The sequence below is a fragment of the Impatiens glandulifera genome, chromosome 1 (genome assembly GCF_907164915.1).
Source record: "Impatiens glandulifera chromosome 1, dImpGla2.1, whole genome shotgun sequence".
NCBI lineage: Eukaryota > Viridiplantae > Streptophyta > Magnoliopsida > Ericales > Balsaminaceae > Impatiens > Impatiens glandulifera.
This window is the reverse complement of record NC_061862.1, coordinates 152,825,716-152,937,176: the sequence shown is the minus strand read 5'-3', so window position 1 is coordinate 152,937,176 and position 111,461 is coordinate 152,825,716. Positions and strand designations below refer to the sequence as shown.

Sequence of the window (111,461 nt, the reverse complement as noted above, 5' to 3'; positions counted from 1 at the left end):
AGTAATTAGTGGATTAGTGTGAAAGATGTGTAATTAAAAAGATAATTAATGATTTAGAGAGAGAAAGATGAGTAGTTTGGGAAAGTGAATGAAAAGATGGGTAGTTTAGGAAAAATGGTTTGAAAGGTGGGTAGAACAGTAATTGATTCTTTGAAAGAAGTGCTCTGATTCTGACTGCTAGAGGAGAACTGGAAGAGGTTCAAAAAAAGTTATTAAGGGATGATAGTGATGAACAACTCAATGAAACAGAAAGATATGCGCTTGAAAACTTCAGGAAGCTAAGTCTGCTTGAAGAGAATTTTGTTAGACAGAAATCAAGACAGAGCTGACTTTCGTTGGGTGACAAAAACACAGCTTTCTTCTACAGAAAATGCAAGACTAGAAACATGAGAAACAATGTGTACATGCTGAAGAATGATGATGGTGAATATGTTCAGGGTCTAAAGGGTGTCCAAGATCTTGCTATTGATTTCTATAAGCAGCTTATGTGTACAAGAAAGCAGCATCAAAGTCACCTGAATACCTTGTATCAAATTATTGATAGGAAAATCTCTACAGAAGATAGTCGCGAGTTGATAAGGGTGGTCACGAAGGTTGAGGTTAAAGAAGCTCTATTTAGTATTGATGGGAATAAAAACCCGGGTCCTAATGGGTTTAATGCACAGTTCTTCAAAGATAATTGGTCAGTTGTGGGTAAAGATGTTACTGATGGGGTTCTGAAGTTTTTCAAAAAAGGAAGATGTTAAATCAATGGAATACAACAGTCTTAACCTTGACCCCCAAAACTGCGGTACCTGAGAAAGTACAAGATTTCATACCAATTTCCTACTGCAATATGATTTATAAAATAATTTCAAAAATAATTTCTAAACGTTTTAAAAATGTAATAGGAAAAATAATAAATCTTAATCAATCTGCATTCATTCCCGGTAGGACAATCTCTCATAATATTCTTCTCATGCAGAGCCTATTAAAAGGCTACGGGAAAAAGAAAATATCCCCGAGAGTGGCTTTCAAAATAGATATCAAGAAAGATTTCGACTCTGTTAGATGGGAAGCCATTCGAAACTTTCTGGTTGTTTCTGTTTTTCCTATGATTTTTATCGATTGGATTATGCAATGCGTTTCATCATCCTGCTTTGTTGTTAGCGTCAATGGAGTCCACAGAGGCTATTTCAAGAGTGAAAACGGGGTAAGGCAAGGGGACCCCCTCTCTTCTTACCTTTTCGTAGCTATCATGGCGATCTTTGAGAGCATCTTCGCGATATTCCGAAAGAATCGTCCATACATCTTTCACCCATTCTGTGAGGTAGAGGAGGTAACACATTTATGCTTTGCTGACGATTTGTTCATTCTAGCGCACGCAGACGTTGATTCCATTAAAACTATTAGGGCTTCACTAACGTTCTTTTCTGAGGTAACATGTTTAACTATTAATGAAAGCAAACGTGTGGCATTTTATGGAGGCGTGAAGGACGAAACAAAGCAGGACATCTTTAACATCATGGGCATCAAGGAAGACAGCTTTCCCATAAGGTACTTAGGAATTCCGTTAACTGCGAAGCAGATCGAGATCTCACACTACAAGCCTCTGATTTAAAAGGTAAAAAACACGATATCTGGCTGGGCAGCGAAAAAACTTTCTTATGCAGGGAGGGTCGAACTTATCAAAACCGTGGTTATGGACATAGTTGGCTATTGGGCGCATCAAATGGTCATTCCGAAGAAGGTAATGAATGAACTCGACACGCTGAGGAGAAACTTTATCTAGGGTAGTAGTGGAAGAGGAGGAAAGAAAGTCAAATGGACGGCTCTCTGCAAACCGAAGGACGAGGGAGGCATCGACTTGAAGAACTGTATCGAGTGGAACAAGGCTCTAACCTTCAAGCATCTGTGGGCTTTGGAGCGCAATTATGAGTCACTATGGATCAAATGAGTGCATACGAGGTTTATGAAACACGAAACCAGCATCTGGACCTGCAAAATTCACGAAGGTATGAACTGGTCTCTAAAAAATATTCTTAAACTAAGAAGCGATATTGCAGATCTTTATGACACCCGACTAGGGGACGGGAAATGCACTTTATTCTGGCACGACCATTGGTTTGAAAACCAGCCTATCATCGACAAGGAGGAGTTTCAAAATACTCGTATCAGAAGGGACTGCGCAAAAGCGAAAATCAGAGACATCAAAGACGAGAATTGGAACTTGCTCTTGAGAAGAATTCCAGAAGGAAAGATAATACTTGATCATATAAGTAACATACAACTACACGACAGACCGGATATTCATGAATGGGAAGTTGAGGACAATGGGAAGCTGGTATTGAAGAAAATATGGGAGGTAATCCGGGAAAAAGAGCAGAAAGTAGAATGGGCTCCTCTTGTATGGTCAACGAAGATTATCACTCAACACCAGTTCATCCTATGGCTCGCCTTCTAGGAAAGACTCAGCACTCGTGATCGTATCAGTAAATATGAGCATCCCGGACGCGAGCTGTCTTCTATGCATAGGAAGTGAAGAAACCATAGATCACCTATTCGGGAGCTGCTGTATTGCTTCGGAGCTTTGAGACAGATTCTATAAAAGCCTAGAGCTGATCAGTTTCCCGAGCGAATGGAATGAAATCAAAGAAGCAACACTACTCAAAGCCAAGGGAAATAGATTTGCAACAAGCGTGTTCAAGTGCGGCTTTGGAGTAGTAGTGTATAACATTTGGTAAGAACGGAATGCAAGGGTATATGACAGAACCCGCAGGAGCATTGACGAGTTATGGAAAAATATTGTATCGGATTGCAGCGCCCTCGCGGGAACGTGGAGAAGAATTCCAAGCACGGAGCAGAACTAGAATATTTGTAGGACTGAAATTTACCGTTTTTTAAACTCACTAGAATTGAAAGCGTTGTAAACAGATAATTCATTTACGTTTTTAGCTTTTTAGCTTTTATTCAGAACGTTACGACTTCAAAATCATTCTAGGCCTGTCTAGAATGATCTCTTAAACTCGTGGTTTTTTTTCTTCCCGTTTTTGGGAATTTTTAATGAAATGACGCTAAGTCCTTTTTCAAAAAAAAAAGAAGAAGTGCTCTGACATAAGCTACGTTTCTATATACTATAAATTAGAATTGAGTTAAATCTCATTGACAAATGTGAATATCAGTGATATTATTTAAATGTATTGATGAAAGATAAGAAGGTTTAAATAGTAACATCTATGAGATTTTGGTTGCTTATAACTACAATTTGTTTGAGAAGATAGGTGTTGAAGTGAAAAGATTTGTGGTACTATGGAACATGCATATCGTGACAACTTCTGTGTGATGTTATCCGTGATTTACGAGTTGGAAAAGAAAATCGAATTCTTTTCATAAATTGTCGAGAGTGGCATGCTTATGTCATTTTTGCCGATTATATTAACAAGTGAGTTCTTTGAAATTTCCCGTTGGAAGGAGGCAGTATACGCTCGGAAGAGGCGGGCTGGTTTAGTACCGCATCGACATGTTTTTTTGTTTGTGAATCGATTTTTTGGGGAGCGACGAATATTTTTTAAAAGATCATTCCATGGAGTTGCTTGAATCATCGACCTATTCTACACAAGCGCATAGAGTTGGCTAAGGTGTGTCCTCCATTCAAATTTGAAAATAAGTGTTTGGCAAGGGTAGATTTTGAGTGGTTGGTGCAAGAGTGGTGGGAAAATCAAGAACATTTAGGTTTGAGATCATATTTATTTGCGTATTTAAGTAACTTGATTTTTTTTTGTAAAGTTGATACATGGGAAACGTGCCAGACAAGAGATATTGGCGTAGAGAAAGAGATAAAAACTTTAAGAAAAAAAAGTATGTCTAAGTGGACAATGCGATTAAGTTGATTTCAATTATTTGAGACACCCTTACTCAACTAGTGGCACCTTCTAATTTATATTTTTTTTTACTTACATTTATGCACCCATTTTATCAAAACTTTTGTTGTTATTTTTATAAAGCTCATTTCATTTTTTTTTTTCAAGTTCACACCAACTCAGATTCTTGGATCCGTCCTTGTACTCAACCAACTACAAGGAGTCAGTTGACTAACGGAAATGAAATTCATGTCCATCAGCGAGGAGTCTGTTGCTAGGGATAAAGACCCCCACCCATATGAGACAGGGTTGTGGTGGAGAGAAATTGGAGAGCAAAACGTTGAGGGTATTTCGTAGGACTTGATTAGATGAGTTCTTGGAAATGAAACTGCAACTAAGGTGCCAGCTCCGACGAGGGTACAAGCAGTCGAAGGAAGAAAAAAGAAAAAGCGGGAGGGAAATTTTTATTAGGTATAATTTCTTTTACAAAAAAAAATATACAAGTACCACTTTCAGAAGAAATTAAATAAAACATCATCATATGTGAAAAAAATAAAATAATCAAATAAGAGGTTTATTTTCTCTTAAAATAGTTTCATTGTCTCCCTTCTATGTTATAGTTTATCGTAGATATATCTTCTAGTGTATAACGAATATAGTAGTGATTCAACACTAAAATTAATACGCAAAGAACTTAATAAAGTATCATAATATTATTTCAAATAAACAACTCTAATTAAAAGATATAAATTAAAAAAAATTGTTTAACTTAAAAACACAAAGACAAAGAATTTGAGAGATATTATCAATATAATGGATGATGTCGGCTCTAAATTACTGGAAGATATGTTTTTTGGTCCAATTTCTTTAAGCAGCGTAATTTTATAGTTCTCAAACTTCACCTTTTTTTTAGTTCGAAATTATAATTCTATTTTTTTCTTATCTTTTTCAAACAAAATAATTTATATACGATTAAAATTTTCAATCGATAATTTTAATTTTAGTTTAGGATATTAAAATATCGAACCGATGTCTTTTTTCTTTTTTAATTTAGTAAGTTAACATTATGATTTGATATATATTTTTTATAATTTAAAAAGTTAACATACTGAACCGATATTTATATTTTTGAATTTAGCAAGTTAAAATGTCAAACATTTATTTTTTTGAATATATAAAGTTAAGATGTTGAATCGATAGTTTTTTTTAATGAAAATCAAAACTTAAATTTTTTTTTTACACTTGAACTATCTTAATTGGTCGTGTCAAACCAATATTTTAATAAAATAGATAATATATATTAAAATTATTTTTATTATATGTTTTTTTTCAAATACAAGAATTGTGATTGAATTAGAATTTTATAGTTTTCTAAAACATAAAAATTGAATTGTAATAGAATGCCATTCTCGTGGAATTGGCAACTCAAATTTCACTCATCCGAACAAAAGAAATCTGATTTTTGTTATGGTAATAGATCTAAAAAAATATTGGAACAATATTTTGGAAGTTTGTGAACAAGATATTAGTGTTCACCTAGTTGAGACTTATTTAAATATGAAATATGATACTTTAGAAAGTTGAAGTCTTTGCCCTAAGAGCATCACTTCTGGTCCCAATTCTATATCTGTTAGGATTTTGAGAGACCGAGTATTATATAAACTCGTGTCATAACTCTAGTTTGTCATGATGTAATCTATGTTCTAATCTTCTAAAATATATTCTTTTTTCTTGTGGACCTAGCCTAATTTATAAATTCGTTTCCTTTCATTATTTATGTCCTCTCTTATTTCTGTTATATATATAATATAAATATATAAAATCTCTTCATTGTCTATAAATGTTATTGGTTTTTTTATACTTTATAAAATATTCAATTTTTATATTTTTTTCACTATCAAAGCATATTGTTGGACTTTTTTTTCTCATTCTTCTTGTAATGTCAATGAACCTAATAAAATAATGTATTTTATAAATTATAATTAATTTTATATATTTAATTATATTTAAATAATTTTCTTTTTTATTTAAAATGTATATATAAAATTAAAATTTAATCATAATAAATTAAATCATATCAATTGGGAGTTTTTGTTTAATACAATGGAAAACATGAGAATGGGTGTTTAACCCCTGAAAAATCGCTTTTTAGTTTTAGTTCAGTGGAAAAGCTCGAGATTCGAGAATTTAAACAACGGTTTGCGAGTCAGAAATCTTTTTTAAAATTAAACATTATTTTAAAAGATTTCAAATAATTCCTGTCAGATTTTTAAAATTATTTATAAAATAATTAATTTAATTTTGTTCAAATTTGAATAATCCGAGAATTTGCGTTTAATCAAATAATAATTTAATTTTTTAGAAATCCGTTGTTTAAATTAATTAAACATAATTAATTTAAAGAAGATTATTTATTTGAAAATATAGTCCCCAATTGTTTTTTTGAAAATTAATAAAAAGTGGCGTACGTGTAAAAATTTGTATTGGCTAGACTTTCCTTTAGTTCGTAGTTTGGTGATACTCGGGAAAGGGCTTTCGCACTTCATCATCCACACTCGTTTTAAAAACGGTCTCTACTTATAAATTTGGCTTTTAAAAATCGATTGTATAACTTTTTAGTTTTACCGATTATTCTTTCGGTTCTAAGCATGCATAAGATTTATGCATTATTTAAAGAATCCTAAAAACAATTATTTAAATGCTGGTACATGCTAATGCTGATAACTTAGAGAGAAAAGTATCTGAAGAACATTAGTCATTTTAAAGGTATTAGTGTTTAAACATAAATCTAAACAAGCCTTTAATTAAATATTTTTTTTGTAGAAATATCTCAAAAATATTTTAAAAACATTTTTTAATTTTTCGGGATTTTTAGAAAATGATTTAAGATTCTAAAATTATAAAAATAATTTTGGATTCTGAAAATGGGAACCAAACAGGCCTCTAGGTCATTTTTTCGGTCGGGGTCGAAAAACCCTCAATATAGGTCGAGGAGCCTTTCGACCGGGGCTCGGGATCTTAGGTCGGGGTGCCAAAGTCCCTCAGTTGAGTTTTAAGGGCTCTCAATCCTTGGTTGAAATCCTCGGTCGGGGTGTAAAAATCCTCGGTCCTGAGTCAACTCGGGGCTAACTCTTTCGGTCCTTTGTAGGTCCTACCGAGGACCTACAAACCTCGGTCCAGATCGAGAGGTCCAACTGGAAAATCTTAACCTAGGACCGAGGATTTTGATAGGAGCGACAAGTCCAACATATGTTCTTCAGATAAGACTTAGAGGTTCGACCGGTGTTCTTCACCTTGGACCTACCGGTTCTCAAGAACATCAAAATTGTAGGTTTTGCAACTTTGATGGGGCCTTGGATTCTTCGATCCAAGGGCCTAAGTAGCTTCACAATGTTCCTAGAAATATTTAGAACACCACCCTAAAAAATCAATCGACCTGGATGATGATCAATTTCTTTAAAGCAGTTTGTAGTCAAAAATCGGGTTTTTGGTTTTAAAGTTGTTTTGAGGTGAAAGGAGCTAGCCAATAGCTTCTTTATACCTCAAATATTTGACTGATACCAAAATAAGAACACTGACTGTTCGTTTGGGCCAAATCAACAACTCAAAAATTTCAATTATTTTGAAAATTTTGATTTTGATTAAACATGATCGGGATGGATCGAACATGATTCAAATAGTTTCCCAACATCATTACAATCATGTTTGGAAATCTTTTGAGCTATGATCCTCATGGATTAGCCCAAGAGCAACAAACCCATTTTTTTTTTATATTTAAAATTCAAATTTGCGTTTTTATTTTTAAGATCGATTGATTGGTTCTAGCTTTCACGGAAAGCTCATAAATGATCATAAGATTAATTTCCAACTATCAAATTCAAGAACTAAACAACATACAAGCTTATGAAAACTAAAATATAAAAAATTTAATTTCAAACTGAAAGTATGAATTAAATGACGATTGAAAGCTTATCAAGGATTGTAAAACACTCCTTAGACCTTAGGTAAACTTTTGAGATAACTGAATCTAAGCTTTAAAGCCTTATACAAAATTTTCGAAAAATCAGAAGCTTTGAGCTTCAATGGTGGATTTTCGAAATTCTTTGATTAGGGCTTGAGATGTTATCTCTTGTCTTCAGAAGTGTTGAGAGTGGTTATTTATAGCCTTCCTAAGTTGGTGGAGGCTTCAAGTGGATCAAATCAGTCAAAAACCATTAATAGTGTTTTGGTTGTTCTTCATCCCACTTACCGGAATAAGGATGAATAATCCATATTGATGTAGAGAAAATGATCATCGTGGTAGGGTGATTATTTCACCTTTTGAATCAGCCGATTTGGTTGACTGTAGAGAAAGTTTCATCATTAAAAAATCAAAGATGAGATTTCATGCTTATCTCTTTAGCGATCGCGACGAAGGAGACTGTGGCGATCGAAACGACGCCGTTTCGAGGTTGTTTGGCAAACGTGGGACGCGACGTTAGTTTTCCTTCAAGTCGCGGGCCTTCCGTTGTGTTTGGATGGACGAAGCTAACGTCTGTGTTAGCTGATCCTGTGCATCTCGGGCACGCGTGTCTCTAGCTACAACGGGTTACGCGGGCGTGTCTAGAGCATTGGATGAAAATTCAACGCTCATCCGATGGACGCGATTTTAGATTTTTTTTCGGATTTCAGCTACCCATGATTGCGAATTTATTTTTATTTTAAAACCTTAAGGGTATGTTTGAAATTGATTTTTCTTTCACCCAAAAGGCTTTAATTTTGATTTTTAAATATACAAAATATTAAAATAAACATGACAAATATTTTGCCAATTTATTTTATTATTTTTTTTTGTATATTTTTAGTGTTAAATAAATAATTTTGGGGATGAAATGGGTACCTCATTTCATCCTAAATTATTTATTTTAATCCTTTGATTTTTTCTAAAATCATTTAAGATAAAATGAGTACAACATATTTCCTAAATGATTTTATTTTATTGTTTTGACCACTTCCCTTAATTAATTAGGCTTTAATTATCACAATAATTAATCTAATTAATTGTTTTAGTTAGGTTTTGAAATTGGGGTTAATTATTTTGATTTTATTTATTAAAAAATAAAGTAAAACAATTATTTTAATTTTATAAATTGGGTATATAGATTTTTAGTGTTTACATGGTGCAAAATGGATTTGTTGGATTATATTTTGCCTCTCGACATTTAGGTTTTTTTGTTATTATTAATGAGAGTTCTTAAGATTTTTTGAGAGCTCTAGAGGGACTAGTCATCTTGATAAACTCTTTCCTTTTTTGTTCGTCATTGTTATGGAAACTCTCTAAACAATGATGACTTTCATAGAAAATTAGGAACTCGTCCGTGTAGTGAGTTGTAGGTTAAGAAGATATCATTTTACCTTATCATATTTTTTTCATTGATGACATGTTCTGCATGGTATAGGCTACCTATAGTAATTTTAAACATCTTCAGAATATTTTATAGTTATTCGGTGCATGTTCTGGTCTACGAGTTAATATTAATAAGTCATATATCTTTTTTACAAATTTTATTTCAAATAGAAGAATGATGAGTTGACAAATGTGCTGGGGTTTAGAATTGTTGGTCTTCCTTCAATATATCTTGGTATGTCATTAATTGTTAAATTACGATACAAGGCATCTTAAAACATAATTATCACTAAAATGAAATGTAAACTTTTTAGATGAAAAAGTAAAATAATCTCGAAAGGGGGTCAACTAATCCTCATTAAGAGCGTGTTGTTATCAATGCCCACATATAGAATATTGTTATTCATTCTCCCAAGAGCGTAGCGATGAAAATTGAGAGAATAATGTGTAAATTTTTATGGGGATCTTCTAATTCATTGTTTTGGCATCTAGTTAGTTGAGATAAGATTAAATGTTGTAGAGATCAAGGATGTCTAAATATTCGAGATCTTATTTCTTTTAATAAGACTATTCTATTAAAATTGTGTAGTAGATTTACAACAGAGCCGAATAGTATTTTGGCATCGATAATTATATGTAAGTACGGTAATGATTGGTCTGGTTAGTTCACCAAGATGTCTAATTATCCAGCGGGATGTAAAATTTAGAGGAAATTTATTTTATGTAGAAAATTTTTCGTGAACAGTCTAGATTCATTGTTTGGGATGATTTTTTTATTAGATTTTGGGACGACATTTGATACAGGCCCGAACCTGCTGTGTAATAAGTGAGGCAATTGCCTCAGACCCAAATATTTTTGGGGCACCAAAATCTTCAAAAAATAAATAAATTATACTGATGTTCATGGGCTTATTTTTAAAAAGCCCATAAATAATAATTGATAACCTATCAATGATAAGCCCTAACTTAATTTGTATCCAAAAAAATAAAAATAAAAAACACTATCTTACTTGGTGAAAAGAATCGCACGATTTACATTTATCAACAAAATCAAGGAAAAAAAAATAAGAACAAGCATTCTGGAAAAAAGAAAAGGAAACACTTCCCCCAAACCCCAAGCTCATCGTCGATCCTCCAGCCTGCCGGAATCGAAGCAGAAAACTCGGTCGTCTCCCTCCTTCCCCGAGCTCTTGGGCCTTTTTTGCTCGTTCCAGCCTTGTTTCTCGGCACTGGGCCACTGCCCACTAGAGTTCTTCCTCCGATTTCGGTGAGATTTTGGTTCGATTTACTTGATTATTTTTGGTACAAGGATGGGAAAGCCATGTTGAAAGTGTGAAACCCATAAAAAACCAGACTCGGTTTGAGCAATTTCAAAAGTACGAAGAAACCTTTGGGTTTTTATTTAGTTTGGAGAAGTTGAAGTATATTGATGGTGATGGTCTATTTAGCTCATGTGTCAATCTTCAAAATTCTTTAACACATGATGGGCACTCCGATGTTGATGGAACAGATTTATTTCTAGAACTAAAGTTGTTAAGACATTCATTACCCGAAGAAGAAAAAAGAGCGATTGATGTGCTGAATTATTTGAAAACAATGGATGGTTGTTATCCAAATTCTTATATCGCATATCGAGTTTTGCTGACTATATCAGTTACTGTTGCATCTACGGAAAGGAGTTTTTACAAATTGAAGTTGATTAAAACTTATCTTCGATCAACTATGTCGCAAGAAAGACTAAATGGGTTAGCTATGTTATATATCGAGAAAAAAATTATTGAGAAAGTTAATTATGCAAACTTGATCAATACTTTCGCTTCAAAAAATGCAAGACGAGTAATATTCAAGTGACTATGTACTAGTTCGGAACATGAATTTTATATTTTGTTTGGATCTTCTTTGTATTTTTAGTATTTACTTATGACATATTGTTTTGATGATATTTTATTTCTAGAATTCATGTTACAAATACTATTATATTTAAATCGATAAAAAATATATGTATGAATATTAAGCTTTGAGGGCACCAAGTTTTGTGCTCGCCTTAGGCCTCGAAATCTCAGGTCCGACACTGATTTGGTGTAGTGTCCAAAGTCTAGCTACGACGTATCCTGAACTTGCTTACATTTCTATATGTAGATATCACAGTTAAGAACATGTTTGTTCCTCGACCTAGTGTTTTCGCTAGCCAAATTAGATATAAAACAAGATTAAACATTATGGAGACTTAATCCCATAATAAAGTTTATTTTTGGCATGACGCAAACAAATGTCACCGTTTAACAAAATGTTATGCGTTGACAATATATGGATAGTTTCTATTTGGGGCATTGTTACAATTTGTTCGCTAAGATAATTACATATTTTTTTTGGGGGAGAAAATTTTGAGAGTTAAAGATTTTATCCAAGATCTCATTTTTGGAATGAAACGTTATTCATGGTGGAATTCTAACGGGTGATATGTACATGACAAAATGTTGTATTATGACTATTCGTTGTCGTATGTGTCGCGAAAATGTTGAATCCGTAACTCACTTACTTTTGCATTGTCGAAGGTGATTAGTATTTGAAGTCTTTTGTGAAGTATTAATGAGATTCATTGGGTGATTCCCGAGTCTTTGTGTAGTTGCTGAGAAGTTTGGATTGATGCGGTTGATATGATATGTCTACATATTTGGGTTGTCATTCCAATCATTTTTTGGTGTATTATCTGGTTAGAGAAAAATCGTCGAACTTTCAATGATCATAATTGTCCGATTCGTATAATTCATAATACTATTATATAAATACAACATCGCAATATATTTCAAATTTTTTTTTTGAATTTAAAATATTATAATTTATTCGATTGGTTAAAATGTCATACTTTTAATCTCGTCTTCCATACTTAGCGACATATATTTGAAGACACAAGTTTGGAAATTCTATAGAATGACCGGACTAAATTAAAATATGTGTTATAAAATTTTTATTTGTTTCTTACAATCCACTAATTCATATTTTTTTTTAATGTAACAATAAAAATAATCTCAAGTAATTATTACTATGTTCTTTTTGTTTGGTATTTTTAGATATTTGTTCAATTCTTTGTTAAAATTTGGTTGATTTAGTGTGATTTTCATATGTAATAGGAATGTCTAGAAACTTCAATCTTTTTACTCAGGCATTTTGTTTTGGGTATTCTCTTTATTAATTTGAGCTATAGTAACTTTTTATATATATATAATAATTTACATTTTAGTGATTAAATATTCTAGCAATGTTGGTGGTTTATTAAGTGATACTCTAATTAAATAGAAATCTTTAAATTTTTATGTTGAGATGTTTATTAAATTTATTTTGTTTATATTATATCTCCACCCTTCATTCCTAAGAAAAGACACATAGATTTATTAACTAAATATGGTATTATCTAGAATTTGTTATTGAACATTTCCATTTTTGTTGAGACAATAGTTACTTTCCCTATACACTTTAATGTTTATGGGTATATATTAGTTAGCTAATTTACATATGAAGCCAAATTCAAACAAAACAGTAGAGTGACTCATTTTGTTCTTACAAATTAATCTTTAAAGGACTAAATGAGTCCTAGCTCATTATTAAAAAATAATTAAAAATTAACAAAAACATCTTAAATAAGTTATCTAAAATGAAATATGAGTTATACAATTCATTAACATTTTAACACATAAAAATATATAACATTACCTTTTTTTTTAAAATTAAATTAATCAGACATTTTGGTCTATTACGTCGGATTTTCCAACATTACTAATAACAAATTAAACCCATTTTATGATCTAGATTCTCCGGTATAAGTGAGATTGGCGAGCAAATCGGAGAAAGCATGGACGATAAAATGGTGGGTGGGTTTGGAATTGAGAACAAGATAATAGAGGAGGAGCTCGTGCAAGTATTCCCAATTAGACCTGACATCAAACAGGTTTCCGGCCACCACCATCTCTTCCATGGATCGCCGGAAATCCATATATGGATGCTCCGAGAAAGTGGACACGGCCACGCCGCCTCCTATGACAGTACCATCCAGTCCTCCTGTCGGGTCCAGTACAGGTGAATCTGAAGATGTGGCCGGTAACATGAAGGGAAAGGAAGAGTCCATTATAGAGCTTGTTCGGCCGGGAGAGGAGAAAAAGAATCTCTCCGAGGAGAAAACAGTGGCAAGGTCGGAGTGATCAATGGCTGCCAGTGGCGGCTCTATGTCCGATGAATTTAATGTTTTTGGAAAATTATTCTGCAAAACACATAATCACTTCATTAACAAACTTAAGTGTTACAGAAATTACTATATATATGTATACAAGACTGACTGTTTTCTCCTCTTCTTCTTCATATTGGTAAAGAGTTGATGAGGCAATAGGAGTAGAACTTTTGAAGTTTGTGAAGCATAGATTCACTAGGTTTAGGTTTCTTCTCACTATACCCCGCATTGATTCAGAGAGAGAGAGAGAGAGAAAGAGTTGTAGTTATGGACTATGAACTTTAGTTTAGCTAGATGTTTATAGAGAGATGATAGAGACATAGGTATGACATTTTTTTGATTTGGGGGGTAAAACATAAGAATTAGTGTACTTTAACTTAAATTGAAATAGTAACTTTTGATCTATTAAAAACATATTCTTAACAATTGCTTAGAAAGATGGGCATGAACTATGTACCTTAATTAATATTGCCTAATGCAATATATAGAATTAAAAATAATAATAACAACTAACAACGAGATGCATACTTTCACGAACGGATTCAAAAATTAGAGTTTTGCGGGCTTAAAAAGTTTAGAGTTTTGCGGGCTTAAAAAGTTTAGGTATACCTAAAGAAAATAAAAAATTATGAACAAATGAATTAATGTGAATTTTTGTTTATTTTTAAAATTAAATAAACAAATATTGAATTAAATAATAATTTTTTTACAGAAATTAGTCGATAATATACCAATTATTTTGGGTGGGATGAAACTGACCCAACCCCTAAAAAGATCCGCACCTGCATTCAAGAAAAATATCTAAAAGAACTAGAACTAAAATCATGGAATGGTTTAGTAATAATATTATATAATTACCTAACTAAAAAGGACAACAAGCCTTGAAAACACTTGTTATTTCCACATATCTATTAGTTTATCTAGAAATATGAGATTGAATTGAAAACATATATAATAACACACTAAATGAGTATTAGAAGTGCTTTTATTTTTATTTAGTATAAAAGATATGATTTAATTAGATAAAATATTTTAAATAAAAAATGAATAGTTTTTTAAAAAATTTTTTGATCATGTTGTATAAAAAAAGATCATTACTTGGTTTGATTTTTGAAAAGAAAAATTGTATACCAAAATTTTAAAGTAATAATGAATTAACTCACTATGTTAGTATAAATGACAAAAATGAGTGTTTAAAATATCAAAGATTACGAGTTTATTCGTACCTACCTACTCTAAAATATCATGTTAAAAAAATTCCTTCAAATAGTTATAATAACATCTATTATTTTTTGCGAGAATAGATAACAAGGCTTTTGATTCTAATATTTTTTTCAATTCATTAAATGTAAGGGTACATGTTTTATAATAGTATTTTTTACTAAGAAATCCAAATTAATCTTGCCACTATGTTTAGAATCCGATGCAAGTCTTTTTTTAATAAAAAAAAGTTCATGTTTTTTTTTTCTATCCATAATGTGCTTTTTTTTGTTAGGGTTAAAAAAATAAAAATAAAAATAGAGAGAAGATGTGAAATGTTTTATTTTCTCCAATTTTAAAATTAAACCTTTTAAATTACCCTACTTGAACTTCTCTTCTATTTAAGGCAATTGGGAGATTTAAATTCTTTAGAAATGTCAATCAAAATAGAACTATTTATTAATTGTATATAATTATTTTTAGTAAGAAAACAAATTAACATGTTAATCCACTGTAATAATTAAAGTGACAAGAGTTTTACCTAAAAAATAATAAGTCACGAGTTTAATTATACTTAAAATATCTTAAATTAAAGTTGATATTATAAATATGAGGGATAATTTAACTTACTAACAAAAATACATTTTCATGTTAATTTTTTATTACCTCTCTATTCATTTTTTTTATCACCTCTCCACCATATTGTATAAGTAAAAGATATTAAATATAAACAACTCTATTATATACTTCTTAATTAACACATGATAACATATGATAAACAATTTATTTTTAAAATGTTAAAATAGAACTCTTAACACAAATTGAAGAAATCAGTCAATAACTTTTATTAGTTTTTGAATTAAAATTAAACAAACATTCCTTAAGACATTCTTAATACTAATAGAATATGAGACATTTAATTAAGATATATTTTTTCGCGAACTATCTTAGAGTGTTAATCTTCCGACAATAAATAAAGTATTATCATTAGAAAGCGTTGAGCTAACTCACTAGAGTAATTCAAATGCTTAAGAGACAAAAAAAAAAGTTACGGAATCAATTATTTTATTTAAAACGTACATAACGGTAAAGAATCGTGTGTTAGGAATAAGTAAGCTTCCTCCCATGGAAAATAAGTGTAACCATCATATTCATTAATTATTCTTTATAATGAAAGGTATACCATATATAAAAGGGGTGAAGTGAAAGACAGAAAAAATAAAGAAATATAACATGCTTGATAAGGTTGGACCAATGGTCCCCTGAGCAGCCTTTATTGCTGCAGGTAGTTGTGTGATTTATGAATACCATTGGCTCCTAAGCCTTTACGCACCTAACTCTATATATTAATGTCTTCAAATTTGTGGGGATAAGTAATTATTTCCAGCTTAATTGCTCAATTTCTGTTTATATGATAATTACAAAAATTCACAAAAAGTATTGAATAAAAACGAATAAAAATACGTTGTTCAATATGTTATCAAACTCGTAGATGTTGAAAAATAAAGATTAACTCCCAGACCGATTCCATCGAATTTTTGAATATCAAAAATTCGTAAAAATAACTTTTAAAGTCGAAGTTTTAACATTAATTGATTGGATAGTATTTATAACTTCTGACTTTAGTTATAGGATGAATAGAAAAGAGTTTTCAAATATTTTATTAGTTTTTTCTAATTATTATAAATGGATCTTGATTCAAATATCTTACATGAAAATAATAAAAGTGTTGGATTCTAGGTATATATTATAATTGACAATTGATGACTTAAGCCTCACAAAACCCTTTACTATAGATAAGGTGATTGCAATGCATCAATCAATAAATTTTTATACCTACTAGAAACCCTAATTTTCCAAAATTTCTCTCAAGTAGTATTCGTCTATTTCCAACCTTCTTCAATTGTTCTAAATGCATATCCTTTAAGATGAGTTGTCACAATCAATTATCATATTTTGAAATACATTTTTAATAATTTATGGTTTTGTTCTTCTTACAAAATATTCATTAATTTAAATGATTTGGTGCCTAACTCAAACTTTTACAAAAATTAAACTTATCTAATTATTTTTAATAATGACTGCAGCAAATCAAATGAAAACTAATTAATTAAATTATTAATCAACAAAAATAATTAAACATAGTTCAATCATAAAAAGTTGACAATTCAGAATATTTTTTTTCATCCAATTAAATTGTGTCATTTCTTTTTCAAATTTTCTCTCATTATCAATTCTCTTAAACAAACTTTGAGATTGATTTTTTTTTTTTAAAAACTCAACACTATTTAAACATTATTTCATTAATTTTTTTAATTATATCACTTAATCCATCGATTAAAATACTAAATTATTTTTATTTTAAAAATTCTATATATTTTATTATTATAGATTTATAACTTTCAATTATTTTATCAATAAAAACACATCTCTCAAAATTACTATCTATTAATGGTTTTCAAATAATACAGAATTATTTAGAGAACAAACTCTTACTGTGATCGATATACAATTTTAATACTAGATTTATTTATTTTTAAAGTACAAAAATATTTTTAAAAATATTAATTTATTAATATATATATATATATATATATTAGTGTTTTAGTAGTATCCAAGCTAAGAAAATAAAATCGAATAATTTGATTAAGAAAGGTTGGTCAAAAAAAGGGTGATTTATTGATAATTTATTTATTTATTTTATTTTTCAAATTGAGAGTTTATTTAAATGAATATTTGAGCTTGTTTGACCTTATATTTTCTTAGGAATATGTTGGAATTTTTTTTTTTGGGATAAAATAGTAGGTTAATTGAGATTTTTATATCATTAATTATTAAAAAAAAATTATGTTTAAAATTTAGATTTATTAAAAAGTAAATGAATGATATATTGATATTTTAATTGATAAATTAAGTAACTTAATAATTAAAATGGTATCGATGTATTTAATGAATTTAAAAAAAATCTATAAATTTCAATATCAAATGACCTGTAACGGAACAAACTATTAAAACATGAGTAACTTGTGTTGGTATGAGTAATAAAATATAATTATTTTTATTGCGAAAAACAAATAATAATAATAATAATAATAAAATTGAACCTAAAGTCCTAGTCTCCTAGGCCTGCACCTGGACCCTAATGATCTATCCTAGTCCCCCTTTCTCTATCTTTTCCAGCTCTTAAGAAAAAATATGCCACACAGGTCCAGCGAATTACGGTCCTACCCAACCCAAACCTTGCAAAAATTAGTGATTTAAAAAAAAATTAAATTAATTTTTAAGAAATATATTATCCTATTTTTTAATTAATTTTTAAAGGTTCGTTTATATTTAAAAAAAAAAAATATCATTTAAGCATAACGAAAAAGCATAACATAAAAAAAAAATTGTACTCAATAAGTTATCGAGCTCGTGAATTCTCGAGAGGAACGATTAACTCTTCGACAGACTTTATTGGTTTTCTAAACGAATCTCAGAAAACGTCGTGATAATAATATTATGAATGATACACATCGAATAAAAGTTCGACGATTTCTCTCAAACTAGATAGTTCACCAAAAAATAATTAGGATGTTAACCCAAATATGTAGGTCTGTCAGCCGCATCAATCCAAAATTTTCAGCAATACTCAAATATTTGGGTATCACCCATGAATCCCGATAACATTTTATAAAAAACTTCAAATACTAGTCACCATTTGACAATACAAAAATAAGTGAGTTGACGATTAACTTTTTTGTGACTCATACGACTAACCATAATACAACATTTTTTCATTCACATATTATTCGTAAAAATTCTACCGTAAATAACTATTCATCCAACTAACGAAATCTTAAATAAAATCTTTTACTTTCAAAAATTTTCCTAAACAAAAATTATATGAAATAATTTAACAAACAACTTGTAAAATATATATTATCATATTTTACTGGTAAAAATGAACTATTAGATAAAATACATATCAAATGATGATTTTTTTTTTAAAAACTTTTTATTTTGAATTTTAATTTTAATTTTAATTTTTAACTTAACAGATTTTTATTGGATTTTTTAATTTCAGCTTTTAAAAAATATATTATTCAGTAATCATTTTTAAAACAATAATTTAATTGATTTTTTTGCTTAACCCTAAAATTAACTATTAGTTTATTTAATAATAATAATAAATATTTAGTAATAAAAAATAAATAACTACAATACCATCATAATTAGTATAATAAATATTTAATGTTATTAATCAATTTTTTAGGATCTTTTTATTGTGATCAATAATCGTAATTATAATTTGTCTAACTTTAATTTCTAACTCTACTATTTTTAATTGGAGATTTTAATGAAATAATTTAACCAATTTTAAAAAAAAAATTATATAATAAATATTTAATAACTATTTACAACATTCATGTAAAAAAATATAGTGTTAAGATTAATTAATTATTTTTATTTTAATATTAAATATATTTTGGTATTTATTATTTATATGGGATATATGGGGTAATTTTATGATTTTTTTTTTATATATTTATAAAATAAATAGAATTTCAAAATATCAAAAATAAAATCAGTTTTAAATAGATTAATCATTTAGTTTTAAATATTTGCTAAATAATTATTAAAATTTTATATAATTCAACTGAAAACAATCTCTGAGTTGAATTTTCACCTAGATTACCTTAAGTCATGATTATATGGTAATATTTAACTTCTTATCATTTAATGTAAACAAAAATAATAATTAATAATTGTTAAGTAAAAAAATAATTAAATTTAGCCAAGTACACTTTATTTATCAACATGTTCAAAAAAAAAATAAGACCGAATAATTTAAAAATTCAATGAATAAACTATCAATTATTCTTTTGCATTATATCAGGGCCATTTTATAATATTTTCTAACTTTTTTCTCTAAAAGAATGAAACATACTTTGAAAAGGTTATGCCAATTGAGTGACGAGATATCTTGAGTTATAATCTTAATATATGGTTTTTATTTTTGTTAACGATAAACGTCATCTCATTAAAACCTAAAAAGAGAAAAAAATCAATATAAGCTTAAAATTAAGACAAAACAAACCTTTGCCTTAAAAAAGAAATTGAAAACAAGACAATAAATGTACAAAATGAATGCAAACACATCGGATTACAAATTAACACTAAAGCAAACAAAACCATCTTAAATCGCCGTGAAATTCTTCAATTGAGTGATTTTTTTATACAAATATTCCAATTTTGATAAAGTGTCAATTATGCTCATTTGTGGGAATTCGACTTAAATATAATGTCCCTCTAAGCTTCTTTATACATGAAAAGTAATTTTATATTCTTCCAGTTTATAATTTGAGTATATTTGATGTTAGGCAAAGTTAAAACATCTTTTAAGAATATAAAGGTTAGACACCAAACTAAAAACTCTTTTATCAATATAACTTTTTAAAGGATTTTGACTTATCAAAATAATTTTTTTAAATTATGGATTCGGTACGGTAAGTACTAAAATTATATATATCTAATTTATAAATTGAAAAATAATTATTTTAATTATTTATGAATAAAAAAAATTAAATTAATTAAAACCAGACCAAAACCCAATTAAATGATAAATTAGAATAATTATTATGATAATTAAGTTCTAATTAATTAAGGATAATGATCAAGAAAATAATAAAATAAGTTGGGATAAATGTTATACTCATTTTATCTCAAATTAATTTCAGAAAAATCAAAGAGATTAAAATAAAAATGTAAGGAAAACATTGTATACATTTTATCCCAAATAAATTATTTATTTAACTAAAAAATATACAAAAATTAAAATAAATTGGCAAAATATACGTCATATTTATTTTAAATATTTTGTACATTTTAAAAATTTTAAATAAAGTTAAAATGGTGAAAGAAAAATCAATTTTAAACAAACCTTAAAATTATATATATATATATATATATATATATATATATATATATATATATATATATATATATAAATAAAACCAGAAGAATCACTATAGTATGAGCCACAACCTTTGAATTTTGAATAGGTGTTGGAATTTCATCCAACGCGTAAGAGCCATCCGCGTCGCCTGTTGCAACTGAACAAAGACGCGCTCGTGAAGCACATTATCAACTAACATGTGCTTCAGCGCCATTAGCCAAAATGTGACGAAACGCTCAACCTCGGACGGGTCGCCAACAGAGCGTCCCACGTCCGATTTTTCGCCCAAAACGACAATGTTTCATGCATGGTTCGTCGTCTTTCTCGCGACGCCGGGAGGATAAGAACAACAACCATCTTTGATTTTTCAAATATGGAACTCTGCAATTTCTCCACCTTTTGACCTCATTAAAAAATTGAAATGATCATTTCCCTTACATCAAGGTGCATCATTGATGCTTAGAACGGTAACTGGTCGGAGAATGGCCAAAAGACCATAATGGTCTTTATGGTCTTTTGACTAAACAGAAGTCACTTGCTTTATAAACCGACCTTAGAATGCTATAAATACCCTCCCTTAATTAATCCGAAGGCAAGAGATCCACCACACTCAAGTACAGATGCAGCCAGGCCCGGCCTGGAGGGGTAGGCAGCCTAGGGCCTAGGACCAAAAAGGGGCCCATTTTTTTATATATGCTAGGTATTAGTAAGGATTTTTAGTTTCTTATTCTTTAATTTTTTTTTATTATGTTAGATTTTTTGGCCCATGGCTCTATAGCCAAATAGAGAAACAAACTAACACTATCAGAACAAAAAATTGAAAACCCTACTGTCTGTCTCACTGTCTGTCTCTCTCAGTCTTTTCTGTTATTCTTGATTGCACTCCTGATACTAGTCATCAGGAACAAATGACTCTACTAGTGAGGTGTGTGAACATATCAGGTACGAAATGTAAAGTTGAAGAATATTTTTTAGAGTTTTTGCAAATTGATGATACCTCTGGATTAGGTATTTTTAACAAACTTATTGCTTCCCTAAAGTCTTTTGATTTAAATGTTAATGATGTTCGTGGTCAAGGATATGATAATGGTTCAAATATGAAAGGAAAACATCAAGGGGTTCAAAAACGGTTACTTGACATTAATCCTAGAGCTTTATACATGCCATGTGCTTGTCATAGTCTTAATCTTACTTTATGTGACTTGGCTAGTTCTTGTGTTACGGCCGTTAGCTTTTTTGGAATTGTACAACGCATATTTGTATTATTTTCTAATTTTATCAAGCGATGGAAAGTTTTACTTGATAATGTTCCTAATATGACTGTAAAGTCTCTATCTAACACTCGATGGGAGGCTCGTGTTAAAAGCATTAAAGCACTCAGATTTCAAGCTCCTCAGGTAAGGAAAGCTTTGCTTGAATTGTATAATATTTGTGATGATGCTAAATCAAAGAGTGAATCTGAAAGTTTGGCATCAATGATTGAAAGTTTTGAATTTAATTTTGGTATGGTTATTTGGTATGAAATCTTGTTTGCTATAAATATGGTTAGTAAGAAAATGCAGTCCTCATCTATGTGTATTGATTCTGCCATTAATCAATTAGAAAGCTTAATTGCATTTTTGAGAAGTTTCGAATAGATGGGTTTGTCTCTAGTTTAATTATTGCAAATGATATTGCATGTGAAATGGACATAGATCCTATTTTTTCGACTAAACGTGTTAAGAAGATCCCTAGACAATATTTTGATGATAATACTTCTAATGTTGAACAACAATCGTCAGAAGAATCTTTTAGGATCAACTATTTTTTAGTATTGGTTGATATGTCTCTTGCATCCCTAAAACATAGGTTTGAACAATTGAATGAGTTTAATGACTTATTTGGGTTCCTTATGAATTCTGGAAAGTTGAAGGCATTGAATGAAAGCAAATTGAAAGAAAAGTGTAGCACATTTTGTAATGTATTTTCTCATGAAGATACATGTGATGTTAATTTGAGTGATTTGTTTTCTGAACTAAAAATACTACAAGTTGCTTTACCTAGTTTGGATATGCCCGCTGCTGAAATTCTTGATTTTGTAATGTCAATAGATTGTTATCATAATGTCTCTATTGTATATCGAATTTTACTAACATTGTCTGTTACGGTAGCTTCTGCTGAAAGAAGTTTTTCTAAGTTAAAATTATTGAAAAATTATCTAAGATCTTCGATGTCTCAAGATAGATTGAATGGACTTGCTATTTTATGTATTGAAAAAGATTTTTTGGAATATATTGATTACGATACAATTATCAATGATTTTGCATCTAAAAATGTAAGAAGAAGTTATTTTCGTTGACAATTTATGTTGCATCTTTGTAGATATTGGAAGGTTATTGAAGATCAACGGTGAAACACAAGTGAAGTTTATGCATAGGGTCCCAATTTCATGCTTTCGCTTAAAGCCTAAAAAATTTCAGGAACGAAACTGGATGCAACCCAAGTCCAGTTTTTGTTGACAGGACCTCTGTAGAGGTCAGTAACAAACAACAAGTATACATAATTACATGCATTAGAGATGGTAAACAAGGGGAAGAAGACGTGCAAAGCTAGTTAGCTGTCACAAAAAAAAGCCTATAATTTACTATTTTTTCTTCTTCTTTTTATTATTTTTTCTTTTTTTTCTAAATATATATATAAACTTATTAAATTTTATATTTATATTTAAATTCTTAATAGAAGTCAAGTTAAAATTTGGAAGGATATTTGAAGAAAATATAAAGTTATTGTTTGAGATATTTTTATTATTATTATATTAAGATGAGATTTAAAAACAATTGTATAAACAGTTTATTTTTTCATATAGATATGAGGAGATAAATATTTTTAGTTTTATAAAAGTTATGTATATTTGAGACAAACAAAATTATTTTTTATTTCACAATTTCTTATGGTTATTAGTTATAAATAGGGCTGCAAATGGGTAAAGTCAATCTCAATTCAGTTTGAGCTTGACTCGATTAAGTATTAGCTCGATTTGAAGTCGAGCTCGAACGAATTTATATATTTGAGCTCAAAAATATTTGACAAACCTTTGATTAAGTATTTATATGATCTTGTGCTCGACTCGAATATTAAATGAGCCGGCTCGAGCTCGACTCAAACTCAGTCAAAGTCAAACTCAAGTCGAAATTTGACCGAGCGGCTCACGAACAGCTTGACTTATTTGCCGCCCTAGTTATAAATATATAACCTACTTATTTATAAATTTAAAAGTGTTAAAAGTTTTTTTTATCTTTTATAAATTATTTTTATGTTATAATACATGAGTTTGTCGTCCTTCGACAATTCTTAATGTGAGGTATACATTCAAAGTAATATAAAAGTTAAAGTTTTATGTGACAAAATTTCAAAGAAGTTATATTAGTTACCTACTTGTTAATGTGACAATTCTAAATTCGATTATCTTAAATTACTTTCTTTTTTCATTTTTTAAAGTCATTTCTAAAGTTTTTCTTTATTTTGTTTTTCAAGCCCACACTAAATAAAATTCCTAAATTCGTCTCTACTCAAGCCCTCAATCAAAAAGTTTCTGAAATCTGTCAATAAAGCATCAAGCTTCTGGATTTCAGAAATTTTGTGTAAAGCCTTAAAACTCAGATTCATGCATCCCCAAAGCTTCTCTAAAACCTAAGGAGTGTTCTTCAACTCTAAGTAAACTTCCAATCATCCTTTAATTCAATTTTCTAGTTTCAAATTAAAATTTGTATATTACCAATTTTACAATTCCGTATACAATCTGGTTGTTGGATTTTTTTATTGGAAAACAATCCTAAAATCATTTACAAGCTTTCTGTTGAAACCAAACCCGATCACTCGATCTAAAACAGAAGACCTCAAATTTGAATTTGGAAAATCTTAAAATCGAATTTTCCGTTCTTGAGCTTTTTGAACAACGACCCATAAAGTTTTTTAACATATTTTTAATGATGTTGGAAACCTATTTGAATTGTTTTTGATCCATCCCTATCATGTTTGATCAAAAACCAAAATTTTCATAAAAAAATGAAAATTTCAGTTCTTGAATTGATCAAAATGAACAATTAGTGTTCATATTTTGGTTTCAATCAATCATATAAATTATAAGGAAACTATTGACGCTCATTACACTTCCTTAAAGCCTAAAAAACAAAATTCCTACTTTGCCTCAAAATTGTTTTGATTGAATGAAACCTCATCCCGATTAAATGATACATCGGGATGGTGTTTAAATTGACCTTGGAAGCTTTGTGAAACTACATGTGACATTGGATCAAAGGATCCATGCCTCAAATCAAAACTGCAAAACCTGCAGTTTTGATATTTTTGAGGACTTGGGAACTTAGCTCGAGTCAAGCTAGGACGGTGTGTTCCTCCTTCTTAGGACCGAGAATTCTCGCACCCAATTGTGATTTCCTACACTCAAGACTGAGGAACCTCCAGACCCGACCGAGGGACCTCCGTACACGACCGAAGGACGTTCGCACCCGACCGAGGATTTGAGCCTCAAGACCGTGAGGCTTTAAGACCCTAACCGAGAATCTCAAATAAGACCGAGAGAGTCCCGACCCCGGGATGAGGGTTTTAGCCCCAGCCGATAAAAATCGCACTTATGACCGATGACACCGGTCCTAGGGTCTGTTTGACTGCAACTTTAATTTTCAAAATTATTTTTGTAATTTTGAAATCCTAAACAATTTTCTAAAAATTTATAAAAATTATAAATATTTCAAAAAAATATTTGTATAAGGGCTCGTTTGGGATTTTTTAAAACCCTAATTAATGCCTTTAAAATTGATGTTTTTCATGTATATTCCTCCATAGTCGTCATCATTAACAAAAACATGTGCATGTTTAGGACCGGAAGAATATTTTGTTAAAATAAAATATTATACAACGAATTTTCAAAAGCCTAGATTTTATGAAGTAGAGACCGTTTTTAAAACGGGTACAGAGGATGAAGCGTGAAAACTCTTTCCCAAGTACCACAAAACTACGAACCAAAACAAAACTTATGTTTTTTTATTATTTTAAACTAAAAATCAATTTGCGACATCAAATAAATAATCATTTAGAGTAATGTTGTATCAGTTTATCTTAAAATAATTAAAATTAAGGCTGAAAATAAATAAATAAATAAATATTTTGAAAACAAATGTTCTATTGATTAAATTTAAAATAGTTAAAATTTGGATAGTTTATAACCTAAAAATAAATAAAATAATAAATGATATAGGCTAAAATAAGTTTATTTTTTTTAATGTATTTTGATGGTTAAAATAAAATAAGAGGAAAAGAGAAAAGCTTCTCGCCAAAGTTGTTTGGCCTAAATCAAACAAGACCTATGCCACATGGATACCAAACACACAATCATCTAGCCAAATGGAAAGAGCTAACGCACAAGCCAATGGACAAGGCACGGATCACCCAATGTCAACAGATCGTCCAACGAGTCCACGCGACAGGCGACCGGCGACCATCTCCTTCTTTGCGACGAACGGATAATGACAGTCTATTTATTTTAAAAACGGTCAATACCTTTCTTCGTCATTTCTCGACCAAACGAGAGAGTTTGAAAAGAGAAATGATAGTAGTAGGCGTGTGATCATTTCCCCTCTCATAACTCGTCTAATTAACTTTAAGTATATAATTCGACTAAACAAGTTGAGAGACATTAATAGAGTTTTTTTCAAAATTCGACCAACTCCGCCACTTGCTTGACTAGTGCCTCCTATAAATAGGATCGTCCGGTGAAGACGAAGAGGACAAGCTCAATCTCAAGTCTTCTCCAACAAAAAAAATTCTTTAAGATTTTCGATTTTTTAAATTTATTTGGAAGAAGCTTCTACACTGGATATTATAGTTCAATCAAAAGTTTCAATAACTTTCTAGGATTTATTTCCAACTCATTGTAAGTTGTTATTTATGTTGAAACTCATATTATGAAGAAAAATCAAATTTTACACAATTGAGTTCATTTGTTTTTCAATACTACATGATTGTTCGATTCTTAATTTGAAATTAATCTTATACTTATTTGTATACTTTTTGTCGAAGCCAATTTGAATCAATAAAACTAAATAAAAACAACACCTGAATTTGATTTTAAAATATTAAAAAAACCCTCGAATTTTAATTTTAAAATATTCAAGACTAAGCTAAATTGGATTCAAGCAATTGATTTTAATTCTAACAAACTTAAGGAATTTTTTTCGTAATTCAGAAGTTGAATTAAGATATAAAATTACAAAAAACAGTCTCCCATTGAAATTCCTCTTTTCCATCAAGTCTCCGGCGAGGCTTCGACAGGTACAATGATTATTGTAAACATATTCTATATGAAGAAATGAAGTTTCCCATGTAAGTAGTTTCGATGTTAGAAGCTTTTAAACGAAAATATATATATATATATATATATATATATATATATATATATAATACCCTTAAATATTTTTAGAACAAAAACCATTCTTATTTTTTTAAAGTCTTGCGCGCTTGAATTTATTTTTAAATATAACTTTTTTAATTGGTATTTCTCAGGTACTATTTTCTACCATGTTCGGTCAAAACTTAATACATGTTTAGAATTTAAAAAAGTAATTAAATAAAGAAAATGTAAAATATAATTTTCTATATAACCAAAATTTTGTGGTGTAGATCGATTTTTTAACACATTGAGGACATTCCACTAATTTTTTTAAGTGTTATCAAACAACGAACCTAAACATTTTAGAGTTTTTCTTGAAAATGCATTTGAAAATTTTTCTTTGAATTTTTTAAAATAAGTGACAACTCTGAAAAATTAAAAGATCTATCATTTAAATTAAAATTTTACGAGATTCTCTTAATTTTACGAGATTCAAGAGAAGAAGAGTGAATTTTTAGATTTAGACTGTTGTAATAAATTTTAAAAATAAATAATAATTTTTAGTAAAAGGAAAAATAGAATTTAAAATAAGACCCGGGCCTATAATATAGGCTTTTAAAAAGGGAAATGATAGAGAACGAGAACTATATGACAAAATTTGTAGAGAAATGAGGTGACATGATTTAAGTGGATTGAAAATCTGACAATTCTCTCTCCTATTAAATTTTCAATTCAGTTAAAATATCACCTTATTTCCTTACAAATTTATGTCATATCTTTTTCGCGCTCTATCATTTCTCTTTTAAAAATTAACTTAAAAAAAGAACTTTACACTAAACATTTGGCTTATTTTTTTAATTATTGACATAACTCAACTTTAAAGAGTTGTTTAATAGAGTAAAAATTTAGATTTAATTCCCACTAAAAAATAATTTAAATAAAAGAACATTTGTGAAATTTTTAAGGTGGTAGAAGAGTTGTGTTATAAGTAATTTAATAGTTGATTGTGGTAAATATAGTTTTGGCTAATTGAGTTTTTTTTTGGCGATATAAAATAACGCTAGCTTTGGACATTTTGTTTGTAAATAGTAACTTTATGGTAAAAATACTTCAATGTTATTAATATATAATGGTAAAATATATTTTTTAAATTAAAAATTAATATTATAATTAATAGATAGTGATGTAAATGATGAAATAAAAATAAAATGATATTTAATTAAGTTTAAATTATCGGTTTGGAGTTGTGCTCCTCTTTTCTCTATTATCGGTTTTTGATATTTTTCTATTTTATCAATGACTACAGTCACTTCTCTTGGATATTATTTATCGAAAATCTGATGTCTTGCCAAGTTTTTTCAAATTTAAGACATTGGTTGAAAATCAATTCAGCACATCTATCAAAGCTCTACAATATAATTAGAGATCCGATATAGGAGTCTCAAATTTTATCTTGAAACTCACGGCATCCAACATCATTTATCATGTGCTTATACAAATAAACAAAACGGTGTTGATGAACGCAAGATTCTCCACCTTGCATAAATGATTTTTACTCTTCTTGCGCATGCTTCTATACCCCTATCTTATTGAGATGATGTTTTTATAAAAAAAAACATGTATCGCATGCTTCCTCAAATGGTAAGCTTTGTCAATCTCCCTTTGAAATTCTTTTTAATCGTCCTCCTAACTATCTATTTCTCAAAACTTTTGGATGCATTTGTTTTCCACTCACTCTCACAAAATGGATCTTCGAAATCTAAAATATATTTGTATTGGCTATAGTCCAAATCACAAAGGCTATCGTTGTCTACACCTTCCTTCCGGTAAAATATATATCTCTCGTAACGTTATATTTGATGAACAAAAATTTCCATTTAAAAATACAACATCATCATCTACCAATCTCTCTACATTATTAGTCTCTCCAACAATGCATTTTCCTTTTTTTGTCATGTTCATCACTTTCAATCTCTCCAAATTTAACATCACAAACCCCAAATCTACCATCTTCCCCAACATCTAAACACATTGCCATCATCAAATTTCAACTATCCATCTTCACCAAACAACTCACCAACATCAAACTCCTATTATCCATCCTCAACAACCAACTCATCTCCAATTAATTCTCCTACTCACATACGTGGAATTTCCACAATTATACATGCTCTTGAATATTCCTCTCCTCATATGATCACACATGCCAAAACTCGTGCTCTTCATAATGCCAACCTCTCCATCATCTCTACATCTCCACCCACATATTTCTTCATTGCCAATAAAAATACTCAATGACGTTCCACAATGACGAGTTTAATGCTCTAATTCAAAATAAGACCCAGTCTTTTGTTCCTCGATCCTTGCAAAATATTGTGGGTTGCAAATGGGTTCTCAAAATGAAACAAAAAGTCAATGGTTCCATTGAACGCCACAAGGTTCGTTTAGTTGCGAATAGATTTCATAAATAAGAAGGCATTAATTATCTTGAAACATTCAACCTAGTTGTGAAACATACTACCATTCGAACCATCCTCTCACTTTTCGTCACTCGTCAATGGCTTATTCATCAACTCGATGTTAGTAATGCATTTTTACATTGAACTCTAGACGAGTAAGTTTTTGTGCTCAACCCCGTGAGTTAACTCATCTTGATTATCTTAACCATGTGTGAAAACTTCACAAAGCACTCTATGGACTCAAGCAAGCTCTTCGTGAATGGTATACTACATTGAAATCCGCTATTCTTTCCATTAGTTTTTAAGAATCCAAAAACGATTATTCTTTATTCATGACCACTCTCTACACAAATTATATCGTTATTTTTTTCTACGTGGATGATAATATATTAATTGGCAATTTTCCTCTCTCAACTTAACCACATCTTTCTCCTCATAAATTTAGGTCCACTACACTATTTTTTTGGGATTGAAGCTCATCAATCTAGCTCCAACATTTTTATCTCTCAATCAAAATATATCCATGACATTCTTATCTGAGCCAATACTAGTGACTCAAAATCTCTTAATACTTCAATCTCTTCCATATCATCTTTATCTCACCATGATGGCGACACTTCCTTAGTCATTTATGTATCGTAGCATTGTAGGTGCTCTCCAATAATTGACGCATACTCGACCTGAATTATAATTTGTTGTCTTTTGTGTATTTCAATTCATGTAGTCTCCTACCACCACTCATTAGTTTGCAATGAAAAGATACTCCGCTATCTTTGTCATACTCCTCATCATGGACTTCTCATTCGTCTGTCACATTCTCTCGATCTATTTTCCTTTTCTAACTTTTATCGGGCTAGTTGTTAACTATCGCTATCTCAAATGTCCCTGCTCAAGAACCTAACAAATCTCCTAGAATTTATGTTAATGTAAGTTCTCTTAAACCTGATCTAGCATTACGTATTTCAATGTGGAAATATTCTTTTAATCAAAGGGATGAAATTAGACGAGCTTATATCAAGATGGGGCCATATCAACCTATTAAGGATAAGTACCCGCCGACCAAATTTGGAAATCAAAATCGACAGTTCCAAAATCATTGGTTTAAGAAATTTACTTGATTAGAATACTCTCCTTTGAAAGATGCTGTTTTTTGTTTCCCGTGTTTCTTGTTTGAACATAAGTAACCCCGAAAACCTAGATTTATAACAGATGAATTCAAATATTGGAAGCGAGTTAATGATGGGGATAAATGCGCTTTTATTATGCATATAGGATGTAATACTTCACCACATAATAGTGCAGTTGAATATCTTGATAATCTAATGAATATCCCTTGTCATATTGACAAAGTACTAAATACATAGTCTTCAGATAAAAAACAAAGGAACAGATTACGTCTTACAACAACTAATGAAAGCATTTGGTGGCTCACTTTACAAACGTGTGCATTGAGAGGGCATGATGAGTCTCCAACTTCTAATAATCGTGGAAATTTTATCGAGATGATAAAATTTATGGGAAAATTGAATGAGAGTATTAGAAACACTATCTTAGAAAAAGCTCCAAAGAATGCAAAGTATACTTCTCCGGATATTCAGAAAGATGTATTGAATGTTATTGTCAACCAAGTGAGAACAAAGATTCGCCAGGAAATTGGGGATGCCAAATTCTTCATTTTAGTTGACGAAGCAAGAGATGCATCTAACAAGGAGCAGATGGCTCTTGTGTTAAGATTTGTGGATATTGATGGGTTTTTACGAGAATGGTTCTTTACCATTGTAAATGTGCATAATACAACCGCTGCAACACTTAAGAAAGAAATATCTGATACTCTTGGTCGTTATGACTTGCATATCCATAACATGAGGGGACAAGGATACGATGGTGCTAGCAATATGCGTCGCTCTTGGAATGGATTACAGGCTCTTTTTTTGAAAGATTGTTCATGTGCATATTATGTACATTGTTTTGCTCATTGGCTTCAACTAGCATTAATTGCGGTTGCCGAAAAGGAGGTATATATTTGGTTATTCTTTTCGAAATTGAATTCCATATGTAATCTTATTGTTGTATCTCATAAACGTCATGCTGAATTATATTCTGCTCAAAGAAATGAAATTGCACATATGGTAGCTACTAGTTAACGTGATACCGGTAGAGTATATAATTAGATTGGAAATTTATTACGGCCAGGGAAGACTCGTTGGAGTTCCAATTTTGACTCACTTTGTAGCATGGTTGATATGTATGGCTCTATGATTACCGTATTAGAAAATATGGTGGATGAGGGGTCTTCTAACTCCATTCGTGGCGAAGCTATTGGTTTGTTGATTGCGATGAAGTTTTTTGATTTCATATTCATTCTACACTTAATGCAAAAGATAATGGGATTAACAAATCTACTTTGACGAACATTACAAGAGAGATCTCTAGATATCTTAAATGCAATGGACCATGTTTAAACTACTAAAACTTTTCTTCATGCTTTGAGAGAGAAAGGGTTTGATATTTTACTCAGTTACGTGGAAGAAGTTTGTGAAAAGTATGACATTGAGATATCTCAGATGGAAGCTCGTTACATATCTAGTAGAAGTCGTTCTTGTCAACAAAAGGATTCGATTACAGTTAAGTACCACTATCAATTTGATGTATTTGTTGCTGCAATAGATTTTAAAATTGAAGAGCTCAATAGTAGATTCAAGGACAAGACAGTCGAACTTCTTAAGCTCAGTGATGCTTTGGAACCTAAAGACAACTTTAAACTTTTTAATGTTAATCACATCTATCAACTTGCTGAGAAATTCTATCATCTAAATTTTGATGCACAAGATTTGCACCACTTGAGAACACAATTGGCTCACTATGAGCTTGACATGCCTATCAATGAAAGATTTTAGAATTTATCAACTATATCTGAATTATGTCGAAGATTAGTTGAGACAAATAAGTCAAAAACCTACAATTTGATTGATAGGTAATTTTATCATTTGTTATAATTTATGAAATATAGCTATATTGTTTACTTATACTAAAATATTTATTTAATTGGCAGGTTGATTCGTCTTGTTTTAACTCTTTCCGTTTCTACGTACAACAACAACGGAACGAGCATTTTCAGCTATAAAGTTTGTGAAAACAATTCTTCGTAACAGGATGGAAGAAGACTTTTTAACAGATTCTATGATCATCTATATTGAACGAGAGTTGTCTGAAAACATTGATAATGATACAATAATTAAAGAATTTTATTCTAAGAAGAATAGAAAGGCACAACTTCAATAATGTGTATGCTAAATGTTTTGAATGTACTGTTTTGTTTCATAATTTTATAAAGTAAATGGTCATGCCTCTTTTATTTTATATGTTTGAATAAATTAATTTATTGTATCAATTACAGGGAAAAAAATAACGGAGCATAGAAAGTTAAATCTGAGGTGCTAGGATTTGGTTTGCGAAAAAAATTAGAGTCAGTCCCAGGTAATTTTTTCATGCAGGCTCCGTCCCTGGATTAAACTAATAAAAATTAACGAATTTTGTGTAAGTGGGTTATTGTGACAACACCAAACATGATATTGAGATTATTGCATGTCTCCTAATTACTTCGTATAGTACTTACTTACCATTATTATTTTGGAATTTTAATTACTTAAACCTTAAGCAACCTATAAACACTAACACTTCAAATATGAGGATAGTTGGATACTTAAATTTTCTTTATTCCATGTTACTTAAAAAAACACATTTCAATTTGTAATCCTAATATTTAATTCAAAACATAGAAGGATTAAGAGATCTAAACCCCACCCGCCCCAACTAATTAGTTAAATAAGAACTAAAACCAATTGTCATACAAGATCAATATCATTCAAATGCCAGTTGAAGGAAATAAAAGAATTGAGATGCCAGTGTGTTCTTTCTTTGGGCATTTGAGATCAATATCATTTGAATTAAGGAAGGAAGATTCATTCCTTCCTTAATTTTTATATATAATGAATTTGTTAAAAATATTATTTTTAACACTACATGGTATATTGAGATATATATTACAAGCTATATACTTTTAATTAGTTTCATGTAGAGGGTATAAGACAGATAACAAGGTTAGCTAATATATGATTGAAATAAGTGTGACATTAAACTAAGATCAAAGTGGTTGGTGGCTCATAATGATAGATAGTCATTGATCTCGATGAGCGACAAAAATAATGGAGGTGCGGGGAATCAAACCCCGTGCCTCTCGCATGCGAAGCGAGCGCTCTACCATATGAGCTACACCCCCATATATTATTTTTGTAATTAAGTTAAATATTAAACAAAATTTAAAATAGTAGTGGTATTATTTATGAAAATGTTGATAAAATGAAGAAATGGTAAGTTCAGTATTTTTAGTTGCCCCACTCTGATTGTATTTGTCTTCAATTTCTTTAGTATTTTATTTTAGAAACTATCTTGAAGTTTCTTTCATATTGAATAAAAAAAATATGCATATTTTTCTCTTGTAAATTGTATATTGATTGACAGGTTGTGTAGGGTTTATTACTTTGCATTGTAATTCAGTGTTTACCTTCAAACTTTACCTATTCGGTCGTGATCTTCACGACTGAATAAGATACTAAATGAAAAGCCATGCATCTAAAAACAAAACCAAAAAGAAAATTATATATTGAAGGAGAAGTGACTGCATGTCGAGCACATGAGAAGATGATCAATCAATTTCTAGGTGTAGCTTTGAAGTGGAGTGGAGGGTAATTAACCCTAGCTAATATTATACTGTAAGTGAAAAGAACATATATATTAATCAATCATATAAGAAAGAGTTAATTAGGTAATGGGATATCACAATCATTTAGTTACAAATGCCCTAATTATAGTATGCTAGATGTGTACCTGTTTTTGATGAACATGATATATAATTATATAATATCATTTCCATTACTAGCTACACACCATCTTACTTCATGGAATTATATATATAATATAGAATACCTTATGATTTTTATGGTATCAAATTAATTACTTGAGAATTTAAAATAGTATTTTTTTTAATATAAAGTTTAGAATTTGTATTACCACAGAATTTTTTTTACTTGAGAATTTAAAATAGTATTATAAGTCAATTGTACATATTTAATTGTTTTTTTTAACTTTTATTTTGATATTGTTTTTTTATTGGTGTGACTTAATAAAAAAAATATTAATAAATAAACTAGAGTGTGACTTAATAAAATTGTCACACTAGTTACAAGGTAACTAATATAATCATTATTATTTTTTTAATTTCAGATATATACAGAGTTAATAAATAAATTTATTTATTTATTGCTTAGCCTAGTACAAATTCTTAAATAGATCCGTTTATAGGGCATTAACTCTAAAGCCTTTCCTTTTCCCTTTGTATCAGACTATTTATAAAAAATTTAAAAATTATCAAAACTAAAAATAGTTTATTTTTATTGGTTTGATTTATGACTTCAATTTTCTAAATAATGATTCATATTGTTAATTGGGTTGGGCTCATAGCTAGTATTGCAGAGAAGGAGCTTATAGAAATGGGCCACGGAAGAACATAATTTAAAACTAAATATTAATACCTATCAAATAAAATTCTTTTCAAATAATTCTGAATAACCCAAAATTCAATTAGGTTAGATTATTCTTCCAAGTTAATGGGTATATGTCAAATTCCTAATTAATACTTTATGATAGTTTTTCTCTTTCTTTTATGACAGAATAAAAAAATGTGTACAAATAATATATTTCCAATTTTGATTTAAAAAAATATTAAAAATCTTATCTTTTATGACATCCTTAATTTAAAGAATTAAAGCTTTTAGGATACAAATAATTCCAATATAATTAACATCATATAAATCATAATCATCTCAAAGATGCAATTATAAGTTGGTTTAATTTAGAAAATTAATTAATCTAATCGATTAACTATACAAGAACAAACAAGCCTTCTCCACCGCTGCCGGCAATCTCCACCGTTGCCGTCGGGCGTCTCCTCATTGCCTACCACCACCAACCAATCCGAACTCTTTCGGAACCGTCACCACCATCTCTCCATTATTGTATGCAACAGTAGCCAGTTCCGGCCGAGTTAAATCCGGCAGCCTGAATCGCCACATATTGAATTCATCCAATCCTCCGGCACGGTTGCCTCCGATCACAAGCTTAGTTATACCAGGATAGATCTCAACGATGTGTGCCATGATTTCGCCGCCGAATTCGTGGGTTTCGACTACGAAACGTAAAGAATTGGAAGTCTCATCGATGAAGATGTCGGCGTCGGAGTTGAAAAGAAGTTCGATGACCTTGGAGAATATGTGGGGAAGTCGCCGAGTTTCTTTTGTTGGATGTAATCGAATCGGGTGGAAACGAAATCTTTGGGAGCCGGATGAATCCTCATGGTTTATCAATTAGGAAGGAGAATCTGCAATTGGGTGGGTATATTATGAAAGATCCAAAGAATGAAAGAACGTAGTAAGTATATTCTTAGCTTAGAGAAAAGGAGAAAAGACGGAACTGATAGATGTTGTTTAGCGAAGAAGATGAAGATGACATTATCCAAGTGAGCAAGGCAAGGAGAATTGTTTTAGAAATTCATTACATCATTAAAATATTAAATTATATTATATATTTAGATAATTAAGTTTCTTATAAAATATATATATATATATATATATATATATATATATATATATATATAAACATAAACATAAACATAAACACAATTTTCTCAAATAAATGATAATCGCACCACAATGTACGACTTGTTATAGTAAATGGGTCAGATAGTTAATTTAGAGTTTATGCACCATAAAATTTGAAATCGATTAAATTAAAGAAAATAAAATTTTGAATTATATTTATCATATAAATATTATTATCATTTTAAATGATGAAATAATTTTTTTTAAATAAATTTTAAATATTATTTGCACATTAATTTTGTGCTATTAAATATAAATAAATAATTAAAATATATTATTTTTAGTTGGTAGAAAAAATTTCATAAAAGTTTATATATTAAGACATGCAAGAATATAATATATAAGATTATTTTATAATTGATGACGCACGCGATGTATATCATTTATTTTTAAAAAGAAATAAATTTAAAAAAAAAATATGTACTACAAAAAAAAAAGAAACAAAAAAAAAGAAAAAAAAGAAAAAAGGTGAATGATGCGATTCAATTCCCTTGAAAAAAGGCTTAAATTTAAGTAGGTCATGATGTTAAAAAAATATTTTTGTAAATAAATTCATATTTAAAAATAATAATAATAATTTTCACCATCTAAAACATACAAAAAAAAACAAGTACTTAATCAAATTTACTCTTAAAAAAATTGATAGGAATAAGTAACCAAAAAGAAAGATAATCTCAAAGCTTGGCCACATCCACTTCTTTCTATTTTAGTAATAAAAAAATTGAACATCACTATCAGTTAAGAGTCATCTAAGATAAGATTATCCTAATCTAATCTAATTATTTATTTATTTATTTCATATGGGTCCATATTTTTCTATTCTAATAATGTTTCAATTGAATGAGTTTAATATGTGGGTGATTCCTCATTTTTTTGGTTGAGTTTGTGTCAATTAACTAGAAATGGGGTCTGTTTGTTTTTTAAATTGTTATGTCCATAGGAAGGGCCTGTCTTTAGCTAGTCTTACCCTTTGTCTGGGCCTAAATGGGACAATGATATGAGTTATGACACTAGAGTGAATCACAAGAAAAAATATAATTTTTTTTTTGAGTCTCCACATTGGACCCATTATTTTTTGTTTACAGGTCATTGTAGTATAAATAAATTAAGATTTGATTATACATAAAAACATTATAAGATTGTTTTACTAATCTCTTTTGAAAATAAACTTGAGTTGAAAAAAAAAAAAAATTCCCTCCACCCAAAAAAAAAAGAAGGTTGGGTTATCTAAAGATCACTTTCGGGTGTCATAATCTTGTTTGCCATAATGGGCTACCACCAGACCAAAGGACTCATTTTCTTTGATAAAGGTCTCTCTCGTCCAATCCATTTCCTAGCTAGATTTTTACTCACCATTTTTGTATTCTTTTCAATTTAGGAATAGGTCACCCCTATTCCTTTTCTCTTCTTCATGTTGCTATCCATCTTGCTTCCTTTACAATTCTCATTTTTCAATACAATTATACCTTTTCAAGAAGAAAAAGAAAGGAAATTGGAGAAGAAAGAAAAACACTTATAATGTGAACTCTTTGACAATTGTTAAATAGTGTAACTCAAGCTTCTCGTAAGAACTTTAAAGTGAGATATCTCGACAATGTTGATTGCATCATGATTGTGTACATACTTGGAACGTGTTAGAAAGTATTTGTTACCTTGACAAGTTAGATTTTGTGTTAATTCCTTTTTATCCATAATCATGTGATGTTTTTCTAGCTACTAGCTATAACAAATTATGTTTAACTAAATTTATTTCAAATAGAAAAAAATTATAGATTTAGAATGTTATAACTTATGCCCAATAAAAAAAATCTTAGTATTATGAACAAACAAATAAAATTAAACTTACCGTTGTTAAATTTATTCTGATATATATATTTTAAATAATCAGAATAATAGACGTCGAAAAAAATCATTTAAATAACATAATAAAACTGATAAAGAAAACCCAAAAGAAACAATGTAACAACTTAAAAGAAAACAAAACAAAAATTTGAACAAAATTAATGGAATTCTCCCCCAATACGTCGTGATAATATCATTGTGAATAATTCACATTGACCGACTATAATTATTGAACGTTCTTCAGTTTCTTTATAATTTAATGGTCCGCCAAAATATAACTGAATTGAAAGGCTAATGCATAATACGTGTTAATCTCATCGCCTCATATCACGCATCTCAACACCCACTAATGGATCCCAATATATTCCATTGAATCTCGGTTAATAAAATACTTATCGGAGTTTAATAAACAAAAAATCTTTATTGTTTCACAATGTAGGATTAAAGATCGTGTATGATTAAAGATGAGGTAAGGATTAGAGTCAAATCAACCTTCCCTCTCATTTTATGATAAGATAGGAAATTATATCTTCAATATTGTTTGGCTAGCCTATTTCTTTTCTAACTCCATTTGTTCCCTCTCATCTTAGGATAAGATTGGAAATTAAATTTTCAATATTGTTTGGCTAGTCCATTTCTTTTCTAACTCAATTCAACAAATTCGGATTCAATAGATCTTCAGCCAGCAGGAGTCACATAAACTAGAGGGTTTTGTTGAGAATAAAAAATGAGATATTTGATTACAATGTAAGACCTTATCACTTGAAGTACCCTAATAATACTTTTATGATTCTAATCTACTACGAAATCTGATACTGCCTTTTAAAAACACCCTTGATCAAACATCTTTTCTATCGAAGTTTCCTTGTATAACTGAGTCAAAAAGCCTTTGGAACTCAATTGCGAACCTTTTTTGCAACACCATAAATCTTGTGGGAACATCACCCACTTGAAAGTGCAATCGAGTTTGGAGAGGTCAAAGGTCATCTTTAATGTTTTCAATTGACTCTTTTTAATCACAATTTTACAACCTTCACAAAAAATATGAACCACTCAAATGATTTTTTATCCTTTCAAATATAAAGAAAGTGAACCACCCACAGACCATTCAGTCTACTTTTAAATTTGTTTCATTTATTGCTCAATTATTTCGTACTAATGAAATGCAATTTTGAAGCATAATATTTTAGTAATTAGCTAGGGCAAGGCAATACTTCTGTGGCAAAGATGTTTATTCAACAAAAAAACAGAAGTATTGTGGAAGTCATAAAAAATATCTACTTATTAGGAAATAGTTAATTATGCTTAAGAGAGTGACTTCAAAATTTGGACGTTTCGCCATGGCCAAACCAGATTTTATTTCAAAGTCTAAATCAATGCATCATATTCAATATAATTACTCTAACCAAAGTAGGGAAAATGGACAGAGAGAGAAGATAAGGCAATATAATAATAATTATTATAATAATAATAATATTAATCCAGAGAAGACAGATAGTGAAACGCATAATTGAAAAAGACCATGATAATAATGATGACGGCCATGGCTAGTGAAAAACAAATACCAACAATAATATTCTTCAATCATTCACCTTCTTCTTCTTCACAGAGATAACAGTACTGAAAGCCAAAATAAGGCTTTGCAAAGCCGAACCCAGATGGGTTTGATCGTCTTTTACACAAAACTTAAGTATAAAAATTAAAGCCTCTGAGAAGAGAGGTTAGGACAGACAGAACAACAATAATAATCTCATGCCAAAAAAGAGAATTAGATATAGATAGAGATAGAGAAATAGAAACAGATGATGGGTTTCTAAAAAGAACTTCCAAACTCCACATTCTCATCATCAAAGATCGTGTCTTGGCAACTGCACGAGCCTTTCTCACCTCTGCAAGAAAAAAGGAAGAAATTGGTGGGTGGGTGATGAATGAAAATCAAATCAGATTGCAGAAAATGAAAAAATGAAAAAAACTAACCGATTCAGACAACATTGTTGGTCCCTTTTCGATCCAACTACATTAGGACAGCTCTCCACAATGCAGTTATCAAAGATATGAGTGGTTCTTGGATTAGGTCCATGAGTGATGACACAAGTATAATCCTCTGATAATTCCATCTCACTAAAAGATGGATATCTTGAAAGAGTCTTAGGAGAGTTGACTGATAAAGGGCTCATTGAAAAATCTCGGTTACTCTTGATCCCAAAATCAGCAGGAGATTTTGGTGATTGACTAGGAGAAACAGCAAGAAGTGGAATTTGAATCTTAAGCTTTGATCCAAACAGGATCTTACCGGTACTACTTGATTTTGGAGAAGAAATGTTTTCAGAATTCTTCTCATCGGCTATCAAGTCATCAAGAACGAGACCAATCCCTCTAGTACCGAATTCTTCCCAAGATTGTTTATTTACAGGAGAATTCTTCGGGAGTTTAACAGAGAGGGTACTGAAAATAGTACCAAATGATGGGTTTGAAGAAGAGTTTGAGAATGGTTTTGTATCGAGAATTGAAACTGGACTCATTGTTTCAGTATCTGATAAACTCCTTGTTAGAAACCCATTGAAAAACCTCGGTGATCCAGAGAATGACGAAACAGATTTGGTGAAATGAATTTGGGAGAGTGAGTTATGATGGTCTGCCATTTCTTCCCTAGTCTAATTCTCAAACCCAAGAAACAAAAACCCAAAAAAAGCAAAACTTTCTGCAGCAGCAAATCAAAGATCACAAAAATACCAACATTCAGTTTTTAACAATACCCAATAGAAACACAACTAACCTTGATGACCCAAAATAAAATAATATCAAACGTCAGCTTTTAGATCCTCTGGAGTTTGAGAGAGCAGGTGACCAATTAACTGCAAAACCTAATACCAAATGCTCACCAATTTTCCACTTGGAAAAGAGATGCTATCGAAGGACCTGCCAAATTTCTGAAGCCTCCATGTTTCGTGGTTTTCCGGATCTTCCTATCTTGAGCTTTACTCTCTCAACATAAAGGCCAAGAAGAAGAAGATGGTTTCTGAGAAATCAGGCTACTAAGCTTCATGTAGGCATATAAACAAACAGTTGGTGTGCAAACCAGAAAGGCTTACGTTTGATTGTACTACTGCTAATGGAGTTTTGGGTTTTGATTGCTGGGGATTTTTCAGGTTTGGCTGATTATCTCAGTATTTCAGTCTGAAAATTGGCCACAAATGATCAATGGATACGAAAGAGAGAGAAAGAGGATGAAAAAAAAGAAGAGATTATAGGGAGGGGACCATGTTAGTGTCGTTTTAAAGAAGGCCACTTTGGTTGCGTGTGCGTGAGAATCAGCAAAATAGTTCAATTTTGACAAAATAATAACACCATTTAAGGGATTGTTTTGATTTTAATTAACATCATTTATTATATAATCTATTCACATTTAAGAGTTGTTTAATTATGAGATTTTTTTTTAAAGAGTGGACCAATTGAGAAGTTTGATAAATTCAACTTCATTTAATTTTTGGGTTGTTTAGTGAAATTTGTTAGGGTCAAAAGGTAAAATTGGGGTAATTATTGAGATTAATTAGAATTTCGGATCTCCTTTTCAAACATTATATAAGGCTTTTTATTGTTAAAATTATACAAAATTGAGATCTTGTTTTATCAATTTCAAAATTGTTAATTTATTATCTAAACGACATTTATTAATAAATAAATAATTTATCAATGTCACCAATTAACTGATAAATTTCAGCAAATTGAACTTTAGGAGTTTGACCATCGATTCTGTTTGTTGAGATTCAGTTGTTAAATTAGTGACATTAATCTTTTATTAATAAAAACTAATAAGTTTTTAATATTTTATTTCAGCCAATTGAACTTCAGGAGTTTGAGTATTAATTCTTTAAAATTCTATAATTTATTAGTTGAGATTCACTTATTAAATTAATGATATTGAATTTTTATTTGTTTATTTATAAAAATTAATAAAGTTAATGGCATTTTAAACCGTTAAGATAAAATCTTGTTTTTATATAACTTTAACTCCTAAGAAGTTCCAAATTTTGAAATTTTGTTAGAGTGGTTCGAAATTTCAATTGACTCTAAGTAAATAGTCCTAATTTGACTAATTTTGTATTGATGTATTTTTATTATCCCAAATTGCACATAGTCCAAGTTTCAAACATTTTTTTTATTTTGTTTTCATAAAAATAATTTTCTTTTTAAATTATTCTATAGGAAAACTTGAATCCATAATTTCAAATTGAGATAAATTATTTGTGTTGTGACTATGTGCACATTATATAGGCATATAATAATAAGAATGTCTACATAAAGTATACAAGTTATGTGATGTCATCTAATCTAGTTGTTTGGTTTCCAATCTCACCTGATATCCTATTAAAAGAACTATTAAATAAATAAATAAAACTTAATATAATTATTTTTATGTAATTTGAGTATATAAATTGAAAAGTAAAAATTGACTAAAACTTCTTTGAATTCATCTTTATGATATAATATAATTCAAATTGTAATAATTTGTTTTAAAATTTAAAGCTTATACTCAGTTTGGATAATTCATTAGCATATTATTGAAAAAAGTGACTTATGACTTAGGCTCAATTATCATGAAAACTCTAGTTTAATAAATGAATTGTTAAGTTAGTCAAGAATTAATTGATATAGCACGGAATTTATGAAATTTAGAATATATTTAAATGGCCAGTTAATTGTGGTGACCTAGTTGAATTATTGAATAAATAATTTTAATATATTCAATAATTCTTTTAACAAAACCTAAAAAAAATGTTATAAACAAATAAGAAAGAAAAAACAAGTTTAAAAGCTCATTTTCTTTCTTTAAATTGCTTATATAATTTCCTTCAACTTGGAAGGTTGTTTTGATTTCATACTTGTAGAGTCTTTGATTTAAATTTTGTTGGAATTTTTATTCTAAACTAGCATGTATTCCGTGCATTTGCACGAGTAATAATATAAAATACCGTGAAAAAAATTTTACGATAAAATTTTTATGGACGGGTCAACCCACAATTCGACCCAAGTATCAATTTACTCTTACATATATCCAAATTAACCACAGTTCTCGACCCGGCAATCCGGACACTTTAAAAATTAAGCATCGTTATATATATATATATATAGATTAGTTAGTTAAAAAGTTGAACTTATATTGTTAAAATGTCACGCGTTTATCAAAATTTGGGTTGAATTTAAAATATAAAGTGTTATTAGCCTAGTTGGTTAAAAGGTTGTACTTGTTTTGTTAGGTTGCAAATTCGAACCATACCTATAGGATTTTTAATTTTATTTTTAACCGTTTTAAGTTTATGAATGGGTCAACCCACAATCCGACCCAAGTATCCATTTACTCTCACATATATCCAAATTAACCACAACTCTCGACCCGGCAATCCGGACACTTTAAAAATTAAGCATCATTATATATATATATAGATTTATATAACTCGTTATGTTTTTTTTATTATATAAATTCAACCAATTAAAAACTCAAATAACTCAAATCAAACACAATTTTTATAAAACCCAATAAAATCCTCCAAATAACTAATATCAAACAAGTCCTTAAGATCATCCAATCTCAAGTATTTTCATTAACTTCATTATTTAAATTTATTAATTATGCCAACAAAAATATTATATTTGTTCTTTAGTTATATATTTATAACACTATAATATAATATTTTTTTTATACAGAGACCTAAATTGATATGAAATTTTTAGGAGATATATATTATGTGTTTTTTTATATTTTATCTGTGTTTTTTTTTTCTTGAAGTACTTTAGCTTTTGTATAGGGTTCTGATTTCTATATTTTGTTATGAATTATATGTTGTTTTTAATTTATTAGATATAATGTTTTAACTTAATTTAGTATTTTTTAAGACATTGACATTGATAATTGTAAAAATAAATGAGTTGTTCATTCAATTTTCTCTTGTCATAGTTAGTAGCGACCTTGAGGATTGGGGTACCCTAAGCAAAAAAATAAAAATTTCTTATTCTTTTTAAATTTACTAGTTATATTTTGTGTTATATTAAATAAATAAATATAATAAGTTTGTATTATTTCTAACAAAAGTAACATGTACAGTTTATTTTGTTAGATACCATATTATTAGTCGTATAGCGAAAGCATCGTTAGTGTTATTGATTTTAATTTTTTTTCTTATTTTGGGTGCCTGCTCGAGCGCCTAACTAGCCTTACGATCATAATATAAAAAATTTCATGCACATATATATTATTGGTAAGAATTTTATTGTGAATAATACTCATCCAAATAACGGGAGTTTGAATGAAAATTTTAACTTCCAAAATTTCTACCTACAACAACAAAAAAAAAAAAAGGAAATAGGAGAACAATTAATTGTATCAATTTTTTTAAATTTTTTTTTTTTATCGTAAATATTTGTATTGTTCTACTTAAATAACAATTTTTTTTTAAATAATTAAATTATTTAAATATAATATAATTTATTTATTTTAGAAAATATATCAATTTGTACAAATCAAATAACTAACTTTACAATAATATATAGAATAATGTTATTTGAAGTAACTTCAATTACCCGAACAATTCTTTGGCCTGAACAAATTAATTTTGTAGTAGTTCTTGATTATTTCTTTTAAACTATTTCTACAAAATTACTTCAACTTCTTATCTCAATTATTGACTAAATAAATATAAAGACTATAAACAAAGTTAACAAAAGAAACCACGACCACTGGTAATTTGCGACAATTTAAAAAATAAAAAATAAAATAAAATGAGGATTTTACATATTTAAAAAATTAACATAACTAGTATTTGTTAATTTTTAATGAAATAAAATAAGTTTTATCTAAAAATAAACTAGGTGAAAACTTGCACAATAAGTAGTCATGTTTGATTTTTATAAAAAAATTATATAATGAACTTAAAAATTAAGAACTTTGAATAATTAAATATTAATAAATATCTCACAAAATTAATAATAATTTAGATTTTATTCAGAAAATATAAATTAAATTAAAAATATAATATGTCTATGCAAACAATAAAACACTGATTTGCACGAACACAATTTTTTTTTGGGAGGTTTCATTCATCAATATATTATTATATTATTTAAATAATTATATATTTAACTTAATATTAAATTAAAATAACATTTCATCCTTCAAGGCATTATATTTATTTTTAATAATACATAATTAACTTATTACATTTAACAACTAAATAATTTTAATTTAAAATGTTCCAAAAACAATAAAATTAATAGTATACTATTCAAATAAAACTTATGTGGTATGATATAAATTAATAACGGTAATAAATTATCACTTATAATTTAATTTAATTAATATAATATAATAAAAGAATAATATATTTAAATAATATAATAAAAATATAAAATATGTCCTCTAATTTAAATTTAAATAAAATAAGAACATTTATATATACTTCAAAAATATAATTTCTTTTGTATGACGAGAAATGATAGAATATGAAATTGGGAAGAGAATGATATATTGTATTTAGGGGTGAGCGTTGAGTGGATTAATCCGAAATCCAATCCAAATCCTAAATACTAATTCGGATTGGATTAAGATCAGATCAGATTGAGTTCGGATTGAATTAAATCGGATTGAATTAGGATTATCCAAATGATCAAAACTATCTAAATAAAAAATTATTTTTTAATTTATTTTTTTTTTAAATTAAATTTTATCTCAATATAATATATATTTTACCTATCATCATTTTGACAACGATATTTTATTTTATTTTTTATTTTTTTTATTATTTTTATTTCAGATTCAAATTTAATAATAATAAAAAAAAAATTTAAAAAATTTAAAAAAAAATTGTTTAACTAATTTCAAGTTGATATATATAAATATTTTTTAGTTTGGACTATCCAAAGTATTTTCCATACCATCCTTATCCGTATTAATTAGTAAAATGATTTGAATTACAAATTGAATAATTTTAGTTTAGATTTAAAAGGATTTGTATCATTACATTTTTTTTTGTTGAATAAATGAAAAATATTAAAGAAATTATTTTATAAGCCAATTGTGCCGCTAGTAGTTACCTCCCAATTATTTCTCTTATAGAATTAAAAATATTAAATTAATTTTGTTTTCACACCAATTAAACATTCATAATAATACTTTTAATCCTTTTTTTGAGATATTTTCACTCTCACATAAATAATTATTTTATTTTAAATATTTTGACTTCTAATCCTATTTTGAGATATTTTGCACAAATTAACAAATCTCTTACACTCTCACATAAATAATTATTTTATTTTAAATATTTTGTTCATAACATTTAAATTTATTATTCCCAATTATATGCAAATATATTTTATAATATTTTCAAATTTATACTTAATAAAATTTGAATCTTAGTATTTTTATTATGAAATAGAAAATTTTAATCATTAAATTTTTTAAAGTTGTTAATTTATATTTATTCTTTTTTATAATTAAATAAGAAAATAAAATTTCATATAATCCAACTCTATCCACAAAATAATCCTTAATTTATTATTTTATATCCGTTTGGACAGAAACATAATGTTTGATTGATGTGGGGCCCACAGCATTGAGGATACGCGTGTTGGATGAACAGAAAGAAATCGTGTCCGTTGCCACGTAAGAAGGATTGGATGATGATAAGACAACTTTACTCTTTTTTACGGTAATAATAATTATTTTATTTAATCCTAATAATAATAATAATGCATCATATCCTTATCATAATATATATGACATGTTTATAATAATAAAATAAAAATTATGACACATATATTATTATTATTATATGAAATTGACTAACTATCTTATTCATTTAAATTTCTGAAACAGTCGAGAAATGTTTACATAACCCAACTGTTTAATTCACTAATTAATAGGCTATTTATGATGTTTGACTAAAGTAATTAATGAAGTAACCCTAGCTAAAATGTTAGGTGAATTCATTTTTAATTAAATATACTCAATTTTTTTTTTATTAAAATGAAACATATGAACTCCTGAAAAATTCCAACAAGGTCATGCCTAACAATCGTATTTATAATAATACAAAATATAAACAAATTGATGGAAAACATTAAGGTAGGAAAACGAGAAATTAACTCATGAACTAACTTATGTAAGTGATTAAATGTAAAGAATGTCTATTATAATTAACTCGAGAATTGGACGAATTACTCTACTAAGTGTAACAATTTTATTTTAAAATGTAAAACATTTTTGCTAAAAATTGATAGGCAACAAAGAATCAAATTTGCAAATGAAACTATTATTTTAAATATATTAATTAATGGAATAGAAAGCAGCATAACAAATAAGGGAGATTCAATGAAAAAAATAAAATTTAGAGCTGAACTATAGTTTGAATAATAAAATATTAATAAATTCTTAAAAATATATGTTTTTGGTCAATTGTATCATTAGAATGTTGATTTAGACTATAAAATATTCTAAAACATAATTTAATTAGTTATGTATTTATAAATTTATTAATATTTCCAGATGAGCCAATACTATTTGAAAAGATTTTTTTGGTAATAATTTGGGGTTGTCTAGACTTGGATGATAGAAGTGATAAATTTATTTAAAAAAAATATTTTTTGTTGTCAAATTTCTCATTTGAGTGCTTATAATCTTATATAATTGAGTTATTAATCTTAAATATAACTTAATTAGTGATATATTAATAATTTTTTTTTGGTATTGGGTCCAAACTCAACCACAAAATATTATTTTGAAATCAGCACTACCGGTTATTTTATTTTATTTCATTTTCGTTAGAAATCCTATTGGGTATCCAACTGAAAGTCAATGTGCTTAATTTGAGGCAGACATAAATTTATGTGGGTGTGATGTACTATTAATAATTCTAATTTGTTTATATTTAAATATTTGTGCTCATATGATAGGAAATTTGAAGAAGTGACCCTAAAAAAGGTTAAATATTAAATAAGTTGGTGACTAATACATAAATTAAATTGTGTTAAATTGTGTTGGTGACTATTTGATTTTTTTTTTTTGACGAAAATACATGTAACGCGAATGGGAGGATCGTCACGCGAAAGGAAGTATGTAAAAAGTCCAGAATGATCGTGTCATTCGCGTGACGATTCTGCCTTTCGCGTGACAATCATGCCCTTTCGCGTGACGATTCTGCCTTTCGCGTGACGATCCTGCATTCGCGTGACGATTCTGCCCCTCCGCGTGACGATCCTGCCCTTCGCATAAGAAGGAAGTATTTTCGTCAAAAAAAAATTCAAGTGGTCACCAACACAATTTAATTTATGCGCTGGTGACCAGCGCATTTAAGGCTATCTTTAGGGTCATTTCGTCAAATTTTCAAACGTGACTCTTTCTCCTATTGAATTTCAACTTCATTTTTATATCAAAAAACAATTATATGTTTCTTAATCTCAAACATTGATTTTGTTATTATTTACCTTTAATTTTCCATTTTAATTAGCCATTTCTCCAAAGGCTAAAGGCTAGCACGTTTTCTATAGATAGAGAATCATATCTCCCTTGAAACTTGTACACCTATTTGAGTCATTCATTCTATCACTTTGGTCAAAGAATATATTTATTTTTTTTGTTATAAAAAATACTCAATTCTCAGTATTATGAAAAAAAATGATGTTTTGTTAGGCGTTTCCTTCATATGACCAATAATATTTTGAAAAAAATTACATTAGTCATTTTGGTTAACAAATTATTTTGAATTATAATTATAAAAAATTCTATACTAAATAAGGTAAGAAATTACTCTATAGTTTATTATACTTACAAACAAAAGTCTATATAAAATAAAAACCACTATAAATTTTGATTTATTATCTACATATACTTCAAATTGTAACTTGAAATTTTTTCTAATATAAGTAATTATAATAAAATAACAATTTTAAATGTTATGTGATATTGATATTATTGTATATTATCAATGAAAACTAAATACCAATTGAATGAATACGAGAGTGTGTTCCTAATACAACTTTTTTTTGTCTTTTTATTTATTTATTTATTAAATTAAGTTTATTAAAGAAAATTCAATTGAATGAAATGGAAATGACTCCTAATTACTACATAAAAAAATAGATTACAATTGTAAACTATTTAACTTGTTTGAAAGATACTCTTATTATTGTATTTAATTAATTAATCTTTAATTCAGCATACCCATAGGACAATAAATGTACTAAATAGACACGTATATACAAATACATGTTTACAAAGGAATCCAATTTTAAATGACTATTTTTTAAATATTAGTATAGGTATATAGAGTTGATTTGAAAACAAATAATTCCTTATGACATTTTCAAACATCTTCTATAATTGATTAATAATTCAAAGAATAAATGATGGAATTAAAATTGAAGGTTGTAATTCTAATTCATAGGTTTGGTTGACTACTTAAAATTTTAAATTTAATTCTATCATTCTTAATTCACTCTCTTAAATTAGAAATTGGAAATTCAATATTTATTTTTTTTAAATATATTTTTAAACAAAAATATCTTATTATTTTATTTTACAAATACGGTTAATATGTTGAACCGATAAATATATATTTTTAATTTATAAAGTTAAAATGTCGAACCGATATCTTTTTAATTTAATAAGTTAACATTTCAAAATGATATATTATTTTCTGAATTTAGGATTTTAAATGTTGAATCGTTATTTTTTTTTAGAATTTAAGAATTTAAAATGTTGAACCGAATTATTTTATTTTAATTTAGTAAGTTAACATGTTAAATCGATATTTTTTTCTTAATTAGAATCGAATCTATAAAATAAACTCTTAACCCTATAGCTATCATGATAAGTTGTGTCAAACGACTCAATTAACAATATCTTAATAATATAGTACTCACAATATTTTTTATTATATTTTTTTCTCAAACATAAGAATAAGAATTAAAGTTGAATTATAATTTTATATTTTTTCTAAACATAAAAATTGAATTGTAATTCAATGTTAACTATGGTAGAATTGGAACAAAAATTTTAATTTCAATTCTAATTCCACCTCCATCCAAACCTACATTTAAGTGTTTAATGGTTTGATTTTGTACTATTACTTTGTGTTAGGTATGTAATGACTTGTACTTATTTAGTTGTTTTTACATGGGCATGGAAGTTGTATAAAAGTGGATTAGTTACTTTTTTTATTTTTATGTTTTATTAGAAAAAGCAGCTTAAAATAAATGAATGAAATGTATTTTAATAGTTAATTCTAATGATTGATATGAGAATAAAATGATTGAGGAGATGTCAAACTATTTGAGAATTTGATTTTATTTAAAATACATTCAACAAGATCTAAACCTGAATAAATTTAAAATTATTCATTAAGATGAAAATAAGGGTAAAGATAATATAAGTTAGATAGGGTCCATAATCCATATATTGACTTGATTAAAATAAAGTGGTTATTATAGTGTCAGAATTATTAATTGGGCCCAAACTTAAAGGTAATGATGCCACGATGAATAAGACTCGTAGATGCTGCCTGCCTGCTGACCATCACTGTTATCATAAAACAAATGCGAGTCCTAATCATCATATTATTATTTACTATTATAAGATTTTATATCATGGGATTTTTATAATATCCTATTCTTGTATTGTATTTAAGTAATTACTATTATACTTAATTTAATCCCGAGTCTTAAAAGAGTCGTCAATTTAGGTTATTTAGGTTAGGCCAGTTGGGTTGGTCTATCCCGTCAAACGATGAGTTTTGGTAAATAGACCCGTCCCGCCATGGATTGACACGTATGAACCGCTCTCATTAACACTGCTAACAAAACCACCAAGTTAATTCCAAAGTGTATAATCAAAACCCTAAAATCCCTCCAGCAACAAAATATAGACAAAAGCATAAAATGAAAATTAATACAAGGTCAATAGTTATCAATCGAATAATATAATATACGTTAAGGCACCTTAATTATTGATTCTTACAGCCTAAAACTAAGTCAACAACTGAAAAGCATAAAAATAGGATAAACTAAGTCAGCCTAAAAACAAGGCACGTCAAAGGAAATAAAATAAACTGCTACTGCTAACTGCTATTACTACTAACTACTACTAATACTAACTGCTATTAAGACTTAGTCTTTTATTTTGCTAATACTTAATTTCTTCAACAAACTCTCCCCTAAACTGAATATCATCACTTCAGTTTATACTCTGCATCCTGCAAATTCCAAGTTTTGCCCTGAGTTTTTCAAATGACTCCAACTTCAATGCTTTCGTCATTATGTCTGCAGTCTGTTCATGTGTTGCACAATATGCAAACTCAACTTCCCCATCATTAGACAGCTCACGTATAAAATGGTATCTAATATGAATGTGCTTACTTCTACCATGTAACACTGCATTTTTAGCAAGCTTTATGGTAGATGAGTTATCACAGAACAAAGTAATACACTCATTATGAGAATAGAACAATGTTTTAAGCAGTCTTTTCATCCACACTGCCTGACAAGCACACAATGCTGCAGCTACAAACTCAGCTTCTGTAGTAGATAGTGTTACAATAGGTTGCTTCTTAGATGCCCAAGCCACAGCCCCTTTTCCCAATGTAAAAACATAGCCAGAAGTGCTTCTTCTATCATCAAGATCTCCAGCATAATCACTATCTGTAAAGCCAACCAAATTTCCTTCATTTCCTCTGTTGTATAAAATGCCAAGATCCAATGTACCCTTTATGTATCTGATCACCTTCTTAGCTGCATTCAAGTGAATTTCTGTAGGTCTTTCCATGTATCGACTAATCAAGCCAACTGCATACATCAGATCAGGTCTGGTTACAGTCAAGTATCTGAGACTTCCTACTATCCTCTTGTAATTTGTAGCATCCACAGGAGGTCCCTCTTCATCCTTGATAAGTTTAATACCTGGAACTATTGGATTCTTTACAGCATTGCAGTCCATCATCCCAAACTTATCAAGTATTTCAGTGGCATACTTCTTTTGACTAATGAAAATTCCTTTCTTGCCTTGTTGAACTTCTACACCCAAAAAATACTTCATTTTCCCAAGGTCTGTCATCTCAAACTCCAGCTTCATAGACTTCTTGAAATCCTCAATCAAGCATTCATCATTCCCAGTCACAACAAGATCATCAACATATAAGCTCACAATGATGATTCTATATCTTGATACAACCTTGATAAACAATGTAGGTTCTGATATACATTTTTGAAAACCATCTTTGACAAAATATGAGTCTATGCGACTATACCATGCCCTTGGAGCTTGTTTGAGACCGTACAAAGCTTTATTCAACTTATAAACCTTGTGTTCTTCTTCCTTTTTTATGAAACCTTCTGGTTGTTCAACAAAGACTTCTTCATCTAGCTTTCCATATAAAAATGCACTTTTTACATCTAGTTGAAAAACAGTCCACCCCTTTTGTGCAGCAACAGCTATAACTAACCTGATAGTGTCCCATCTAGCCACAGGTGCAAACACTTCATTGTAGTCTACTCCATACTTTTGTGCATACCCTTTCACTACAAGCCTAGCCTTGTGTTTCTCAATCTCTCCTTTCTCATTCAACTTCGTTTTGAATACCCATTTCACCCCAATAGGTTTGGCTCCTTTAGGAAGTTCAACTAAATTCCAAGTTGAATTCTTCTCTATAGCTTGTATTTCTACTTTCATTGCATCTGTCCAATTTGAGTTTGTTACTGCTTCTTCAAAATTAACAGGATCTTGAGAGACAAGAAGAGCTAGATTCACATTTTCTTCATCTGAAATATCTTCTCCCATCACATAATCTTCTTGCCATCTAGGTGCATTTCTCAACCTTATTATAGGTGTTCTTTGGTTTTGAATTGTAGATTCTGGATTATCTGATCCACTGTTTGTATCTTGATCTGATCCATCATCACTTTGAGATTTATTCTGTACAGCAACATCAATTTCTTCTAATATGTCACCAGCCCATTTAAGTTCTGTCTCTCCATCTTCATTCCAGTTCCAACTTTTCCCTTCCTCAAAGACCACGTCTCTACTAATGACAATTTTCTTAGTAACTGGATCATACAAACGATAAGCCTTTGACTGGTTGCTAACTCCAAAGAACACACAACAATGACTTTTGTCATCCAGCTTAGCTCTCTTCTGATCTGGAACATGCACATGGCCAATACACCCAAACACCCTCAAATGTTCCACTGATGGTAACACACCAGTCCAAGCCTCTTCTGGTGTTTTCCCTTTAACAGATTTAGTGAAACTCCTATTTATCACATAAACACACCATTGCACAGCCTCTGTCCAGAAAATCTTTGGAACATTTCTTCCTGTCATCACACTTCTTACAGCATTCATTATAGTTCTATTCCTCCTCTCAACCACACCATTCTGTTGAGGAGTATAGGCTGTAGTTAACTGTCTTTTAATTCCTTTACTCACACAGAAATCATCAAACTCTTCTGAATTAAATTCACCCCCTCTGTCAGTACGTAAACATAATATTGATTCACCACATTCTTTCTCAACTAAAGCCTTAAACTTCTTAAACATTTCAAAACTTCCAGATTTTTCAGCAAGAAAATAGACCCACAATTTTCTACTAAAATCATCAATAAAACTAAGAAAATACCTCTTTCCACTTGATGATACTGGTGTAATGGGACCACACAGATCTGAATGAACTAACTGTAATTTCTTGGTAGCCCTCCATTCATTCTTCTTTGGCATTTTTTGCCTCGGTTGCTTACCAACCAGACATTCAGAGCAAATGTCCTTTGGAATGTTGATTATAGGCAGCCCCTTCACTAACTTCTGATTTTGCATAGTTTGTAAGGCTTTGTAGTTGAGGTGACTGAATCGACAATGCCATAACTTGACCAAATCTTCTGTGACTGTTTGTAGACAGATTGAGGATTGAGGATGAGTGACAGTCTTTATTATTATGTCAAATCTGAGAACAAACAATCTGTTTGCTGTCATCATTGATGTGAGTATCAATCCCTTTTCTGGATGAAAGATCTTACATTTGCCATTCTGAATTAGAATTGAAAGACCATTTTCTGAAAGTTGCCCTATGCTCAACAAATTGTTTTTGAGGTCTGGAACATAAAAAACTCCAGAAATTGTATGTTTTTGGGCTCCAATATGCATCCTTATACTTCCTTTACCACTAATTGTAAGTATTGATCCATTTCCAAGCTTGACAGTACTATTAAAACTTTGGTCTAGTTGAGAAAACCAATTCTTGTGTCCACACATATGATTAGAGCAACCAGAGTCTAAGAACCATGATTCTTTTGGCTCTAGCTCAGATATTTCAGTCTCTTGATTTTCTGCATAAGCCATCAACAACATTTCTTCTTCTTCGTTAAATTCTGCATAATTTGCCTTATCTTCCCATGATGGACACTCATATTGATAGTGTCCAAGTTTGTGACAATTGTAGCACTGTACTAGATCCTTATTTCTAGGTACTCTGCCTCTTCCTCTTCCTCTACCTCTAAGTGAACCTCTTCCTCTTCCCCTGCCTCTTCCTCCATCTGGTACATATGCACCAAGGGCATGTTCTTCTCCCTTTTCTGTCTTCTTGAACTTATGCTCATGAACAGATAATGAGCTTTGCAGCTCATCAATTGACATTTGTCTTGTATCTCTTGCCTCTTCGATTGCAACCACCACGTACATGAATCTCTCGGTTAACGTCCTGAGTATCTTTTCCACCACCAGGTAGTCGGGCATCACCTCACCATTGCTACGCATCTGGTTTGCCACAGCCAATACCTTTGTAAAGTACTCCTTAATCGTTTCACCTTGCTTCATTTCAAGCACTTCAAACTCTCTTCTCAAGGAGTTCAACAACGACCTTTTAACCTTTTCATTTCCCCCAAATTTCGTTTTCAGAGAATTCCAGATGATGTTTGAGGAACTTCGATCAAGAATCTGTTCGAACGTAACCCGATTGATTGCCTGGAAAAGGATATACTTTACTTTGCAATCCTTTGTCGTCGCCTCAGCAGAGGGGTTCTCCTTTTCGATTCCATTCTCTACGATACTCCATAACCCTTTAGCCATCAACAAATTTTTCATCAATTCACTCCAATGATCATAGTGTTGGCCGTCGAATTGAGGAACTTGGACGAGACTACCCTTATCGTCACCCATGGCTTCTTTGATAAACACACTAATTTCCTCACAAAACACTCGTGTTTAGTTTTAGGTATATGGCTCTGATACCAATTTGTAGTATTCAGAAATAAAATGTAGTAATTTGATTGATAAGAGATTTGGCTTAAATAGCCTTACAGCCTAAAACTAAGTCAACAACTGAAAAGCATAAAAATAGGATAAACTAAGTCAGCCTAAAAACAAGGCACGTCAAAGGAAATAAAATAAACTGCTACTGCTAACTGCTATTACTACTAACTACTACTAATACTAACTGCTATTAAGACTTAGTCTTTTATTTTGCTAATACTTAATTTCTTCAACAATTGACACGTATGAACCGCTCTCATTAACACTGCTAACAAAACCACCAAGTTAATTCCAAAGTGTATAATCAAAACCCTAAAATCCCTCCAGCAACAAAATATAGACAAAAGCATAAAATGAAAATTAATACAAGGTCAATAGTTATCAATCGAATAATATAATATACGTTAAGGCACCTTAATTATTGATTCCATTGTTAAAATAATATAAACCCATTTTGGTTATTTAGTGATAAAAGCTTGGACTAAGTGATTTATCATCATTATGTCTTAGATATAATAAATGAAAACACATCCATATTAATTGAAGTGATAATTCGTGATTATGAAGTACATTTTAGATGACATCGTATATGCGTGTTAGTGACTGAGTCAACTTGGCTAAAACCAATCCCAATATGTTGCGACAGTTGGGTACCCAAATTGATATTCTTTTTAATATATTTTTGTGTTAAAAAGAAAGATATATAATATTAAAACGTTAAAAATTATAAAAAATCAGTATAGTGTAGTTCATAATCGAGTTTACTAAATAGTTTTAGACTCTAGGTTCAAGATAACCCGGGGAGGGAGTGATCTTAGGCGATCACCTAATTCGCCTTACCTTAAGGCCGGTCCTATCTTCCGGAACAATATATTTTATAGGCACAACATAGTTGGGATGACATAGTTATATATGTTGCCAGTTCGGAGTCTTGGGATTTAGATCTAATTTGGGCATAATTTGTGGTTATGGTTTGTCTCGGCTTGTTAACTTATTATTGTCAAATTATTCCAAATTATATAAAATTCAGTAAATTATTAATAAACTTTAATAAACAGAACACAAACAAATACATATTATAAACATTAGAAAGAATAAATAAAATTCAAATATTTAAATATTGTCAACAATAACAATGGTATTTATAAAAATAAAAATAAAAAACTACATATACCCAATAATAATTACAACACCAAATAAAATTAATTTAAAATATTAATTAATAAAGGCCAAACGTTCACTCCTTGTGTTCTATCACTCCGGACTATCACAACAAGGCACGTTTGGTTCAGAGAGAAAAACTTTTTTCGTTGAGAATGATTCGGTGTAAATAAGGATGGGTCGGTACGGTATATCTTAATATTTTATTCATACTTTATACCTTACCTAAATTTTGGTATGCAAAAAATGCATACCTTTATCTTACTTTGATTTCGATATACCTTGTTTTGATATACCTTAATTTCGGTATACAAAAAATTCACACCTTTACCTTACCTTAATTTCGGTATACCTTATTTTCGGTACGGTATCGGTATTATACCTTTGATACCTAAAAAATATATTAATTTAAAAAAAAATTAATCTAATCGGTAAGGTAGAGATTGCATATATTTAATAATATTTCAGTATAATTATATTTTGATATTATTAAAAAATTATATTTCTATAATTAAATTAATTTTAAATTTATTTAATTATTTCCTTATAAGTATTATATATATATATATTTATATATATATATATTAACTTATAAATACTATTTTGGTATTTCGGTATATCTCGATGTACCAAAATTTTAAAAATCTCATACCTTTACCGCACCAATAATTACGATATCGGTATCATACCTTACTTTTTTTTTCGGTATACCTTAAAAGTCGATATTTTCGATATATTACGGTACAGTATTTTCGATATACCTTTAATATCGGTAATTTTCCCCACCCCTAGGTGTAAATGAGCCAAGTTACTCGTAAGCCGTTCAGTCAAAACTTAACTTTGACCTCGAACCGACTCATTTAATATTCGAGTTGAGCTCGAACTCATATAATATTTGATCGATGACTTGTCAAGTTTTTTTCGAGCCTTATACTAAATAATATACTTTTTTTTTTTTATTTTAATATTAAAACCTAAATTTTAAAACATATATTTTGTATTTACTTTCTACCCGTTCAAAGTTCACATGTTAGCCCCCACATTAATATATCATAATGTCCAAAAATTAAAAATTAAAAAACCTAATTCCCTAAATTGTCATAGTTAAAATACATTATATTATTATTATTATAAATATAATATTGCTTATAAATATATGTACGGAATATATTATATTATAATAATTATATTTTCACAATATTATCATATAATTCTATTGTATTCTTTTTTTTTTTCTTTTAATTTTTCACATTTATTCACAAGTATTTTTTCATTTTTATTATTTTTTAAACTTATTTACAAACACTTTTCTCTCTTCACCATTTTTCCACTTATTCATAAACACTCTTCTCTATTTTAAATTATATCATTCGAGAATTAGTAAACTCAAGTTATTCAACATTTATTTCATTGAATAGGTACGTAAATTTAATATTTTCGTTTTGAGAATAAATTTTGGTTTGAGTTCGAGCTCGAATTCAAGCTTGAGTTTAAAATTTTAATTTTAGTTCAAGCTTTCGAGCCGAGTCGAGCTCGAGATCAAATTTATAAACTCGTTTGAGCTCGAGTTCGAGCCGAGCTAATAAATACTTAATCGATTCGAACTCGAGCTCAAGCTGATTTGAGTTTGACTCGGCTCATTTGCAGCCATACACACGACCATGTTAACTGCTCGTATCAATTTTCCAACAATTGAAATTTTATAATTTCCTCCCATCAAATGAATTTCGTGTCAAATCCTATACTACAATTCCGTCCAAACACAACCTCATTAGGTATTCTTATTGATCTAAATTTGTCACAAAAAAAAACCTTTTAAATTCCTCTCGAGCTAAATTTTCAACTCAAATGACGACCCATTTCACCAAACATATTAAAACCTTCCGTATCGCTAGTAGATTAGGGGAAAACCACATCAAGAACCTAAAGAAAACAATGGAAAAATTGGTGAACTGCAGAAAAACTAGTTGGAAAACCGATTTTATTTTGCTACTCAGCCTATCTGTTTCGACTTTTCAATCGTATTGACCAAAAAACATTGGTTATATCGGTAGAACATATTTAATAAAATGAATCAAAACGGTGTTGTAGATATTAGAGGAGATGCAAACATGAGTGGAAGTCGATTATGGATGTTTGTTATCTCCTTATTTTAATATAGTTTGGTATTATTTAACCTAAATAATAGTTTATTTGACATGAATGATTCCTAAAAGATTATAGACTGTATTCTCCTTTAAATAGTCCCTCATAGGTGGCTCAATTTTTGTTATACATACATTTTCACAAATAATTAGGTGAGATACTCTTTTCAAACAGATTCTAACTAATTTTTGTTTAAACTTTTTCTTTATAAAAAAGGAGACCCCATTTCTTTCTTTTCCGATAGATCGTCTGAAAGGAACAACAAAAATATCTTTCTTGATTAATTCCTTTACTCCTCATTCTTCGAGAATCAGAAAAATTATTTTCATGTTAAATGTTGTAATGCATGAGAAATCATTAATACCGCATAACCTAGAGATACATGTATTTTTTAGTAAAAAGTTACTCGGGCATGGTCCTTGCAACCCGGGATTCAAAGACTTTGATTAGCTAGGGTCATTACAAACATACATAACAAGAGGTAGTATAATCAATCTGGAGCACCTTTCCAATTTTAACTAGGTCATTTCTATGTTATATATATATATTTTTTTTTATTAAAGATGATCTAATTAATAAAAAAAATTGTTTAAGCATAAGTGCACAATAAAAAAAAGTATAACATAAAAAAGAGTTAAAAAGTAAAAATACAATTAAACATAAAAAATACATTGACTAAAAGGTTTTCAAGAAATATAATAAGATTTTCACATTAATCCACGTATTTTTCGAATCTATTCTCGTACATCGTCGTAATAATGATATTGTGAATAATATTTACGGATTATTTAATGGTTAAATGTTCTCAAAATTCTTTTTAATAAGATGGTTCAAAATTTTTTTTTATAAAGACATAAATCTATATTGTAAGTTGTTTTTTTAGCCATCTTGATCGATACTTCTCAATAACCATGACTTTCAAATTTCAACATTTTTCTTGAATCTTTTAAGATCACAAAATTATAATGAGGATAGATTTACTACTCAAACAAGCCTTAACTAATAAAATGATCCACCGAACCAAGTACAAACCAGACAAAATAATCAGGAGTGCAGAAAGGAGTCAAGAACAGACATATCCTCTCTCTTTCTTATTTATTTTTGCTTCAATTTTTATGTTTATCTATCTGCATTTTCACCATAGATACTAGAAGAAAACATTATAAAATTTGTTGTTTTCTTCTTTGTCCTGTCTCACTCAATACGCGGCGATTGTTCCTTAATTTACATGCATGATGACACCTGTTCTTCTACATGCATCAACCCACCACCCTTACGTGTACTATCTTATATTTCATCCCTATCCTTCTTTACTTTTTATGTATAAATAAGAGAGCTTCATTCACTCTTAATCATTCATCACCCACCCACTACCTGTTCGATAAAATGCCAATGGCATCTAAATCAAGGCTATCCCCCTTTGTTTTCTTCTTCATCTTCCTGGCGCTAGCTACTACTCTAGCTATAGCCAAGGAAGACCCTGAGCTGCAGCAGTGCAGAGAGAAGTGCCAATACCAAAGGGGTTTTGACCAGCAGCAGAAGGAACGGTGTGTAAGCCAATGTGAAGATTACAGCAGACACAAACACGGTGGTAGTAGCCATGATGACTTGTTGTGGGGGAAACAGAAAAGCCCAGCGGAGAAGCTGAGCGAGTGTCGTCAAACATGCGAGAGAAAAACTGATCAACAACGTCATGATTGCAGAGACCAGTGCTGGGAGGATTACAAGCGACAGGAAAAGAAACATGCCGGCGGCAGCAGCGATGCAGAAGAGTTTAATGTAATTCATCCCACAAGGGAACCCGAAAAAAGGTACTCTCTGATTTTGATCATAATATCTGCATGTTGTCTGATAGATACAGAGACAGATCTCTAATCATAATTCTAATTGTAATGGTTCAATATATAGGTACAAGGAGTGTATCGAACAGTGCAAAAGTAAGGAGGGGAGAGACATAGAACTGTGCCATATCCGGTGCGATAAGCAGAGGAGGAAAGAGGCCGGGAGCAAACATGAGAACCCAACTCACCGAGGAGAGGAAGAGGAAGAAGAAGGAGAAGGAAAAGAGAGGGAGAGGAATCCATACGTGTTCGAAGATCAACACTTTCAGACCAAGTTCGAGACAGAGCATGGAAGAGTTAGGCTTCTTCAAAACTTTGCAGAAAGGTCAAAGCTACTCGTCGGCCTCGTCAACCATCGCGTCTCCATCCTCGAAGCGAATCCCAGCACTTTCATAGCTCCATACCATACTGATGCCGACGGCCTCTTCTTCGTGGCCGAGGGTAAAGCAACTATAAGCTTGGTTCGTGAGGACAAAAGGGAGAGTTTCAATCTGAAGAGGGGAGATATCATCCGAATCCCGTCCGGTACAACAGTCTACATGATAAACAGAGCTAGAAACCAGAAACTCGTTGTGGTGAAGCTTTACCAGCCCGTCTCAACCCCAGGCCATTACGAGTCATTCACCGGTCCCGGAGGTAAAGATCCCGAATCCTTTTTCAACGTTTTCAGTCCAGAACTGCTCGAGTCTGCTTTCAACGTTAAGAGGGAGAAAATTCAGAGGCTGTTTGAAAAACAGAACCAAGGAGTGATCGTGAAAGCTTCTGAACAGCAGATTAAAGCCATGTCACAGCACGAGTCAGGTGGTGGAATCTGGCCATTCGGAGGCGAATCGAAGGGTCCTTTCAATCTGTTCGAGAAGGCTTACGCCTCTCAATCTAAATCAAACCAATATGGACAGTTGTTTGAGGTTGCTGCCGATGACAACAAAGACTTGCGCGAACTGAACGTTGGCGTATCCTTTGCCAACATCACCAAAGGATCGATGACAGCCCCATTCTACAATTCCAAGGCCACAAAGATAGTCTTAGTGATCCGTGGTGAAGGTTATTTCGAAATGGCATGCCCTCACTTGTCCAAATCTGGACAGCAACAACAACAACAACAGCACTACGAAAGAGTGAAAGGGCAGTTGCGAAAAGGCGTCCTCTATGTAGTACCTGCCGGACATCCTGTCATCACGGTTAGTCATGGCAGTCAGAACCTGGAACTTCTCTGCCTCGATGTAAACGGCTTGCAGAACGAGAAATATACATTAGCTGGGCGGAGGAATATAATAAGGCAGCTGGAGAAGACTGCGTTGGAGTTGTCTTTCGGCGGGGTACAGGAGAAAGAAATCAGGGAAGTGTTCGAGAGCCAATCCGAAGAGTTTTTCTTCAAGGGACCATCTCAATCTCAGCAGATGCAGCAGGAAGATGGTTTTGCTGCTGAATGAATCAGTTTGAGTTTGGCCTAAGGTTTTGTGATCTTTCCTTTAAGCCTATGTAGTAATGTAATCATAAAGAGGGTGTGGTGTGTGTTCTTAGTTGATGAAAGCATCTCTACACATGTGTAATCTTCCATGATCTTCATGAACATAAATAAAATAGAGATGCTACTGTTTTTTTTCCTGCATTTGGGTGTATGTGAAGGAAGGAACTGAGAAGAAATTTTGTTCGAGCTATATAAATAAACATTGTTCTACTGGTCATCTTACTAAGATGCATATATAGATTTCCTTTTTCACAAATCACTTCAAAATTGATAAATATTTCATCTTACTAAGATGCATATATATAAATAAACATTGTATTCTTTGGTGACTGGAAAATGAATACAGGATATTGATGAATCAATAAACTTGTTGATAGTAAGTTTCCTATATATTAAATAGTACCTTGGCAATGCCAAGTTCATTTTAGGATTGGATATTGTTTATAATAGTGTTGATATTTATGTTTTGATCTTGGTCTTCTAATGAGTCTAGTCTTAAGCACTTTGATTGCTTGAGCTACGTACTCAAACCATGTTTGGTTGCCCCTGTGATTATTGGACCCTCTTTTCATTTAGTTTGTTGAGCTCTCTTTGATGTTTGTAGCTTTTGATGGGTGGGGAGTTCCTGAAAGTGTGACACATGACTCGAAGTAAAGGATCTCATCATTTTCTTTTGGATGTTGTGATAGGGCAGTCCTAGAATTTTAATTTGTTATAAATTGGGTAGTTGTCTTTACAATTTTGCTTCTGAACATGATGCTCTTGGCCATTGATTGAAAATCAATGAAATTGTCTTTTTTTAATGTTCCTTTTTATCAATTTCATGATCTAGAATCATTTAATTATATATTTTTTTTGAAAAGATTTTTCATTTAATTTTTTTTCCAAATATGGTATGAAACAATTGAATATTTTGGTATAATTTGTAATAATGGTTTTTAAGAGATCAAAGTTACGTGTTTTAAATGAAAATAGAAGACACTACTCAAGTTCGGGGACATTCTAACTTTTATTTCTGGCGACTAACTTCTCAATTCCTATATTATAAAAAAAACAAATGAATAAAAATAAAATAATAATGCTTAAATGATTTGGAATATTTATATTGATTTGGCATGTTAAGAATAAATTATTTGATATAGATTTATGGTTAATGATTATGTCTTGTACTTTAATTTGTTCATTATGTGTTTGAAAACATAAGCTATAAGATTGAATGTCATAAGTTAATTAAAAAATTGCATTTCTTTATGAGTTTTTTTTTTTATATTTTATATTAATTCATTTATTTCTTTTTTATTAAAGTCATTTCATCGACATGATCAAAGTCCTATAGACAAGTTTTAGTAATTTTTAAATTTTGAAAATGTTTAGCTTAGATTATGTAACTAGTTGATATTATTTTTACTTTGAACTTACAAACTTTAGTATTTTCTTTGCATACTTGTGGGACTTGTGGGTTCACATGTGTTTTATTATTTTCTTGAGTGGTCTGTATTGTTTTCATATATGCAAGTATCTAAAACCTTTTACATTTTTTTTCCTAAGTTGGAAAAGTAAAATAAAAAGAAATTATTAGAAAAATAATTAATAATGGTATAGATCCCAAAGGAAAAAACATAAAAACACAGCAATAATGAGCTCAAAACATTGGTTGAAACATTATATATATAAAATAATAATAAAGAAAATAATAGTAAAATAAAATATGTTTAGTGGCGCGTATTTAAATTTACCGGCCCAAATATAAGCGTTGCTCCCACATTATGACTCTTCCGACACTATATTATGCGCCGGTAAAACTTCCGACGCACAAATGCGCCGGTAAAATTTCCGACGCACAAATGCGCCGGTAAAACCTCCGACGCACAAAAGCGCCGGAATAGACAGATTATTGCGTCGGAAAAATTATTATCTCGTCAAGTACTTTCCAGTATCTCATTCCACACCATTTATAAAATTAAAATAATCTCTCGTACAATGTTTTTTTGTTTTGACTAAGGACTTACTTGTGAGGAAGCCTCCAAAATGTTTTTTTTTTTGAGTTTATCCATCTTAAACTTAGAAAGAATCATAAAGTTGTGAGTAGAAATCTGTACATTAAACCATTAAAACAAGTATAATTCTGTAGAAATCGAATTCATAGCTTGCCCCCTCAAATGTTAAGAGGTCAGGCCGGCTCTCAGAATGGGAGGCCCATCCAAAAAAAATTGTGTGGTGTATCAAATTAAAATATAACTAACTAACAAAAATAAAATATATAATTATAATATGAATTATATACACACTTTCATATTATATATTACAGATATTAATAAAAGGAAAGGATTTAATTAATTCATTATATATAAATAATAATATAAATTGTCGCGACTAATTTGTTAGTGTTTAGATGACTTCAATTGTAGGTGTTAATTTTTGAATGTATGTATTATTTTGTCATTGGATTTATCAAACTAACTAAATTAAATTATTTTAGATTAATAACTTAAATTTTGGCAGTGATGAGGTTGAAAAATATTAATATTTTAATGTATGTATTTTTGTCATTGGATTTAACTAACTAAATTAAATTATTTTAGATTAATAACTTGAATTATTTATTAAAAAAAAAAGGTGTGACAACTTTTTTTTTGACCTCTTTTAAAAAAGACGAGAATCCTCGACGCGTCGTTTAAAAATAAGTTTTGGATCAATGCTAACTTTGGTTTAAATAGAATCGGTACATAATTTTTTTTTTAAATATTAACAAAATATATTTTGTGTGTTCAAAGACAATTTAGAAATTATATTTTATGGTTCGGAGCTTGGTTACACTCGGGAAACAGCCTTCGCGTTTTATCCTCCGTATCCGTCAAAGTTACGGTCTCAATTTTAAATTTTTGGACAATTTTAAAAAATATTATTCTTACACTTTTTTGTTTGTTAGGATTTGGATCCTCAAACCTGAACTAATTGAAATGATATATAAAACGCAAGAAAAGAAGAACACAAGAAGACACAAATTTATAATGGTTACTAAAATGAGCTACATCCACTTCAGCAACTACCAGATTTCATTATGAAAATAAAAAAAATATATAGTTTTTGCCTCACACTTTATCTCTCTAGAATTCTGTTTATTCCATCAAAACTCTTAATAATAACATATTTTTAGGAATTCAAAAAAAAAAACATATTTATAGGTAAACATCCAGTTAATAAAACCTAAATCATTTTTGGTTAGGCCCAAGCCCAAATCCAAATACAAACCCAATAAACTCTAATTATTTATTGTAGAGTTTATTATAAGTGTAGACTTCATAACTCAACAATCTCCCAATTGGAGACTAAATTCATCCTCTCTCGATCGGTAGCGGTTCTCCATCCGATTTCTTAACGAAGAAGATCAGTTGAAGTTGGACACAACTTCAGTTTCTCGTTTCTCACAACTTTCATCAGCATATCAACTAGATTCTCACTCCCTAAAATATTTTCAAGAGCTAACACTCAATCTTCTAAAGCTGATCAGATGAAATGATAACGAACTTGTATATGTTTTGTCCTGCCATGATAAAAAGGATTCTTTGCCAAATGAATGACACTCTGAATGTCGCATCGCAACACACTCCCCTCATAGTCTTGACCCAATTCTTGCAAAAAGGGTTGCAACCAATTTAAAACTCAAATGATTGCAATACCTCTTAGAGTATAGATGTACCATGTTATGCTCTTCATACTATCAACATCACCACCATTGTCAGCATCAACATATCATTCTAAATCTATATTAGATTTTCGAAAATACAAAATGAGACTCATACTTCCTCTTAAGTATCGTAGTATCCACTTTACTACTTCCCACTAGTGTCTACCCGGGTTGCTCATTGTAAGCACTAAAAAATCGACACTCCAATTTATAATTTTAAAATAATTATTTTGAATTATCCAAAACCTATCTAAAACAATTAATTAGAATTAATTGATGTGTTCATTAATCGAATTAATTAAGGATTAAGTCCAAAATAAAAAATATAATTATTTGGAAAAAATGTTGTACCCATAATGTCTCAAAATAATTTTAGAAAAATTAAAGGAAAAAAATAAATAATTTTGATGAATTGTTGTATCCATTTCATCTAAAGAAAATTATTTATTTAAATCCTAAAATTATACAAAAAAAGGTAAAATATGTGCTATATTTATTTTAATATTCGTGTATTTAAAAAGATCAAAATTAAAGCCGAAAAGGTGAAAGAATAATCAATTTCAAATAATCCCTTAAGATTTTAATAAAAATATCAGTAATCAAGTACAACCAAAACTCGAATGATTCGTTGCAGCAAGATTCGTGGTCATCGGATCAGCTCTAGATTTTCATCTAGCACTCAGGAGAGCTCCAAGTAGCCGGTTGTAGCCGAGGAGACACGCACCCGGGGCCACAACGGACCAGAAGACGATCATTAGTTGGAACGCTAACGGACCGTCCAGACGCCAACAACGTCAAGAAAGAACGCCAAAAACAGACCAAATGATGTCGTTTTGGCTCCGGTCTTCTTCTTCATCGCTACGCTACGAGGATAAGCATGAAAAAGCCAAAATAATTTTGACTTTTTGGAACTCAATCATTTGTTGATGGTTTTGACTAATTCAAAAGCCATAATGATCACCCTACGATGGTGATCATTCTCCCTTACTAAAATAGGGATGAATCACCCTACTCAAGTGACTTCTAGCCAAGAACAGTCAAAAGCTATTAATGGATTTTGGCTGATTCAGGTCACTTGGCTTCTCCAACCGATCTAGGAGTAGTATAAAATAACCTCCTCAAGTCATTCCGAAGTCAACCTACCAACATAGTAGCCTCAAATAAAAAAAATCGAAATCCGCCATTAAAGTTTCAAAGCTTCGAATTATTTGAAATTTTGTTTAAGGATTTAAAGCTCGGATTTGTGCATCCAAAAAGCTTCCCTAAGGATCAAGAAGTGTTATCCAATCCTTGGTAAGGTTCAAATCAACCTCTAATTCATATTTACAGTTTGAATTTGAAATTTTTATATTTCAAATTGCATAATCTTGTATGCTTTCTTTTATGGTGTTTCATGATTGAAAATTTATCTCTAGTTAATTTATAAGCTATCTGGATATGATAGAACCGATCAATCGATCTAAATAACAAATACCCAAATTTGAATTTCAAAAATAAAAAAAACGGGCTTGCTGTTATTGGGTTAATTTGATCGAATCACAGCCTAGAAAGCTTCCCAACATGATTGTAATGATGTTGGACAACTATTTGGATCATGTTTGATCTATCATGATCATGTTTTATCAAAATAAAATAAATTTTTTGATTTCTTGAATTGGTCAAAACGAACAGCCAATGTTCTTGTTTTGATACCAATCAAATATATGTGTTATAATGAAGCTATTGGATGGCTCCTTTCACTTCAAAACAACTTTTAAATCAAAAATCCAAATTTTGATCATAAACTGTTTTGAATAAATTGATCATCATCCAGGTCGATCTATACCTTGAGATGGTGATCAACATGATCTTGGGAGCTTTGTGAAGTTACCCAAGCTTTTGGATCAAAGAATCAGAGCTAAAAAAAATGAATTTAAAAATTGAATCCTTGTGTTCTTGAGGACCAAGGCCTATGAGTCTAAGACCGAGAGATCCGACTGAGAATCCTCGGTCTGGACCAAGACCAATGACCGATAAAAATAAACTAGTACCAAGACCTAAGACCGATGTTCTTGAGTTAGGACCGAGATCTAGGACCGATATTCTTGAGCTAGGACCGAGAAATCCGAACGAGAATTATCACCTAGGACCGAGAGGTCTAACCTAGGACCGATATAATTCAGATCTAGGACCGAGAGGTCTAACCTATGACCGAGACTCCCAAGACTCACAACCGAGAAATCCAAATTTCGGATTGAGACTCCCAATACCTTTTACCGAGAGGTCCAAACCTGGGACCGAGAATCCCAAACACGAGACCGAGACTCCCGAGACCAAGGACCGTGGAACTTAGCCTAAAGCTAACACCGGACTGAGAGGTTTATACACCTTGACCAAAAAACCTAGTCCTAGGCTAGTCCAAGACCGATATGGTTTTACACCTAGATCGGTAAGATTAGCTAAGGACCAAGAGTCCTTAACACCCTGACTAAGAGACTTCTATACTCAAACTGAGAGCTCTCGAGCCCAGACTGAGGGTCTTCGGACCCCGATCGATAAAATCGAACCCAAGCCTTAAGACTCCGATCCTAAGGCCTATTTAGTTCCACTTTTCAAAATCCAAAATTATTTTATAATTTTGGTACTCCAAATCATTTTCTAAAAATCTCGAAAAATTAGAAAATACATTTTAAATATTTTTTGGATATTTCCACAAAATTATTTCAACAAGGGCTTGTTTGGTGTTTATTTTTAAACCTAAATACTTTTAAAAATGACTAATATTCTTAAGGTATTTCCACCCTAGTTATCATTCACAACATGTACCAGAATTTAAATATTGTTATTTCAATATTTTAAATAACGTTAAACCTAGAAGCATGACTAGGACCAGAAGATTAATTAGTTAAAACTCAAATGTTATACAACCGATTTTTAAAAGCCAACTTTATATGCAGAGACCATTTTCTAATGGATACAGAGGATGAAATGCGAAAGCTCTTTCCCGAGTATCACCAAACTTCGAACTAAAACAAAACTCTGGTGCAAAATACGTTTGTACATGTACACATTTTTATTAATGTTTTTCTAAAATCAATTGGCGACTCTGTCTTCAAAAAATAATCTTTTTTTTTAAAATTAATTATGTTTAATTAATTTAAATCGAATTTCAAACTAAATCGTCACTTGATCATAACAAATCCTCAGATTATTAAAATTTGAAAAAAATTAATTATTTTTACATAATTAATTTTAAAAACTAGCAAGTACTATCAAAATCTTTTCAAAAATAATGTTTTATTCTAAAAGATGCTTGACACACAAACCAAAATTGAAATTATCGAATCTCGAGCCACCTCGGGTCCCCCGTATTGCCATGTGTTCACTATACACATGCTAAGCAACGAGAGAGATTTCTTAGAGGTTATAACTTTCTTGGCGACTCTACTGGGGACATAAAATGTTTAACTCAAAAAAATAAACTTGGCTTAACGTTTGTATCACGTTTCACACCTAATAGACTTGTCTTACAAGCTACAACACCTTAAAATGCGCACATGTTTTACCCTATTTTAAGCCTTTATCCTTTACATGTAAATGGTACATTACCCTCTTTCTTGCAAAGAAATACCCGATTGGGACCGGTACTTTTACACTTACATGCAAAAATTGTCAATGTGGAATGACAACTTGTTAAAAATCGAGGGATATTGTGAGAGAAAAAACTAGGTAACCGGGATCGACCCACCCTTTGGCGATGAGTCGTCCGATAAGACACGGACATTGTGGAGGTTGGGGTGAATTACCAAATGAGTTGATATTCCCTAGTTTATGGCGTGGGTTTACCCCTTCCACTAATGGTTACTATCACTAAGCCGGTTGTTTGTCATGCCTAGAAAACCAAAAGACTTCGCCACTACAACCCTTATGTGACTACTATATGTGTATTATGTGTATGCATGTATAGTCTAAGTGAGTATTTTAAGCATGTTCCATTCCTTTCAAAACAGACGCATATTTTAAATGTTTTGAATTTACATCACGGACGATGTCGGACGATGTCCATGCTGATGGATGTCGCGCTGGTTCCCTGGATCGATAACATTCACGCCAATGAATGTGAACTTGAAGAGATCCAGATTGTTTGGCTGGAAAACAAAGATGAATGTCATTTAGATCATCTGAATCAAAAAGAAAGTCAAAATTACTAGACTTGGTGCATTCTGATGTATGTGGGCCAATGAAGTCAAGATCGCTTGTTGGTGCATACTACTTTACAACCGATGACTATTCCCAAAGGGTTGGGTCTATACATTAAAGAAGAAAGATAAAGTGTTAGACACATTCAAAGTGTTTTAAGCCTTAGTTAAGAGGGAAATTGGAAAAAAAGTGAAATGTATTTGAACAGATAACAGGGGAGAATACATTGAACCTTTTGATGAGTATTGTCGACAACAAGGTATTCATCACAAAAAATCGGCTCAGAAAACACCATAATTAAATGGGTTGTCTGAAAGAATGAATAGGACACTAGTGGAAAGGGTGAGATGTGTGCTTTCACAAGCAAAGTTGAAAAAATACTTTTTGGGTGAAGCATTGAGTATAATGGTACATGAGTTAAATCTCACACTATGCGTTCCTTTAAACTTTGATGTGTTAAATCATGTTTGTAGTGGTAAAAATGTCTGTTATGATCATCTTCCAGTATTTTGGTGTATGGCTTATATGTATGTTCCCAAAGATGAGCGGTCAAAGTTGGAAGATAAAAAAGAAGTGTGTGTTTGTCGGCTATGGACCAGATGAGTTTGAATATCGATTTTTTTATTCAGTTAATAAGAAGCTTATTCATAGTCGTGATGCTGTGTTTATGGATGATTATACTATTGAAGATATTGACAAAGTAGAAGTGGTTGTTCCCACTCAAGTAAACGAGGAGATGGTTGAAATGAATTCAATTTAGTTGCTCCTAACTTGATAAGCACAAACAACAATAAAACTGAAAATCAAGGTATGGGTTTACATTCTCATAATCCTTTAAATACTAATGATTTTGTTAATGTTGACTTTAGAGTGAATCTAATACTGGAAATTAAAATGAGGAAGGGAATGAAATTGTTGATGAGTCAATTTCTTCTAATGAACTAAGATGATCTTTAGTTAAATACCCATCAAATGAGTATGCATTTTTCACTAATGGTGGAGAACTTGATAGTTTTGAAGAAGCATTGTAAAGTGAATATAAAAATGAATGGATGAATGCCATGGAAGATGAGATGCAATCTTTTCGTGTGAATAACACTTTTGAGCTAACAAAGTTGCCTAAGGACAAGCATGCTTTAAAAAATCGATAGTTTTATCGGTTGAAGCAAGATGAGCATACTTCACAGCCTAAATATAAGGTTCAGTTGGTTGTAAAATGATTCTCACAAATAAAATATGATAATGGAGTACATATAATGACAAACGTGTTGTCACTAGGGATGGCAATGGGACGGTTCGGGGCGGGGAATGCATTTATCATCCCCGCCCCGTTTTAATTTAAAGGATTTTTTTAATACCATCCCCGCTCCATTCGGTTTTTTTCGGTTTCGGGGAATTCCACGGGGCACCGTTAATAATTTTTTTTTAAAAAAATAAATAAAAATTATAAAATAAAATTATATAAACAATTTTTTAATATAATATATATTGTAATATATTAAAATTTTATATTATTATAAAGAAATAACCTTACTACTCTTATAAAACATAGTGAATAAATAAATATATTGATGATTTAATATATTTAATTATGTTTACGGTGTTTGGGGCATAATTATGGTGAAATCAGGGCGGGTCGGGGCGGGGGACACAAATACCATCCCCGCCCCATCCCCGTTCGGTTTCGGGGAAAACCCGTCCCAAACGTGGCAATTTGGCTCGGTTTTTGTGGGGTGGTTTCAAATTGCCATCCTTAGTTGTCACGAAACAAGTTCTAGTTTTGTCGCTCGGTTGCCGGGTTGACATTGCCCTCTAACTAGTCGGTCGGGGGAGTTTGTTGGGTTTTGTCCTCCTAATTGGAGAGACCCAACTTAGTGTGAACTTTATTTTGGCCCACAATATATAATTTGAAAGAATATTATTTTTCATTTAGGTTTTTAGGAGGTTAACTGGGTTTTGAGAAAAACAAGAGAGAGAACAGAGAAAAAATAAATGTAAGTGTTTGAGGTAGCAGTTGAAGAAGATTTATGTTTGCTAGAGTTTGCACCGTTTGATCGAGTTTAAACGTTGACAACTTGTTGGTTATTTCTGAAGCTACGTTCTAAAAGGTAAAGATCTGTTTCCTGAGGCTTCTAAGTTAGTTCAAGAGAAAATCAGAATTGCAGAATTGATAAGAATGATTGATCTTACTATTACCACTGTTTGTTATTATTTGCCATGATTGTTGTGTGATCTTGATGCAATTGATTAGACTCTAGTTTGGTTATATCTACAGTTAACCATTAATTATCACATTGTTGATGATAGTAGATTATTAAGTGGCCTATTCAGGTCCCGTGTTTTTTTACTCGATTTGAAGAGAGGTTTTTCCACGTTAAAATTGTCTTGCATTGTCTTTTCAATTTACTTCTGTTTTGTTAATCTCTTATAATCACTTAATTGGAAAATTTTTCTATTTTGAAGAATATATTTTCCCATCAAGAGTTCCATTCATTTAACAAAGAATACAGTTTTCATGAAAGGGCCAAACATATACATGTTCGCTATCATTTCATCCAATCAACTTTAGAAGATGGAGTGTTAGTTATTGAGTAGATTCCGAGAGTAAGAATCCAGTTGATATGCTAACAAAAGTTGTGACAAACGAGAAACTGAAACTGTGTGCAACTTCAATTGACCTTCTTCGTTAAGACACAAAATGGAGAGTTACTATCGATTTTGAGATGATGCAGTTAGTTTCCAAGTGAAAGATTGCTGAGTTGTGAAGCCTACACTTGTAATAAACCTACTTTAATTAATTAGAGTTTATTGAGATTGGACTTGGACCTGAACTAAATTTATTTAGGTTTTATTACCTTAATTTTTACCCTATAAATATGTTGTTGTTAAGGTTTTATAGAGTAACCGATAGAATTACAGAGAAATAAACAATGTGAGGCAAATACTCTATATTCTTATATTCTTCATAGTGAAATATGGTGGCGATTGAAGTGAACGTAACTCTTTTAAGTGAATCACTATAAATATGTGTCTTATGTTCTTTTTTTTCTTTTTTTTATATATCATTTCAAGCAAGTTGGATTTTAGCACCCGAATTTTAACATAACTCGGTAAAAACAATTATTTCCACGAGCTCTTAGTCGCTGGGCATGCCACTTGATCGAGAAGGAGGACATGCGCTTTCATTCACAAAGGAAGCGAGACGCATGAAGCCCCTAGGTCGGATTGGAGGCCGCTCGGTCGGAGAGGAGGTCAACCTTGTCTTCAACCTTTAGTCGAGATCCCGAATGCTTCAAATTGGAATTCTTTTTATTTCGTCTTTTGAGCCTCTAAACGTGAAACTAAAAATAGATAAGAAGGATCTCCACGACATGCTCAAATTTTCTACATATAATGGGATAACGTTGGATAACCGAATTTATTGTCGGAAAATGAAATTCCCCTAATTTCTAAATTTGTAGAAAACTTCACTTGACCTGTAAGAACTAATATGCAACAACCAAACCAAATGCAGCTTAGACTACTTCTACACTAATTACAAAATTGGAAACAAGACTTATTTGAGTTTTGTGAATTTGAGCAAAACTTATCAAAAACGCTTGGGAATGATTTAGAAATTCTCCCATACTCATTTAGAAATGATTTGGATCATCCTTTGGACCTTTGGTTGCAATTCTTGAACTAGAGCTAAAAACAGCAGCTCGGTTTTTGAATTTTAAAATTGAAATTGGGTGTTCTTATTTTGGATGAATGAATAAATTCCAATTTGACAAAAATCTTCTAAATCATTTAAGGATTGATTTCTAATCAACAAATTGAAAAATAACCCATTATATAAGAACACTTGAACTTAAGTATATGAAATTGGATATTTTTTAACTTGTATTATAGATAGAATGAGATTTTACAAATGATTGGAATACACTTATATGAACTTAAGGAGTTTTTTTTAATAGATTAGAACTACACTTAAAGCTCTCGTTCGCAAAAACATCAAAAATCAAAAGCTTGAAGGGAATCTTTAATGAATTTTTTTTGTTTAAGAACTTATTCTTCCTCTAGAGTTCTCCCCGTTTGGATGATAATGAGAAGCTTTTATAATTGTCGTGGATGTTGCTTCTGATTATTGGATCTTCTAAGAACAGTTATGATGAAATGAAACTCAGGAAAATACTGGGAAGGACAATAATATTTGTTATAGAGGAAAAGTCTTAAGTGTTGTATATTAACCTTTACAAACAACCCTTATAAATGAGTAATTAGCCTAGAAACCCTAAATTACTTATATATACAGACCCAAACCCATTAATAAGTAAATAAGCCCTAATTGCATAAAAGACAATTAAGAACAACAACTCTTAATTTACTAAAAATCAATGCTTAAATCACAATCTCCCCCGTAAGCTTGATTTGGTTCGAGATTCTTCATGCCGAGCAGGTCTCATATCTCAGCGAATTTGACTCTTGATGGCTCCTTGGTGAGAATGTCTATATGGTGCTCTCTAGTGTTTACGAACTCTATAACGATCTGTTAGTTCTGGATACATTAATGGATGAAGTGGAACCAAGTGTCGATGTATTTGTTGTGTCCATGAAACACCATGTTCTTCATTAATATTGATATTGCGGACTTGTTGTCGACATAGAAGGTTACCGACCTCGGTTCGCATCCGAGTACCTCGCTCAACAAGTTTCTTAGACAAAGTCCTTGACACGATGCTGCAATAGTTTCCATAAACTCCTCCTCACATGAAGATAAAACAACATTTCGTGGCTTCTGAGATTGCCAAGTGATTAAATTCCCGTTGAGATAAAACACCATCCCTCTAGTGCTTTTCTATTGTCTGTGTCACCGGATAGGTCGGTATCAGTAAAACCAATGAGTTCTTCAATTTCTCATCCTCTTCTTAACTAAATCACATAGTTCATCGTTCTTTTCACATAACGAAGACTGTGTTTTACTGTTTGTTGGTGTAGAGTGGTAAGTTTCTCTATGTGTTAACTCACTATGCCAACTACATAGGAGATATCAGGTCGAGTGTGCATCAAGTACTTGAGACACCCGATGATACACCTATACTCCTTCGGATCAAGTTTAGCCAAAGTTGTAAAGATCTCCTCAAAGTCAACACCTTGTTTCTTCACATAGCCTTTCGCTACCAACCTCACTTTGTATTTTAGGATGTTGCCTTCGTTGTCTCTTTTCAACTTGATAACTCATTTTTTTTTGGGAAAACGACTTAATGTCATTTTATTAAGATAACCGTAGTATGATTACACTCATCGCCACTTGTGAGGAGTTTCTCCATGACTTTCTCTTCATTGAGAAACACCACCTCTAGTTCCTCCTTGGACGGTTCTTGAACAAACTCTTCAAGGTTTGTCTCCTCGTCTCCGGAAAAAGTAATTGTCACTCTCTCAACAAATATTAATACTATCTCATCTTCATAGAAACTAATGAGGTTTGTCTCATTGTCTTCGGGCAAAGCATTCGTCACTACCTCAACAAACATTAATGATGGCTCCTCATCATAGAAGTTAGTGAAGTTTGCTTTATCGTCAGACCTTTTGTTAGAGTACGAAGATGCGTAGTGCTCATACTTTTGACAAGTGTAACACTTCACTATGCTCTTGTATTTGCGGGGCTTGACGTCTTCTTATCGAGGTGAGCTTTCTACACGACCTCACCTCGTCCTTTGCTACGACCTCAGTTATCTCCACAATTTCCACTGCGACTTCACAATCTAGAAGAAAAATCGACTTCTTTGTTTTTCTTCATTCGTGACATCCATTCATCATGCGTGAGTAATAGGTGCTCCTCCTCTCGGTCTCCGTAGCCGTGAAGTCTTTCCTCATAGATTTTGAGACGACCGACGATCTCCTTGATGGTCATATTCTTGAGGTCACCAAATTGTTCGATCGATGTAATGATCTGCATGTATGTTTGTGGTACGACTCAAAGGAACTTCTTGACGACGGAGATCTCCTCCACCCTCTCCCCCAACAAGCGGATACCAGTCACGATAAATGTCAATTTTATGGCAAAATCATCCACCGATTCCAATCTTCATTGTCGTCACATTCCTTTCTCTTCCAATCTTCATTGTCGTCGCATCTCTAGTTGATTTTGACTACATGATCTTTAGATAGGCTCTGATACCAAATGTTGGTTCTGATCATTGGATTTTCTAAGAACATTTATGAAGAAATAAAACTCTGGAAAATATTGGGAAGGACAATAATATTTGTTAAAGAGGAAAAGTGTTAAGAGTTTCAAGTGTTGTATATTAACCTTTACAAACAACCCTTATAAAGGAATAATTATCCTAGAAACCCTAAATTACTTATATATACAAGTCCAAACCCATTAATAATTAAAGAAAAATGATTGGGAGCACGACTTTGGGGGAGCGACTCGTACAGCGAAAGTGACATCGCTGTTATACGAAAGTGACCTCGTTGTTATACGAAAGTGACGAGGTCTCTTTTGTATAACAGCGATGTCACTTTCGTATAACAGCGAGGTCACTTTCGTTGTACGAGTCGCTCCTCCAAAGTCGTGTTCCCTATCATTCCTAATAATTAAATAAGCCCTAATTGCATAAAAGACAATTAAGACCCACGACTCTCAATTTACTGATAATCAGTACTTAAACTCACTGTGGCCTTGGATGTCCATTTATAAATATATATTCTATTTAGCCCATTTATTTAATTATATATTAGTTGGTATTTTTTTTAAAATATTTTAGATTTTAATTATTTTAGAATTTGATCGATAAAACAGAGTTTTTAAATTAATTATTTTTTTTAATCTTGTGAAATAAATTCGTATAGAATTGGTTAGAATCTTTGTTGGGTCATAATTATTTAAAAATTATAAATTAAGGTCATAATTTATGGGTAAAATAAGCATTCTTGCCAATTGAAAAGAAGTCTTTGTTTTCATTTTCAATATTGCCTTTAATTTGTTGATAGAAAAAAAAAGGCACATTCAAGTAATAAAGTAAATCAATATTATGTCCATAGAACAAGTTTAAATTTTTGAAACAAATTAATTAATTCCGATAAAGCAAAACTTCAAAATATATAGTAATAAAGTAAATCAATATTTATTCCAAACGACGTACAAATTAAAGACGTAAGTAATCTGGCATGCAAAGCAGGAACATATATCCTCTCCGGCTTAACATAGACGTGGGTCTGTCCAGATGCATACGCTCACGGATTATCTATTTGTTTGTTTTCTAGCTTCAATTTATTGTTGTTTTGTTCTTCCGGCGGCGACAGCTGTTTTCCTCCATGCATGCAGTAGTAACCATCTACATTACGCGTGTAACTTAGATTTCATTCATATCCTTTCACTCTCTCTAGCTACTAGCTAGTCTCTCTCTCTATATATAGATAATGTTCTCGATCGATCAATATATCATCATCACCATCTAATTGGTAAAAATGGCAATCACAATTAGGAGCATATTTCTTTTCTTCTTCGTCTTCCTAGTGCTATCTACTAACCTAGTAGTTCATGGACAAGACAGGGAGGAGAGGAAGCCCTACGTCTTCGAAGACCAACACTTTCAGACAAAGTTCGAGTCAGAGTATGGAAGAATTAGGCTTCTTCAAAACTTTGCCGAAAGGTCCAAACTACTCGCAGGCCTCAATAACCACCGCGTCTCCATCCTCGAAGCCAATCCCAGCACTTTCATAGCTCCATACCATTTGGACGCCGACGCCCTCTTCTTCGTGGCCGAGGGTAAAGCAACTATCAACTTGGTTCGCCAGCAGGACAAAAGAGAGACTTTCGGTCTAAGGAGGGGCGATATCATTCGAATCCCTTCGGGTACAACAGTCTACTTGATTAACAAAGATAGAAAAGAGAAGCTCATTGTGATCAAGCTCTTACAGCCCGTCTCAACCCCGGGCCATTTCGAGTCATTCTTCGGTCCTGCAGGTAAAGATCACGAATCATTTTTTAACGTTTTCAGTCCAGAACTGCTCGAGTCTGCTTTCAACGTTAAGAGGGAGAAAATCCAGAGGGTGTTCGAAAAACAGAGCCAGGGAGTGATCGTTAAAGCTTCGGAACAACAGATTAAAGCCATATCACAGGAGGAACAGGCCGCAGGTGGAATTCGTCGGCCATTCAGAAGAGGCAGTGAAGGTCCTTTGAATCTATTCGAGAAGCGTTATGCCTCTGAATCAAAATCAAACCAATACGGACAGTTGTTTGAGGTTTCAGCCGATGACAACAAGGACTTGCGCGAACTGAACGTTGGGGTCTCCTTTGCGAACATCACCAAGGGATCCATGACAGCTCCACTCTTCAACTCCAAGGCCACAAAGATAGTCTTCGTGATCAGAGGAGAAGGTTACTTCGAACTGGCGTCCCCTCAATCTCATGACCACCAAAAGCAACAAGATGGCAGCACCAGCTACGAGAAAGTGAGTGCAAAGTTGCGAAAAGGAGTCATCTATGTAGTACCTGCCGGACATCCTGTCATCACGGTTAGTCATGGCAGTCAGAACCTGGAACTTCTCTGCCTCGATGTAAACGGCTTGCAGAACGAGAAAAATACATTAGCTGGACGGAGGAATATTATAAGGCAGCTGGAAAAGACTGCGTTGGAATTGTCTTTTGGCGGGGTACAAGAGAAAGAAGTGAGGGAAGTGTTCGAGAGCCAATCCGAAGAGTTCTTCTTCAAGGGACCTTCTGAGCAATCTCACCACAAGAAAAGGCAGCAGCAAGAGGATCAAGATCAGATCTAGTGTTTGAGTTTCACCTACCTAGCTAGCTAGGGTTTTGTGATCCTTCGTGACCGCGTCACTCTTGAAGAGTAATGTTTTTTAAATAATGTCTTGTTTCTTAAAAAGTGGATAAAAAGTGTATGTGTGCACTACTTCATGATGTTGAACATAAATAAAATATAGATGGGCACGAAAATTCCAGCTTTAGTTTAAAATAAAGTATTTTCCTCAATAAGCAAATACTAAATAAAAACAAGTAAACATAGTGTTTATAGATTAAGAACTCTTAAAAATACCAAAATGGGTGGTTCCTATGATTCTCACTTGGAACTAATTAAGCAGTGTAGAAGTAGGGTCAATCATTAACTGTTTAAAAAAATACCAAATGAAAGCTCGAGTTCCTTTAGCAGTTGACCATTAAGAACTATTGATCCTGTTTTAGCTTAAAAAAAAAAGCATTTAATCTCTTATAAAAGCTTGGTAGCATAAGAATCTAAGACATTATTTCAAGATATTACATAATTTATTAAAACAATATCTTATAAGTATAATTTTCATAATGATAGACACCGGATTTTTACACTCAAATAATTAAAATAAATATATTCAGTATAGTATAATATTCATACATAAAAACTAGACAATAATATTTAAAATAAATAAATAACTCATAAACCGAACCCTTTTTTGGTATATTTCGGGTTGATTCAAACACCACTTTTAAAAAATACCCAAAATATAGGCAAACAGACACATCCACGATGACCGGCTCAAAAAATTGTGAGGTTTAAAATAAATAAATAACTCATAAACCGACCCTTTTTTGGTATATTTCGGGTTGATTCAAACACCACTTTTAAAAAATACTCAAAATTTAGGCAAACAGACACATCCACGATGACCGGCTCGAAAAATTGTGAGGTTTAAAATAAATAAATAACTCATAAACCGATCCTTTTTGGTATATTTCGGGTTGATTCAAACACCACTTTTAAAAAATACTCAAAATTTAGGCAAACAGACACATCCACGATGACCGACTCGAAAAATCGTGAGATTTGATGTAAATAAATATTGCAATTGCTTCTTTGCACAATCTTGAAGTCCATCAAATGAATGTAAATTTGATGGATGTAAAAACTATTTTTTTAAATGGAGAATTGGAAGAAGAAATTTACATAGATCAACCTCAAGGGCTTTCTATTTAAGGACAAGAAAATAAATATTGTAAATTGGTTAAGTATTTGTATGTCTTAAAGCAAGTTCTAAAACACTGGCTTGAGAAATTTAATCATGCTATGATCTCAAGTGGATTCAAAATCAATGAATGTGATAAATACATTTATATTAATGACATAAAAACTGGTTACTTCATTTTATGTCTTTATGTAAATGACATACTTATTATTGAAAATAATGATAAATAGTTTAATCCACTAAAAATATGTTAAATTCAAAATTTGACATTAAAGATATGAAATTGGCAGACATGACCATTGGAATCAAAATGATTAGAACATCATAAGGGATAATTATAAGTCAATCACATTATGTGAATAAGATCCTTGAAATTTTTAAGAAATATGATTTTGCATTGGCTAAGACTTTGATAGATACGAGTCAACATCTATCTAAAATTTGTGGAGAAAATGTTTCTCAATTAGAATATTCTCGAATTTGGGAGTGTAATGTACTTAATGAGTTGTTCAAGATTAGACATATCATATACAATAAGTAAACTAATTAGATATACGAGTAATCTGGGTAAATAACATTAGAAAGACATTGTACGATTACTTAGGTATTTAAGAGATACTCGAGATTATGGTCTGCACTATACGAGACGTCATGATGTTATCGAAGAATACACTAATGTTAATTGGATTTCAAATATGAAAGACTCTAAATTAACAAGTGGATATATATTTACACTGTGTAAGCATATCATAAAAATCTTCTAAACAAACTACACTAAAACAAAATATACTTTCAGCAACCCTTATATGCCAACGCATATTAAGCGTGGGTAAAAACTAAAAGAATTTTTTTTTCAACCCTTATACTTATACCACCACCTTTAATATTTTTATATAAAAAAACTTATTATTTAAGTATTCTAAATTTTAATATTTTTTTATGTTTTATTTTTAAATTTTTAAATATTTTATTTCAATATTTTAATTTTTTTAATTAAATTTGACTTAAAATTTTATTAATAGTAAAATTTTTTTATTATTTTTTATATAACATGTTAGGATCGACAGAACCGGTTAGATAATAGAACATGTATTCCCTAGTGAAGAGGTTTGTTTCAGGTTGAAGCAGCACACTTGTATGATAGGCAGAACCGGTTTCGGATGATGAAGGTTAAAGAGAATGGTGGGCCGGTTTCGGTAACCTGGTGATTAAGCTTAGACAAAGTTAAGTAGGTTGGAGCGGTACGGATCGGTTAGATAATGGAACCGACAGAAAGTAAATGACAAGACAAGTTTATGGATGTTCGGAGATGAAACTCCTACGTCACCCCTTCCTCTCGAAACCGCGAGAAGGATATTCACTAGGGAATACAAGTACAATCCGATCGAGACTTATTTCCTGCTCGATAACACTCTTACAATTTACACCGAAATTGTAAATACAAACTTCAACTTTAGCACTTAGGCCTTTTCTAGAGAGAGAACACAATCTTATCACTTGTAAATTAATTGTTCACTGTGTCCCACATTTACTCTTCTTCAACTGCCCCTTATATAGATGAAATATGCCAACGGTCATATTTCACTTCCTTGAATCTGATTGGCTGAGCAGAGGTGCAGAGGTTCAGTGATTCAGTGATTCAGACCCTGCGGTCATCTTTTCAGACCTGACGGTCAACCTCAGACCTGGCGGTCAATATCACAGACTTGGCAGTCTGTTCTTCCAGTGTGTAAGACAAACCTGCTAGGTTTGTCTTTTACTCAATGTGGACATTGTCTGTTAAAAAGTTGTCTGTACTTGTAAGATCTCCTTTCTGACTTATCCCGAAGTGGAAAGATCCTGTAGGACTGTCTTCTGCAGCCTGCAGACTTTCCTCAGACTTGTATAGATATGGAAGTGTTCAGTCTGTTCCTTTGGTATCATACTCAACAGATACCCAAATTGTGTTCTTGTACTTGGTCGGTCATTTGACTTTAACCGGATGGCTTCCGGTGTGAGGGGTTTAACCGGACAGCTTCCGGTTATTCCTCTGCCTTGTGGCTGACCGGCTGTCTGATGTTTCCGGTTTTAAGTTTTGGCCGATCCTTTCTTTGTGCGGTTATGTTCCAAGTATTCTTGGTCGGTTTAGTAGCTTGACCGGCGAGTCTCTTTAGCCGGTTCTTTTGTTTGACCGGTCCGGTTCCTTGTTCCTGCATGGAAGGTTTATTTAAGTTAGGTTTATGTGAACCGGTCTAATTTTATCTAACATAACATATTTTAAATTTTTTTACAGTATTATTAAATATATTTTTATTAACATCTGTCTTTATTTAATTATTATTTAAATTTAATTAAATTAAAAGCAAAAAATAATATAAATTTAAAGTAAATAAATTAAACATTATATTATAGTTAAGAATAAGAATTTAACTTATATTTTTTTTAAATTAAGAATCAGTATACATAAAATATAAAAAAAAAGCCAATAATTATTAGGAAATCAGTATACATGAAAATAAAAAGTAAAATAAAGCCCAATACCCCCATTCATTCTCTGTTTTCCTAACCTAATCGACTACCTCCCTCCGACTCTTTATTTTCTAACCTAACCTGTTCATCTCAGACTCTCTTCTTCCCCATGACTCGCTCTCTCTCCCTCTCCAAATTCAATTCAATTCAAATGGAACATCAGCTTACCGATGACCTGATTTACGAATTCAAGGAAACCTTCGATCTCTTCGATAAAGATAGAGATGGTAAAGTTTTCGTATATCATAGTTCCTTCATCCGCTTATTTTCTGTCAGATCTATGTGTTTATTTCAAATGTGCCTATTTGTTTAATGCTCATCTCTCTATTCTCCTTCCCGACCCCATTTTGGTCGGATCCAACATTCTCATACATCTGTATTTCCATTCATATATAGAAGGAGATTTAGATTTATACACATATATCATAGTTAGTATATATATATATATATATATATATATATATATATATTTCTTGTTTTATAATTCTTCTAATGGAGAGGTACGGTCGAACATTGTCTATGGAAGGTACACAGTCTGATCCGCCGGTGGAGTGAAGTTCTCAAGCCGAAGATACAGGTCTTGAAGGTAATAAGTCAGTTTATGAACCTTCAATTTTGTCGAATTCCATCTGCATTAGCCTCAATTTGGATCGAATTGGTAATGTGGAATTCCGTTTCCAAAATGCAGAGCCTCTGTGGCTGGTGGTGAATCTTATCTTGAATTCTCAGTTTATGTGGATATGGTGCTTGATGTCGGTTCAACCATCCTCGGGATCGAAGTCCGGTAATGCTATGAAATCTTTTAGGGTTTTATTTAAGGGTTTCAAACTGATATCTCTTATGATCTGATCTGATATTTCACCATGTTTGTAGTTAATGACAAGTCTGGATAACTAGGTTAAATTTTATTCAAATGGTTAATAATAGATGATGAGTGGTCCGATAAGAGCATGAGGAGGGATGTATCCAGAGCGAGTAGGCTGACCTGTTTGTCAAGTATTTCTTCTTCCAATTTCATTTGAATTCTCCTTCATCACAAAAATGTCAAATTCTTTACATTTTACAGTATTATATGAGAACGGGCATGTGCAAATTGGGGGCTTCATGTAAGTATCACCATCCACGATAGGGAGGTGGAACTATTGGCTCTGTATCATTCAACATATTTGGTTACCCTTTGAGACCGGTAGAGAACTTTGTTGAATCTTTGATCTCTATCTTTATCTTTCATTTACATGACCCTAAATGTACAACTTTTGTTTTAGGGTAAAATAGAGTGTTCTTACTATGACCAATTTCACTTACTTCCCATTTGGAAACTCTTAAAATTTTTGGATCTGTTGGAATTAAACTAATTCCATTAATTAAATGAAAATGGTATTTGGGCTAATGAAATTCACACCAAATTCAAATGTGAATTAAGTGTGAAATTAATCCAAATGAAATTCACATGAAATTCAAATGTGAATTAAAATAAAATTAATCCAAATGAAATTCACATTAACCGTTGGATGATGAATTAATGACCGTTGAATTAAAGAATTGATTATGAGTTTAATTTTCAACTATAAATATCCCTTCACATTGTATTCCTCTCCACACATTATTTCATCACTTCTCTCTCTAGAATTCTAAAGCCTTTCCTTGTTCTTGTGAGTGTTCTTGTGAGTGTTCTTGTGAGTGTTCTTGTGAGTGTTCTTCGAGTTTCTTGACTCGACCATTTTTGTGCAAAACCCGGTGATTGTGATTCAGGTACTTTTGTCTAGTTCGCTGTTGTAGTGGTTTTTCTGTGCTAAATCATTGCAGGTTCCGTTGTACCCTGGGAAGCAGCCACCGACAAAACTTTTCATCACAAACGGGAGACGGTGAAACTGTTTTAAGAGAACTGTGATTCCATAGGCCTCGGAGAAAACGAGAAGATTTTTCTTCATTTCTTAAATAATTTGTTGTATTTGTTTTATTATCATTATATTATTTTCATATATCATTTACGTTTAATTTTTATGAGATAAGATTACCAACAATCTTAAAACAGTCTCAAATATTACTTATCTCAGATTCTTACACGTTTCTGGTTTTGTTTCAGAAATGACTACCGAAACACCTACTTTTAACATGAGGATGCCGGTTCCAGCTAACCATCTGGATAAGCCAGAAAAGTTTGATGGCTCAAACTTTAAGAGATGGAAGCAGAAGATGTTCTTCTACCTCACGACCCTAAGTCTTGCGCGATTCCTCATGGAGGATCCTCCCACTCCCAAAATCGATGAGCCAAACGTGGCTTCATCGTCGGATGCAAACGTGCATCCGAAAGTTGATGTGCAAGAGGCTTCAGCCATTGTTGCTTGGCACCATTCAGATTTCTTATGTAGAAATTACGTGCTGAATGGTTTATCAGATTCATTGTACAATGTGTACAGTGAAAAAAATACGGCCAAAGAACTATGGCAATCTCTTGAACGTAAGTACAAAACAGAAGATGCGGGTGCAAAAAAGTTTATGATCGGTCGATTTTTGGACTACAAAATGGTAGATTCAATACCAGTCATTAAATAAGTTCAAGAGATCCAAGTTATTTTGCACGAAATTCATGCTGAGGGCATGAATTTGGGAGAAACTTTCCAAGTGGCTTCTATTATTGAGAAGTTGCCACCGTCTTGGAACGATTTCAAGAACTACCTTAAGCATAAGCGATAGGAGATGAACGTAGAAGAATTGGTGATTTGTCTACGCATTGAAGAGGAAAATAAAAGCGCCTCAAAGAAATATTTTAGTCAACATGTGGCTAAAGCAAATGTGGTTGAGCATGGTAAAGACAAGAAGAAACACAATTCTTTTGTCAAAAACCAGAGCCTTAATCTTAAAGGAGGAATCTCTAAGAAGTTCACGGGCAAGTGTTTCAATTGTAATGGCATGGGCCATAGATCTTCCGATTGCAAGAAGCCGAGAAGAGTTCGAAAAGCTAACTTGACTCAAGGATTATCGGACATGGATCTATGTGCGATGATATCTGAGGTTAACTTGGTGGGATCTAATCCACGAGAGTGGTGGTTGATACAGGAGCTACAAGACATGTTTGCTCCAACAAAGAAGTATTTTCAAGTCTCGAAGAAGTGAAGAATGGTGAAAAGCTGTTCATGGGGAATTCTGACACTTCTGACATACAAGGTGAAGGAAAAGTGGTGTTAATGTTGTCTTCAGGGAAGGATTTAACTTTAACTAATGTGTTGTATGTTCCAAAGATTCGGAAAAATTTGATATCCGGATCTCTTCTAAGTAAGCATGGTTTTAGAATTGTGATTGAGTCGGATAAAATTATTTTATCCAAAGGTGGAATGTTTGTAGGTAGAGGTTATGCTACTGATGTGCTTTTTAAGCTAAATGTAATGACAGTTAAGCCAAGTATGAATGAAAAGAATAAGCCTTCTATTTATTTGTTGGAGTCTTCCATTTTATGGCATTGTAGACTAGGTCATATTAATTATGATTCGATGCATCGATTAATAAAACTGAATAGTATACCTACATTCGAAATTAATAAGAAACACAAGTGTGAAATTTGTGTTGAAGCGAAATTGACGAGATCATCCTTTCGAAACGTTGAAAGAAGTAATAGACCGTTTGATTTAATTCATACAGATGTGTGTGATTTAAAAGGAACACCAACACGTGGTGGAGGAAAATATTTCATTACTTTTATTATTGATAACACAAAATATTGTTATGTGTATATTCTTAAAAGTAAAGATGAAGCCATAGAGAAATTCACTCTCTATAAAAATGAGGTTGAAAACCAACTTGGTAAAAAGATCAAGGTGTTAAGAAGTGATAGAGGAGGTGAATATGAATCACCTTTTGCCGAGCTATGTGCTCAACATGGTATAATCCATGAGACGACAACACCTTATTCTCCTCAGCAAAATGGTACGGCTGAGAGAAAAAATAGAACATTAAAAGAAATGATGAATTCACTTCTATTAAGTTCTGGTCTACCACATAACATGTGGGGAGAAGCTATTTTGACAGCTAATTATCTTTTAAATAAGGTTCCACGAAAGAAGCTAGATAAGAGTCCATATGAATTATGGCATGAAAGAAAACCATCATATGAATACTTACGAATGTGGGGGTGTCTAGCTAAGGTAGCCGTACCATTACCTAAAAAGGTGAAAGTTGAACCAAAAACTGTTGATTGTATATTTATTGGATATGCACGTAACATTAGTACTTATCGTTTTCTTGTGTTTAAATCGGACATTCCGGATATTCATAAGAATACGATAATGGAATCGAGAAATGAATCGTTCTTTGAATATGTACTTCCATATAAGTCTAATGAAGAACAACGTTCTCCGAAAAGATTTCTTGAACTAGATGAACAAGAAAAGGAGAATGAAGTTGAGGTTGAACTTAGACGAAGTAAACGAGCTAGAACCGAAAAATTATTTGGTCCAGATTTTATTACTTTCATTATGGAAAGTGAACCTCAAACGTATAATGAGGCAATTAACTCATCTGAAGGGCCTCAATGTAAAGAGGCAATTAATAGTGAGATAGAATCTATCTTGCAAAACCATACATGGGAACTAGTGGACTTGTCTCCGGGAAATAAACCACTAGGTTGCCGATGGATTTTCAAAAGGAAAATGAAAGCTGATGGATCAATTGATAAATATAAGGCAAGACTGGTGGTAAAAAGATATCGCCAACGAGAAGGTCTTGATTATTTTGATACATATTCTCTAGTTACGAGAATAACTTCTATTCGATTGATTCTTGCGATTGCTTCTTTACGCAATCTAGAAGTTCATCAAATGGACGTAAAAACAACTTTCTTAAATGGAGACTTGGAAGAAGAAATTTACATAGATCAACCTCAAGGGTTTTCTTCTCAAGGGCAAGAAAATAAAGTTTGTAAATTAGTTAAGTCATTGTATGGCTTAAAACAAGCTCCAAAACAATGGCATGAGAAATTTGATCATGCTATGATCTCAAGTGGATTTAAGATCAATGAATGTGATAAATGTATTTATATTAAAGACACAAAAAATGGTTACGTCATTTTATGTCTTTATGTAGATGACATCCTTATCATTGGAAGTGATGATAAAATGGTTAAATCCACTAAAGATATGTTAAATTCAAAATTTGACATGAAAGATATGAGATTGGCTGATGTGATTCTTGGAATCAAAGTGATTAGAACATCAGAAGGGATAGTTCTAAGTCAATCACATTATGTGGATAAAATCCTCGAAAAATTTAACAATGATGATTCTGCATTGGCTTAGACTCCGATAGATACGAGTCAACATCTATCTAAAAATCGCGGAGAGAGTGTTTCTCAATTAGAATATTCTCGAATAATTGAGAGTCTAATGTACTTAATGAGTTGTACAAGACCAGATATAGCCTATGCAGTAAGCAAACTAATTAGATACACGAGTAATCCGGGTAATAATCATTGGAAAGCCATTGTACGATTACTTAGGTATTTAAGAAATACTCGTGATTATGGTCTGCACTACACGAGACATCCTACTGTTATCGAAGGGTACACTGATGCTAATTGGATTTCAGATATGAAAGACTCTAAGTCAACAAGTGGATATGTATTTACACTTGGAGGTGCAGCTATATCTTGGAAATATTCTAAACAAACTGTTATTGCTAGATCCACGATGGAATCTGAATTTATAGCTCTTGACAAATGTGGTGAAGAAGCTGAATGGCTACGTCTATTCTTAGAAGATATTCCAATATGGTCTAAGCCCGTACCAGCAATTTCTATTCATTGTGATAGTCAATCTGCGATTGGACGAGCTAAGAGTCATATGTATATTGGTAAGTCTAGACATATACGTCGTAGACATAATACCATTAGACAATTACTCTCTACTGAAATTATCTCAATTGATTACGTAAAATAAAAAGATAATATTGCGGATCTGCTAACCAAAGGGTTAAATAGAGACTTGGTGTTAAAGTCCTCACAAGGAATGGGACTTAAGCCTACAATAAGTTAGTATGAAGGGAAACCCAACCTATGATGACTGGAGATCCCAAGAACTAGGTTCAATGGGACAACCTAATTGTACTAAACTTGGTAGATTGCTATGGGTAAAAATCCTACGATAAAATAGCATTTCAAGAAAGGATAAGCACACAGGCTTTTAATGATTACTTATGAATAAAGAGATCACCTATGTGAGAGAGAAGTGGGGCCGCTTCGAAAGAATTGCACGGCTCAATTCTAGACCCTCTCACTGAACTAGGCGAGCGTTCATGGCCAAAACGAACACAATCATGAGAACTGACATGTATCAGGAAGAATTTTATGTGAAAGTGTGTAATCGTTTACACAAAAGGCAGAATAGTTCAAGGACATCGAGTCTACTAATCGGCTAGTAAAGTTATATACTTTCATAAGGGAAGGTTCAAAGGGTTACACCTACCTATCCTATGTAAAATTCAACTGTTGAACCTTTCACCGGATTAATCTTTCAATTTCCATTAATGTGGGGGATTGTTGGAATTAAACTAATTCCATTAATTAAATAGAAATGATATTTGGGCTAATGAAATTCACACCAAATTCAAATGTGAATTAAGTGTGAAATTAATCCAAATGAAATTCACATGAAATTCAAATGTGAATTAAAGTGAAATTAATCCAAATGAAATTCACATTAAATTCAAATGTGAATTAAAGTGAAATTAATCCAAATGAAATTCACATGAAATTCAAATGTCAATTAAATTGAAATTAATCCAAATGAAATTCACATAAAATTCAAATATAAATTAAGGTGAAATTTCATCCAAATGAAATTCACATCAAATTCATTGTGAATTAAATTTGTTAATTGTTACAATTAACATAAATGTCTTGAATGAGGCAATTAACAAATGATGTTAATTGCCATTGTAACTACAAAATATTTATTGTAGAATGTAACTTGCAAAGATGATGAAAAGGCAAGCAACGATAACCGTTGGATGAATGGATGATGGATTAGTGACCGTTGAATTAAAGAATTGATTATGAGTTTAATTTTCAACTATAAATATCCCTTCACATTGTATTCCTCTCCACACATTATCTCATCACTTCTCTCTCTAGAATTCTAGAGTCTTTCCTTGTTCTTGTGAGTGTTCTTGTGCGTGTTCTTCGAGTTTCTTGACTCGATCATTTTTGTGCAAAATCCGGTGATTGTGATTCAGGTACTTTTGTCTAGTTCGCTGTTGTAGTGGTTTTTCTGTGCTAAATCATTGCAGGTTCCGTTGTACCTTGGGAAGCAGCCACCGACAAAACTCTCCAGCACAAACGGGAGACGGTGAAACTGTTTTAAGGGAACTGTGATTCCACAGGCCTCGGAGCAAACGAGAAGATTTTTCTTCATTTCTTAAATAATCTGTTGTATTTGTTTTATTATCATTGTATTATTTTCAAATATCATTTACGTGTAATTTTTATGAGATAAGATTACCAACAGGATCCACATGAGAAACTAACTACATGTAATTTTCGAATCATGTTGGATCTGTTTATGGCCCATATATGTTTGTTTCATCTGTATTACTAAGTTTGCATGTTTCTGACAATTGTCTTCTTGATGATATCCATGGAGAAAATAAAAACTGACTTCAAATATTGTTTGTTTTTATTGGATTTCTTAAGTAATGCATTCTTGTGCTGCATTTTCTTGTGGTTTACAAGATCTTTTAGCCTTCATTAGTGCCTCAAGTGAGATTACTTACCTCTCTTAGAAGTTATTTTTAGTGATTCAACTCAGAGTTCTTGAAATATTTTTGATTTGATTGCAGGCATATGTAGTCCACTTTAGTGCCATAGCACAAGTAAAGAATTCTCAAAACTTGATATAAATATATTAATTTATTGACTTGGGTTAGTTTTCTAATAGGTTCTCCATATGTTGGTTGGTTACCAGATCAAGAACTTGCATCAAGCTGTTCTCTGTCAGAATCCAAACATAATAACATCTACACAGGTAATCCTAGGCTTGTCAATATTTCATAAGAAAAAAAAATTATTTACAAAAACTATCTTTGTATGATGTTAAAGAAATGCAGGAAATGAGCGGGAAATTGTGCTATTTCTGGTATTAGAGTAAGTAGTATTGCATACTCTAGAAAAAGAAGAAGTTTAAAGGTAAACAAGAGCATGATGTTTCTGAAAAAATTGGTAAATTAAACTCTTAGAACATAACTCTGCACCATTATTATGTGTGATATTATTCTTGTAGAGAGATTTTCTAGTGTGTGCGCTCAAGTGTAAAGATTGACCATATACAAATTGTCAAAGGATAAAAAGTAGTAATATTTTAAGAACTTTTCTCTCATAGGAGCTAATTATTTAAAATTTATTATTTAATTATTTTTATTATATATGAAATGTTTTGGCTGAATTATTATTTGTGTTTTTGTAGAAAACAATTTGGTTTGCAGGAAATGTCTTTAGAATCTAGGTCAAAGTCCAAAGATAAAAAGGCAATTCAGGTATTCCGTTTTTTGTTTTTTATACTTTTTATAAAGGGCTCCTTTTTTCACCTTTCGACGCTTTCATTCCCGTAAGTATAGAAAAAGTGGCAAAGTTTCAAACAAAGAGGTTGGGCTGTTCATTTAATTGATTTTAATGAATTTTATTGTTAATTAAATCAGGGGGTTAGGCGACATCGAAGGCTCATTTAGTAGATAGCGATCAACAAGTAGAGGAAGCGAGCCTCTATCAGAGAAGCCATTGCACGCTAGCCTCTCGAGACTTTGAAGCGAGATGTGGCCAACAAAATGCCTTTTATTGATCCGGTTTCCTACAAATGCTCGTGCGGTGTAGTAAAAAAGATGATGAAATTTTCAATTATCGAGGCCGGAAAAAAAGAAGAACTCAAGAGTAAGAGTGGCAAGTTGTAGTAGCCTAAAGAAATAAGTACTTTACAAAAATATTCCCTATTTATATTCAAAAGTATAAAAGTACGAATAGTTCCTTAAGTTTGGTTAAGGGGTTGTTGAATATATAAGACTTTGCTAAATTTGGTGTTTTTATTTAATTTATAAAGAAAATTAATATAACATCGAAAACAAAAGAAGAAATAAAAATAATTTTAAAAAATTGTTAAAAAATAGTTTTAAAATAAAATAGACTTTTGGCGACGTTTAAAATTTATTACTAACGCTTTTTAAGCGTTGTTAAAACTTGTGCTTTTGGCAACACTTGTACCGACGCTTAAATAAGCGTGGTAAAAACTTACGCCCACCCTACTTTCGGCGACGCTTTTAAAGGTTGGTAGAAATCTTTTATGCGTCGCCGTAGATCATTTTTGTTGTAGTGCTATTATTGATAGATCCACGGTGTAATCTAAATTTATAAATCTTGACAAGTGTGGTGAAGAAGCTGAATGGTTATGTCTATTTTTAGAAGATATTCTAATGTGGTCTAAGTCTGTATCAGTAGTTTTTATTCATTATGATAGTCAATCTGCTATTGAATGAGCTAAGAGTCATATATATATATATATATATATATATATATATATATAATCAATGGTAAGTCTAGTCATATACGTCGTAGACACCATTAGACAAATACTCTTTACTCAAATTATCTCAATTGATTACGTAAAATCAATTGCGGATTCGCTAACTAGCTAAATGGTTAAATGGTTAAATAGAGAGTTAGTGTTAAAGTCCTCACAAGGAAATCCAATCTAAAATGATTGGAAATCCCAAGAACTACATTCAATACTACAACATAATTGTACTAAACTTGGTATATTATTATAAGTGAAAAATCCTACGATAAAATAATATTTCGAGAAGGATAACACACGAGCTTTTAATAATTTATTGTGAACAAATAGATCACCTATGTGAGAGAAAAGTGGGGCTGTAATGAACGACACAATTCTAGATCATATCACTAAACTAAGCAAGTGTTCATGAACAAACAAACACAATCATGAGAACTAGTATATATCAAGAGGAATTCTATGTGAAAATTTTTAATCGTTTAAACAAAATGCATAATTGTTTAAGGACATCGAGTTTACTAATCGGCTCATAAATTATATACTTTCATAAGGTGAGGTTCAAAAGGTTACACCTACCATCTTATGTATTATTCAATTGTTGAACTTTTCATTAAGTTAATCTTTTAATTTCTATTAATAAGAGGATTGTTGGAATTAAACTAGTTTAATTAATTAAATGACAATGAGAATTTGGGTAAGTAAATAAATGAAATTCACATCAAATTCAAATGTGAATTATTTGTGAAATTTAATCAAAATAAATATAAATTTACACTAAATTCAAATGTGAATTATTGGTAAAAATTAATCCAAATGAATATAATTTTTTTAATTGTTTAATTAACATTAATTCTTTGAATTAAAGTATTAGCCAATGTTGAATACAATCAAAATTGTTAATTGTTTTTATAACCACAATGGGATATTGAAGAAGCAAGAAAGAGAAAACGTCGGATGAATGAATCATTAGACATCGTTGGCCGTTGGATCATCAAAATTAATTTATTTTGATAATTTAATTTATATATATATATATACTAACGATATATATATATATATCTTTAAATGTCGGAAATGAACTTTTCTATTTAAATGATTAGTACACCCAAAATAGATTTCAATACTGGCTCTACAGCCAGAAAAATAATTTCAAATGAATTAAAAAATCCGGGATATACCCAATTCAGAAAATGGTTTTTTGAAAGTTTTCACACCAACGAAATAAAACAATTCGAAAAAGAATTTTATGAGTTCTGTACTGCGAAAAATGCTTTAATTCCTTTTATCTCTTGGTTCATAAGTACCTATGTTAAAAATTATATTTCGGTAATTGAAAGAACTTTCAAATTAGAATCAGGAAAAACCTATCTAGAGACATATCCACCTCAACAACCTTTCCATATTGAAAAGGGAGAAAAAATACTAAATTTCGCGCCATACAAAAATTTAATTGAAAATGATACGCTCCCAATAACATGCAAGCATATCAATAATATGTTTGAACAACAAAACTACACAAGTCTGTTCCTAAATATTCTAGGAGAACAGTTACAATCCATGGAAAATAAAATTGAAAAATTAATAAAATCTTTAAATGAAATCAAACCAGGAACGTCAAAAATAATTCCAAAAGAAAAAGAAGCTTTACCAACTTTCCAACCACCTCCAATCATATCTGATTTCAAACTAAGGCCAATGCAAGAGTTTGAGAAAATTCTTGAAGAAAAATTTAGCAAGCTAAGCATTAAGACCTTAGACAAGGAAAACAGAGATCATATTAATAAAATAGATAAATGGGCTGATAAACCTATACAAAGTAAATTTTACTACAATAGACCAACACCAATGGATGTTTTACATGAAGAATACACAGATACAATTGATATTAGTTATTCAGGAAACAAAATCTATGAATGGAATATTGATGGATATTCAAACAAACAAATTTATAATACAGTACATAGGATGCTAATGTACTCAACAGTTTGTAAAAATAGTAAAAATAGTGATAAAACAATAGCAACAATGATTGTTGCCGGATTCACTGGACAATTAAAGGGCTGGTGGGATAATTATTTTTCCCAAGAAAATAGAGATTCTATTCTTAATACTGTAAAACAAGAAAACAATAGCCTAACTGAACATGCAGTTTATACATTAGCAATTAACATCATTGAACACTTCACGGGAAGGTTCAGTGATAATAGTGATACAATTAGAACATTATTACAGAACCTAAGGTGTAAGACACTCTCAGATTTTAGATGGTACAAAGATACCTTTCTAAGTAGAGTAATGGAACTACCGGAATGTAATAATGTACATTGGAAATCCAAATTTATAGATGGCCTCCCTAGCTTATTTGCTGAAAGGGTTAGAAGAAATCTAAAAAAGAATCATTCAATGATACCATATGAAAATTATACATATGTTGTATTAATAGATACCTGTATACAGGAAGGACTAGCCTTATGTAATGAAATAAGGTTAAACCAACAAATTAAAAGACAAAGTCAAAATGAAAAACAACAATTAGGTCAATTTTGCCAACAATTTGGAATAGATAGTCCTACATCTAGAAAAGAGAAAAGGGTGAAATATAATAAATTTCACAAATATAGAAAACCATTCCGAAAGTACTCGGACATAAAAAATGAGAGGAGGGAAGAAAAGGTTAAAAACAAGTCAAAAAATTTCAAAAATAGTAAGAAGTGCTACAACTGTGGAAAATTGGGACACACCTCAAAATTCTGTTGGGCAAAGAAAAAAATTAATAATCTTGAAATCCCAGAAGACACAAAAAGATTAATAATACAAACTTTACAAAACTCAGAATCTGAAGAATCTGGTTCAGATTCAATACCTAGTGATTCTGAAATAGATGACCTAGATAATGAAAATATTTCGGAATCAAGCTCGGAAGACTCTGAATGTGAGCCTTGCCGATCAGGATTAAGTTGTCCTAAAAAGGAAACAAATAACCTAGATCAAAATATTGACAAATAAGAATTATATATAATCATATCTCAATTTTCAGATATGAAAGTTAATGTTTTAACATCAAATCATGCTTTTGAATTACTAAAAGCCATCAAAGACCCAGAATTAAGAATGCAGATCATAGATCAGTTTAATTCTGAAGAAGGAACTTCATCCTCTAAAAATGAAGAGCCCGAAGAAAAGAGATTCAATTATAATAATCATAATAAATCTTACACTATGAGTGAAGTAATGAATCAACTCAGACACAAGATTCAAAACAAAGAAGAGAATACAACACTCACAAATCTTTACAAAGAAATTAATAATTTAAAGGAAGAAACTAAGATATTAAAAAAGAAGAATATTATACAAGAGTCTAGAATAACTAAGCTTGAGGATAACCATAACGAAAAAAATCAATATAATGACAACAAAGTAGAAATTGAAGAAAATATCTTCTCAGAAATTTTTTTATCCACAATAGAAATGGTTAAATCCCAAAAAAGGCACATAAAAATATCTCTCCTAATAGATAATCATTATACAATATCATTTACTGCTCTTGTTGATAGCGGAGCAAATTTAAATGTTATTCAGGAAGGACTAATCCCTACTAGGTATTTTCATAAAACAAGTCATACCCTGTGGCATGCAGGGGGAGATAAACTCCAAATCCAATATAAGCTTCCAAAAGCTTATATATGTACTGATAATAAATGCATTCCTCAGAGCTTTATACTTGCTAAAGATATATCAAATCAGGTCATACTTGGAACCCCATTTTTAAACACAATCTATCCTATTAAGATGATTAATAATAAAGGTATTACAGGAACCTTCCAGAAACATGATATTTTTCTAGAATTTATTGTGGAACCGTTTACTAAAATGTTACATAGTATATATGATAATATCAAAGCAAAACAAGATCAAATATATTTTCTAAAACAAGAAATAAGTCTAATAACAATAGATGAACAACTAGAAAATCCTAAATTACAAGAAAAAATAGTTCTGCTAAGAGACCAACTTTCAATAGATATTTGTAATGAACATCCTAATGCATTTTGGGATAGAAAGAAACATATAGTTTCACTACCATATGAGGAAGCTTTTAATGAAAAGAATATTCCTACAAAGGCAAGACCTTGCCAAATGAATTCAGAATATCTAGAATTATGCAAAAAAGAGATAGATGCACTACTGCAGACACTAGTAAAAAATGTGTTTTTAACGGCGAAATTTTACGGCGGTATTTAAAACCGTAGTTAATACCTTGTTTTTAACTGTGGTATATAAAACCGCCTTTAAAAGTCTTACATTTAACTGTGGTATATAAAAACCGTAGTTAAAAGTTTTATCTTTAACTGCGGTTTTTTATACCATAGTTAAAGTCTTATCTCTAACTGTGGTTTTTTGTTTTTTATACCTCAGTTAAAATCTTACGTTTAATTGCGTTATATAGATCCACATTTAAAAGTCTTATATTATTATAAATTATAAAAAAAAATTATTAATAAATTTTAATTTTTATTATTTTAAAAATTAATTGAGATAAGTTTCAAAGTAAAATATTAGATAAGTTAATTAAAATATATATACTTGTAAAATATTATTTTATCAATTCAATAAACATACCTTACATGAATTAAGAATGAAAAAAAAAAAAACGAAATAATAAAATATTATATTGAGACTTCATATTTATATATAGTTTTATATCCTACCCACTTGATATAGTTTATAAATAATTCTAAAAATAATATTAAATCTTATTAATATTTTTCTCTCTCTCATAATTAATGACTAATTAAATAATAAACTAATTTATTACTAATTATTTTTATAAAATAATATATATATATGATAAAAATATTTATTATTTTTTAACCTTTATAATTTAGTATGCACTATTATATTTTTTAAGTCAAATAAATTTTAAAAATATGAAAAACTAGTTTTTTTTATTTATATTATTAAAATATGTTTAATGAAGATTTGATATTGTCAAAACTATTTTTTTATTAATTAATGGAGATAAATTGTTATTAAATATTTATTTAGAATTTTTGTTGTATTATTTTTTAAACTTATATTCTAATTAAATTTATAAAATAATGTAATATAATATATATATATATATATATATATTATATATATTATATATTATATATATATTATATATTATATATATATATATATATTATATATTATATATATATTATATATTATATATTATATATATATTATATATTATATATTATATACGATGAAATAGAATGATTTGAAATTGAAAAAATGAAAGAGTGTGAGGAAAATAAAAAATAGAATAGAGAAAGTTGTTTAGTTTTTTCAACCAATTAACACGTCATTCTTTTCCCTCTCCTAAGTTCCCTCCTAATCCTCTCTCATATGTATATATATATATATATATATTTTTTTTTTTATAAAAGTAAGTTAAAAATAAATATTAATTTAATTTTAAAAAGCTAAATAAGATTATTTATATACATTATCTTATAAATTTAATTAAAATATAAGTTTAAAGAAGTTATTTGTCAATAATTATATATAATTATAAATTAAAATATTAATCTATTATATCGATTAAATTTAAATTTAATTTAGTTTCATAATTTTATATACATTTAGTTTATAAATAATAATAAAAATAATATTAAATCTTATTAATATTTTTTTCTTTCAATAATTTAATAGACTAATTCATCACTGATTATTTTATAAAATAAAATTCAAAATAAAAAAAAAATCTAGTTTATAAGTTTATATTTATATATAACAAATGTCTTATACAAAGCAATTTGGGGGTCAGATCTGCTGTACCAGTCAATGTTTCATTTGCTGAACCACCCTTCAAAAACAAATAAATTATATATTATAAATAAATAAAAAAGTAAATTTTATTGTTGTTTTTGAAGAGTGGTTCAGCAAATGAAACATTGTTTGGTACAGCAGATCTGACTCCAACAATTTGGTATGTGAATCACAATTATGTAAAGATTTTAAATATTTTTTTATTTAAGATTAGTTAATTTAATTATCACAATTAATGGTAAATAATTTAATCACATTTACAAATATTATATCTAAATTTCAAATAATATAATATATATATATATATATATATTATATTATATTTATTTTAATTGAAGATAAACATTTTATTATTTTAATCAAAATTTATATTTAAATTATGTCTTTTATAAAATAATATATAAATATATATTAAGATAAACTATTTATCATTTTTGTATAAACCTTTATATAATTTTATATAATTTGGTATTCACTATTATCTTTTTAAGTGAAATAAATTCTAAAAATATGAATAATTAGTCATTTTTATTTCATTTAGATTCTTAAAATATGTTTAATTGAGATTTGATATTGTTAAAAAAAAAATTATTGATTAATGGAGATAAATTGTTATCATTATTTACTTAGCATTTTGTTGTATTATTTTTGAACTTATATTTTAATTAAATTCTTAAAATAATATAATAAATATATATATACTAATTAACATTATTAAAACTTTAAACCGTAATGAAATTAGTTATAACCACTAATATATTTATTATTATAAAATATATATAGTGATTTATTCAATAATTATATATTATTATAAATTTAAATATTAAACTATTATATCGATAAAAAAATTAGTTTCATAATTTTTTATATATTTAATTTATAAATAATGCTAAAAATAATATTAAATCTTATTAATATTGAATCACTAATTAAATAATAAATTAAATAATAGACTAATTCATCTCAAATTAATTCATATAATTAAATTTTAATTAATAACAAAAGTCTAATTTATAACTTTATATTTATATAGATAACAAACGTCATAAAAACTAGATAATTTATACAGTTCATCACAATTATATAAATATTTTTAATTTTTTTTATTTAAGATTAATTTTATATTAAATAATCAATTATATTTACAAATAATATATCTAAATTTCAAATAATATAATATATATATATATAATATTCATATATTTTAATTGAAGATAAACTCTCTATCATTTTAGTCAAAATTATCTAAATTACTTTTATAAAATTATATATATATATATATATATATATTAAAATAAACTCTTTATCTGTAAACTTTTATGATTGATATATATTATGATAAACTCTTTATCAAATAAATTCTAAAAATATGGAAGACTAGTCATTTTTATCTCATTTACATTCTTAAAATATTTTAATGAAGATTTGATCATTTCAATGACTATTTTCTTATTTATTAATGGAGATAAATTGTCATCAATTATTTATTTAGCATTTTTGTTATATTTTGTATTTTAATTTATAAATTATAAAATACAATAAAAATATTTTTGGTTTTTAATTAATGAAAATTAAAAAAAAATAAAAACTAATTAAGAAAGTGTGTGAAAGTATTTTTTATTTTATTTCTAATTTATATTTAAATAAATATTTAGGATTGTTAATAATCTGGTAATCATAAGTAATAATAAAAGTAACGGAAAAATATAAACTTTTTAGTACCGAGAATATAAATATTTTTTATAAAAAATTATTGTTTATAAAATTTATAATTATATATCAGTTTTAATTAATATTAGTGTTTATTTTTTATAATATTTGTACTTAATAAAATAAAATAAAATTTGTAATATTTAAATATCAATAAAAAAATATAAGAATTTAATTTAAAAATGAAATGCATATAATATCTTTGAATTTGAATTATATAATAGGTAAATTTATAAATATAATTGAGAATTATTGTATTTAATATTATGTTATTTTTAATTATATAAAATAATAAAAATATTAAAGAATTAAAGGTTATTTATTCCACTTCACCCACCCAGTCCTCCATTTTCTTCTCCACGTTTTCACCTTCCTCTAGTTGATCAAGCACTATCTAAATTCTTATTCTTTTTTTCTCATTATCTACATTCCCTATTATCTTTATAGCGCTATCTTTATAGCGCTTCACTCGGTACATTTGAAGAAGATTTTTGCATTGCTTCATCTGGCTCCCTGGTACATTTGAAGAAGATTTCTGCATTGTAACTCCCTGGTACATTTGAAGAAGATTTGTGCATTGTAAGTATAGTACTCCATGTACATTTGAAGAAATTTCTACATTATAAGTATAGTACTTTTGTTTTATCGGGTCCTCCCACTAGTAGAAAAAGGGGCATTAGTAAGGGCTAAAACCGTTACTGAAAGCATATAACGCCGTTACTGAAACTTATTTGTAACGGCAAATAAAACCGTTACCAATCGTTACTAAAAATTACGTTACAGAAAATGAACTAGTATCAGTAACGGCGTTCGAAAACCGTTACTGATAGTCATGTAATAACAGTAACGGTTCTAGCCGTCTAAAAACCGTCACAGAAACAACACAAGAATCTGTAACGGTTTTCGAAAACCGTTACAGATAGTAATGGGACAACAGTAACGGTTTTAGCCGGCTAAAAACCGTTACTGAAAGACTTTAGTATCTGTAACGGTTTTCGAAAACCGTTACAGATGCTTGTGTTGTTTCTGTGACGGTTTTTTGTTTCTTAAACCGTTACAGTTAGATTTATAGTAACGGTATTTGAAATTATTTAACCGTTACTAAACCCTAATAGATTTTTTTTTTTTACAAATTTTTACCTATTTAAAACCTCAATCAATAACCAATAACCAAAAACCAAAAAGCACACAATCATCAATAACCAAAAACCCAAAACTACAATCATTAATTCAAAACAATAATCATCCACAAACTACAATCCATCCAAAAACTATAATCCATCCAAAAACTACAATCGTATCACAAATTCACAAAAACCATTAATTAATGTAATTCAAATTACATTCAACTAACCAGAAGCGACGATCACGAGGAAGGGGATCATCTCTAAGTAGGAGGGGCATCATCTCGAGTGGGAGGGGCAGGTGGAAGTTGATCACGGGGAATCCTGGCTAATAAGAAGTTCATCGTCGATCTCAGCTCAAGCATCTCATCCCGCATTCTCTCATGCTCCCTTCGAGCTTCTTCACGTTCATCCTCACGCTGCATCAATAACTCTTCGCGTTCCATTTCACGCTGCCTTTGTGCTTCCTCACGCTCCATTTGACGCTCCATTAAGGCTTCTTCGCGCTCTCTCCGTGACTGAAGCTTCTCAGCTTCACGCTCCTCTCGCATCCTCTGTATCTCCTCAAGTAAAAGGGCGTTTTGCGTGTCACCGCGCTGTGTGCTAGTACCACCCCGAGCATCAGGTCTAAAAGATCTAGGTGTGACACCGGAGCCCAAACCCACAACTCGCCCATGTCCCTGAGACCCGAATGCGCACTCAGCCAACTGCAATTCATTTCTATTCGGGTCTTCTTCTATAGCAGTTCGCAAGGCAGTCTACAAACACAAATTACATTCGATTACATACATACATAAAAGAAATAAAATAAATATAACTAATAAACACGACTTACCACTTTTTCTTGAATAATAGGGGGAACCTCCGGATTTGGATCTTGCAGAGTCGGTTTCTTTGTATGAGTGTGCAGAAATAATTCTGCAAAATTAGGCGACGTACCCGTAGTCTTCTCCTGTACAAATTGTATTATTAATAAAAACGTAATAACATTATAAACTTTGTTATTCAATGATAAAACGAACCATTTGCTTCTCCACTTGCGAAAATGAGATGCTGCCCGCATGATTCTTGTAAACAACATGCGACCTATTTTGCGCATTCACAGCACTTGTTTTCTGCAAATAAGAAAACATTTGTGTTTAATGAATGATTAATGTAAGAGCTATTTATAAACACATTAATTTACCTTGAATTCCAGCGTGAGAAAGCGACGATCAAGTAGATAATTCCAATCACTAATTTCGATCTCGGGAGGGGGATTTGCCCTAATCGCTTGCTCGTCACCTTCACGGGATTTAATGTACATGGTGTTCCAATGACATCTCCATCTATCCCATAATTTGTTGGCTTGAAATAAACTTTGTCTTCGATATTTGTTGATGTCATCCCCCACAGCCACGAAAGGATCCTAAATAGTTAACATTAAAATACGATTATAGATTGTGTTGAATACATAATGGACTTAATAATATAAAAAGTTATATACCGTGATAGCCATCCATATGTGATCTAGCTGTGTGGAGCTCAGGTCCGACCAACGCAAAGTCCTATGAGGCAGTGCATTGGAGTCTCGAATGACACTCCCAATATGCCTCGACCAAGCTGTCCTATTCTCGCACATTGGTTTACCATCAACAGGGTTAAATTGAAGAGTCATCTTTTGCCCCGCTTGCAATCTACCAACAGCTTTATTCTTGTTCTTGCCCCGTCTCCTTCTCGAAATAGATCCTAAAATTAAACAAAAAATTATATAGGTTCACAACAACTAACTTAAGCAAAAACACAAGTACCTCCATCTTGCTCCTCAGACGGGGGCTGTGTCTCATCATCATCATCATCACCGGGGATAGTGTTTGGTACACTATCAACATTCATCACATCATCAAGGTCCAAATCTATTTCCCCGATAGAGGTACACAATTGCACGGGATCTTCTGAATGCTCCTCGGTCCTTTGTATAAGGTCGTGTAGCGCGCTGTTTAAACTCTTACCTTGCATTCTTTTAGGTGCCATGATAGCTGCAAATATTGAATGTAATGTTTATAAGACAAATTTACAAGTAACCCTTCATAGAAAATAATTCAACCTTAATTAGAATAACGGGGATTTATTGGTGTCACAATTTTCCATTCAAGCCTTGATGCCATATCTGTAGAGTAAAAGACTTGTTGTGCTTGACTTGCCATTATGAATGGTTCATTTAATTGAGTCTGTAGAATCCTGTTGATATTTATACTAACATAACCATACTTATCAACTTTAATGCCCCGATCTTTGTGATAAACATCAAACCATTTGCATTTGAAGAGAATCACTCGTCTTCCACAAAAGAATATCACTTCTATGATTTCATTGATCACTCCATAGTAGTTAATAGTCTCGGTCCCATTATTACCAACAACCAAAACCCCGCTATTTTGGGTAGTCAAGCTCTCGTCATGTTTTTTAGTGTTAAACTTGTACCCATTTATTTTGCACGAGTTATATTTCTTTGCATACAATGTAGGCCCACGTCCTAAAATCTTAAGATTCGTTGTCCTATCGGATTGATCGGTTAGTTGCTCCACCTATATATTCATTAGAAATTATTGTTAAACTAATTGTCATATACTAAAAAAGAAAATTGTTGAGACGATTACTTACTCTTTCTTGGAAATATCTAACGTATTGTTTATCCCGAGCCTCATTGGAAATATTAGGAGGGCATGATTGAACGAAATCGCTGCGCAAATGACAGATTAAATTAGTACTTTCTTAAATCATACCTCATATGAAATTAATGGACTTACTTATAATATTCTTCAGCTTCGCGACAATTTTTTAAAATGTACCAATGAGCACGCTCACGATCACCCGGTTCATATGTGTAGGATGTGCCATTAGATAAGTCTTCCATAGTGATGAAAATGGAGAATGTTGTACTTGTATTTATGGATTCATCATTTGACTCTTGATCGTCCAAATATCGGGCACACATGCTCATACTCTCATTCAAAAGGTAACTCTCGCTGATTGAACCTTCTGGAAAGTTCCTGTTCCTAAGGTATTTCTTGAGTGTGCTCATATATTGTTCAACTGGATACATCCATCGATACTGAACGGGCCCTCCAAGACAAGCTTCAAAAGCTAAATGAACTGGCAAATGCACCATTATATCAAAGAAAGAAGGTGGAAAGATCTTCTCCAATTTGCAAAGTGTCAAGACAATGTCGTCATGTAATGTTTCCAATTGCCCGCGTTGTAAACTTTTTTGGCAAAGCAACCGAAAGAACCTTGCTAAATTCACCACGGCATCGTACACATCATCGGGAAGTAGGCCACGTGTAGCTAGTGGAAGGAGATATTGTAATAGAATGTGACAATCATGACTCTTCAATCCTGATATTTTTTTTTCCTCCATGTTTACACACGCCCCAATATTTGAACAAAAACCGTCGGGCATTTTAATATCTTTCAAAAACTGACATAAACGTTTCTTATGTTCTGAGGACAATGCATAGGGGGCCGGCGGACACCGAAGAACACCATCAACTTCAACCGGATGTAAGGAATGTTTTATGTTCATTATGACCAAATCTTTCCTTGCTTTAATTCCATCCTTGGTCTTTTCTTTGAAATTCATTAAAGTTCCCAACAAACTATCACATATATTCTTCTCAATATGCATTACATCCAAATTATGTCTCAACATTAAAGATTTCCAGTAAGGCAATTGAAAGAATATACTGAATTTGTTCCAATTATCACCTCGGGATTCATGTATAACTTTCGTTTTCTTAGGCAGGTACTTTGTCAAACAAATTTCCTTTAGATCTCGCGATTGCAATTGAATTTCAGAACCCGATAATAGTACAGGAGGATCTCTATGCTCCGTATGCCCGTCAAATGTATCCGTCTCTTTGCGCCATCGATGATTAGACGGGAGGAATCGTCGATGATTCATGTAACACTCCTTCTGGCAATTTGTTAACCTCAAAGACGCGGTGTTCTGATTACAAGACGGACATGCCAATTTACCCTTTGTACTCCATCCAGACAAATTTGCATAAACCGGAAAATCATTAATAGTCCACATAAGAGCTGCCCGTAAATTAAAATATTGTTTTCTGCTTGCATCGTATGTCTTCACACCGGTATTCCACAATTCTGTCAACTCTTCAATAAGTGGCTCTAGAAATACGTCAATACAATCACCGGGACTTTTTGGTCCTGGAATGAGCATTGAAAGAAGAAAATTGTTTTTATCCATACATGTGGTAGGAGAGACGTTGTAAGGGATTAGAATAACTGGCCAAATGCTGTACGATGTTTTTCCGCTAGCAAAAGGTTGAAAACCATCACTAGCCAAACCAAGTCGCACATTTCGAGGTTCTGTTGAGAAATTTGGGTACAAGTTATCAAAGGTCTTCCATGTCATTGAATTAGCAGGATGCCTCAACACATCATCTTCAGGATTGTTATCTTTATGCCAAGTCATGTGTGGAGCAGTTTTGGAACACATGTATAATCTTTGCAACCTCGGTCTTAATGGAAAATAGCGCAGCGACTTGTTGGCTATATACTTACCATTCACCTTCGTTCGAATTGCACCATTAGATTTATTGACATTCCACCTAGAAAGCCCACAAACTTTACACTGCTGCAAATCCTTATCCTCTTTACGAAAAAGCATGCAATCATTCTTACACGCGTCAATTGTTTCGTACGATAGGCCCATGTCTTTAATGAATTTCTTGCACTCATAATACGAATTCGGTAGTTGATTATGAATTGGCAGTATTTCCTCCTTCAATAAACTCAACAATAAATCAAATGACGTGTTTGTCCACTGACCTACATTCTTGATGTGAAGAAGTTTAAGAAGAGTTGAGGCTTTGGAAATGCGAGAACCTTCATACAAAGGTAGTTTCGAATCGTCCAACAATTTGTAAAACGTATTAGCATCATCAACGGGAGGCTCATTTTCACTCGACAGTTCATTATCAATGTTGACATTAGGGTACAAATCACCAATAATATCTTCCATTAGATGATCCTCAACAATAATATCTTCCATTAGATGATCCTCACAAACTTCATCAGGTTCGTCTTCCATGATATTAGTCTCGTTATTTGGTGGTTCATTGATCGGTTCGTCTTCAATTTCATCATCTGATTCATCTTCCTCCACATTCTCGGTAACATCATTTACAAGTTGACGTCCAATTGATCTCTTTTCACCGTGAAAATACCAAAAACCATAATTTTGTCTTATACCGTATACAATCAGATGGGATCTAACCACACTCTTATTCTCATATACTCGATTTGCACACCTTACACAAGGACATGCAATCGATGATCTACCCGTAGATCTTTCAGCAAATTCTATGAATTTGTCTACCCCCTCACTATATTTAGGATCGGTACGAAGTGTAGTCATCCATGTTTTGTCCGGGATTTCCATCTAACCTAACATACAAATTAATCTAACTTAATCTACCAATCCAATAATCTAACATACAATTAATCTAATAATCCAAACATGCAATAATCTAACATGCAAATTAATCTAACTTAATCTACCAATCCAATAATCTAACATACAATTAATCTAATAATCCAAACATGCAATAATCTAGCTAACATACAAATTAATCTAACTTAATCTACCAATCCAATAATCTAACATACAATTAATCTAATAATCCAAACATGCAATAATCTAGCTAAAATACAAATTAATCTAACTTAATCTACCTAAATCCAATAATATAACATTCAAATAATTTACCTAAATCTAACATCAAATAATCTAACTTAGCATTCATTATTATATAACCTAACATACAAATTATCCACTAACCTAACATCAATAATCTACTAACAAGCTAACATTGATTGTAAATAAGAACTAACCTGAATTTTGAAGTGCAAACTACAATCCGCGGCAGCAAAGACAATGGCAAATTCAAACTAGAATTGAAATGGATGCAACCTGATTCAACAGTTCAAACGCAAAAAATGATAATGAAAACCTGATTCAATAGTTCAACATATATAAGAAGTTAACATTATTGAATACCTGATTATACCGTTCAAACGGTAGTGAAGAACGAATTCAACAGTTCAAACGGGAAATTCAGAATTTCTGCAAAACCAAAAATTGGATTATGTTGACAGGAGGATTGGATATACAGCTAGATTTTGTATACCCCAAATCAAAAATCTTAGCAACAAAACAATTAACTTTTAATCTCAAGATTCTCAACTATAAAACAAGTGTTAGTGTAACTAGGATTTATCAATGTATTATTCAGGATTCCTTCAATTGAACTGTATTATTAATTTCACATAATATTAGAATATGTAACTAGGATTTATCAACATCCACTATATATATTTCCTTGTAATAATCTAGATCCAAAGAAAGTAGAGCAGAAATACCATCACACTCTAAATATTTCTTCAAACTCTCCATAACAAACAATATCAGAATCAGTATCTAAATAAACTATGAGAAATCAATCTCAACCTATCAACCTATCATATGTATTCAACAAAATCCTATTTGATTCCATCCTAAATTTGTAAAACATCCTAATATCAAACTGTAAATCCTATCTAGAACCATATATATATAAACTGTAAATCCATAAATAACAAACAATCCAGGTTGTTCAATGTCAAACAAACGATATATATACAAACTGTAAAGTCATTACAAAGAACAAAAATTGACCTAATATAGTCTAACGATCAAAGAATGCAGTATGCTTACCTGGCGTGATTGATGAATGCAGGATGATTAATGGAATCTTCTATCGGCGGGGCAAGCGGCGGCGGCTTCCGATGATTGGATGAATGTGGGCGGCCGGCGGATTGGGGGTAGAGAAGAGGGAAGAAGAATAGGGAATAGGGAAGAGAGAACTTACCTGCAGATCGATTGCATCTTGGATGATCGGAAGAAAACGGCGGATTAAAGGAGTCTTCAATCGTCGGCAGCGGCAGCGGATGATCGGAAAACGAGAGCGCGGAAGAAAACGGAAGAAGAAAGAAAAGAAGAAGGAAAAAAGAACTCGGCGCGGGAGTTATTATAGGATATCTGTAACGGTTTTTACAAAACCGTTACAGATATTAGTAAAGAAGTTAAAAAGTCGGCTCGATATCTGTAACGGTTTACTGATTAACCGTTACAGATACTCTATTTGTAACGGCTTATATAAACACCGTTACTGATATTCTTTATTGGACCGTTAAAAGGGAAGCAGTATCTGTAACGGTTAATCGTAAAACCGTTACAGATACCAGCGAACAAATTAAAAGACGGTTCAACATTTGTAACGGTTGATTTAAACCGTTACAAATACTATATTAGTAACGGTTTTGATAGAAAACCGTTACAGATATCCTCACTGAAAACGTAAAGAGACACCATATCTGTAACGGTTTATATAACCGTTACAGATTCACTTATAATAGTAACGGTTTAATATAACCGTTACTGATACCAAATATTAGTAAGGGCTTTCGAGCGCCGTTACTAGGAATCGTTACAGATAACCTCTTTTCTACTAGTGTCCATCTTGTTGATAATGATTATTTGTAAGTTTGTAAAGATGCATTTATTAAGTTGTGTTATGGTGTATTAATAGAAGCATTAAAGAAATTTGGTCATTGAATATAATTAATTTTATTTATGAATTTTAGGTTATCAAAATGTGGTTCTATATAAATTTGAAAAAACTAATGAATGTTCTAAATTCATTTCCTCATTCTTTTCCATGATTTTATTTTATTTTATTTAAGTGATAGGGATCTCTTTTGGAACAAGGACGTCCAAGACGTCCAATTTAAGACAATGACAAATAGATGGAACAATATAATTTCTTTGAGGGAAATTTGCAGCGCCACATTAGCATGTTAGTATGAATTCTCGCTTCCAATTAATTTATGTTAGTATGAATTCTCTCTTCCAATTAATTTATCAAATGTAATTTATATCAATTTATTTAATATATAAAATATTTTACTTAGTTCTTGTTTGTTAAAAGAGAGTAAAAAAGTGTAATTTATTACTAATTGATAAGTTTGTATTTGAATTGTAGGGAGAAGGAAGAAAAGGAAGAGGTGAAGAGGGAGAAGGAAGAAAAGGAGAGAAGTTGTTTCAAATTTTGGAATTTGATCATTTTTATTGATATAATAATGTTTATTTTGTATGACTTTAAATATTATATAATTATATTTGGATATAATTATATTTTTAGGTAATATTATAATATAAAAATGGAGTGTTAATTATATAATATTATTTTGAATGATTTTTATTGTTGTTAATTGACTATTAACTACACTTATAATTATCAGTTATTTTTAAACACTAATTAGTAATTAGAGACAATTATTTGTGATAAAAATATTGTTTTTATATATAGTCAACTAACTATTGACTACGGTTTTTTACCGCCTTTATAGTCACTATTAACTGCGGTTTTTAAACCGTAGTTAGAAACTATTACTTACGGTGAAAATCCCGCCTTTATAAGTAAACAATTTACTACGGTTTTAGGAACCGTAGTTAGAGACTATTAACTGCGGTCTTATAAACCGCAGTTAGAGACTATTAATTGAGATTTTATAAACCGCAGTTAAAAGCTAGTATCTGCGGTAAATTTACCGCCCTTAATTGTCAAAATCTCTTTAACGGCGGAACTATTAACGGCGGTTGACTACGGTAATTTTACCGCCGTAATTGTCTTTTAACAGCAGTAAATTATATAATAACGGCGGTAAAAACCACCCTTAAATGTTACTTTTTTACTAGTGAGAAGGGATTAATAAGTCCATCACAATCACCTTGGTCATGTACGGCTTTCTACGTAAATAAACATTCAGAAGTCGAAAGAGGCGTGCCAAGGTTAGTAATAAACTATAAACCCCTAAACAAAGTATTAAAATGGATTAGGCACCCAATTCCTAATAAAAAGGATCTGTTAGATAGACTGTATGACAGTTTAATATTTTCAAAGTTTGACTTAAAATCAGGATATTGGCAAATCCAGATTGAAAAATCTGACAGGTATAAAACAGCATTCAATGTCCCTATAGGACATTATGAATGGAATGTAATGCCATTTGGATTAAAAAATGCTCCATCCGAATTTCAAAAAATTATGAATAATATCTTTAATCCTTATAGCACATTTATAATTGTTTACATTGATGACATATTAGTTTATTTAAAAACAATTGAAACTCATTTCAAACATTTAAATATGTTCAAAACAATAATAACTCAAAATGGACTAGTAATATTTAAACCAAAAATGGATCTTTTCAAAACAAGAATAAGGTTTTTAGGTCATATCATTGAAAAGGGAAATATTACTCCCATTAATAGAAACATAGAATTTGCGGAAAAAATCCCTAATATGATCACTGATAAAACACAGTTACAAAGATTTTTAGGCAGCTTAAATTATGTGGCTCCATACTATAAAAATCTAACAGAAGATACATCAATCTTATATGAAAGACTGAAGAAGAACCCTAAACCATGGTCAAACCATCATACAGAGGCTATTAAGAGAATTAAAAATAAAGTAAAGGTACTCCATTGTTTAATGATAAGTAACCCGAATTGGGAAAAGGTAATTGAGACTGATGCATCTGACATAGGATTTGGAGGAATACTAACTCAATTAGATCCAGAAACAAAACAGGTCTATCTTGTCAAATTCCATTCAGGGAAATGGAACAACTCTCAAAAGAATTATGCGACAGTCGCAAAAGAAATTCTGGCGATAGTCAAATGTGTTTTAAAATTCCAAGATGATTTATATAATCAAAAATTTATTATACGAACAGATTGCAACGCAGCTAAATTCATGTTCCAGAAAGATTTTAAACATGATGTGTCAAAACAAATGTTCGCCAGATGGCAAGCTCATTTAGCCCCATTTGATTTTGAAATATCATACAAAAAAGGGATAGATAATAATCTCCCTGATTTCTTGACCCGTGAATTTTTAAATTTACAGGAATGAGCGGAAGGGGTTATGATTTTTTCTCTAATAGAGGAAGAGGATCCTCCTCTATCAGAGGAAGAGGTCGGGGAAGAGCACCAGAGATCATATCTCAGTATGGTAAACAAAAACTGATAGCAATGGATCTATCCCAAAGTTCGGACAGTCAAAAAGACATTCCAACGTACGCTAGAATACTGGGAGATGAAGAATCAGAATCCAATAATATTGGATTTATAAGAAATGAATATAAAGAAATTATATTTCTCCTAGAAGAGAAAGACCTCAAATGGAGGAATGAGCCATTGACAATAATGCAGAGGTATTTGGATAATACATCCACTCCGTCAAGGACTTACAAGACTCGGATATTTTACGAGCAAATACTTATTCAAAGTGGGTCATGTGAAATATCACATTTCTCTGGGGCAAACAAAGAAATTTATAATTTCAGCAAAATAATAATAAAAAAGACAATTTCGTTGGAAGATTGGGGAATATCCCCAATGAAAGAAAGAGAATTATCGTTTAATAAAACGACAACAATCAAATTTAATTATTGGGATTATTGTGATGCCTTTACTAAGGCACTATATTATGAGAATAATAAATATAAACATTCCTGTTTCATCAAGGTATGTGCAAATGTCTATAGAGGTGATATTCCCCACTGGTTCATAGACTGGTTTTACTGTTTTGGTCCCTGCCCAAAGATTTTACCAGAAGAAATCAAGGTCCTATTTGATAAATGGAGCAATGTATCTCCCCAGCTTCTGCAAAAACAAGAAGCTAATTTATACATTGACGGAATAGCTTCATGTTTCTTTTTTACTGAATTTTCCATTCCATGGATCTGGAGATGGATTCCTGAATTTGGTTATACCAAAACAGACATTCCCTGTCTGTTTAGGTCATCATTTTATAATTTTTGGGATAAGATGATGAGAATAGATCAGGAAACAAAGGAGCGATTCGGGAAGGAGACAATGGACCTCCTACACCAGCAAATAAGTATGTATGAAGAAAAACGACAAGTAGCGGAAGCACCGTCC

The 111,461-nt window shown here is 30.9% G+C and overlaps 5 protein-coding genes and 1 non-coding gene across 6 annotated transcripts; 3 read left to right on the top strand and 3 right to left on the bottom strand.

The window, feature by feature from the left end:
- Nucleotides 1–12,968: 12,968 nt before the first annotated feature.
- LOC124915890 (transcription repressor OFP12-like) lies at nucleotides 12,969–13,701 on the bottom strand. The gene is made up of 2 exons (XM_047456641.1): nucleotides 13,557–13,701; nucleotides 12,969–13,480 (listed from the first exon to the last, which is right to left on the bottom strand). The coding sequence occupies exons 1-2, from the start codon at nucleotides 13,674–13,676 to the stop codon at nucleotides 13,022–13,024; spliced, it is 579 nt and encodes a 192-aa protein (XP_047312597.1). The 5' UTR covers nucleotides 13,677–13,701; the 3' UTR covers nucleotides 12,969–13,021.
- A 17,242-nt stretch (nucleotides 13,702–30,943) lies between these two features.
- On the top strand, nucleotides 30,944–32,326 carry LOC124911612 (zinc finger MYM-type protein 1-like). The gene is made up of 2 exons (XM_047452119.1): nucleotides 30,944–31,444; nucleotides 31,994–32,326. Exons 1-2 carry the CDS (start codon nucleotides 30,944–30,946, stop codon nucleotides 32,324–32,326), a joined length of 834 nt encoding a protein of 277 aa, XP_047308075.1.
- Nucleotides 32,327–33,635: 1,309 nt separating this feature from the next.
- On the bottom strand, nucleotides 33,636–33,708 carry TRNAA-CGC. Its single transcript has one exon. It is a non-coding gene; the product is annotated as a tRNA-Ala (tRNA).
- Nucleotides 33,709–39,433: 5,725 nt separating this feature from the next.
- Nucleotides 39,434–41,226, bottom strand: LOC124920203 (FCS-Like Zinc finger 8-like). Its single transcript, XM_047460639.1, has 3 exons — nucleotides 40,764–41,226; nucleotides 39,965–40,688; nucleotides 39,434–39,876 (listed from the first exon to the last, which is right to left on the bottom strand). The coding sequence occupies exons 2-3, from the start codon at nucleotides 40,627–40,629 to the stop codon at nucleotides 39,801–39,803; spliced, it is 741 nt and encodes a 246-aa protein (XP_047316595.1). The 5' UTR covers nucleotides 40,630–40,688; nucleotides 40,764–41,226; the 3' UTR covers nucleotides 39,434–39,800.
- Nucleotides 41,227–59,954: 18,728 nt separating this feature from the next.
- Nucleotides 59,955–61,851, top strand: LOC124911593 (vicilin Jug r 6.0101-like). The gene is made up of 2 exons (XM_047452099.1): nucleotides 59,955–60,388; nucleotides 60,486–61,851. Exons 1-2 carry the CDS (start codon nucleotides 59,964–59,966, stop codon nucleotides 61,849–61,851), a joined length of 1,791 nt encoding a protein of 596 aa, XP_047308055.1. The 5' UTR covers nucleotides 59,955–59,963.
- A 15,360-nt stretch (nucleotides 61,852–77,211) lies between these two features.
- On the top strand, nucleotides 77,212–78,522 carry LOC124911582 (vicilin Cor a 11.0101-like). The gene has a single exon (XM_047452087.1). It carries the CDS (start codon nucleotides 77,212–77,214, stop codon nucleotides 78,520–78,522), a length of 1,311 nt encoding a protein of 436 aa, XP_047308043.1.
- Nucleotides 78,523–111,461: the final 32,939 nt, after the last annotated feature.

Bases quoted from the DNA above. Each gene is read 5' to 3' on its own strand.
- LOC124911593 (XM_047452099.1), top strand. From the start codon at position 59,964: ATGCCAATGGCATCTAAATCAAGGCTATCCCCCTTTGTTTTCTTCTTC. The intron at 60,389-60,485 runs GTACTCTCTGAT...TTCAATATATAG, and splicing joins ACAAGGGAACCCGAAAAAAG to GTACAAGGAGTGTATCGAAC.
- LOC124911612 (XM_047452119.1), top strand. From the start codon at position 30,944: ATGGGAAAATTGAATGAGAGTATTAGAAACACTATCTTAGAAAAAGCT. The intron at 31,445-31,993 runs GTATATATTTGG...GAGATATCTCAG, and splicing joins TTGCGGTTGCCGAAAAGGAG to ATGGAAGCTCGTTACATATC.
- LOC124920203 (XM_047460639.1), bottom strand. From the start codon at position 40,629: ATGGCAGACCATCATAACTCACTCTCCCAAATTCATTTCACCAAATCT. The intron at 39,877-39,964 runs GTTAGTTTTTTT...TTTTTCTTGCAG, and splicing joins CAACAATGTTGTCTGAATCG to AGGTGAGAAAGGCTCGTGCA.
- LOC124911582 (XM_047452087.1), top strand. From the start codon at position 77,212: ATGGCAATCACAATTAGGAGCATATTTCTTTTCTTCTTCGTCTTCCTA.
- LOC124915890 (XM_047456641.1), bottom strand. From the start codon at position 13,676: ATGCGGGGTATAGTGAGAAGAAACCTAAACCTAGTGAATCTATGCTTC. The intron at 13,481-13,556 runs GTCAGTCTTGTA...TGTGTTTTGCAG, and splicing joins AAGAAGAAGAGGAGAAAACA to AATAATTTTCCAAAAACATT.